This window comes from Anarhichas minor, unplaced genomic scaffold (assembly GCF_050575085.1).
Source record: "Anarhichas minor isolate MPS153535 unplaced genomic scaffold, ASM5057508v1 ptg000010l, whole genome shotgun sequence".
Classification (NCBI taxonomy): Eukaryota; Metazoa; Chordata; class Actinopteri; order Perciformes; family Anarhichadidae; genus Anarhichas; species Anarhichas minor.
The window spans coordinates 10,506,202-10,650,380 of record NW_027466456.1 but is presented as its reverse complement, the minus strand read 5'-3'; positions in this window follow the sequence as shown (position 1 = coordinate 10,650,380).

Genomic DNA, 144,179 nt, shown 5'->3' with positions numbered 1-144,179 from the left:
ATACAACTTGCTCCTTCAGCTAGTTATACTCTTAACAATGTTGTTCAACTAGTCTCAAGAATTGTTTGAGAATTATTTCAAAAGATGAAAAAAAGCACAAGAGTGCTTGTGAATTGGTAACTCTGGTTCTCAGAGATCATCTGTCAGTCAAATAGTACTGTGGCCCTGTAAAGCCTGAATGTGTACATTTCAAATGTAATATCTTATTTATTGATGATAGTGGAGCTAAAATTCAATTCAATTCAATTTCATCTGTATAGCCCAATATCACAAATCACAAATTTGCTTAATAGGCTTTACAATATGTACAACATACCAGTAACTTAAGTAAGTTTTGGTTATCATATGTGGATTTATATTTATAATAGAATAGAATAAGTAGACAAACACAAGGATATATATCTAACACAAAAATAGAGGCAGGTTTAACATACCTACAATTTTTCAGAAGCTACCCACAGTCTGACACCCTCATGTTATAGCAAGGAAACACTCACAAGAAAATCATACGAAGGACAAACTAAACTGAAAATAAAAGAAACCTCAGGGTGGGCCTGTTCCTAGAGGGATCCCCTGCTAGGACAACAGAGCATGCAATATGTCCCACAACATTAAACCTCAAGACACAGAACCAAATATAATGATATTCTGAGACAGTTTTCTCTCTTGAACTACTAACACACACATGTTCTCTCGTACGTCTCATGTTGATTGTGGTGCTACTGATGCTTCCCCATCATCACAAACCATTTTCCACCTCAATCTCACCCTCAGTCTCACAGCTCTATTCCCAGGTGCCACAATCTTTCACCTTGCCACTAGACCTCTATCGTAAATCTTTCCCACCCCCCTTCCCTTACATCACCACCTCCACCGTCCATTTTACCTCCCCTGCCAGCAAAAGCCCTATTAACCCCTTGCCCGGTTCTATATTGTTGTTGAATAATTGAAGGTGCCTCCACAGTGAAAAGGAGCCTAAATAATGAATAAGATAGGGCTCCTTTTAAAGGTGGAAGAGCCCTGTGAATTATTCAGTGGGAAAATCTGTAGTAAAAGACACCTGTTGCATAGTGAGAGATCTGCAAGACCAGCACTGGTGTTTATTGATGCACCGGGTTCCCTGCATGTACACTACAGTGGGGACATTCCTTTCAATTGTTTTTATGCTCCGATTTGAATCTGCTGTGAGATACATCACAATCTTTGACACAAGCATTGCATTATTTCCTCAAATTTAATAATATTCCCATAGGGGTCAACAAATATTATTACTATTATTGACTTGAAACAACTTTGTACAGTATTCGTCAGATGCATTTTGATGCTGTGGTCCATGGAACCATCTGAACAATGGTTGGGGTGTAAGCTAAAGGCATGCAGAGGGGGTGGAGGGCATATGCATTGAAACAGACATAGGCCTATATTACTGATGTATGAGTATTAAGTAACACTTTTTAGTTTGAAACATAGGCCAGGCGCCAAGATAAAGTAGGTGAGGGCGCTGTTCATTAATTCAAATTAATTGATTTAATCATGCAATTGCCTCAGAAAGGCCACACAACAACAACTGCATAAGGCCACTGTTTCAAAACCAAAGAATCGACATAATCTGATCTTTTCAACCACGAAAAGCTAAGAATCCAAAACTAAGCGACGTGTTCTTTTTGTCGGTGTATCGATCTCCTCCGCTCCGTTTCAGGACCTTGGACAGCGCTGCACCTACACGCACACCCCTGGCTCCTACGTCCAACAAACAGCACTGTCCATGGTTACAAAACAGATAAACAATAGTCACTAGTAGAGTGCTAAATACTTTTTGAATCTATAAAACGATTCTGTCAAAATCAGCGTGGGGAGGGGCGCTGAAAAAGCTGCTTGCATCTCTCTCTCTCTGCCTTCGCATCACATACGCATGCTAAAGTGTGCCTCCGTTGGTCTGCCAAGGAGCACCGACCAAGCTGCGGTATTTGATGCATTGGGAGTGAGAACGAGCTGCGGTGTCCATCTTTGTCAACCCTGTACAATGAATACATCAAATTGTTTAAGCTGGATCAGGTTGTGGTTAGGACTGGACTTAAGTTCCGTTTTAGAGTGTGGTTTGATAGTTTTCATCTTTTCAGCTGAATACATTTTGTATGACTTGTAAAATTACAGAGCTGTCTGTTCTAGTGGTTTTAAAAGCTACTATACTTAATAGCGGACACTCGCTCCTCAGCACAGAGTTAACCATACAGCATATTGCAATATATTTGCTACAGACTCCATTTCGAACCGAGGAAGCACTGCCATTAAGTCATGGCAATTCATATCAATGTTGCCAAATACAGTTAAATGGAGTGAAAACATCAAACCATAAAAGCACCAGGGGGTTTGACAGGCTCTACTAATCCATACGTCATAAGCAAAGATATTCCCTATACAATTTCAGCCTGTAGAACACCTTTTGTGAAAACATTTACAGAACATTCCTTAATTTACTTTCTTGAAATAGCTATTATCGTCATCTCATCGAAAATATGAGAGCAGTGAGTGAAACAAAGCAGTAAAGGTGTGACACAGCTAAACAACGAACTGAAACTCGCTATAAAGCTCTGTAAAGCAGAGAGGAGCTGTAGATTAAGGTTACAATTCTCTGTAGGTTCATCATAATGGCCAACCCCTTTTATATATTCACATTGTTTTCACCTTGGCATTTAATACATTGTTATTAAATAAATATTAATTATAGCTGATGTAAGTCATTTTCCATATGGTTATAAGTTTGCAAAAAAGCAAGAAAATCTGCAAAGTATTTGAAACCAAAGGGCTAAAACAAGAAACTCAACAGAACAGCGTTCCAATCCATGAACGTTGATAAAGGTGATGACAGTTGCAGTGGAGAGGACAGATGAGAAAATAAATGTTTGGAGCAGCCTTGTCGTTGTATCCCCTGTGGCGCAGCACAGAGCTGCTCTCTGTCTGGGGTCACAGCCACCGCTGAGAGCACACCTGGCAGCACAGATACAGTCATTTTTCCACCAGAGAATGGAGGTGAGTGTGTGTGTGTGTGTGTGTGTGTGTGTGTGTGTGTGTGTGTGTGTGCTAAAGCCAGAGATTGTGACAGAGAAAAGAAACAGATGTGTGTGTCTGTTAGAGGAAGGTGAGAGAAAAGGCAAACGACTGGATGAGATTGTGCGTGCACGTGTCTGTGTTGAATATTCAAATGTATGGCAAGTTGAAGCTCAGAAATAGCTTGTAAAGAAAGTGAAAGGGAGGGTGACAATGAAGGAGAAACAGTGGAAACAGTGACATGTCACTTCAATTTCAACTTTCAACTTTATTTGTCCCCAAAGGGCAATTGATTTTGCAGCATAGTGTGCAACGTTAAACAAACATTAAATCTTGAACTATTCCTTTTATTGGTATTCCTCCTTTCACAGTAACAAGATATAATATAATCTTTGACAGTGGCTGTTTTCTCTTTCCTTTTTCTCTCCCACCCTCTCCTTGTTGATCTAAATCAGGAAGCACTTAAAAGTTGTGAGGCAAGTGCAGGAGGACCCGGTTCAGCACCTTGTGGCACTCCACCACCAGCTCCAGTGCCAGGTCAGGCATCACAGATGTCCCAGGGCATTTTAATAGAAAAAATGTCAATAATATATAAAGATACATTCCAGTTTTTAAAGGTTCCCATGTTCTGCTCTGCAAATGTGAATGCCCATTGTGACAGCAGCAGTGTTAAATGAGTAAATAGAAAACAGACACCTTGACATTCAATCCTATTTAGCAAGATCTGAAATGAGCGACTAATATTTCTCATTTATTCATCGAAGCAGAAAAAAAATACATCCTACATTGCTCTGTCTATACCTACATAACGTCTCAAAATTCAATGTTCGGTCATTAACATTTTTCAACTTTCACAGGACTTCAGAGGGGGGGAGGGATGTGATGACATTCTCCCTTATTTTATTTGCTATGCTAACAGGTATTTTACTCACACTAGAGAAACCTGTCAAGGTTTCTCTAAGCAGTGCCAAGTGTGAGCCTGCCAGTTAAGCTGAGGTTGGCGTGGCATTCTGATTATCTCTGTGACCTGCATTGTTATAGCCATTACTGTTTTGCAGCCCTTTCTGAGTCTTCACACTTGTTCTCATTCATAATGAATACTGAAGGAGCTGCAATATTAATAAGCCTTAGAGCCCTGGGCGCTGGGTTTATTTAAGGATTCAGATTACGAGGACAATGGTGGTGACATATGTGTGTGTGTGTGTGTGTGTGTGTGCATATATGGATGTAGTCATCATGTCTTTATTCAGATATATTTCTCATAATGTAAGCAAAATGTCACAGGTTTGATCCCCTGACCACAAATGCCCTGCTCATTGGCCTTAAGCAAGACAACAAACACCTACTTGTTTATTCACAGCTACCCAATTCACCAACATTTATAAACAAGACCTGCTTGAAGAGACATTTTGGACATTAAATAAAGAAGTAGTTTAATTAGAAATTTCTTGATCAAAGGTACCAGACATGACCAGTGAAAACTTCATATGACGCTAAGAACAGAACTTTTCTTGTTTCCATGGTTACATTTAGAAAGCTTTCCATCAATACTTCCAGACTGAACATTTCACAAGATTTACGGGCACAATTGATACATTCCCCCCCCCACCATTTGCTACTCTCCACTGCTGTCTGAGCGATTGAGTGATGGCAAAGTTGGAGCAGCACACAACGACCATTGGTTGTTCTCGAGAATGTCAGTCAACTTATAACTTGAAAGAACTGATCAGAACCATTTTCTGACTTCCCAGCTTTCCCAGCCACATGTGGTTAATTGCTGATAAATTGAATGAGATAAGGGGCTATGAGAGTACCAAGACAGTTTAGAGTGTGAAAAAGTGAATTCAATTTGTATGTGGATGTGAGAAAGCCCTATGACCCAATCTTATTTAAATTAAAGTGCAATGTATCTTCTGAGAGCTCCTGAGACAAAATAATGCAAGCAATAAGTGCAGTGCAGAAAAACTAGTACAGAGCTTAAACAAATAAAGGTCTCGTAAAAGCACATATAAATAGAAGATAGGAAGCTTCTTAATAAATACATCAACAGATCAAATAGCAGATAGGATAACATATATCAAACATGTGGTTTCTAGTCTGTAAATAAATCAAAACATATTGAAGGTTGGCTTCTGTAATTCCTCAAAAGAAAATCACAGTATGGACAACAACCTCGAAAAGGTGGACCAGATTGATAGCCAATCAAGCACATCCTACAGTGGCTAACTTAACAGGTGCAATCTGTTCATTATTTAAAACGTGCATCATTTTTACAGTAATGACAAATACAAATTTGCAATTGTGCAAAGCACATGATGTAGCGGGGTGACGCGAGAATCGGAAGATCACATATCACACAAAAATCCATCTTGTCAGGATTCTATTAACGCGTTTGTGTCCGGCAAGCCAGTGCATGGACCAGTCACCGTCCTGTAAAGAGCAACTGGCAGCTACGAACGCGTGCGAAACAACACAGAGAGGTGACTTTTTGTTAAAAACAACCAAAGTGGCTCCTTAGGAGGTTAGTGTAGATGCTGCAATAGCATCAGTTATATCAGAACTGTTAAGTATTTCTTCAAGGCACTGTAGACGTTTCTCTATGGAAAACATTTTTTGATTGGTAGATGGTTTATCCAATTATCTGCCAAGTATTGTTTTGAAAGTTCCAAACATTTTCCAATGACAGCCTCTCAGATGATTCTGTGTAACAAACCATCTGGAGGGTCAGGTTACATATGGCCACTATCAAAAGACAAAAGGGAGGTGGCAAGTTAATCCTTAGTTCTCAAGTCAGCCACACTGTCTATTGCAGTATCACTGACTGGACAGACCAGCAGACCAGGAGAAGACAAGTTAGCTAACATTAATCCATTGTGTCTGTGCTTCTTCTTGATACGCCAACATCTTCTTTAACACTTTACCTTAGTCTGTATATTTCTGTGTACAATCACAACATTGGACATGCTGCCTTTGATGGTAACCTCTACACTGGAATTCAATAATTCAGACTGAATCCAAGAGGGAAGTCAGACTGCACTTCAAAAAAATACCAGAGCAAGATTTGCTTGACTCACTTTGATGGAGCAGAACTTCAGATGTTGCCTAGATCCATACAGGCCGTTCACCAAGGATGGACTAGAATGAAATGATGTTACATTGCATTAGTCCATTCTGTTGTTCTACTTGTTAGTTTTGACCAGGTTAATACCAGTTGTTAAGCTCCTAACACTATCCTCATCAACAACGTTGTGGCACTCCACTGGAGAAAACAAACAAAGTCCACAAAAAGCCATATCCCATAACGGGTTGAAGCCATTCACCCTTGAAAAGCAGTAAAACAAGCGTTACCAGAGGAGCTTTCATGTTTACAATTTCTGAAATGGTGGTAATGAATACAGTGTTCTGTGATTTATTACACAAAACTTGGACAGTAAGTCTGACATATTAAAATATTGAAATTTGCCTTTAAATGCTTGCTAACAATAGATGGCATCAAACAGGTCCAAGTCTGCCAAACTGAAATTGCAGTAAAAACATAGCTTGTCCTCTAAAGCTTAAAACTCCCAATACTCCCTTTGGCATGCCAAGAAAACTATAGACTTGTAGCGCTAATGCATAGGCGTAACGTGCACTGTTTTGGTCACTTGAAGGTCACACCATTCATCAAAGAGTGGTGATAAATACCTTCAAGAACTTTAAGGATTTTGACTCCAGAGACTGCTCATTTAATTGCTGAGGCATCGAGGAAACTCTATTGCATTCATAAAGTTCCTGGGATTATTCTGAAAAGAACAATTTCCCTGTGTGAAACCAATTTGATGTGTACAAATGCATCTAGCGATCTAAGGTATACCATCTGATTCCCCTGAACTCCTTCAAAGTGGATCCTTGATCCACCGTCTCTTTCCCAGCAGATCAATGGTGGTTGAAGAGTTCATTATTCAAGACAAATCCATTCGCCTTTCTGCCCCATCTTCAGCCGTTCTTCTCATCACTTCTTTGCTCTGCTTTTTAATTGGCATTCAGCCATCAGTCATCTTAGCCGCACTTGTTCTTTTACCCACTCTGTCGTTCCAGTCTAATGACACAAAGGCTAATTTTACACCCACCAGTCGTTCTGTTTAATTACTGACTGTCCAGACTTCTCTGGGTCAATCAATAACAACCATACCGAGATGGAGTGAAGTTTCGGGACAAAAAAAATGTTCACAGGGCACTTGATTTGGAAGAGGAAAGAAGATTCATCATGTCATCAGACATGGAGAGTTAGAAGAAGCAAAGTAGCAGGTGGCTAATTGGTCATCTGGGATAATTTACTGTACCACATCACATGTTATCAAGGTTTCACTTTGTGATATTGATAAACCTTTAATAATATTGAAATAATTGTATATATATACTGTATATATACAATTGGGATATATTTATATACAATTATTTCAATATTATTGCTTTGTTTGTAACCTGCAAATAAACCACAGCATAGTTCACCCTGACCTGCTGTTGGTATATAAAATAAGACCTTTCTAACTCCTAGTTAGTGAGAGGTGGCAGGCATGATTAAAATCTCTACAGTAAAATGTTGATTAATGGAAGTGTGCCGCTAACTGCGCAGTACAGCAAGCTGTACCCACCAGTGTGGGAAGTCAGTTTATTATATGCTGAGTGAACATTTGATTGATTTGACTCGTATTTCAATGAAAACCCCCTTCCCCTCCACTTAATCTCAGCTGTAAACAGAATAGATAAATGACATTCGACACTCGATTCATGAATCAGCGCTCAAGTAGCCATTGTGATTAATTCGATTCAAAACAGGGTTGCCTACTGTAGCAAGCAAGGACATGTTATTTGTTTAATATGATGATGAAAATGAGGTTTACCAGACTGTGATAGCCAGGTGTAGAGCCAGTCCAAATGGAGTACATATCATTTTTCATTGTTTCTTTGACTGACGGAAGCCGACCTGTACTCCTGTGTATGTGCATCTTTCCGAGTGCCTATGAGCATGTACTAATCAGAGACCACCAATCAGTAGAGTCAGGTGGAGATGCTCGGTTATTGGGGACCAATGAGAGATGGTGCACAGGGCGGGCCTGGGAACTGATGGTGGAACTGAGTGGCTGTGGCAGCGCTAATGGTAAGTGAGAGGTAATTAGAGAGAAAAGACTTGTGTGTGGCTCTCCATCCGGCAAACTGAGCGGGGAGCCGCCCTCCCCACTGCCTCATTTATCATCATCTGCTTAGCAGGCGGCTCGGAGTCAGGACAAACAGAACAAACCCCCTCCATCTTTCTCCTTCTCTCTGCCTCTTTCTTCTTCCTTCTTATCCTCATCCTTTGCTACTCATCCAATGCATGCTACTTCCATCTCTTTCTCATTCTTTGTGTCTAATCTACTTGTTTGTCCAGTCCGTGTTCTCTTTCATTTCCTGTTCTTGTGCTCTGTTGTCTTCTGTCTTTATCTTTGCTACCTGTCCCAATTGCACTTCCTCCATCTATTTCTTGCCGTCTACAAACAGTCTTTTCCTTTTGTTTTCTATTGTTCTTTAGTCTACTTTCACTTTCACATCAACTTACATTCCATCCTGTTCTTCTCTTCTGTTCAGTTCCATCTATTTTTTAAGTATGCTTTGTCTTCATTGGTTTGGTGGTTCCCGCTCTTCATTTCTGCATTGCAATTTTCCTCTTCTGTTTTCTATCTTTTCTGCCACCACCTCCCTGTGACCCTTGATGTTTTTCATTTTTTCATCTTTCTACCCTAATTTTTCTCTCAGCTCAGCTCATCTCACTGATATTACTTTTCATTGGCTAGATTCTGATCTCTAGATCTCTCATCTTTCCAATTCTGTCAATTCCTCTCTTCTACTTTTGTGCAATACTGCATCTCATTCCTTTAAAAAAGTAGGTAATATCACAAGTAGTTCAGTCACCGTCATCTTGATCACCACCAGCAGAACCCTCTTGACTATCATTGTTATCTCTGAAAAAACAAACGTGGAAAAATATAAACAGACTGGAACAAATGACAAACAATCAACATCTTGACGTTTGTAATCAAGTATAAATGGATCCTTTATGGCTGCTGTGAGGTGCATGAATATGCAAATGCTATGATTTCTAATTCAATGAACATGCTATGATTTCTAATTTTACAGAACATTATTCAGCCAAAGATGAGGTCATCTATTCCCTAACAGATGTATGATGGATGGAAAATTAAACGTTAATCTTTCACAGGTTGAGTCAGCAAGAAGTGCTAAGTCTTTACAGGCCAGCTCAAATTCATCAGTGTTCGCACCTCTTTCCTGCGTGCAGTTGTCATTAATTAATGACTTGCTGTACGACAGCAACAACATGTCAAGACCGTGGCAGGGACACAGAGAACAACCCAGCCAATATCGATAATTGGCTGCAACAGGTGACAGAGAAAAATGAAGCGTAACAAGAAAAAAAATGAAAACAAGAAAAAACAGAAGTTCAAGACATGGACATAACTCCAGGGTGTGACGTGCAAACCAAACTAATTTGTAGCAGAGAGTAATTTGTATCACTCATGACTGGAGGCAGCTGTTGGTGAAACAGGGAACAGACACATTTAGGTACCCCAATTTATCACTTCACCACTTGCTTCCTCCCTGTGTTACAGTGCCCTTGTTTATATTCTAAGAGTGCAGAGGGATTATGTGGATCAAAACTATTCCAAATTTGTGAACTATATATAATCCTGGCCACGATTTTCTATTTATCTGCGAAAATGTTTTTTTTTTAATCATTCTGTTTTCATCTATTGTCAATGACAAAATCAATTGCCCAATACATCCCATCCAGCTACCTCCCTACTTCTCTGGTCTGACTGCGCACTTAACTATTTATTTAAGAAATGATTATATATCCACATCTATAGTACTTTTGTACAAAAACATTCTCAACTTTTACATTTTCAGTAAAAAGCTTTTTCTGGGTACATCAAATTGAGTTAAACATTGTTTATATTGATTCTCATGCACTTTTGTCTCACTGTCTGAAAGTCTATTGAGTTGTCCTGCTCTGCTGATTCTTGATTCCAACATTACACCAAGGATGTTTTCTATTCGACATGGTAGCTTCTGTTTGAATGTTGACCAAATCTGATCCTCAAGAGGTTCTCCCTCATTGCCACAACTGAGAGCTGTTCACAGCATTGATTAGAGCTAAAGCCAGGTGAAATCTTATGGCAGGCCATCACTTCCCACATGGGGGAGCAGGATGAGCAGACACTCACTGTTGACATTTCACATTGCGCCATTCACAAAAAAAACATGACCAAAAAAATCATTGTACCACTGTTTGAAAGCAGTATTTTGACTGTCTGTAGTTTAAAAAAAGTTAGGTATAGCTCAAATGTATGCGGACTGAGCAACACGTTTTGCAACATTTATTGAAAATAAATAATTCATAAAGACACTGAAATCTTTAACACAAACCCAAGGGTGGACGTAAAGAACTGCATTTACTCTGACAGAGTTGTTTCGTTTTACTTCTACTTTAGTCTACTTTTACTAAGTTGTTTTTTATCACAAGTAGCCTATTGTAATTTGTATGTGTTGCTCAGTGATGCGTGAAGCCAAAAACGAATCATGGCAGCAGTCCTGTAAACTGAACCAGTTTGTGAGCTGGTGGAAGCAGCCCTGACTGCTATCAAGTCACCTCCTATTCGGCGTGATTGACATGGCCTTGACAAGAACCACAAATAGTAAATTCATCAAATTGCTGCTTGTCAAATTCTATTTATCTGAGAAGACCTCTCTTGGGCTCACTTATCAGCTGCCCTATCAAAGCCTAATAGCTACTGTAAATTTGCTCGTATCAGATGGCAGGCATTCATTTGGAAAATGGCTGTCTTAATCTATATTTCATCAACTGGACTGAAGATATTAATAGTAGATATTCTTGTTAGGCCTTGAACCTCATCAAGACTCCTGATGTGAAACTCATGATACGAGACTGAAATGATCCACGGAAAAGTATTCTCTGTGATTTGTTTCACCACATTCCCGCTTGTCTGTACTTTGGCCTGCAAAGTAACTATGTTCAGCTGGTGTGCACTGTTTTCATGCCTCCTCTTTTAGCATGCACTGAGACACATAAATAAAGCTATTAGGTTATGGAAAGCTTATAAAATACACAACTGCCTCATGAGTGGAGTAAGCACAGCTGGCTCTCAGATCGAGGCCTCAAGGTACCGTAGTCTTGGATCCAAGAGCGCCAGCCTGTTTCAATCTGCCTGAAACTGATGGTCTTCATTGAGGAGAGTGACTTTACAGCTGTATTAAAATTCTGCAGGAGTTCTGCTTAATCTATGTGGGGTGCTTCAGTTGAAGAATGATCCCACACTTAACTGTTAGATAAGTTTAATGTCCCAGAAGATGTTTTCAGGGAGCATGTGTGGAAAAGCTATGGAAACCAATTCAATACAGACAGAATCGAGCCACATAGAACTCTGATAATGTCAGTGAGGAGGCTTGAAGATAAATGATTGTTAAACATAAAATCAGAAGAAACTGGCAAAGCCGAATCAGAGGATGGGCAATGCTGCAAAATTGAAGGCACACTAACTCTCCTGTCCTGTCTACCCCCCAACCCCAGCACGTCCTTCCCCCATTCCCTCAGCTTCTGCCTGGGCTTATCTACAGTCACACCTCTCTCCCATCTTGAGCACTTATCTCATGCGCCAGTGTATGTCATGCATCCGTAGCCTTGTCGAAGATAGGACATTACACAGCAAGAATCTCCCGTTTACTCAAGATCTCACACATGGATGATTCCAGCCGGCGGCCATTTTAGCAAAGAGGTGTTTGGTCCCCATCCTCGACAAGCTGTTCGATCCTGTCCCAGTAGTGCATTTAGCCGGGTTTGTTTGTGCCGCCTATCACCTCTCTGTTGTGATTTACAATGATACGGCAGCATGGTGTCTTCATAGCTTTGCAAGCAGGTTAGCAGGTGTGTCGACAATAACAGCAAAGCCAAAGATTTTATTGTCGATAATGTTGACAAGAAACCAAAAGAGATTGCTCCAGTGCTCCTTTAAACTTCTATGAAAACTTTTCAAACAAAAACAAGATGGGTGACGTGATGTTTGTTGCTTCACCTTATGTCAAATAGCAGGCAAGCATATTCATTTAGTACCTCCATCAGCGTAACAAATGTTTGTGAGGAAGGGGCCCACCAGCAAAAAACATTATTTTTGACTTGACTGACCTAAGAAACAACTAATTACTTACCCTAAGAAATATAGAAAACGTCCAAGCAGACATCACAGAAAGATTCAATTTTAAAGCTATGAAAACAAGGCAGTTAAAGGGATCTTAGAGACAAAAGAAAGCAACCCTTTGCAGTAGTAGCTATGATACAGTATATCTGATAGCACAGCAAGGATGGAAAGGAATACATCAGAGTGGTACATGGTGCGAACGCTTCCTCGCTCCACAGCCATTCGGGAAGATAAGGAGGTGATGACACTCACAGGGTAACAAAGGATAGAAAAAAGGAAATTGGAAAAGGGAGGGGGAGCATGCAGTAAAAGATCAAAATATCTTGAATGGTCTACCTTGAGATATTGCTCTATGGTGTTCTTGGAATGTGAGCTTGTAATCAAGTGGAATCAGATTTTGATAGGATTTGTTTTTGTTTTGTTTTTGTTTTAATCATGACACGACACATCGTGACACTTTTTTATCACTATTACTACTGTATTTTATTCGCATTTTCCGTTTTTTGTTTTTTCCTGTAACACATCCATACAGACACACATAACTCTGATCTTCCCAGAAAAAAACTCGGTACTCTATACTGAACGTTTCCACTGGAGCAATGGGGGCTAAATTACTTTCTCAAGGGCACCTCAATTATTTGTGCAGGGAAAAGAAAACACGACTCATTCACTCACTCAATTTCCCAGCCCACAATTTCCCAACGATACTGCAATTTCAAATTGAAAACCCTTCATCTCCAACCTTTGTGTTACAATCATTTATTTTGGTGCAACGCTCACATGAAAGGATAGTCTTATATAATAACGTAAATGGTTCTTTCAAGCCCATTACAGTTATAAATGATAGTGGACTGCACCAGCAGAGGGGGAAAGCTCAGAAGAAGCTTTAAAAACACTGTTGAACAAGGCATTACTTTAATTACATCACATCAAAAGTAAATAGATGGAAAAGTTTGGCACAGTCCTTAAATTAGTTTTCCAGAATGGCTCCTTTGCAAAGTTTTTTCTTTGTTTTCTTGGTCTCTGGAGGTTATAGACCTGTCGCTGCAGTAATAATGATGAATCTCCTCTCTCTTTGCCCGGCAGAGGATTGGAGATGGCCCCCAAATATGGATGCAAGCGGCTGGGGTATAGTGGAAATAGGTATTAATCGGAGTGGAGGGAACACTGAGATTATGACCACGCTGGGGAGTTATAAATCAAAGGGAAACATGTCCCTGGAAACAGAGAGTCACAGATTAGCATGAGATAACAGCCCATTATTAGAAAGTCATGGCCATCACATTGAAACGAGAGAGAACTTTGTTTCAGAAAAGGGTAAAGATTAAATAACAAATAGATCACATTCTGCAGGCTCCATTTCCTGTGATCATGGCAGCAGTGTTTGGGTGGTACCATCACACATCCTCCTTCCCTGTCCCAACAGCAGAACACTTAATTACTCCTCTGCCATTTTATTAGCTTCTGGGTAATGTATTTGATAGTGCAATTATTCCTTCTTGACAACATCACAATTCATTTAGGCTTTTTTTCCCCCCCCCATTAGAGCAGAGGAATTCTTTATCCTTGGGGAAGTGTTGGAGAGAAAAAGAAAGTTTAATAATATGATCTCAGGTCTATAGGAATTGCACAGCTGCGTCCTTTCCTCAACCAGCAATCCAAAGCCAGTTTTTTTCCCACATGGCTTGTACCGTAAATTCATGCCTCCCCTGCTGCAGTGAAGTGTCACCAGAGTCGGTGGTTTATGTCTTGAAAAACAAACGATTGATCTTTCGGAGTCGCACTGCGTGTGTGATTTCATCAGGACAGCAGTTAGAGAAAGAAGGCAGACGGCAAAGGGATAGAGAACATTAAGGCGATCATGTTTAGCCTTTCCTTTATCTTACACAACAAAAATCCACCTATTTTCTAAACCCACTTATTATTATTTAATTTAAAAAAACATTTGTAGGGCTATGTCATCATGTATTGCTTTTATTTACTGTCACACAAGATCACAAATGCACAAAATTATTGACTTCCATTCAATGCAAGCGATTGGACGAAGATTCACATATTTTGCATTTGCAATGGTCAATTGCCTGCATTCATGCATGTGTGATTGCGCCTTAAATGTAAATGATCTTGTGCCTGTGCCTTTCAAAACCATTACAAGACTGTTGGAAAATGTATCTTTTAAATGTTTGGTTGGGGTTTGGTTAGATTTAGGCACAAAAATAAATTGGTCAGGTTTAGGGAAAGATCCTGGTTGAAATAAGTAGTTTTTTATGATTGGGGAACATCATGGTTTCGTCATCAATAACAAACATGTTAAAAGATTATGGAACCATATTTGTCATGTTTTAGAAAAATAACACTATGAAATGAACAGAAGCCTCCTGTGTTTAAGTCCGATCTTGACCACCTCGTTTGTACGCTGAATTTCTGGCTCCATAATAACCCCACATGACTTCTTCCTTTGCTCCCTTCATAATTACTGGAGCTGCTAGAGGGCTTGTCACTTGGCGTCATAACAACCTTTATATCCAAACATCAATTTGTCCATCCTTTCATCAGTGCCCCGTGCCCTCATAACCCCCTTTTGCGTTTTTTCTCTCAACTTCCCATGGTCCCATATAGTTCACCCTCTAAGCCTTCTCTCTCTTCTAAACAACCAGTCATGAAGGCAAATGTATTCTGCACCACCCCCTGCCACTGTCTGCAATATGACTTTTCACTTTGTTAAACCCTACTGTAGTGAGCTGACCTGGAACAAATGCAGTTGACCTATATACAGTAAGCTGTGACTGAGCAGCTTCCATCTGTAAGAGCAATCTGGTACTTTCGGGTCCTTTGAGCTCACTTCACACTTTGGACACCAAACTGCGGTTCAACTCCCAGAATTGGCTTTCTGGCCATCTCCCGGGCTAATGCTGAATAGCCTGGAGGCGTGACCTTTCTTGCAGGCAGTGAACTGTCAAGTCTAGTTAAGTTTTAGTGGTCCTGCGTCAGTGTACAGCACACTCCTGAGTGTGTTGATTGTGACATCGTCTGGCAGACACCTCAGGCCCTGGTGTCATAAGAGGTCTTCAACGCTGACCTTTACAGCTAAATCATCCCAATGAAGATAGTTGGCCTCAGACAGAATAATAATGAATTTGGCTTGTTTAGGTTCCAGGAAATAACAAGGAAGGGAAGCTGTTTCTAAAACGAGGCTCACAGACAATTGAGTCATTTGCGGTCAAGTGCTAAGGGCACTTGAGTGATCATTAACCTTACATTGCACAACTTTCTTAATCTGTTGCCTGCCTCTGGTCAATCAATAAGAAAACTTGTGCCCCTTCGGCTACTACAATGGAAACCATTGAATTAAAGGCAACTGCTTAAATGTTTGAAAGCGCTATTATCCACAGTCCAATGATAACACTCCCATCTGTTCCAGTGGTGAGTGAGATTTAGCTAACAAGCATTAAGCTGCTAGGCTCCAGTAGAGGAGATATGAGACACGATTAGCAAAATGCCCTTCAGACGAATGGTTCTGAGATCCAAACAGTGCGTGAATTTGGACTTGACGCCAGATAAAAGGTGAGTTGGCCACTGCTTCGTCAACTCCATGCCCGAGGCAGCGGTAGGTATGTTGGGAATGTTTGAGCCCTGTATAGTGAGGGTGGTGAACACTAGAGCGTGACCTGGCTTTGTGATAGGATCTCTGTGTTCTTGGTGGGTAATTGGGCTCTAGGGCTACAGACATAGGTAAAGAAAGAAGAGCCAGAGCAGGTTGTCAGAAGACGTGGAAGGCCAAAAGACAAGACAGATCCACTGGACAAAGACAAGTCATTTTGTGATAGGTTGATCTTTGTCTCTGGGAGAGGCAGATGAGGAGTAATACCTTGTGTGTGCCTCTTTAAGAGTGTGTGAGTCCATTGATATGCATGTCTGTGTGTGCATGTCTGAATGAGAAAGGAAGACTCAGAGATTGTTTTAGTTTAAAGTTTGACGAAGATAGTTGCTGGACAGAAATGGGCTAATGTGTACAGTAAGCGCAAGGTTTCTACAGCACTTTCAAAGTATGGCATCAATATTTCAGTCAGGCCTATTCTCTAGGGCAATCACGATTATAAACGGATATAAATATTAGAACCGCACAGTTACACGCACGCACCCACACATACAGGGATGTAATGATGAATCGGAGCACCCACGGTCTAACCTTAGTAACCCTACGACCGTGGCTATAGAGCCCCACATTAGGCATGCAGCCACATAACCTTGCACTTCAGCCATCCTCCCTCTCAACCCACTCACTTGTCTTGCAGCAACACCTGTTCTGCCATTCAGGGCGTTCATCACTGTTCTGATCATGCGTTTTTATCCAAGTCCCTTCATATCCTGTGATCCTATCATGTGCTTGTGAGAATACGTTTGAATCTATGTGCGCTGCAATAATAGGCGGGGATACAACAAGAAAAGTATGTTTACAGCTTTCCTCTGGGCTGGTCTAAAAAAAAATCTAATCTCCATCTAATATTGCAAGGGTGGCTGCCCGCCTACACAGTCTTGCATAGCTGTAGTGCCCATATGGCCCAAAGGGAACTCTCATTGTTTTATTACAGATCAGGCAATCTGGGCCGTCTCTGGCTCTTGTTACAGCCTGTCCTGAGTGTTTTTCTATGGAGGTTACTCAATTCATTCAAACACGCCACACAGGGCCCATTGCAACAGAAATAGGAGGGAAGGGTCAATGTTAATTTGTGAATAATATGATCTATTAAAATGTTTGAAAATGAATATGAGAATCTGAAATGTTTATTTCTGCAATCTATATTAGAGTAGTAGAAACATACAGGTGCAGAAAGCTCAACAGTTGACAAAACCAGGTAGTTTGTGAGTAATACATCAGGAGTTGGCAAGCATCCAACTGCAATCTCCAAACTGGATATTTTATCAATGTGAGGCATTCGGTCTGTCATCCCATTGGCCAATATATGCTATGGCACTATTCCAAACCTGATAAGCTGACAGCAAGTTGGTCTAAGGCTCCTCTTCAATCTGGTCTTTTAACCTCGCCCCATGAGACTTGACTGTTAAGGACCGCTTACCTCCAGCCAGAGGTTGCTGAAGTGAGGGACATAGGGGAGAAAAGAGGACAAGGAGGACAAGGAGGATCTGAGTAAGGATTGTTTAAGAATGCCACTCAGGTTTTAAATTGGTGCAAGGAGGGGCCTCTTTTGGATGACAGAGTGTCTGGACGATCTGGCGGGAAAGCCAACCCAAATGTGGGGATGGGATGGCGGCCGCGGTGCTGAGGGAGGATGCAAGTGATGGATGGCGATTGTTAGACACAGTAATTGTGTTCAGGTAATTGACCCCGCTCCCTCCCCCTTTCACACCTTCCTTCCAGTGAGGCAAGCATTCCATCTCTCTTTCACTTGTGTTCCACACAAGCAAAGAGAAACCAGTTCGAAGCATTGGCAGCCTACTTGTTTGGGATTTTAAAATTAGTTTTTTACTTCAGCACACGGGGGGCTGCATTTCCAATAATCTTGTGCCTTTTTACATTTAAACACTTAGCAGACACTGTCATCAAGAACGACTCAAGGTGAATGCAAAGAGCTCAATATCCAATATCACATAACTAAGTATCTTACAAATGAAGTTCGGGAGATAATATCTGTGCCAAGAAGATAAAAAATAAATATATATCATGTAGAAGAATGTTCAAGTACCATTAATAATGCCTGGAAAGTAGAAACAAAGGGACAAAACAATCAAAAAAAGTGCTCGTCAGAAAGACAAAAAGCTTTTGCATAAAACCAAACACCTGTTTAGTATTTGGTATGTACTTCAAACCCTTGGAATTGGAGGAAGAAATCTAATAACTTGTTTAAAAACAGATGTCCCCATAAAGCTCAGTCTATTTTGTTTTCAAGTTGTGTCTAATATACAAATATTTTGCAGTTATGTAAAATCTGAATTATAAACATAAAGTTAATGGATCTTATGTTTATAGTTAGGGTTTCATTCTAAACTCATTATTTTTCCACAAACATGAGGAAGTCCCCTACAAAGGAGGCAAAATGTTCCAGTAGCTTCAATAAAAATGCAATTCAAGCACATTATCTATCCAGTATGTTTCTAGACACGCCCCAAAGTTAACAAAATAGTTACCCCGGTTACTTTTTTCTACCCATACGTGGCAAAAGGTATGAAACAACTGATTTTAAATAAGTTAGGAAGACTGAGGAAAAAGACAGTAGACAATAAAGATAGTTAGAATTACAAAAAAACCTGTCAGAATATAAAGGGTGGATTTTCTTCTTTAAAGATTGATGTACTTGGAAGTTGGCTGTTGTTGAAAGCTATGTTTAACATGTTTAGTTCAACCACACATCAGCCTATACTACTTTCATGTAAAGAGTAAAAGCCAGTTAACCACGGCACACCTTTAGTGATAAAGACGACCCCCTACCCACCCCCTAGTGCCAGTGAAGCAGTGCCTAAAACGCAGGATTGTCATGGCTTTATACAGAGGAGGTGATGATGTACTTTTCTCTTCATGCATCAGCAGATTATGGCAGCATTCATCACTGGTCCCAGACCCTGTGCTAATAATCAGCTGGGTATAGCTCAATCTACAACCTCTGATTTATACCGAGCTCTGCGGTAGGGTGACAAGTTTTTAAATGGGGCTGCAGAATGTAAATCATAACCTCGCTGAGTCGAATAGATGGGTTCATGCTGAGAGATGGGATGGAACTTCCATCTGCAAACAAGCACTTGTCTATGAAGGAATATTTGCTGCAAGTAGCTCCGAAATGTTTATTTTACTGCAAATGTCAGTGCAGTATGTATGTTTAATATCCATATTTCTCAGTTAATTATGAATTACCTACTCATACACTAAGTTGAATGTTGTTTTGACTGCCATGATGGAACATACAAGGCTTTCTAATTGCCTATTCACAACTAATCAACTCAACCAACCGCATCTGACTCAAGAGAATGTCAATATTTTGATACTAAACATGTCGCTCATGACATTTTTTATTTGATTTTTTACATTCACTTTTACCACATCCTTCATTCTCACCTTTTAGAACCAGGCAGTAAAGAAGGCCAATGTCACCGAGCTAACACAAGCTATAAACCACCCAACTTCCTAATTCATGGGTCTGTTAGACCTGGAGCGTGATGACATCACCTTGTCTAAACCAATGACAAAGTAGGTTATGCTCTGTCTTGTTTGACCTTGCTTGCACTGATTCACAGTCGTAATGCTGAGAAGTAAGAGGGTGTGTAATGTCCATGGCTTCTAGCAGTTTTCATTATCCTGCTTTAATTTAGGATATAATGGAGGACAGGTGGGATACCACTTCCTGGAGTGGAATCCTCTAGTCTGTCCCTTAAATGCCATGTTGATGTCAATTCTCAAAATGTGACAATTTGCTTCAAAAATATGTGTAAATATTTTACTTCAGCAACACAAAAGAGAAAGGAAATCAAGATAAGAAGTCTTAATATTTGACTAAATGATTACAGTAAGCATTTGACCAGTCTTAGTAACGTTTCAAAGGAGATGAGCTGTGTGAATGATCTGACAGGCAATGGCGTACAGCACACAGCTTTCTCCTTGTGCGCTAGGCCACTATTCAAGGATACTCCTATGGTATGAAGTTTACAGATACAGTGTGCAGTATTTAGTGGCATCTAGCAAGGAAGTTGCAGATTGCGACCAACTGAATACCCCTCCTCTCATCCCTTCCATTCCAAGCCTGTGGTAGTGTGAGCCATCGAGTACAAAACCATGGTAACACCGTGAAATCTTTCAGGACCTTTGCCTCGCTTAGTTTAGGAGCAACGGAGTTCCGACGGCAGCTGGCATTACCCCGATTTTGTATGCAGTGGCTGACGTTACCGCAGTTTCATAACTGTTGGAGAACTACGGTGGCATTCAGGTAACATAAAAATGCAAAAGGTCCCCTCTAAAGCCAATGTTTGGTCTGTCCATTATGGGCCACTGTAGAAAAAAAAATAGTTATGAGTGTGATTTGCAATTCCTGCTGATAGAGACCTTTAAATCCTACACACTGGACAATTATAGCTCATTCCGTGGCGTTCTCCACCCCTGGCATAATTCAAAAATGCTGTTTTATTAGAATTGTGAAATGAAAAAATGCCTATTTGCTGCCTTCACCAATTGAATTTACCTTATCTAATGAGAAAATCCCTGAGCTAAATTGAAATCTGATTAACATCGAGTCAGGGTAAAGTTGGCAATAATCAAAGACAGATAAATCTGGACTCCACCCCCCTCTTTCTCCAAGGTCAGTGATTGCCAAAGGTCTCATCTAAGCTCGGCCCGGTAATGATCTGTCATGCAACTCCACATATTGCCATCTTTCCGCCTCCATTTTGGTCAGCACTTGGTCAATTTCAGCACCCCTGAATGAGGTCTCATTAAAAACGGCACTACAGATTCTTCAAGACAAAGGGAAATTCAATGAAACCCAGTGGAAATAACATTCAGTAGCTACTACGTAACAGGCCTCTTATCCCACATTCCCAACCTTGCCTCGAATCCAATCTCTGGCCCTGCAACACATCATTACACTATCTCAGGTGTATTAAATAGAAATCAGGGCTTGGTTACAGGTCCTGTAATGATCATTTGGGCCAGCTAATATCTGATAGTTTATCCAGGCAGGCCGCCACAACGGACTCCCTTCCATCTGACATTGGTGTGACTCCATTAGCCAAAGTGTTGGAAGTAAATGATGGTAGGCAGCGCTTAGCAGTGTCAGAGTCCGCTCAGATCAGCCGGTCTCTATCGATTCAATCTCAGAATAAAGGATGGAGCAATGAACAGGCACCCCAGGTGCATTTCGTCCAACCAAGCCACACTCCGTCTTTTACACATTGGCACATTGCGATTCAGGGAGCCATTCATTCTCAACACTGCCTTGGTCAAATGTGAATGGAAGATCACACACCTGCACAAGCGCACAGCTGTAACACAAGGCCACAGATGAGGCCAGATATGCAATGATTATGTCCACAAAAATATATTGGACCATAAAATACAGAAGTACACACACATTCTCAAATTCTCCCATAAACACGAAACAGAGAATGCTTTAAGATTGATTATAAAACACTTTGTCCATTATGTGTGAATGAAGGAGAAACACAAAGACCCTCTTTCAAATGATCACTTGTACAGTACAGAGGAGTTTCTTGACAGAGGGTTTACTGTTGCGTGCTTACTTTTACTCACTAACATTTCCAAACACTAAGATGATGCTTTAAACAAATCCCTTAACTACGGTATATATTATGTTCAAATGATTAATATAATTAAAAATAGTAACATCATTTTGTAATCACAGTCTCCTTGAATGGTGAGAAGTGAAACATCAGATAATATAAATGATTCATGGTGAAAATACATGGGAGTTCAATCAAAGGTGCATTAAAAGGCAGGTGTCTTAATGAAGCAAACAAGTTTGTTTTAGCATTTGTAACCACCATCTGACATGCATCATTTAATTTAATGTAAGGTGTACTTAAGGTGAAACGCTCTGGACTGGAAACAGGACGTAATAGAAACGGACTCATGGAAACAGACTGGGGGACAATAGATGGCGGGATGACTTGATAATTAAGGGGGACTTGAAAAAAATAACTAATGCAAACTTAATTTTCTTTAACAGTTATATGTCTAATTTTACAATTGCATAACTGCCATGTGCTACTCCACTTTTCCATGTGTTAAAATCCCTGCTAGACTTGGAGAGGAACAGACAAAACTTCAGAGGCTAACCAGTGTGGCTTTGTTGCAACATTCTTGGAGCAGCATGCAGGCAAGAGTAGTAGTAGTGTGGCATGCTGAAGATCTCATCGCCGCACAATTACATTAATGTCAAAGAATTGGCACGACATGGCTTCTTAGTGTTCCTGTGTATCTTTAGGGTGTAACTCACCGCACACTGCAGCGTACCACACACTGTTTGCAACACTGACTGTGTTAAAACACAAAGCTTTAACCCCATTCTCAAGTGCTCTCCTCTGAAACTATGCTGAATGTGTTCATAGTCATGAATAGGATGAGTGTGGAGGGGGCAAAGGTTACGGTAGCTTGTTTACATTTAGGCCCAGAGTTAAATCCCCTTCGTCCTGTTGGGGCTGTAGGTGGTTTTGATGTTTTGGTGCGGAGCAACTTTTCACTCTCCTGAGCTTCCTGTTATCTTGAACTCTGCCTCCACTGTTTCTCTCTAACCCCTTGAAGGACTTTGTCCTGTCTTTGTTACTCAGCGGGGGATCCTGCTTCAAGGGAATCGTCTGTATATGACAGCACAAATAAGGGCTTTGCGTATAGCTGGGAATGAGGTGGCAAAATGCTTGAAGATTCTGTCCAGTAAAAGAAACAATTTTAATTGGAACCTTACGAACTCCAACACCACCTGACTCTTCACAGATAAACAAAGTTTGATTTGTGCCAGGGGGCAGTAAAGGTCTCATTTATTTGCTCTGAACAGTCAAGTATCTTGATGAAATATCCCCTGGCAATTTTCTCTCTCATCACAAGTTGCACAGGATAAGAGCCTCTGTTAAATACCTAAAATGTAAATTTCCAGGCTGGGTTTGCCTGAGGACAAGAGCTGGAAATAGCTCCCCACAGACACGGACTTTATCTAAAGAGGGGACATTATCTTCAAGAGCAATTTAACATTAAAATACAGTATACCCTGCCAGGAGAGTGACAGTCATATCTATTTCCACATTTAGGGCCAACTAAATGCCTACCATGAGCCATATAGGCTCATACTTTAACCTATTTAACTCATGGTCAAATAATAAAAGGTGGCATGACATAATGAGAGGCAGGGAAAAAATATGAGATACATCTTGATAAATACCTGATTTGTCTCACTGATTCTGAAAATGGATTAAATCTATCAGTAAAGAATAAACATTGGCTTGGTTTGGATGTTTTTACATAAACTAACCAAGTTGGTAACAAGAGCAATTGGTGGAGTTTAATCCTGGCTTCCATTCTTATTAAAGATTTGGGTAACACTTTATAATAACTACACACTATGAAGCATTAGTTAAGTATGAGTAAACAATTAATTCATCATTTATAAAGCATTGTTCCTACATTAATAATTCATTAGTATGCAGTTCATAACAACAGTTATACATGTTTTATTCTTGATTAATACGATTGTCTATTATGTGTTTCATTATTGTGTTTTCATACTTTATAAATGATAGTGCTTGGTATGAAATGAATAGTTAAATAAGTAAATGTAAACTAATATGCAAAGCTCCTAGTTAGCTCTAGTCATATATTTACAAATGTTTTATATCCAGCCATGTTCTCCTGAAGGAGAATGTCTTTGTTTGTTTGTTTCTTACATGAATGAATGGCTGAGAGGTTTGTATTTAACAGTATATTGTTTGCATCTTGCAATACATATTGATATGTTTGTGTTGTGTCTATTTGCCTTTTCTGTTAAAAAACTATGGGTTTTGAGGCACTGCTGGCCTTTCAATGTCATTTATAAATGCTTTGTAAGGCATAAATAGTCCTCACTTTAGATGAGGTCAGATACAACACTTTACTAATGAGTAGTAACTACCTTAATAAATCATGAATTAATCATGAATTTCAGTATTAATACGCGTTTATAAAGCATATATTAACATAGTCCCTAACCATTATATATATAAATGCATGAATAATGTACATCTAAATAAGTTATTCATCATTTACTAACACTTTATAAATTATCTTATTAATCATCTACAACTCCTTAATAATGGTTTGTAAAATATATAATACTTCATTTACAAATAGAGAATCCATAATTTATAAAGTATGAAAACACAATAATGAAACACATAATAGACGAGCTTATTAATCAAGAATAAAACATTTATAACTGTTATGAACTGCATACTAATGAATTATTAATGTAGGAACAATGCTTTATAAATGATGAATTAAGTGTTTACACATACTTAACTAATGCTTCATAGTGTGTAGTTATTATAAAGTGTTACCAAGATTGGCATTTGGTCCTGTTCATGTAAGTTCATTTACCAGTGAATAAAACAAATTCATAGCATGAAATCACTCAATAATTCCCAAACTTTTAGAAGCTGACTGGGTTTCAGTAACAGTTGACCGGGATACACTTGTGCATTGCAACTTCAGGCAAAAGTTTATGCGAGAGGAAAGAATTTCTCAGTCGTATTCAGAGGAACACTTGTCATAGGAAAGGCTCACCAAGCCTTTTATGACATGATCAGTCTTGAAGAAGAAAGGATTTGAATTGAGGTCTGAAAGTACTGACGTTTTTTAAAAACACTGTTTCTGTATGTGTTCCCTAGAATATAATTTGAGTCAGTGTTTAAGTTTACTAAGCAATAAGTAACATCCATAGGGAGCATAGCTATTTGCGACTGCTGTTTTCTTCTTAAATTTCCTATTTCGTCAGTATGTCCTCTGGAACACAAGGATGGTTTATAAAATGCAATCACCTATGTGACCTCTGGATGGATTCCTGTACGTCAGAAAGTTCACACAAGATAGATAAATTGAGATCCACATCGCCTTGCCATGCCTGGCAAATTATCCCAATTCACTTGATAATGGCCAAATTGATTAACACTGATGAGGTCTGTGTTTTGTTTGTCAACCATATCATTTTGAGGGACAAAAATAATTGTAAACATTGCCTTCTGAATGAAGCCATTGGCATTAGGAAATATGCTGGAAAAACATTTAGATTTGATTTCTGTGTGCAATGAATATAATGAATAAATGAACAGTCACAATCCAATATTTTTCTATTCCATTTTTCTATGACAATGCACTGGTTCTCGACAAAACTTGATGCAACTGATTCAGTGCAAATACATTTATTTTTAATCAACATAATCTGTACCCTCTCTCCTCCTCAGCAGAAGGAACTCTCTAAGGCAGAGGACACAACAACAAGCTGAAGCAAGAAAGCCAGTTAGGGCACAGGCAGCCTCGCTGAGCATGGCTTGGCACTGCCTGATGCAGCATTATGAGGACCGACACATTGGTTGGGCACTATACCTGCTGTTTCCAGCGCTGGTCTCACCTCTGCCAGGCGGCTCCACACCTGCTGAAACTCCTGTACCACTTCAGAGGATGGAACCGCACACTGAGAAATAGGTTTGATAACACGGGAAAGGAAAGTACACAGATAGCAGGGAGAAAGCACGAGTTTGCGGGGGTGTTACTTACTGTTCTGCTGGGTAGGGTGGCAAATAGTTTGTTTGTTTATTACTTCTGTGAAAGCGCTGTGCGTGTCATTGGCAAAAAGCCTGCCAGACGGATCGATGATGAGGAGTTGTTGCTGCAGCAGCCACGCTAGACGTGTCCCGATTTAATTTGCCCGCTCTGCGTGGATGAGGTTGACACTTTGATTCTTGATGTTGTTGCACATGAAGCAAATCACACGTACTCCTTTTAGAAATATTTAATAATCTCATTATATCAAACAACATATTGTAGCTTAATGGTGCGTTAAAGCTTCCACCAACGATTCCCCAGAGTCACACTGCAAATATTAAATGTAAATGTTGACTAGGACGGAAAAGCACTTTAAGATGAAGGCTACCGCTGATCTGTCAGGTGATCACTTTATCTGTTTACAAAGTAGACTCCTCTGAAACTTGGAAGTATAGATGCTGTTATTTGGTTTTTGGTTTATCTATTTTTTTTTTCATCAAAAACGGAGGACAGAATACACACCAGGTGATACTAAACAACTTTTCTTGGTTTATGAAAACAATAAAACAAAAGATGACGTGAAGATTCCCTGTATTGAAACAATGGTTTTGAGCATCATTTCTAAAAAAAATGTTCCTCATGGCTCCCACATCCTACTAGAAAGTGAGCTAACATTCTTTGAAAAGTTTAGTTTTTGGGGTGAAAACACAACTAATATGCTTCAGTTACTTCTCCAAGACATGGATTTATCTTTTTGCTCCACATGATTTCACCATTCATTCCCTGAAGGTTAGATACACACAGAAAAATACCAGAAGAGAAAGAGACTAGTGGGATACTCTGTGAGCTCAGATTCCCATTTAAAGTATCTATTTTTAGACTGTATGAAACAGATCTGCCTCTAGTGACTGTAAAACGGTATGAAACAACTTGAAAAACAACTGGAATAGAAACAAATATAGAGGAAGAGTCGGAGCAAAATAGTACAATCCAATAACCACAGCAGAGAGTAATTGGTACTGTATTGAGAGGGTTTTGAAACCAAAGGCAGGCTTTTACACTTCAATAAACACATTCATGAACCCAACTTTCCCTGTAGGCAAAGGTCTAATAGCCTCGAGTGCTTTCCTTTCAGGTGAATGTGCTTGTTTTAACAGGTGCTTAATAATAGAGGGGGAATGCAGTGGAAATGGGGATACAAGCCTGAGCCACTGTAAGCAGGTACACGAAACACAATAGGATTAGAGAGTAGATTGATCTTGGCTTTGTGCGCTGTTGTTTGGCCGGATTACCACAGCCACCATTTTATTGTGTGGAAAATGGACAGAAATTTGTTTTCAATTTGCCTCGCACTCAGTGTGTATTTGTGTGTGACACAGGGGAGAGGTGTGGAGAGAAGAAACGCACTGTGTAGGGCACGCTACAATTTCACAAGATTAACCAGTTTCCCTGAGATAATCGTGTCGCTGGTGACACTATATCAACTGTATTCATTTGAACGTCTTACATGAAACATTGAGCCTTATGCGGCTGCAACAACCTGGGCATGCAAGCTGACTCCAACTGAGGGAAGTAGTGTTACATATCAGTGTGTGCAATTCTAAATGGGTTCCATAAGACCCAGCTGTAATGCTGAACATGTTCAGGTACAAAGTGCTGCCTGAATCGATTTTGCACAGACTGCAGCAGTTCTTATTTACTGCCACTTCCTGCTGCAACCGCCAACGCATGGATACAAAAATATGGGTCCAATTGCATTCACATGAAATTTCAACAGCACATGCTGCATTTTTGGGAAAAAAAAATTCCCACATTTGCTTGTGGGCACACATTCTTTTGAATACTTTCAGTGTTTTTTTTTCTTCCTTTATTTGATAGTTGGCAGTAGAAGGGAAAACACTGGGAGAGAAAAAGAAAATAACATCCCTAGCAGGAGGTCATATGTAACAGTACAAAACTGACTTCACATGGCAGCCTGAAATAGTGGTGACAAGAAATAGTTTGAGGATTCCAAAATATAATCCAAAAAATCATGTTACACTACACCACACACCAACATATGTATACACATTTTTGTTTGCGATACTTTATCAGCATAGTGTACCTTGGAAATTCATATTAGACAGTTTGGCAGCGCTTAGAATGGTACGTTCATTGCCAATGCAAAAAGTAGCGTGCCCATATTGTACAACTAAGCTGTCCATCACTGTGCAGGTGAGGGTTGTGGGTGGGTGCTGTAGCCCAGTCAGTACTCTACAGTGTTTTTTTATATATAGTACCGAAAGGAGGCTTCAATGTCAGACATTGTAAAATTCACATGTTTAATTAACATATCTTGAACACTATATTATTAACCATACTCATAGCAGTACACAACCATTTAAAAAACCCTGACATTAAATGCTCAAAAATGTAATCAGGTTTGGTAGAATCATCTATTATGAACTTTCTGTCCGGTGAGAGTATAAGAGACAGTTTAGATTTTCAGCTTGTGTTTCACAGGTACAAAAGATTTGACTGTCAGTAACACAAGTATTCCATTTTGGCATATAGGGCAGATCTCCAGCCTATCAATTAGGGGAGATAAGACTCTCTGTTGCAGCCCCTCTTCATAAAACAGCTGTATTATTACATACAAATGTCTATCTGCTCATCTTAACCTGCAATCTACCTACTTACATTTCCTGACACATTACTACTTTAATGTGCAGGAGTTGTGCCGTGTATTGAAAGAACTCAGCATGCAGCATATATCCATCCAGTTTTACCCCATTTGTTATTATTATTTGAATTGCATTGGACTGTGGTGATTGTAAATTGGAAATGGGAGTGTGAAGCTCAGACCACCTCAGTCCCAGCATTTTAGGCACAGTTCTGCCTCAGCGAGCCAGGCTGATTGGGATGCAGCAGGTCTCTCCCTTTCTCTCCTTCTTGCTTTCTCCCCGTGTCTCTGGTTCTGCTCATCCTGAAACAGACATTCTGATGAAAAACAGAGGGGGCCAAAATGTTTATGAAGGCAAGGCACATGCAGGAACACACACACACACACACACACACACACACACACACACACACACACACACACACACACACATGCACACAACTTGTATGTCTGTGCAATGCATACACAAATGTAAATTCAGTGGAGTTGCCAACAGAATTTTAACACTGTGCCAATACTTTAGCGAGAGATTGAATTCAATTTTTAATTCGGCATATGTTCGATAACTGCGTTACCAAATTAAATGTGTATATCTAAATATCATTCCAATGTTATCGTCAGACTATAGGCTGTAGCCAACAAGAAGACGGAGAAGCGAAGGCAGAATTAGGAGGAGTAGATGCAGTCTGGAACCTGACAGTGGATTGCTCAAAACATGACAACAGTGTCAAACTGTCTACCAGATCCTAGACCAGCTCCTAACTCACAATACTGCACAGCAGGCGATTGAACAACAGAGTAGATGGTCAACCAGTAGAAGACTCTGGTTTACACATCTGATGTGAATCCAGTTAGTCCAGGTGAAGATAAACAGGGAGCAAAAATTAAGATTCATAAGAATATGTGTGAGGATATCATATAATTAATCATCAAATTAGATAAATCAGAGAAGGGATAAATGATTTGTAAAGAATATATCGCAGTGCCTAAACCCTACACCCAGTACTAGCTAATGCAAGGCTGAAAGTAAACAAAGAAAAAAAAATACCAATAGCCAAAAGGTTTATAATATAGACAAAAATATCCCCTGACAGGGAAATCTTGAACCCTACTTTGGCTCCAACAAACAGAATGGTACACAAGAGTAACTGGCAGCCAGTAATTAGAATGACCATATCCACATTGATGGCAAGTTGTAAAAAATGAAAGCAAATGGGGGATCATCTGGTTCTTTTACAAATCCATTGAATGATATTTTTTGATATATTAACTATGAATTAAATAATTTCTCGTTGCCCAAAAGTGTTAGTGATGCTGCCAATCTCAGTGAGTATCAAAACTCTACAGCTCTTTGTAGCTTTCATGGGCTTTCAAGTGGTTTGAAGGTCAATATGGTTTAATCCCAAAGACTCACACTATCCCCTATATCTAACCCTTCAGCTGTGTCAAGCAAACAACCTCATTCTCACTTGAGAAAAGAGTTGAATATATGTAATTTATTGTTTGTTGTTCCACCTTGTTCCTCTGGTACCTTGAAACTCAGGGGCATCAAATTGTTAAACATTAATCTTAACAATTGGTTTTGAAGCAAAAATATACAGTCATTGTGACACATCAGAGCAGATATTAATTCACACACAAGCTGCTTCTTGAATCCCTTTCTAGCACCACGGTCACTTGTGAAACTCTTTAACTAGCCTCAACCCTCGCAGCATCTCTCTCTCTATCAGAACATGTTGTCAGTAGCTGCCTGGCTGTGTTCTAGTCTTGCCCTAAAGCTTAATATCACTCTGCCTTTTCTTTGGACTGCACATTTCACTTAAAGGTTCAACACTGGAGTCACCATCCTGTGGTCAAAGAATGAAGAGTGGTATTAAATGGAGTAAAGATTGCTGTTGTCAACATCATGTCTATACACCTTTGTCTATAGCTTCAATAAATTCTTTCAATGTTCAGAAATAAGAAGCGCTGATTGCACTATCTTGACGATATAAAATGATGGAGACCAAGTTTTAAAGCGTTTTGCACCTCTCTTTGGTTTCTGAGCTGAGCACCCCAACGTCTTGTTGATCTTTAAGACCCTGAGTCTACACGTTTGTGTGGAGTCAGCCAGGCATACGGTGAAGATTAACCGCACATTGTTCCGGTTGTGTATGTCTCTCTGTAGCCTGTATGTTGGGGAGAACAAAACGCCATCTGAACATGTCCAGGATTATCATCATCTCCATGGCGACTGCCTCCTCCACCTCCTGCTTTTTCTCTCCTCACTACTCCCTCTCTGTTTGGGTAATCTGTGGCGTTCGCTCTGCAGCGCCCACTCATTCATCTCCCATCCCTGCCACAAAATCTGAATTCTGAAATTGCAAAAGGAGTAATAAACAAGATTGACTGCAGCTCTCCCTATTGATCGCTGCTCCAGTGCGCTCGCATGATTTGTAATATCCCCCCACATCTTCGAATCCTACAACAACAGCGCTCAATGACTTGGCCACATAGAGACAAGGCAAATTATGATGGGACAAGAATCAATTTATACTACATTAACCTTCTTGTTCTCCCATGGCCATAAGGGTTTAGAAGTGAAAGGAAGCATGTACTTAGAAAGATATAAAACCCAGAAGAGAAAACTTCCATTGTGCTTTTCATCTCAAGTTGATTGTATCAGACACTAGTGTGCTGTTACTGGCGGTTAGATTCTCAGTATCATCAACAAAAATCTTCAAAAAATGCCAACATCAGTTGTTTTATACTGCTGCTCCTGTCTTCCTTGTGTCTCAACAGGACAACAGATTAAGTATTCATGGGAAATGGAAGACACAATTTAAAATAAACTAAATAATGAAAAATAAATTAAAGCATTTGAAAGCTTGAAATTCACCAGAAGGCTTTGCAGAATTTTTTAATAAACTATGAACCTAAAGATGACTCCAAACTTTAATGACAAAAAAGGGTTTTCAGTTGAATGAGTCTGTCTTTATTCGTGAAACGAATGGTTCACTGAGTAACAGTTTAGTGAACAAGTTGCAAGTCCACCTCTCGGGATTATCACTATTCTCAAATATAGAGGGAAACGTATAGATATTTATCCAAAACGGTGTTATCCTCAATGAGATTGCACTGCATTGGACAAGTGGCTGCTTGAGTCTCCTTGTCACATTTTTTTCAGGATGTGTGCACTGACATGAGACCAACTCCCATTTGATACAGTGTGTAGTGACAATTTGTTTTTTTTACCAGGAACTAAAGAATTTGTATTTGTTATTCACTGATAACAATGCATGTGTGCATTCAGCATGCTATACATGAACAAAGAGGAGAAAGAGGGGAGAGGAAGAGAAGGACTGAAGATAATTTTCATTTCCAAGTCTGAATTCTGTAGCACACCACTCGATATTTAATTCTAATAAGATGCGCAATCCCCCTTTTTTCCTTCCTTCTCTTTCTCTTGGTTATGCTTCCCAAGATGTTAACACCCTAAAAGCTATGTTGGCTGTGGTAGTGGCGACATGGAAAATAAAGTGAAGGAATTGTAAAAACATGCCAGTAACTGCGCTGATATAAGAGGATCAGACACGCAAGAGTGGAATCGGGCCCTTAAGTGTTCCAAAAGAGAATAAAGGGTGAATTATCATTTAATCCCACCCTGGTCAGTACAAGGAGGAGGATGAGAGGAAGGAAGAAGGATTCATTTGGGCTACAAAAGGATGTGAGAAACTGATAATGGTGTCAGACAAAGGTTTGTGGCATGGGAGGATGAGGAAGACAGCGTTGGAGGGGTCATGCCTCCATCTGTAAGCCATGTAAACAGCAGTCTCTCGGGCAGAACAGGTAGAAACATTCTTCTTTGCTAAGATTTCCCAAAGGAGAATCAGCTCCTTCTAAATATTTAATCACATTTAGACTCAGTGAACAGCAGGACCATGACAAGGAAAAGGGTAGGACGAGCTGAACAATTTGACTTCATTCACCTGTGGTTTACAAACAACACACCGTTAAAAGTATGTTTTACTCGCGTTCCGACAAGATCATGAATTTGTAGCTTTCGCCCTGAACAGAGTGGAGTCCTGGTATCCTGCTTAATGTCATGCACAAGAAAGCAGATACTGCATTCCTGTCCATTGCAAAAAAGCAAAACAACACAGATATCTTGTACTGTAGATCATCACTAACTGCATTTTGCATACAAATAACTGGCTGGGTTTCACTTGCAAAATAGGCCCCATGTCACATTGCTCCAAATAAAAGTTAAACACGATTCACAGTAATGCACCGAGATAAGCACAGATGTAATGCATCTTACTGAGTGCAGGCCTGTTTGTTTCATTATGAGAGGGCTGAAGAGATAAAGGCACAGGGATAGATAGTGTGTGTGTTTGCACAGAAACCATCACTGACAATCTCACTGGTGAACATAAAACATCCCATAACAGAAGAGTAGGCTGTGATACCAACTGGCAAATAAATACATGTGGACCTGACTAATATTTCCTTCACAGGGAAAGCATTGTAAACATTAAGGTGAGGAGTTGTTTGATAAGTAAGGTGACGCTTTCCCATCCAAGGAAACATACACATATACGATCCTGCCAGTTATGCTGAGGTTGCTCTTGCGTGACCAGAAATGTGTCCGAGGAGATAAATTAGAAGAAATGCAGGTGCTCACAACTACGAGGTAAACCTCCAGCTTCCTTTAATTACTTACAAGTCTCTTAACATGCAGCTGCAGGCCCCCATGCATGTAATATCTCCATCAGAGAAATATTCATGAAGGTGAAGAATGTACTGCTTGTGGATAGAAAACATAAATTCATTTCAGAAGGATAACTGCTGTCCTATTTTCTTTTTCTTGATGTGTGTGTGTTTTTTTTTTTTTTAAATATGTCAATAGCTTTCTAGATGTAACAGAGATATGGTGGGAAACAACCACAACCTCTCCAAAGGTTGTGCAAGTGTGTTGTGAAACTACAGCTTATGAATAGTTTGTTCCTCCAAAACAATGGCTCAGGTCCTCAGCAAATAGAAAGGTTAGCTTAAGGTTTAATTTAAAGTTTTGTTTTTTAGTTGTCATGGGGTGGAAGGGGTATCTGGATGGCTTGACCCATCATCCCCACTACAAACAAACAACTCACCGACATTCAATGTTCAACCTATGCAGGTTTTGAGTTGTGTCCTAATTATTTTGTAGTGCAGACACTTTTTTAAAAACTGAACAGCACTTTTCAACAACTATTACCAGCATTTATCTATAATTCAGTAGAACTCCAAGACAGAAAACAGAGCCTTCATCTTTTTATAAAAATAATAATAGTAAAGATAAAGATTATGTTATAAGGCCTTAGTATTCATGTTAATTATTCAGGGTAATAAAAGGTCACCAGTGTCGACAGGACCAAATTAAAGTTGAAAGAAATTGAACTTAAAATGTACCACAAGACAAAGGCGAGAGTGAGAGAGAGACTTTTGGAACTGACCGAGTCTCGAAGAATGGTTCATGTCAGCCCGCTCACTGTTCCTCCTTGGCTGATTAAGCGCTATTGGCAGAATATTTTTTTCAACTCTATTTTAAATTTTCAAGCCCCCACTCATGGTGTATTACCATTATCACTAACTGTGAGACTCCATCGAGATGTCTGGTACCTGTGGACATGCGTGGAAATTGCTGCAAAATGCTAGTCTAAATGTAAATTGACTCAGGTAATTGTAATCTTTTGTGAGTAGAACTTTTCTCATTGACTTCTCTTTTTAGGGTATTCAGATTTTTTCACCCAGCATAATTTGAATTTATTGCCCCAAATGCATGGTGAAATGTAATTATATAAACTGTTAAAAGTGCTTTTCTGAAACTTGAACCTCTGTGTTTGTAAGTGCCTTCAATTTGAACGGGGTAATAACAACACTGAGTTGTCTGTGAAGAACCTTTGCAAACTACTAACAGTTTGTTTGATATCATTGCACATCTATTTGCCATGGCAATAACCTTCCTCCTGTTTTGTTCCACCCTTGTAATGCATCTGCCCAGCCCCAGATTGAAACATTTCCCAAGGATCTTCTATTTCTTCGGTGTTACCTGTGTCCCCATCTGCTCTCAATTTGTTAAACCTTGTCAGAATTCTGGATCCAATATCGAGATTTCTTTTTTTTTTCAAATGTTCATAAAACATGATTTTAACAAAAACTAAAATTAATTGTTAACCCTGAAATGTGATGGCGAATAGGCGGAAAAATACACAAGACAAGATCTGATCGAACGGTGTTGGTATTTCTTTTTTTTAAATCAGACAAATGCTCAACTTGTAAATGTTTTTTTCTAAATGTCATGGATTTAGATTGTTGCATACGTTTTGGCATCTCACAAGCCAGGGGGGTTTTCTTCATTCTACCCCAACTATTCCGGTTCTATACCAACCCTTCTTTGACTGCAGAGGGTTACTTTCATTCCTCCATGTCTTTCTCTCTCTCTGTCGCTCAAACACACAGGCATACACACACCTCAGAGCACCACCATCTCCCTGTGTGACATGCGCCAAGGGATCCGCTGCTGATAAGCAAACCCCCACACACCACCACCAAAAACTGATTTTAGGTCTCTAAAGCAGAACTGTGCACAGAGGACTATCTCCACAAAGCTGCCACGCATGAGCTGGTGAGCTGTCTCATTGATCTGCCTTTCCTCACAGTCCAGCCTGGGCTTTCTCTCTTGTTTGCTACGCCTTAGCAAGTCCACTTTGGAAAACATCACCCATGGAAGAGGTGGAGGAAATAAAAATAAAATAAAAATTATCACACTCTCTCCAAGAAATAAACTTTTGTTCCAGCCGGCTATTGCAGGCTGTATACAGTGATGTCATCTAATAAAATAGAAAATGTATGCATGCTATGTTAAGCAGGGGAAATGACTGTGACTTTACATATTATGGTGCCATGCACAGTGAAGTGAAATAGGCTAATCTGGCATTGATGCTTTTGCATGCACAATGTGTGTGTGTGTGCGTGTGAGTGTGAACATGCACATAAGTTAAAGCATGCATGCTTCCCCATGTTGCACCAAAGCTATCTAGTATATAGACCCCATATCATTATTGTCAGAGTGTTAAAGGGTCAAAGTTTACAGCATCATCCTCGGACTCTTGTATTCCTCCGTAGCCTAGCCGCTAAACACACACACTCTTTTTTTCTTGTTCATTCAATGCCATGAAAATGCATATAGAATTATTAAGTCAAAAGCAACGATGAAGCTTCTTTGGTACAACACTTTTTAGTTTTTTAAACTACTTTTAGATATTTTAAGACTTTGCTGATTGAAGATTTTCATATACAAATGTAAAAATAGTGGAGCATTAAGGCGGTCTTGACTCCTTCTCCTCTCTGGGTTAGTGGACAGGCAATATACAACCCCCCACCCCTTTGATACTGTAGTTCACCAGGTTGCTATTTTGCCATTAACAAACAGGGCAAAGAGCAGCAGCCATTGTATCTGTATGTGGAGCTGAATGTGGCCACATTTTTGTTTATGATGAGCCTACATGCACGAACGTAATCTAACTAGTTTATAATAGTTATTCATACAGCCAGTACCAGAAGTTATTCGTGGGTTCATCGTGATTAGCTGAGTCAGTAGAAGTTTAAATTCTGTGAGAAGGTAATAAAGCAAAAGATTTAAAAAAACACTGAACGGCCCTAAACAAGCTAAAAATGCCCTGTATGACCCCAGTCTTTAGAGGTCTCAGCTTGTGCTCATGCAGTAAAAATGGGTTGAGTTGATTCTCATGTAACTATTTTCAGCTCCAAATTACACAGACGATATTGTGCTTTGGATTCTTTTCAAAACTATCTCCTCCCATGGGCGCAGTAGCTTTGATTTGATTAAACTTGATCCCTGGCTCTCAGATGTCGTTTAAGGCTGCTGGCGTCAGCATTATCTATGTCATCAAGCAGACACAAAATGGGCACTTTTGTTGCATTTGCTGACTGGCAAAGTAAAAGGTCAGAGATCAGTGTTGTTTTTGATCCAAACAAAGATCTGCAAACTTGATATTATCTTATAAGGCTTGCTGTAAGCTCCTAAATTGACATAATATAACACAACTGCACACTCGCACACACTATATGAAACTAAAGAAATAAATCTATGTTTACTGATAAGGGATGGGAATGGAAGTGTGTCATTGACCCTAACAGCTGCTCTGTTTGTCAGAGGAGGGCTGTGAGCAATGCCCATGCAACCTCTTGGAAGAAGGTTACCTTTGGGCTGAGGATTTAAGATGTAATAAGGTGATTGTCCAATGTTTAGACAGAGGTATCATTGGTCCTCCATCTCTAGTTCACTGTCAAGGAGGTTAACGACCAGGAGCCCAGACAGTGATTAAACATTTATACGGGACACCTAACCCCTTATAGATCAAATGATCTCTGCAGCACAGGCCTCCGACTATCCAGCTCGTCTTACCTATCTTCCAAAATCCTGCACCCCTCATCAGCCTCTTCTGTGTCCACACCTTCATAGTACACAAGGGAACTGTAACCCTCTGAACGCGGCTAATATTTTTTTCAGCATCTTTTTGGAATGATGTGGTATGCATTTTAAAACAATATGAGTTGGGCCCGCTTCAGCATTTAATAATGGCATATTATACGGATTAAAACAGAAAACTTCCCCTGCCGGATTCTGAGTATTTATGAGCAGACTCATTTCAGCAGAGGACAACTGCTTTAGCTGCTGTGGCGGGACAGAGGCTGTGTTCGTCATTACGTGTTGAAAACCTTGAATCATTCAATTGTTATGAGCTATACTTTTCCGGCCAACATTACCAGAGACGCAAAACCTTTACCAGCACCCTGATATGTTCAAAAGCCTAATCCGAAGAGGCTTTTTTAGAAGCTTTTAAAATTATTGACCATATCGTTGTAACCAAGGAAGCTCCTCCCAGAGGGGTGTTTTTATGTGCAGGAGCTGGCCGCTGAAAATGAGTGCGGGGTTACCATTTTGCCACAGGGTGAACCTGTACGCTGCAGTGGTTCCTTCCCCACTACCTCAACCTCTTAATTTGTATAATGCACAGAGAAACAAAGCCAAAACAATATAAAGAGTTTCACCTACTCTGGTGCTTTCCTTCACAATCTACTTTCTAAATTGAAGGACATAAGAGAAAAGAAAGATGGATCAATACATCCTTACCAGCAGTGGCCCTTGTAGCAAAGCTGCTCTGCCACATCCTGTAACAGCTGTTCCCACAAGACCTTTTCACCTGCTACCTTCTTCATGTGTTCTCTATTGTCTTCCAGAGTATCTCATTGGTGTGTCGGATCGGCCAATGCTAAGGTTTTGTGGCTAATTTTTCACTGCCTAAAGGCACAGAGATGAAAGAGAGAATTAGCTGACACTTTATCTGACATGTAGCCACTGGCCTTGTATATTGTTCTCCTGTTGTTGTGCTCCTGTCTCAAGGGAGCTTATCCATGCTTGGTATGAACCTCAGGGTGTCTTTTAAAGATGATATTCTAGAGATCGATATGAATGAGTGTGGTCAGTGGGGACATGGCCCTATTTGGAACAAGTGTAAAGCTGTGTAAGACTACGGGCTGAACTATGGGCAAACCCCATGACAGGCTTCAGGCACTGGTCTGGTTTCAATCCCAGATAAATAAATCACAGTTTAATACCTGTCCCATATAATTCCTCCACTACATCTGTGACTGGAATAAAGGCTTGGACGAGTTATAAACCAGAATGTGCACTGCATCTAAAGAAAAGGAAAGTGAAAGAGAGGGATGGTTGGGGGGGTGGGGCAGACGGAGTGCTGGCAGACATACAGGCAGGATCTGTCTCCCTCACAGTCACGTCTGTCCCCTTTTCAGCTTGGACAGGGGATAGAAGTTGGGTATTTGGTTACTCTGATTAGAAGATTGCACAGGCTGACGCCCACGGATAAAGGATGGACAAGCCATGTTGGATGTAACCCAAGCTAGCAGCTAGTCTGCAGGTTAATTGGTAGGATTAGAGAGACAGGTGTTCATGGCTTGTCGGAGGAAGAAGTTACACTTGAGACACAGGTATTGATGGGCGTTTCAGCGTAGCATAAAATTGCTTCATTAAGCGCTATTGTGTTTCTCAGGAAGCGCTCACAGATGCACTTAGAGGCAATCTTATATGACTTAAGCATCCTCATACATGTATCAACGTGTATACCTACAAGAAAGTTGGTGAGGTGTGTCTTACACGCATATTTTTAACACAAGGTAATTCAGGTTTGCTTTAAAGTAGCTTTTACACTTCTTTCACACAGACACAGAAAAACATTCGGATCACATTGTCTCGATCTGAAAGGCTAACATTTTGGGAAAGAGCGGATTAAGATAAGTCTTTAATTTGCAACATCTTTCAGGACTGTTGTGTACACAAGCCTTGGAGATTAGTCTCTGGCAAACAACTGCTCAATTAAGACGTGCAGATAAAGTTACTGTGGGGGTCCAAATACTTGCAGAAAGCAATATAAATAAAGTAGGTTGCCATACTTCCTGTCAATTTGTAAAGCAGTAATTAAAGGCCCTCTCTAACTACTTTCTCTGGTTGGTTTATTGCCACCTCAAGATGATATACAAATCCACTCTACTTTGGCTTCAACCACAGTTTTGAGCAACAACATATGCTTTGGGTATTTAAGTAACCAACCCTTTGCTGAAAACCTCTGTACTTAGTAACTATGACTACCGGGCTTTCTCTTCATCCTCACCTGAAACTAAACACCTGGGTAAAGCCTGTGAAAGACGACCGTGACCAGGCTACAAAGAGGCCATTTGGTCAAGCTGGACTACGCCTGAGGCTCCCACTCTGCTTTGCACCAAGGTCTGGACATGTTTCCTGCTTTGTTCCGCTCTTCTATTACAAACCACCGGTTGCTTTTTCTCCTATGTACCCCTTTTCTTTCCACAACCTTGCCACTGATCTTTTCCAGGTGAAGTTGACAGCAATGAAACACACATCATCAGCTGGATGCCATAGATCTGGAGTCGTCAAGGAGAAAAAGAGAAAGAGTCTCTTTCCCTATTCTCCTTCCATGCATTGCTTCTGTGTCTCTTTCACCCCACTGGTACCGTATAGGCCTTTTAAAATGTCCTACCAGGTTTAGAGCATGGCAGATTATTTTAACATTACATTACACCAAAGAAGGCCTGCTGCCTCTGAACTGTGGGGGGAAGGAAAAATGACAGAAAGTGAGGTGGCTTTGGCCCAAAACTCTGAAACCACTAAGAAACAAGTGGCCCTGTATTCCTTGGCAGCCAACAATGGAAGCCCTGGCTACATGTTGATAATCCCTGCCTGTTTTATGTGCTCATTAAGAATGGATTCATAATCGTGTTAAGAGCTTGCCCGGATGATCCAACACAACGAGGAAGGAGGCGGAGTCTTTGCGTAAACAAGCACCTTGCGCTAGCTCATCTTTCATTGCGAGTGCCTTGTCGTAAGGAGTTGATTAAATGGCTCTGGTTTAATACATGAATAATGAAGATGGTGATATACTTAGTCGTGCATCACATGTCAGTATTTACACATGTTTGTATTTGTTCAGCTCTGCCTGGGACTATGTGGTGTTAGTAGATGGGGGCTTTAATGTTTTTATCAAGAGTATTATACAAAAATACTCTCATGATAGGTTATCACGTTTGTGTGAAAATTATGGTTTTCCATTATTCCTAAATTGCAATTCAACAACACCACAAAATACAGCCTCTGAAAGCTGAATTCACACCTCTCTGGCACACTGTCAACAAAAGCTGTATATGAAAAGCTTGTTGTGGGGCTGTGCAGTGTTAAATTGCACTGGATATATCTAATAAACTGGCAAGTCAGTGTTATCAATCTGTCACATCATAAGAGACTCATATGCGGTTATAGTACAAATACCTTTCAGTGTCTTAGGCAAACTTATTAAACTAAGTTTTTCCTGTTTCCAGATAAGCACTTTAAAGCAGCTTGAACCAAGTAAACTTTTGTACTTTTCCCCCAATTGGACATTTTTCAACTTATGAACTTCTCTCAAACACCCCTATGTGATTTGTCATGCTCAGACATTCCCATTCTCCTCATATCTGATCGGCGGTTGACAGCTATGAGCCTTGTAATGATTGGTCGAGAGAGGCTCTGTCTAACAGGCGATCAGTATGCTCAGTGATGGGTGAGGATTCCATTAGGGGGAAATTAGGAAACTCAAGAATAGGAGTAGTAATAACGGCTGATATTAGACCTCTAAATCATTTAGCTCTCAAACCTTACAGCTGCCCAATCCTTCCCGTCGGCCACTGTCTCTCCACTTCTTTCTCCCGCTTGCGCTTGTCTTTTAGACCTTCTCAGATTGAAAGAGCTCGATCAGTCAGCTTGTTCTCTTTGGACTCCTGGACTAGCTGTTGATAAATCAACGCATCTTCTCTCACAGCACCAAAACACACAAAGAGAGGAGGACACACTATCTACACCAGGGACTATTATTAATTTGACTATTATTAATTTTGCAGTGGGCCTCTACAGAGAGCCTCAAAGCTGTGGAAGACTCTGTACATGTTCAGTGGTGTATGTGTGTCAGCATGTGTAAATGTGTCCCAGTGAAATCTTGACTAAAGCAGGCAGACCAACCTCCATAGAGCTTGCTGCTGTGGCTCAGAGGTCGAGGGTGTCGTCCTCTTATCAGAAGATTGGTGGTTTGACCCTCGGTGTGTGATTGTGTGTTAATGTGCGTCAGTTAAGATCCCGGTGGGCAGGTTGCACCTTGCATAGCACTCTACAGCCATCAGTGTATGAAAATTTGTGAATGGGTGAATGTTGACATGTAGTGTACAACGCTTTGAGGGATCTAAAGACTAGAGAGGCGCGATATAAATGCAAGTCCATGCACTATATATCTGTATCCCGCTTGTGAGTTTTTTTAAGAACATGAGTTTTATTGTAAAATAAAACAGCCAAGAAACGTATTTACTTCTGGGCAGGAACAAAGATATTTAAATAACACACAAAGTTACCTAAAAGTATATGTTGCCTCACTCTGTCCAATGGGGAAAGAAACAGAGCAGACAATGAGCCAGTTTAGCTAGATTATTCCAAACCCTTTTTATGGAGATTAAAACATTCATAATGTTGCTAATTGCACAATGAAACTGTGAAGCTAACCTGGTGGTTTGTTTAAGATCTTTTTGCTTGTCCAACTGCTCATGTGATCCATCTTGACTTCTTTCGAGCAAAGTTTCCAGATCTCAGCAGTGTGGTGAGCACAAAGTAATTATTACCAAGGAGATGATGGCCAAACTACAAAAAGCTGTTATTTTTGTGACATATATCTATTAGAATATGTATTATCAATCACTCATACCGTACTAGTATCTTGGTTTGAGTTCAGTTTATTTATATACTTTTCACCCAAGCCAATTTTTAAACCTTGTGGTCATATTGTAGTGAAGGCCATGGGATAGCGTTGTTTTGCGTATGATTATATATAATTGCAGAGGACAGTGGGTGTCTGACATGGGGCTTGATGCCGGGCTCGCTTTCTTCTGAGTGAGACCTTTTGGTTCAGGTCAGTGAGCATAAAAGCACCACAACAAAGCAGTAACACTTAGCAAGAGCAACTCTCTGTAGGGCCCCTTAATGTTGTCACATGCATGACATGGCAGATGTCCAGACCAGACATACAGACAGGCCCTTCTACACAGATGATGGCTGACACTTACATAGACAGTAGTTAGTGTCAACAGTCATAATTCAGGCAGTTGTAGATATGTTTTTGGAGTATACATTTAGTTCTTGAACAGTTTGTATATGGAAGATTCCATATGTGCACAGTCTCTTGTTCTTGTAAAAGGATTGGGTGGAGGACAGAGAAAATACTGTAGTACAGCGATCCAAGACAGCTTAACAGTCAACAAAGTTTATATTTCAATCAGGAGAGACTTCATTAGAATAAACAAAAATGTATCACACATGAATGATAAATGAATAGTGAAGTCTTTGGCGATTGGACTCCATCGTGACGTAGTATAATAAAGGGGTAGTGATGCTGAGGTCAGACAAGGCAGAATCCCCCTGGAGTCCAGACACTGGTGGTTGTGGTGATGAAAGGAGTTGCTGCAATCCGATGATGGAGGAGCATGACTGATGCCGACTGGAGGTGACTGGGATGGAGGAGGGTCGCATCTGATTGCGCTGCAATGACAACTGACAGCAGCAGAGAGGAGAACATTTTATAGCTCCTTTAGGAGCCCTGGCACCATAACTAGAAAACCAAAAAGTACCATAGACGGGCTAGTCAATTTACTGGATCAAAATAAGGGCTTGAGCCCCGTAAACCTGTGCATTAAAAGAGAGAAGAGGCACAACAATGAAAAGCTGAACAACTTTCCTCAAACTTGAGGTCATTATTTACGTATTGTACTTTACTTTGCTATCCTTGTCTAATATTTTATTGAAACAAAAACAGCTGCACAATCTTCAATAATACCATCAAATAAATTACAGCAATAGCCCATAAAGATGCATTTTTCTCATCTGCAGGTCTAGAAATAAATGAATAAATAAATATACTGTAGCCTATGCCAACATATGGGCCTAAAGATTGAAGCTTTGACACATTTGGATCAGCCTTATTCAAAATCTAACAAAAGTTTAACCAGGAGATCTCTGGGAGAAGAGCCTGAGAGCTCCTAATTCTTAGCATTGTCCACACAAAAGGAACTTCTCTGATTGTCCTTAATTCTTCCATGATGAAGAGATCAGCTCCATCTGTAGGCTTTGCACACCTGCTCCCATATTGAGTAGGTGTAGCCACCTGGCAGGACTGAAGATGCCTCCAATCACCCTGCCCCTTAGCCCCTTATACGCTTAAATACTAAAGTTCCCATACTATTGTTATTAAATATACAGCTGGAATACTATGCTATTCTTACTGATGGTTTGCAGATAAATGTACCGTCATAATGATGTTCATTAAATACATTTGAAGATTTGCAGACCACTCAAAATACTGAATCCTGCTTAAACAACTTGCCTGTTACATGTTTATTGATGTCTGCTAGAGAAACACAAACCCCATTCTGATGCCGTCACTGCAGTTCATTCCAATAACAAAAATAACACAAAGAAATTATATATAATATCCAACTAATTTAGGACGTGTGTCACAAAATCCAATCAATCGAGCATAAAAACGAAAAAATAAAAAAAGATAGCCTGTTGGAAAAAAGAACTTTGTGCGGTCTGACACCTCTCCAGTAAGTTTGTAGATCAAAGTAAATACTTTGATAGGATGGCTTTGTCTCAAAATTTAGGTTACTGGTTCACAGGAAACTATCTCTAATTTAACTCTAGCTCTGGTTCTACTCAGCTCAGCTCATTTATCCTTTAGATAAAAAGTGTTCAATGTATCATATCTGAACTAGTCCAGAGAAATTCCTTGCTTAAGAGCATGCACTTTATTTCTCTGGTGAAGACCACAATGGCTGCTACAAGACATATTTAATTGCCTACATCCTGTGTAAGGACATTACTTGATTTTTTTTTATACTCATAATAATGCCTGGCTCCAGTGTAATTTCATTGTAGCTCTTAAATAGGAGACAAAATTTCTCAACTGAGCTAAATTGTTGACCTTTCCAGACTCAACCCCACCCCTGTAATGTCTAAGTTTGTGCCAGTTACCACATTCACACCTCACATCGGAGTCGGGGAGAACTACATACCACTAATGCGAGTAAAAATAATTTATAGAATACCATATTGACAAAGACATTTTTATGCTCATAAACACGAGGATACTTAGGAATTTCCTTTGGCCACAAAAACTAAAGGTACTTTGTTAGAGCTGAAGCGTATCCTGACCTAAGGGAAGAGTTTAATAGTGCGAGAAGAGAAACACATTTTAAATCGCTGCAAATGCAATTGAGGAGGAAGAATTTGATTAAGAGGGAGGTAATCGAGTCAGTGTGCTATAACCAGAGGCTTGGTGCTGCGAACTGGTATTGCACAAGTGTAACGAGAGTGAATTTAGCACCCGGCGTGGGCATTTTGTTAATCCAGCTCTGTAATTTAGTCCTTCCTCCCCCATCTTTCAATTATCATTATCATAAAATGAAGTGAGGCCTGAGAAGCTCTACGTGCAGCAAGGTTTTTAATTACCCGCTCTGAAGCTTTGTATTTTCATCTCTATTAAAGATGAATTTTCAAGTTCCTGCCATGCCATTTGGAGCCCCTTTTCTGCTTCAAGGTATGGTGGGGATACCAGACGTTTATCAGTGAAATAATGAGCAGAGGTCAGATTTAAAACCAGTGGAGCGAGTCTCTAATACTTTCATCTCACTCAGTAAAATTTGCATTGTTTGTGATGATATATGACATGTGTTCATGAGGCCTATATTTGCACCTGGACTGAAAATCTAAGAATATTTTCACACTTCTATGTGCCCATTAAAACTCAATATTATGAACACAAGGTTTCTGTAGTATCAAAAAAAAAAAAGCCACTCACAATTTAAAGGGCAGAGGCCAATGACAGTATACCAATTAGCTTTGAAACCGTTAGCATTGAGTTTCATAGGAACAATTAGGCTATTTCTAACCTCAGGCATTTCCCTCTCTGCACCTAGTAACACTTTTCAGTTTAAGTCATTGTTAATAAGCTTCCCTGATGGTATAACTTAAGATAAAATACAGCAATGCCGAGCCGAGTTCACAGGGGCCAGTCGTTAAGGAGATGAAATCAACTCCCCTGGGAGTAGAGCAGATCCAAATTGCTCTTTTAATTCATTAACAAGCAGATGTAGAACATCCATATTCAGCTCCCAATGGGGACTCACCAACCTAGGCAGGGGTTAAAGGGTATTCTGCAGTGGAAGCAGCCAGCTCACTGACCCGCCACCTATCAGTGTCGATGTGTAGGAACTATCAATCAGGCTTCCACAAGCCCCCACAGAAGGGCTCATCTTAATTGTAGCTTGGGTCTTCATCAAATATGGATAGAGAGACCTCCCAGTAATGTTTTAATTACTTAAGAAGAGGACAGCTCTGCTCAGTTTGCTGATCAGCCTGTCTGGGCCCATTGGCAATGAGAGGCAACTCCAAGAATGGAAAGATCTCTCATTCTGTTCTCCTGCTTCCTCTATCTTTACCTCCCATCCTGTCTATATCGATCTCATTAGCATAGACGCTCGCTGACGGGAAATCAATCTGAGAGTCTTCTTAATAAAGCCCTAGACTGATTTCAGCTCTTCCTCTACACTCCACGTATTCCCTGTCAGACTCCGGTTGTCTCGCTCTTCCTCGCGTTGGTGAACTAGTATCTGGAAGACCTTGAAAGCGTCTACTGACAAAGCTGCTGCTTTTTTTGAAAAAGCCTCCTTTCACAGATGGTCGAATTCATCCTTAGTTTTTACACTTCTGTTTAGTGGCAGGATTATTCTTTTCCTTAAACATTTATTATCAAGATGATGACAACTTGGACATCAGTAACAATAACCAGTAACCTATTTAGCACAAGCTGAGCCCTCTGTTATCCAAGCTTCTTCCATTGGACACATACTTTAAATACATTTATATTCATACAACATGACTAATGTTCTACAACAGGTAGACTGAGCCAAGTAATCCTGTTAGCTGCATATGTGTTCTAGCCATGGTGTTTGCATAATCATTTGCTGCAAACTTTGTTTAATTGGTTGCTATGCCAACTCTTGGGGAGCCAGCTGTCTTAATTGATGTGCTTCTTTGATGATTTACAGTTTGTTATCCTTTACACACACAAGTAAACCCTATTTCTTCGTCATAGATGTATGCTAATTTATTTTCTAATGGATGTCGATGGCAACAATGGCATCTCTCTTGGAGCAAGGGTGTCATGTGACATGTAGTTACAACTTTGTTTACTCAAAAAAAACTAAAAATATAGTGTGTATGATAGAGGCCATAACCACTTAAGACAAAATGTATAACCACTATGTGTTATGCATACATAAAGCAATTAGTTAAATTGCATCAATAACGATATTATTATAAAGATTAGCATAGCGGAATGAAATTCTATATCAATCACAATTTGAAAGACATTCTCTGTAATAAGCATTATTATTTTTTGTGAAGCTACATAGATTCCCACAAGAAGCTAACTCAATCAACCCCTTGCATTTGACCATAGCATCATGGCTGCCCAGGTAGGGACAGTCGGGAGCCTGGGAGGCCAGCTTTGGCCCTGGAGGTCAGGGATTGGAGGCGACTTAATAGTATTTCTCTGCTACCCTGCTGGAAATCCCACCTGGAAAATCCAGATAATCCTTCATCTCTGTTGCTTGGAATGCTGTAACACAACTCGGTACACAAACATGTACACACAAAGGTACACAGACACAACAGCAGTAAACACACAGTGATGCATGTGTACATTCACACAGAAAACAAGTGTACACGTACACACACACACACACACACACACACACACACACACACACACACACACACAGAACCTAGGCGTCAGCTCACCATAATGCGGATAATCTCCTTTATCTACCCGAGCAGTGCTCACCGGGTCAACTCGGAGATTACCCTTCCACATCTGTGTGTTTGTGTGTGTGTGTGTGTTTACCATTAATCCTCTGTTGTATGTTTGTTTGCCAACACTGCACTGCTGCTTCCAACATTGCTGAGATTTAATATATGCAGTGTTACATATCTGCATTCAGATGAAAACATTTTCTGTACCTTATCTTATTTTAAGGAGGCTGGATGTATTCTGGGGAGTGTTTTCACCAGACACATGACAGCATTAGAACAACCCATGTTTATGTTTTCATGACAAGTGGCCAGTCATGTGAAATATGACTGTTCTCTTCAGAAAAAATAATATAATATAAACTGAAGCTCCACTTCCTTATCAGTGGATGTCACTGGTTTAGGTGTCATCATATTGCACTGCATTTTCAACTAACTGAAATGTACACACATCCATGTCATACGCTCACAGCAACTGGCGTAGTATAACGTGCACCGGAGGGGTGATGCATGGGTGAAACAAACACTGGAGTTTTGTCCAGGAGACCACCGTCCGTTATTCAAGTGAGTCTGTGGCGTTGTTAGTCACGTGACTTACATTAGCTCACGTGACACGTTAGTCAGTCAAGTTAATGTTAACCATGGTCTTTTCCTAAACCTGCGAAGACAGAAGTTTATTTTGAAAAGACACTATGCATGTAATGAATGGACACTGACGTGCCGTCCCTGACAAGTCCAAAACTGACGCTAGAGGGGTACCTATAGCTCTATAGTTTGCAACTTAGGGCACCAAGTGTCGCTGCTTGACAAGTTGAGAGTGAGTGAGAACATGTTGGCTAGACAAATTCCCCCTTGGGAGGACTTGAACCCCTCTCCAGACAATGCCGTAACCAGTTTTAATCGGTTTTACGCAGACAGCTGTCTATGGCAAATTTTTTTTACTGATCCCCTGAGAACTATGTCAACAATGTTTGTTGCCGTTAAGTAGCAGAACATTATTTTACACCTTCGAAAAGTCTCAGTCCTCGACATAAAAGTCCAGGGTTCAAGTCCCATGTTAGTCTCTTTCAGCTCGGATCTTTCCATAACCTCAACAATAATCTTTGCCAAACTTCAACCTAGTAGTTGTAGTTGACTAAACTATAACTTCATTATAGAGGCAGCTTATCAGAAAACGCTCACATGAATCAGTTTTGAAGTTATCATTCTGCGGAACATTGTCAAATCGATTTTTGTTTTTGGACTGAGAGGGTGAGTGGCAGGATTTAACACATTCTCACACAAATGTGTTGAATAGGGCAGCTCGGTCAGTGGCATCAAGCTTCAAACTATGTCAACATGAATGTTTGGTTTTGTACGGGAAACAAACAGCGGTTACTTGGAGAAAAGTCTTGTATTTGTTTGACATAAATTAAACACAGGCTTTGTAACAGGGTTACAGTTAGATAGAAGGAGAGTGCATCTCAAGTGAATAGTATATATTATACTCTTAATGTAATCTGGCCAATCTGTGTTGAAATTAGCTTTCAGTCGTAGAAAAAAATAATCGCACTGTATTTGACATGCTGAGGTTCTCTCTTAACTGCATGAAGAGAAAAAGTCTATAGTTTATTGCGTGGCCACTGAGCTTGGTTAAGTTAGGAAACTAATCTTGTTAATTCTTTTAATTTTTATTACAATATCGCAAAGTGTTTTATTTTTTTCCAGAATATCATCTTTCCTTCATTTATTTTGGCGAATATATTTTTAATTTAGGTTCATCCCGATGGCATCGTTGTTTTGTTTTTTTGTCCATCAACCTCCATGTGGTCATGTGTGGATCACAAAGGCAGATGTGTGGGAGTTTACCTCTGATGAACAAATGAGATTACACGTGGCAAGTGCACAGGTCCTTGGCTTTGATCACAAAGGATAATTAATGATCCAGGGGAGCTGTCAACATCAACACAGGGTGCTGGGGATGTGCTCCCCAATGGCTTCCGTACTGAAGTTAAAGAGTATCAAATCAAAGGGAATCACTCCAACCATCGCGCTCCCAATCAACAGTAATTACTGGTCCGTGACTCAATTAGGTGAATGATTAATGGATTTCCAGAGAGATATGGATGGATTCAATTACAAACAACACACAGCAACAAACTCCTGTTCACCTCATATGTGCTGAGAGTCAGGACTGAAATGAAGCACACCTTGGCCATATACCGCAAATTTCAGTTTCATTTCAGTAGTTTCCATACTGCTTCATAAGCTTCTATCCGTAAAATGTATGTTCTCAAATGTGCGCAAATGTTTTCATATAGGTCCCACTGGCTGCAGGCCCCTATGAACTACTTGTTGGAATGAACTGATAAAATGCCTCCAGACAGAACCAATCCGGGGGAGTCTGGCACATTTTCATCCGAGGAGAGGTTTTGGATTAAACAAATCTATGATAAAGCAAACAACCCACTAGGCCAAGTCTCTGTCTGGGCTCCTCCCCGGCCCTCACCTCGGTGTATCAAACAAAGTGACATTTGAAAGAGAGCAGAGAAGCAGAGTGGGCAGATGAAGGGAGGTGCTGGGAGTGAGGGAACAGGGAGGTAGCCACAGAGCCATCTGGCTGGAGGAGATGGATTTCATTGAATTTTTCTCTCAGGAAATTACAGAAATACCTTCCACGCAGACAGATTAAAAAAAGAAAAACGGTTACATATTAGTCCAATATTTAACAAATGTCCTCTATTTTTGTCTTCGCTCTCTATAAAAAGGAGGTCAGTGCTAGTGTCAACTGCTACTGAAACCCATCAAGTTCTCTAGCATCATCCAAATGTGTACATGAGAGATGCGTTGTAATACTTTTTGTGTAAACTCCTGCTGAATCTTTCATTTGTTTTCATCTCCGAAAAGGATGTGCCAAGGCTAAAGTCGGAGGTGAATATTTTGGTCACTATTGTAATTTGCTGTATAGCTAACATCAGCTGGTGGCCACTATGCATCAGTGACTTGGCCTGCGTGACACTAACATTCCCTCAGGTTACTCAGCTCAAGTTGTGACGAGTCTGGCACCACCTCCCACACCGATTCTGACATAGTCCAATAAGCTCACACTGACATCCAACAACTCTAAAATAACCAGGACAGAGCTAATTTAGATTTTGTGTGGCCTGGAGAATCTTTTCTTTGAGGCTTTTGTTTCAAAGAGGGATTTGAATGACAGTTTATTCTTTTCCTTTCACACTTGAGCTCATCACTAATCCGAGATTTATTGAAAAAAATGGTTAAATACTTGAAGCGTGCAAATACTTATACTGCCTTTTACAGCTTATTGCTGTATGACAGTTAAATTGCACTGTTTCAAATAAAAAAATCCTTTCCCTCCACTAATATGGGGTCAAATCACTGTCAATATTTGCAAGCACAAATTAAATCCACACATGTGCATGTGCAGAGGTCCCGCACCTGCAACTCAAATAGCTGCCCACGCAAATTACTTTTGCGAGCGCTTTCACATCAACTTGTGCAGACTATCTTTGCTTGTGCGAGCAAAATTGTTGCCTGCGAGAAGAAAACAATGCTTTGAGCGTGAGGAGCATCCCCTGGCCGCACAACTTCTATCGTTGCACTTCTTCTTGTAAAGCTTTCCCCTGCTCACTCCCGAGTGGTTTGACAGTAAGTGGGCGCACCCAGTAACCATTCGATCTCTACATGTAATTGGTTGCAATCCTCGTTTTTGGATTGGCCGGATATTACTCCCGACACAGACGCTAGGTGATGGTATAAAGATGGTTTTAAATCCGCAACTAAACACTACTCCACTACATCTCAGTGGTAAATGTTGTACTTTTTAACTCCACTACATCTCTGAAGTAAATATTCTACATTTCTCTGGCAGCTTTTGTTAACTTTTCAGACTGTAGAGGCTGATGAAATACAAAGCATGTTAATAGCGTTTGAAATACAATTATTAAGTTGTGTTTCTTTTGTAAATAAACTGGAGTAAAGTTGCTTTGACTGATTTAAATTTGTATGTTGCATGTTTTTAACTTCTAAACTGTATACCGTTGGTTAGTTTAACCTACTGCAATGCATCATATTATATATTAAGATCATCGTATGTTTGTAGTTTCAGTACAGTACACTTCATAAAAACCTTTATACTGCAACTTATAGCATCTGTGTCGGGAGTGACATCCTGCCAATCCAAAAACGAGGATTGTAACCAATTAAATTTGGTGATCGAATGGTTACTGGGTCCACGAAAAAGCGCTCGCGAGTGAGCAGGTGAAATATTTTGAGAGCGAACAGGTGAAATTGAAGCCTCACCGGCTTCAATTTTGAGAGCGCAGGCAGAGATATTCTGTACGAAGTTATGTGGAAGCACTCGCAAATATCTTTGCTTATCTTGGCTGTCTGAGTTGCAGGCGTCGGACCGCTACACACGCACATTTGTGCTTGCGGATATTGACAGTGATTTGACCCCATACACTAACACTGTGTGCTATTTAATGACTTCACAAACACATTGTCATTTGCAACAAAACACCAATATGTATGCAATTCTACTTTGTGACATTTACAGAGCTTCTGCTTCGGAGCTGTCAGTGAAATACCAACAGTGTGAGTGGTAAATAAATAGTCTTTTCCACAGCTGAGCAATGACAACAACTTAGCGTGCTTGCATGTTTTAGGACTAGTTTTTCTTTATTTCCAGTCTCTGAATAAGGGATAGTCCGCCCTGCACACCTCCATTGTCCTCACAGAATGTAATTTTGTTGTGAACAATAACTCTTCAACACTACAAACCAGCGAGACTGTGTTCATTATTTAACTACAGACTGAAAGATTTGTTTTTGTCCCATTTTGACCCCTTAGACAATCTGTTTATTTACACATTTCTGTCTCTGTCCTTCTGTCTCAGAAATGGTCACTTACTGCTAAGTTTGTCTTCTTTTCTTATGGAATAAACTGTTACAAAAGGTCTACAAAGCAAATATACACACAAACCCCTTAGCAGAGACAAATCTCATCAGAAACTAAAACAGGAGACATACTCAGTTTGGTGAGGCAAAATACCAGGTCCTAAGACACATAAAACCCTAACAGCAATAGGGGGTGCCAAGTGACACAGTCGCACACCCCATCAATCATAATATTTATCCTTTATTTAGCCTTTGTTTATTTTGTCTATGTTCTTTCCCTTCTTTTCACCCTCACATGTCCTACAAACAAACGTTGAGCGGTAAGACAGGTTCTGATTTGACAAATGGTTTACTGAAATATTCCTTTGAAAAGAAGAACATCATAAGACACAGACAGAGGGGAAGACAAAAAAGAAAGGAAAGTAACAGTGATGTATGGTCAGTTTGTTCTCACCAAAGATCATAGAGAACATGTCAACCCCAACAAACACAAGTGAAAATCCGCCCACAGATCTTCACCCAATCCAGGCTTAAGTCTTTTTTCCACTCTCTCCACATTTCCTGGACTTTGTCATGCTTCATGTTGACATGACTGGCTTTTTTTCCAGATGGCCCAGAGGCCTTTCATAGAGCTTGAACTGAGTTTGCTCTGAGGCAAATAGACCTCCATGCATCATAGTAACAGGGTGAAGGGTCTTGAGAAAGTTGCTTCTTTTTGCAGATGATGTGCACATTTATCTAGATGAACATCGTCAAATATTTAAAACAAGTCTAACTGTACATTTTCTCCTCGTTCTCTGTCTCTGTGCTTAAGAGTAAGCAGAAAATATCTGGGAAGAAATATGAAGTGTGGGAGTCATCAGGCTTACAGCAGGTCACCTCTTAGAGGGATGGAATGGAAGAGGAGCATAAATGGTGCAATATCTTATCCGTCGGAAAGTCCAGGCCTGGGCTTTCTCCTCTCGATTTCCAGTCACCCTCTCTCCCTCGATTTTCTCCGTCTGCTAAGGATGTACAAGTATCTGTGCAGGCCTTGGCCTGGTCTGATTTATGGCTATGTGGATATAGAAAGAGAATCAAACAGATAGCCTGCATGTGTTCTTAATTTATAGCCAACACAAATGAAAAGTGAGCTCATCCTCTCCCTCTTGGTTCTTCTTCGTCGTTGCTCACTTTCTCTTGCTCGCCCTATTGAACCACCTCCCCATGTCTTACAGTGAACCATCTGGAAAAATGATTTGGAGAAAAAGTGTCAAACAAGGACCACAGTTGGTGTCCGTATGTTCATGTAATATCATAACTCTTTGATAGCATAATGATATAATAATAACTATATTGATATATCTTAATAATAATATTTCAATAATGTCAAGTATTTATTTTTATATTTACCTGTTTTTAATATGTAATTATTTGATGATTGTAATGCTTTATTGAAATCATAAAAGATCATGACATATTTTTTTTCCTAATCATTTGAATTGTGTGTTTCATGTAAATAGCCAACATGGATTTCTGAATTGGCAGGTCAGACTTTTAAGAGATGGGGTATCTGAATCCATGCAATTGGTGCATCTCTAATGCAATTTGACTTATTTTTGCAACCAGCCGAGTTCCCACCTGATGGCCATTAGAGAGAATGCAAGTTTAAAGCACTTCCATATTGGCTTCACTTTTCAGAACCAAAGTTTGATGCTTGGGAAAAACTTAATAAGTAATAATTGTTACAATATAATTAGATAATGAATATTTGTAATAAGCTGCTTCTGTACAAAGCTCAGTGTATGTCTTATAAAGCCCAGTCAGCCATAATGATTCCTATTATTATTATGTGGGCTTTGAATATCTCTCTGTGCAAGACATTGGGATAGAATATGTAATAGCATGGTGTTTAAGGATGACTGTTAATGCAGAAGTGCAGGTATGAAGTAGTAAAACAGAGGTTTGACTGAAGGAATTACACTTTTCCACAGGGAGGCCTTTTTTCCTTTAGAGAGATCCCCAGCACATGATAAGAGAAACAAAATTACACTATGAAATTAATTAAGATCCAGCAAAACGATTACTGGATTAGCCTAGCATTAATTGAAAACTCTGACGAAGACTGTATATCACAAAGATTAGGAGCATCTGAGCCCCTTGTCTTCAAGGAAATAATATCAGGAGGGAATTTATATTTCAAATGTTACTGTGATAGTGGTGGCAGGGGGGTGAACATAGTGAATCAATAATGAAATCTTCTAAAGTTGGTATATATCAGACTTTATACAAAGTTTTCAGACTATAAAACCTGAAGATGCTTGAAGGGGAGGTATGTATATCACTCTGCATGTTTACTCACTATCATCCACACACACATACCTTCAGACATTCTTGTCTTGTACCCCTATAAATAGAAATCAACAGTTTCTAACTTCCACCTTTTTAGAACTATTTGGGGGTCTTTGCCAGCTGAACAGGCCAACATTTGAAATGCAACACCTTCAGATGAGAAGAAAAGAGCAGCGATAGCATAGCCGTGGGGCTAGCCGGCTGCTGCTCTCTTTTCACCGAGCATGTGGCCCTCGTTCCTCCCCCAGCATCCGCCATGTGGGATCAGTACCTTGTGTGTTACTGAAGGCAAAGGCTTCTATTAACAAGAGAGATGCCCTCTCTGAGCCTAGCAGGCACACTGGGTCTGTCTGTCTCTTCAGCCTTCAGGCTCTAGATGTCCAATAAAGGTGATCTCCCCCCCCCTCCCCTCCAAACAGCACACATGGTTGAGTGGATGGTTCAGTGTCTTTTAGCAGATGTGGATGGTGGGCTGACAGGAAGGTATGGATTTGACCAGGATTAGGTCATTGTTTACCTGCAGAGGTTGTAATGAAGTAATGTTGTGCTCCAGGGAAGAACTCTGTAGAAGAAAGAGTATGAGGAAGACGTGTCTGTACATGAGAGTACAAACCATCTCTCTCAGTCTTATCAATCTCATATTCCATCTTTTTCCTTGAGTATATATGAGGCTTTATGTATACATATGTGTTTGGAAAGAGAGAGATTATGCGGCTATGCTCACACTGCATGTTTCTGTGTTTGTAAGCGGAAGGATCCAAGTAGAAGTCAGATAGCCACCGCCATCACTCACACCAACAGTGCGTCTTTGACTTTGCTGAGCCCTTACTCTGAGATAAGGCTTTGGATCCCTTTGGCTCTGCAGTTTGATCAATCTGCAGATTTACAGCCACCACTGCAGCACACTGATGAAGCATAAGAGCAGTAAATTCTGCTCCCTTCATAGAAAATGCTCCTCTCTATCTCTCTCATGTAACACCCTTGAAATATTTCCTTTCGACGGAATAACTAGCAAGTCCCTGATTTTAATCAGCTAAGACTTGTTCCTCTCTGTGTTTCTGTTCATACTACTGCTTTTATTTTGCACATTTGCTGTACATCAAATACTTCCCAGAAATTGCAAAATTTCTCATTTACATCCCTTAATGTTAGCGCCCATCTGTCAGGGGCTCAGCAAGACTCCATCTAGCCCTCTGAGAAGCTTCCCTGTGTAACTTAATTTTCACTCCCACGAATATTTGATACTCATCATGGCTTAAATGGCAGGGTTGTTCTACTCGTAGTCAGATTCATATCCCTATCAGTCTAGTCTCAAGTTCCTTTATTAACTTTTAATGCTCTGGGTTTGGACTCCTCTTCTGCTTTCACCATTAATTGTGTCTGTTATGTGTTCTGTCTTTATTCTTCTTCATGCCAACATTAGAAGAAAAGAGCACCTTGGCACTCGATGAATATTGATTTGACTAGTTTAAGACAGTATTCAGAAATAATTTTGGAGTCAGGATGATGCTCATTGAGATAGTTTCCCTGCTGAGTCATCATAATACTGTGGCAAAATCGGATGCCTGCCGGGCTTCAATCCGGTGCTGGTGACAAACATAAAGCTCTTCTCAGAGTCTTTTATGATTTTGCAGGGGCACTGCACACCTGACTGGGGCTGGAAATGCCTCTCCCCTTGGGCTGTTACTTGAGACATGATAAAGTCTCCAGAGTATTAAAGGTATGGAGGTGATGAAGCAAGCACAAAGCCTGGATCCCTTACTCCTGCACTCTGAATGTGGAGGCTGGGTAAAAGCATAAAGAGGGCTTAATGGCAACCTGCCTAACCTTCTGACCCTACTTTGTTGGACGGGAAGAACCAGGGGTACCTTACTAAGGCTCCATTCAGGAATAATAAAAGCACATAGCTTGGATATCCGGCATGTGGTTCAAATTCCTCCCATCTTTACAAGGACTTGGTGAAGGCTCTTGTCATACGTACACATAAAGCACAATATTGTCTACTTGTAATGGAATATTTGTCCTAATAAACATATTTCACAATCATGGTTGCATATCCTCATATCCTGCATATCCTCTTTACGACTTTTCTCATGGTGTGTATTTTGAGGAATGCTCAATGTCCAGAAATATCATACTATTAATATCCCAAACAGAGCTCTTTTTCTTCATGTTTTTCTAGTGTGGCTGGCTATTTCCCTATATGTCTTGCAGCTGACGCCAGCACTTATGAATTTGATGTACACCGTTCCTAATCTAAGGCAGTTGGGGCAGGTGGGCGATGAGATCATTACTCCTGGTAAGGCCGAAATCTGAGGCTCTGAGCAGAATAGAAACACTCTGATCTCCTTCCCACATGCCCTACAGCCTTAGAACTTTCCCTCAGCAGCCAGATTCCAACTGACGGTGGATCAAACAAACCTTTGCTTCCCTTGAATAAGCATCTTTTAATTTACTCCCGTCATGAGCATCCTTCCTCTGTATGCTCAAAATGTCAGGGAAATACAAGCTCTCTTTACTTAGTTCTGTTTATGTCCTGCTTGTTAATTCTTGGGCTTATTAACTGCCAATGGCTGTCTGGGCTCACCAGCGCAGATAAGACGTCACAAGACGAGAGGGTAGAAGAGTAAAAGGACAGTCTCTCTCCCGTCTGTACAGTTTGCTCTACACCTATTGTCCTATAGGGGGAGCCATGACCTCACGTTCCTGCTGCCCTACTCCTTCCTCTGTTCCAGCTCTTCTGCTGTTCTGTTTCATATCGCTTCCAGTGTTGTACTTAAAACTTTAGGCTCAGCTTTGGCGCCAGCCCTGTTAATACATCAGAGACAGAACTTTGATCAAGTGCAATGCGTCTTGCACCGTGACATGGTAGGATGGACGAACAGCAAGATAGCAGGTAATGATAAGAGATTTATGTGCTTTTGCCTGCACAATAGGCTTTAGTGTGGAGTTATAGGTATCACTGTCAGTCAGACTGACTGCTATTCTACAGAAACTAAAATATGTGTCATTACACTGTAGTTGGACAGGCCAGGCAGAAACAATATCTCAATAGTTTGTTTGTCCATAATCCTGCATGGCCATTGTGGCAATTGTTGTATGAATTAGGTTCAATTCAGATGTTACAATTCTGTAAAAGAAGCAAATAAATAAATAGAAGAATAAATACATGTATGTTCTTCATTGCTTTCTAAATGCTACTCCATGCTGTTTGTTTCATTAGAGAGAAGTTAATGAATGTAGTTTACATCTTTTAAAGTACGCTTATAATATATTGTAACCTCATGAAATTCAAATTAATTAATATGAATACATTTTTAATTAGAAGAAGCAATAGAACACTTGGTGGACAATAGATCATTTATTTGCATTGCCGCCTGTAGGCTTGCTCAGTACTTGAGCACTGAAGACAGACAATGTCTAAGTGTGCATGGTGTACATGTGCATAAGGCTGAATGCCATTAAACATAGACAATTCCTCTGACCCTGTTTGAGCTGCAGGGCAAATGCATCAAGCCATGTGAATAAAGACAAATAAAGAAGGGGTTGTTCAATGGATCTCTGTTTTACAGAGATAAATGTGGCTTGAACACAGACATGTCAAATGTGGGAAGAAAAAAAAGAAGAATTTTGATGTTTGGCCTCACCCAGAGATTATACGCCCGTCGAGGGATGTGCTTCATGGCCTGGGTGACATAATGCTATTGGCGGGATATTGGTTGTTTGCAGACCTTCATGCAAGGGAAACAGTTTGGCCTGAGGCAAAATATACATCTGCATGTCTTTGATGCTATGCTTTGGTTGATTCACATGTTGGGTCTGGGGTCAGCTGTACAAAGCAGTCGCTAAACATCAAAACACATTATCCTTGGCTGGACAATTATCTCTCAGCTGGGCCGACAGTGGTGCAGTCTACATGATACAGAGGCATATTCAGAATTAATTTACCGGGGAGTAATATTTTTACAGTGTATAAACATGATGGAGTGACATAGTAACCATGAAAAAGGTGCCAGTGCAAATGTTTTGACGAGACTACTGTGAGACTACTTTGTGCTGCAGTTCATGTTCATGCCAACTTGTGTCAACGGAGTCCTGGGCAACTCTTTAAATAATATGATCAATGGTTTGTTATTAGATATTTTTCTATAATGTTTAGTCATGTTTTTACATCCAATATGAATATTAAAAAAATGTCCGATGTCTACATAAACAGGTGAAGGTATGGTAAGGTTTAGGCAACTAAAAGGTTACGCAAAGGTCATGTTCAAAGTTACTAGAAAGGTGCCCAAAAAAACATTGACATGATAGGAGACATGTTATATGCTCATGCATCCACATCCATATATGCACTTTGCGACATGGAATGCCTGCACTGGGGCTGAATGCTGGCACATACTCTACATAAACTGTGAGGTACTTCATAATTTAACATGGATGTAATTCATATATATATATATATATAAATTCTACTTATTGATTAGTTTCCAAACACAGAAGTAGAAACACAAAAAAAACAAAATGTGTTTGTAAAGACATGATATTCAGTTGGATCTACTTCAATGTGATCTCATAATGAAGTATATCTACATTATTCTTGCAGTGTAAAGCTCTTTGTGCACATCTGCTTGTGCACCCACACACATGCTACACAACCCGTGTCAGAGACTGAAATGGGCGTTGGGGTCTTTGCACAGAAAATTGACAATATGCCCACTAGCTCATACTGGTCTGCATCATGTGGGCAACAAAGGAAGTGAAGACTCTGTGACCCATCTGCTCACATCTATTCCAGTGTAACATGGGTAGATTACTTAACCCCATTTTGACCAAACACTAACCCTCATTATTGTCTGAATAGGCACCAACACAAACGGCACACACTATAACACGCATTTAACCATACTCACATGCAGGTGCAAACACATATGCACGCTCATGTGAACTTATTAGCATATAACATTTGCATGCATCCATTTGACCAAGCAAATATTGATGATTTGTGCTAACGTATTATGCAAAAATAATAATTTGATGATTGCCATCGTCTAATTGCCACAGCTGTGTGAGTGTCTCTCTCTCCGCTACTAGAGCGAGTGGGTCCTAGCTCATTACTCTGGCAGAGAGAGGCTGCTTTATCTACTATCTGGCCCATTTTAAAAGCTAGCCTATTTTTAAATTGGTTCCTACACACTGCCTTGTTAGCAGCAAAGAGCGTAATCTCTCACTAGGCTTCCCTATACTCTCTTTCTAACTATCCAAGTCTCTCTCTCTCGCTCTCTCTCTCTCTCTCATATGTAGTGTCTGGCTTTCTCTTTCCTTGTTGTTGCCTCAGATAATTATTGAAAGGGAGACAATGTGTTGCATCCTTTCTCCATGTAAATAATGAGTTCATTCAGTGCACAAAAATGTGGTCACATCTATGAAATCATGTTGTTATTATGGTGCATTCTTTATTGTAAGTAAAAAAGTTTGTTAATGTTAGTGTAATGAAGTTTATAGTAAGGCTACAGACTAATGGTTCCCCGCTACTTCTTCAAATTCAACACCTGACTTGAATATTCAGTACACCTGCAGACTGGTGAAAATCTACTCCATGCAGATGTGTTGAGCAGTTAAATAGGTAATTAGGATTAGGGATTTTGGCTTGGCCGTTTTGAATTGCCTCCATAGCGCCCCCTACAACTTTTCAAAAGAGCAGCCCCATCACTACGTTTCAGGTACATGTATGAAACTTGGTATACACATGTATCACATAAAGACTTAAAAAAAAGTCTCTTGGGAGCATGCTCTAAACCATACCGGGAGTCAACCATTTGGATTTTTGTGTCATTTTTTGATCGATTTTTGCACATTTGTAGTCGCTAACGAACTCCTCCAAGGGAATTTGTCTGATCCTCTTCAAATATGGTTAGTAAAATCTCAAAACCGTTGTGAGTAAAAGTTATCAAAAGCTTTACTTTTCACAGAATGGCTTAGCCTAGCGGGCGGCTACTTTATGTGATTCCCCATCAAAAAAGCTGATGTAACTCAGCTGGACTTGTTCCAAACGGTCCCAAACTTCCCATGCTTGATAACACTCATGGCCTGAGGATGTCTACAAGCTAATTTTCACTAATACTCACAGCGCCACTTGCTGGCGAAAGGAAATCTGCGTTTTTGTGACAAACAGCATCCGATTTACATGACTTTTACACAATGTGGTTTACACTTCATATAGAGCAACACAATGCATGATTGCACGTGTTCTGTAGCACCACACAGCGGATACAGGAAGCGGTGAAGTATTTGCAAAGCATCATTTCCAGCATCACGCGGGAAAAAAACATCGGACTCGTGGACGCGTTGTCCGACGGTCACAGACGTTTTCAGCTGCGTAAGTCGGAGTCCCACCAGTACCCTCAACGTGCGGGAGGATGCGAAGACCCGTTCATCACTGCTCGCAGCTTTAATTGTATTTGCTTTATTGCTGAAGATTGACTCTGTTGTTGCACATCTACAAAATGATCTACAAAGAGATTTCAGAGAACCGCTTCCCTCTGGAGCATATCTTGAAAATGTGTAACTTGAAATGCTTCAAAGACTTTTACATTGTCCATCTTCCGCACTCTCTCTGTCTGCCGCTTTCTCTCTTTTTATTCTTCTCCATCTGTTTCCCTTTGTCTTCTGTTACTAAGGGTAAGATCAGCTCCCTTGCATTTCTTGCTTTGCCCCTTCTCTTCTCTCTCTCGTGTGGTGTGCAGGGGATTCTTGGCTGACACCCAATTTGCAGGCAATGTGTTGTAATTGCTTTTTGTTGGTGGAAAAAACAAAAAAACAAAACAAAACAAACACCTAACAGACAAATAAATTATTTCCATTATATTGCATTTGTTTATCACTGGATTCCTGAATGTGTGGCCACGATATGCACATACATGTGAAGATAGGGTTAGACATGCGAGTGCTCATGTGATGGCTTTGTCTCCATCTCTGTTTGCATGGGTTTTACTTTATTGCTATTGTAAAAGAGCCTAAAATGGTCCACAGGGTGATTTTTGTGTTTATGTACATTGATGGTACATAGCTGCATTTGCATGTCTGACAATTGGCTGCAGGAATAAGCTGTGAAGGACAGTCTCTTTGTCTTTGGAGGGAACTCATTAGGTGTGCAGGCGTTTGCCCCATTCTCGGTTGGAGCTTACTCCGTCAACACCATTTGTGCATTTCATTTTTCACGCCTGCTCTTTCACTCCACTCCCTCTGCATCACTCCATGTCCCCCGTCAACCCCAGCACGCCTCTCGCAGTTTCCCCCTCCGCCCCCTTCCTTTCTTGTTCTCTATCCCCTCGTCTTGGCCCAGTGCAAATCTAGCGCATTCTGCTGCAAGGACTGATATATCTGAAGCCAAGTAACACATACATTTATGTTTCAAGCACCCATGACTGTGACGGACATGTATAATGCTATCAGACTCTGTCAGACATGCCAGCTCTCAGCTGTTGTTCAATTACAAAGCTATTTAATGTGTCAGAACCTTGTGTGGTGGAGACCTACAGTGGCTCTTTTTTGTACCATGACTCTCATTTTTCAGGTGTTGACACACTACTGCACATGAATATGAAACACATTTTACATTTAAATTCAAGGTATTTAGCTGATAGTCTAAATTTAGCTGTGTTTCAGCCTGGATGTCAGGTCTAACATAATAAACATCTTTTAAATGCAAAGTTGCTTTTTGGGCTTGGGCTATGATGTCTATTAAACTTTCACTGACAGCCCAAATGTAGCCATGTATTAGCGCAGTTGGAGGATAGACGTCAAAAAGACGTATAGTAGACAATTCCCTCAGTACCCCAGTTAGTTGCTATAGCATTTGTTCCCAGACCCAGGTTAAAATAGAATCCTATTTGACATATAAATGTAATGGATCAATAGTCATCTAATTGATGGCTAGGCTATACTTGGGCTATGGTTAGACGTCTACTAAACTTTAACTGACACCCCAAATGTAGCCATGTTTTATCCTAGACGTGAGGTCTAATGTATAAAGGGTTATTAGACTTTTTTAAATGCAAAATTGCATGCCAGCGCTGAGGTTGGACATCTGCTAAACTGTCACTGACAGCCCAAAGTTTAGTGTGTTTTGGCATAATTGGAGGACAAACAACAGTAACACGTATATTAGACAATTCCCTTCGTAGTCCAGTTGGTAGCTATAGCATTTGTTACCAGACAACCATTTGATGCATTGTGATGTACAGAAGTATCCATGTCTACCTCAATATTCATGGTATTCTTACTTAGCGGAGTTGCAATGTTGGTGTGGCAAACTTTTTCCGTGAGTCAGTCCATTTCCTCTTTTAAATCTAGACTGATGTATCTTAATTATATGACGATTTAGAAATTGTACAGAAACAGTACAATGGCCCAATTGGATGAATCCTAATGACTTTGGTGATTCCCTGACCTTTCCTCTAGCACCAGCATGAAGTTATGTTTCCATTATATAAATCCCGTTTTTCTTTATTGTAAAGAAAAAAAATATTCAAGCTATGCTTTTATCAGCAGTTAAATGTGATGCATGCAAGTTCATATTCTTTGAAAATGTTAGATATAGTGTACTTGCAAGCTGCGTTATGATTTGTTTATGATTTTTCCACACAGCCCCACTCCACACTCAAACATAACACCACACATAGTGCTGGGCGGCATACCGATTCATCTGGTACACTGGTATTCATGTTCCCGTACACCAGCAATTTATCATACCACCACACCAGAGAATGGCCGTGAAGAGCACTATGGATGGAGACAGCTACAAGCGCATTGAAAGGGAATCCGTGTTAACAGGGTAAAAAACCATTGCACACAACAAGTTGTGGCACATAAACAATTATTAAAATTCATTAATGTACATTTAAAAATGTATGTCGCCTACCGGCATAATAGGTAGCATCTTAGCTGCTAGCTAGCAGCATAACTGTCTGTTAACAGCTGGAATATGCTCCGTCGCTACTGGATGGAGGATGAAGAAAGAGAGTTGAAGAAAGAGAGACTGGAGATGCACTGGAAGTTGCCAGTAGTGCTAACACTAGTAATGTCCGTCACCCCAACAAAAAACGTGTTGGAAAAACGAGAGTGCAATTACGGTCATTGGATTCAGGGCCGTCAGTATAACGTTAGTGACCTGCATATAAAGTAAAAGCAGGCAGTGGAGTAACATTACGAATTCAATAACAACCCACCTATGCAGGGACATGGTCCCACTACAGACAGTCGAGAAAGACGGGTTCAGATCAATGCTACTGAAGAAGCAAAGTGTCATTGTTGGTGGGGTGTGGTCTACTGCTGAGGTTGACGCTGTCGTATACAATAGCAAAGCAATCTGATTGCTATTTTGGAATATATCCAGAATGCTGCAGAATACTTAAAATGTATAGGCTTCGTTCCGTTGTAGCTTTCCAACGAGGGCTCAGGTGTGGTTGCATGTGTCCCTATCAGATGCTTTGTAATGCAGCATAGAACAGCAGTGTTTTTTGAAGATTTAAAAAAACAACTAATTAATCCTTCTTCTTCTTATGAATGTCTTCTGGGATTAGTTATCTATTTATTTGAAAGGAATTGTTGTTGTCATTAGCCGTTAGCTGAAGCCTACAGACTGCAAGATGTATTCCATGATGCATTGGGTCGAATCTGTCGACAAAACAGAGGCTGTGTTGCTGACAGGGCATGTGTGCTTAACACGGCTGAGTGCCGAGTTCAGAGGCCATGCATAATGGAATAACATGACATTATCATCCTTGATGTTTGGGTAGCAACCAAAATAATGAGTAGAGTATCATTAGGATAATAAATAGTGTGTAGATTATCCTTTGCACACTGGGTTAGAATTGTAAGGCGTGCGCCCAGGGCTCACTGAGCAATATATAGATATACATAGATACATCGTTGTTGTTCCTTTTTTTATGGATTTTGTTTGTATGCTTGATATGCAAATTATTTGGAACTGACATCCAAAAAGAAAGAGCCTTGACGCCCGGAACAAATAATCCAATAATTCGGGAGAGCACACTTTTAGGTATATTCACTTTTCAAAAATTGTAACAAGGCACGGATACAGAAAAAGCCCTTGCACTTATTCTGAAAAGTGAAGATTTCAATTAAATTAAATTCAATTAAATGTATTTTGTATAGTGCAAAATCACACTTTGTGTAGAAAACACCAGGACTTTTCTGTAAAAAAAAGTTTATTGAATTTTTCCCCCTGATATTTTCCCCCTGATTGCCTGGACTTAGGAGAACATTTTCCAAAAGGCCAAAATCTTCTTCCTTTTTTCTCTGTGTGGTTTGAATACAGTTCTTTGAGATTCTATTTCCGTTTTTTCTCTTGTCTTTATGATCATATAACTATTTATACAGTCATTTTACATCACTGCAGGATACATGCATTATTACAAAAGGGGACCATGCAGCCCAAAATTAGGAAAGAAATGGTTTAGGCCATTAAGCTGTCTTATCCCATGGGGAGTAGAGGTCTGTCTTCATCGGATAATGAGCCCCATCACACATGGCCTCTCTTTCCTCTCTAGGCTCCAGTTGTAGGATCCCCCCCACCCCCTTCAGTATACAAGCAGTCATTGGCTCATGAGCCCTGTACCCACATCATATCATCTCCCTTTCATCCTTAGAGACAGTGTCTTACTTTGAACGGGCTAACATTTTGTGAATTTCTCAACATGTCACTATTCTTTAGCAGATTTAAATGGCAGTCAGATATGACTGGGAAAACTCAAGTGTGTGGGAATTGTGCAATGTCACATCAACAAAACTTCATAGACCATCAATTTAGCTGTGTGTGTAATTCTTTATATGGCAGGATAAAGACACAAGAGAGCAATTTAACAAAAAAATCTGATGTGAGTAAGTTTTGGTTTCTTAGGTCAGAAGTTAGTATATTTTGTTGTTAAATTTCAATCATTTCCTTTCAGCGCAATAGCTAGGATTCATACAGAGGCCAAGAGCTCCATCCCATCTCCCCCTACCTAAGATACACCACACAATTATTATAATAGTCAGCAGTTCAAAATATTTTCAAATTTATTGTTGAACATGCTGATTTTGACCACTCCATCTTCAGGAATATATATTACATACAATATATATTTTTTATGAATTGGCTTAAAAAAAGTCACTCATCAGCCTATAAAATACCGACCATGCAACCATTTAGTTGCAGAATGTGATCTTCCCCTATGTTGCTAAAACACATGGACTCCCAGAAAACATGATCCCAGTGTCCTCAATAGTAGCTACAGCCCTGATTTGAATTGGCTTGCACTAATTTCTTCGATCAGAGAGTATGTATCACTTATTTGGGATGGGATACCCCGCTGCAGCCCCAGTTTGTCTTCTACTTAGACCACCATTTTAAATATCTATTTTTATTGCTTCTGACTAAGACCTCATGAATATTTAGATGTTATCATCCTCATCAACCAAACGACAACATCATAAAAGTGCCTTAAATTAAACACTTAAAAGTTGCAGAGAACACCACCTAACCCCCACTCTGACACTGTTATAGTGTGCCCACTTCAGGTTTGAGGGCAATGTTGTGTGTTTTGCTGTGTTGGTGGAGGTCCAAAGCGGCTCTTCAAAATTACACTGTGGAAAAGCCCCACAGTCAACATTGGCTTAGCTAGTGCCACTGGCAAATCGGAACGGATGTGCAAAAGTCACCTTGACAGTTTCCACAACAGTGCTGTCATTGGTAGTCAGCGATGTCATCCAAATAGATGGAGGGTGTTAAGCGTGTTGAAGGACATCGCACACAGTCCAGAGGAGACTCTGCAAATGTTGAAACAGAACAAGCAAAACAGAGGCGACATACCTGTTATTGCAAAAGCCACGGGGAATATCATCGTGTTTATGCACTCTGTGACTCTGAATGTGGTATGTGTGCATGTACGGTAAGAGGCTTGCGGCTCCCATGTATTCAGAGATGGGTTACCTCCGCAAGTATAAATTTAACAACATTGGTTTTTGCCCAAACCTATTAAGTCAACTCCCCACCACCCGACTTGATATGCACCATTTCTCCGCACAATGGGGGATTAGTGGTTTACCTACATACTACAATGCAATGCATATGTCGAGCTGACAGATTTAGAGACTCACGCCAACAGGATTTTTCATCATAATTTACTCTTTATTTTTCCTTGTAAAAGTTTCCTGTCATATTAAGTAGGATTGAACAGACAGCTGCGACAGCATTTGTGATGAATGATCACAATCTGAAATTTCATTGTTTACAATTCCTCAGAAGCAATTTAGTTGCATAAATCATAATCTGTGTATATGAGCTGTCATAATCTTTGAGTGGAAGACATCACATTCTTTGACTCCATCATGCCAAAAGGTTTGATATCTGGATTATGAAGCTGAAAACTTTTTTAACAGCATGACCACAAATTTAATTTTGACTACATCAGCATAAACAGCTCAGTCACAATTACCGAAACATTTACCATAAAAATAGAAACACAATTGACTTGACATGTGTAGAACTAAGTGGTGAACAGCAGTTGATACTTTGTGTGAGAACCTGTCCTTTTAAATGCAGGGCAAGCCCACTATGCACTCATGCTCACTCTGTAATAGCATTGAGTACCCAGAGAGTCCTATTGGACTTCTGTTGGCAGGGGGGCTATTGATTTCATTAAGAAGACGTGTGCAGCACATTACAGAATGATGACTGCTTCATGGGAGGTCAACAAGAAATCAATATGAAATTATATTACAGCTTCCACTGACTGGGGTAAAACCGGCTACCACACACCACTGCCAACACCCGCGTGCAAAACAAGGCAAGGATTTTCCTGCAGGGATTTCTTGTGGGAGTGGAACATGGCGAAGGTAATACAATAAGTGAGGATTAACAAAGGCCTTGTCTGTCATTACAGGGCACACCAAGTTGAACTGGACTTGCAGACCAAAGAAACTATGATCATTGTGAGAGTCTCATTCTTCTCACTGTGCTCGCTGACTAAAGTGTGAAAAAGGGAAGAATGGAAGATGTTACAAAATAACATAAAATGATAAACACATGTACAGACAAATACATTTTGACACAGGGTTCCATAAAGAGACACTGTAACTTAAATACCTTCTTCAGTGAAAGGGGCCATCTTTGTGGATTTAATAGCCAACAATACATATTGTCAGGGTCAACATTGAAGTTTTAAACTAATCCACACTGTCCAAACTATTTCCCCTAAAAAAATACTCCTGTACACTACTTTGTGCAGTTAAACAACATAGAACATTGTGGACTGTGTAACAATTGTAAACATAATGGTTTACAATTAGGGCTGAAAATAATATAATATGAATTGTTTATGTATTAGGATAACATTAATTTCAGAGCCTAATAATATAATTAAATCTTCATTTATAAATCAACCCTTGCATATTTTTTACACATTTGCACCAATGCATAGAAATGGGTCAGGGTTGTCATACATGTAGTGGGATGTGGCTGACAATCACAAGACACCGGATATTCTCAAGGTAAAATATATCTAGCAGGATTAATAGCTGAGTAACCAAACAACAACACAACGTATATTTACTGTTCCCATTGAATACAGCACAATGTGACAAAGGCGGAATGAAAACATATTCAAATCCTGCCTCCCTCCCCCACACTAGACACTGCTGTACCCTCACGCGGCGCAAGGGGAAACCCTGATCATTAATATAATCATCACCCCCACATGTGTGTTAATACTCACATTACTGATAAAATGTCATTTGAAATAGGATGCCTGACCTCTTTAAAATATCTCGCTCCAGGTCTTTCTATTCGGTAAAACATGTTAATGGAGTTCATATTCACAGTTTGCTGTGGCAAGGTTTCATCTACAACCTGTACTGTATCATTAAACACTACTGCATAATGTATTGATGCCCTACATTCCATATACTTCTTTCCAATGCACAGATTTTGCTGCACCGCACTATAACATACTATTGAAATGGATGCGTAATAGAGGAGTGTTTGGGCTGATCAGAGAACGGTGGAGACACAACAGCACAATAACAAGGCTGATTATTGTGGAGAGAGCTCAAGCGGGTGCCAAAGCACAGTGTATTCCAGAGGGAAACAGTGCAGCCTGCTGCTTTTGTATAAAGTATGTTGTGTTTTATTTTTCTTTCTTTTTTTACATTTTGACTGTTTGAGGATGTAAAAACAATAACTGCGGGATAGATTTGCCATATGTTTTATTCTCTGCAAAACACAAACGAGCATAGTGAGAGTATCAAAAACGGAACGCTGTGACATAAACGGCCTTCTAGTTGAGAAACAAGAAAGTCACTTATCAGGTCATCACCACACAGATGCATTTATGGAGGTACTGCAACCCCAGGCTGGTGAACACCAGACACGTTTATGCAAATGAGCGTGCAGAGAGTAAGGGCTAATGAGATTTATCAAAGCTGTTGCTGTAACCGTGGGAGGTATGGTTTAGTTGGCTTGTGAGGAACCAAAATAAGTGTCAGGAAAAGCATGCCCCCGGGCAGATGATTTATACCTGCTTATCAAAAATATGATATCTAACATCGAGCTCCTGTAAAAGACCTTGATGATAGATGATTAATTACAGTGGGAATTAATTCTGAATTAATTACATTCTCTACTAGACATTATTAAGGCTGAAGAAAGACTCAAATGTTATCAATTAAAAATGTTTGTCTACTTGTATGTTCTTATTGTAATATTTGAATATGTAGCTAGTCATATCATATCAATCCACATTATTCTGTGCGATAGATAAATCACAGCGCTATTAGGTAACAACATTTGTAATTGATTGAACCAAGGCATACAGCTGGCACACTTGTAGTTCTTTCTTTTCACCAATATCTCTCCTCATGGGAACTCTGGGTAAAGGTAATGACATATGAGTCTACTTAGGATAGGGTAGGAGGCTGGCAGGGTTCATTGAGGCTGGCAGGCTTCATTGGCTGGCACCAATGAAGCCATGAAGTCTCAGTGAAGGAAAAAAAGAGCAGAGTGAATGACAAGTTAATTGGTCTGATTGATCTGTGGACCTCAGGGTCCTGATGTGGACGCCAGACAGGGTGGGATGGTATGCCAGCTAATCCGCCTTTGTCCTGCGGGACCGGCTCCTTAGAGACGAGGGACCTGTTCAAGTGAGTACCTCAGCAATCTGATTGTTCCAGTTCCAGTCACACAGAGGCTGGGTTGATTTTTTACTTTGACTGAAATGGCTTTTGGCATGTACTCTTTGGTTTATTGACATCAAAGAAAGAATGTCTCACTGTAAGCTTTCAAAAAAACAGCTATCATTTGAAATGGCATTTTCATTTGTGACCATTGAAGGCCTTTAAAATTCCAAATAATCGGTCTTGGTATACTGTACGAACAAGTTCTTTGTAGAATGATTGTGACCTCACATTTACAAGGCTTCATATACATCTAAGTTCCAGCTCTTAAATAAAATGATCTTGTACCCTAGAATTGTCTACTCTATTGGGAAAAGGGACTCTTTTGTTCTGTGGCCAAGTCCTTAAACAAAAGATACGATGGGCCAGTAGAGAATCTTGTCACCCATTTTGAATGTTGTCAACTGATTTGGCCATTATCAGTCGTTATCATTATGAATCTAATGCGTGCGATGAGTCAAACTGAACCGATACACTTTGTCAATAGTGAGTCTATTACTGTATTTATAGATGCAATTTGTTAATCATAGATGCCCACTCTTGCTGTGTCATTGATTCAATAACAATTAAATGAAATACTTACTACTTACAATGATTCTGCTGCCAATTAACCTCACTGCTCTCTCCCTGGGTAAAATAGGCCATATTTATCATTCCAGTCACTAAACAACATGGCCATGAAAGATGGCAGACGAGGTGATAGCAATGTGTCACTCAGAGACAAAATCATGCCCAATGTGATTCTTCATTTACTGAATGGGAATGGGTAATGGATGAAGTCATACATGTGTATTGTGTTAGATACACATCATTTATATAGCTTTAGCTCGATTAGCTGTTTTCAATGCAATTATAGGTATCTTGTAATTAGGAGGTTGCATGTTATGATTGTCTTCAGTCAATAAGTTAACGGGTTTGTGGCCATTGTTGGGACGTAGCACTCTGTGGGAGACACTTTAGTGCTTATTCTTAAAGGAAAAATCCACCATCACATGCAGCTCTCATAAACATCAGTGATAGTCTGCGTGTTCCAGTTTTCTTTTGAAATGGTGTTATAATTCATTCACTATTTTCCCCAAACCTTTTGCTCTACTAAGTGATTTCCGACTTGAGAATGGACATGTTGCTTTCAAGAAGTTTAACTGGTAGATGGAAAAATAAGTTATGAAGGCAGCAGAGTTTGTGCCCTCTAATCAAAATGGAACGTGTCTTATCCACTGCATCATGGTGGATACATTAATATCACCTCTGCTTCTTCTGTTAAGGAATGTAATTTCATCGGTATCCTTGAACTCTCACACAACTCAGAAATAAAACGAGTGCATTCGTTTTATAATCTTTATTTTGTCAGTTACTGTGTTTGACTTCAATGTTTACTGTAAAGGAAAAGGGAGAGAATATCAACCTCCGTGAAGGTTTTTTTTGCACAGAATCAAAGGAGAGCCGAAAGCAAGCAGGCTGCCATTCCCTCATAAAAAAAAGAAACATTGCAAAGAAAACCTCTGTGTCATTTATCACAATTTAGTTACTTAGCCCAGTATTCCACACCTGGGTGCCCAGCTTGCCATTAATGTCAGCTGCTCACCACTACAACTCAGTGAGACACTCCGGTATATTCAGTCTGACACATTGGCTGCTCGCTTTGGAGATTAGAGATTCATATTTTATTTAGAGACATTATTTTTCCAGCTTGAAGCCTCCATGCCCAATAACATTTTCCTCTCAATTATTACTCTTTTTTTACCATTATATAGTAATATTTGAAAAATAGTAGCATGTGAAATCCTCCTAAGTAAAGATTTTAAAGCTGGACAGAGATGTGTTTCTATGGGGAAGAAAACAAATTACAGTGAATCTTAAAATACTAGTTTCTTTCTTTTTTACTACAAAGAGTCCACATGATTACACCATTTGAGATATTACAAAATAACCATGATGAACATTATATTCTATGTATAATTTATCTGGGTTTATGTTCACATTCTAGCAGCTCATTGTAAAACTAAACTTTGTTCTGCCTTTAAAATTACTGACGGGCCCTTTTGCCATTTTAAAGATGTTTGGCATCGACATGGGAACTAGCAGGTAGCAAAAGGCTGAGTTACTTGTGGCCTTTTAACAATTCATTAGTTTTTTGCATAAAGCTACAATGCCATCAAGAGGAACCGTGGGGGTGAGAGACACTGTGTTCTGGTTCCACCCTTGTTAAGTGTGATGCGACACCTTGTATAACATTATCTGGACATGAAGTACTTGGAGTTCAAAGTCATTGTTGTTAGTAAGCAACATAATTTAATCAACAGAAAAAAACATGTATGCACCATGATCTATATTGAAATTTAATTAATCAGACTTGTTTCACTCCTTGGATACACTTCTTATATCTAGTCTTTCTCACAACTTGCAGTTTCCCTGCTTGGCATGTTTAGAAATCCAATCACAGATCCGCTGTTACAGCACTTGGTGTACTGCAAACAGCATTCAAAGTAACATCACACACAACAGACACTGCACTGATATCCAATTTAAGATTTTAACTAGACTCAAACGTATATTACCATCTATATATTTATGTATAAGAACCATCCTTCTCCGCTGAGCCTGAGGAGGGATAAATTGAGCAAACACACAGCTTGCGGTCTACCTGCAACTGTACATACTGAATACGCAACATTGACTGAATCTGCATACATCTAAGGGATGCCACCAATACAGTCTTATATTAATTTCACATTTATATTCATATTATGTCCCTGAGGGCAAGTCTGAGCAGGATATCACTGTAGGGGGTATGAAGGGGTGGGTACATGCATCCGAATCAACATCTCAAAGTGAAAGTTTTAAAAGAGTAAACATGCGTACTCGCCAGCGGGAGTAATGGTTTTTCATACTAATGGAGTTCAATAAGCATGCTGAAGTGTGTTGATTATTCGCTGATGAAATATGTCCTCTATAATGACTTTGCAGTTACTAATCCAGTTGTAGCTTGACCTCATCAAACCTTAATGGAGGGCTAGTTTTTGAATTGTTTACTATAGAGTAGTAAGTTGAACTGCATTCTATTTTTTAAAAGGAAAACTTATTTTGGTTGCAGTCTTAAACATGTAAATAACGTTCTATATTGATATAAAAAAAAATGCAAAAATGCAACAAAACGATGTGGTTACATTTGGGCAACAACACTACTTGGTAAGGTTTAGTAAAAACATCATGGTTTGGTTTAAAATAACTAATAGTATCGGTCAATATTGACTTCTGGGTTCACACATGACACAAACAGTGGATTCCTGAGTGAATGTCCTGTGTTTGTTTGACCCAACAACCACCACGGTCCCTTCCTATATGGGGTTTTGTGGAAATTGATTAGACACATATTTGTGATACATCAAAGACTGATGTAATCCGGGAAATGTAATTGACAATGCAGTTTTGGTTGTTTGGGAATGTCATTTTAAGGAGACATGGCATGTGTGACTGGCTCAAACTTATCAAATATTATTTTAGTGACTTAAAATAGTGAACCCTCTGTGACACTAACATGAAGGAGTAGAATTGATGTCGGTACCGTGGATGTTAAAGTTCCATTCAGAAACACCACAGTAGTGAGAGCTGAGCTGATAGTCGAATGCCTGAAAAGTGAAAAATGTAATGATGATGTGGAGGGGGGGGGACTAAGTTGATTTATAACCATATAGGCACTTCTTTAACAAAAATTGACAAGTAACCCCAAAGTTAAAAGCAATCATCAGGATGTTAAAATGCAGGTACTTCTTAGCAGATATTTGACACTATGAATCTTTCCCATCAGTTCATGCTGTCAAAGTAAAAAAAAGAAATTAAATTAAAGTTATTAAAGGCTTTATTGCATAAAGATACACGAATAATCACACAGAGAGCATACAAATTGTAAAGGCCATGAACTCACTCAGGTGATTTTAATGATTATGGCTGAGTTGACCTCTTCTCAAGACCACGTGGGTCTGTTTTCTTCACTGCTCTATTCAACAAACAAAGGCACACACAAAAAAACCCACATGCAGAAGTAGAATACATCAGATACATGCTTCTGAGTGCTGATGAAATTCACTGTTAAGTCAGCCTTTGTTCTGCCGATGTGTAGAAATAAACAAGTCTCACCGTTCCTCCTCACACACTGGATTTGAAGGCCGTCTTAATTGAAAAGCTCAAGTGGGCCATTACATTTTGTGTAGGAGGCAGAAAAGAATAATTTCATTTCATATGCTCTGTTCAAAGTGATGACTCAGATGCCTTGACTAATGGGATTTATTTGGCAGTCAAGTGAGAAACAGCATTATTGGTAAATCATACTGACTTTTTTATGTTGTTAATGATTTGTCCATTAACTCCTAAAAACGGGTGTATCTGAATTAGTCACTGATGTTAGTACGACTGCACTTTATCGGTTCTAATCCGGCGAGTACACCCTTGGACCAAGTTTGCAGTGATAATTTGTTGGATCAAAAAGTCAGGAAAAGAGCAAGTACAAAGAAATAAACAAGCAAACGAAATAGTGTTGTAATTGCTATGTTAAGTTTTCAAATTAGCCATTCCGGAAATATTTCCTAGTCTGCGCTTTAAATAATTTTTAGCTTATATATTCATTCTAATAAACTGCCTAATAAGCATACTGTTGATCCTAAACTTTAAAAGAGTTGACTGGTTGTGGGAAAACAGCTTGGAGGTAAAGCAGTTGAAGAGAGTGATAACCGTATGTTACGGAGACAAAGAGAATAGAGTGCAAGTGGTGGACAGGCGTTGTAGCATCGGTGTTAGACGAGTGTTGACGCGTCATGGAGCTGAGAAGACTCACAGGGAATGGCAACGCTTTGCTATTTCCAGCCTCTCGTTGAGATAAGATGAACAGGGGAGTATCTTCAGCATATCCTCTCCATAGACCATCTGGAGTCTTCCCACACTCAAATGTGTTTGATTTATGTGAATGGTTAACAGACAAACTCATAAAATACATTACTGTTCAGAAGCTTGTAAATTAATCAAATGTTAGACACTCCTACATTGTACATTTTTGTGAGAACAAATTAAACTAGAAAATTTCGCAAGAAATTTTGACAGTGTGGCTTCTACTGCCCGAAGACGTCGCAATATATAGCTACACACGCGATGTTACCGGTAGTATCGTTGAGGTTCGATTGAGATATCGCTTTTCTCTTTTCTGCATTTTAGATTCATACTCTTGGATTGAATCTTGTATTCGTGATGGACAGTCCACAAATGGCTCCCGTCATTTCTGTACTGGACATATACAGTACATCTTTGTTTGAGAGCTAACGCTCCCATCATTTCTGTACGAACCTCATTCTGAGCTTCATGTTAAGATACAGTTACTCTGTGGGGCTTTTATTTTGAAACACAAACACAGAGGTTATTAAATGACAGGCTTCATCACAAGCATTCCAGTTAGAATTCCCACTCTGTGGCTTTTATTTTGAAATGGGGGGTGGGGGGGGGGGGGTGCTCTAAAAATATCTAAGACCTGAATGATTGTATGATAGAGAGAGAGACAGACAGAAAGATAGACTTTTCCCCTCTGACACTACCGGTAACATTGACGTGTGTATATATTGTGATTTCTTCGGGCAGTAGAAGCCACACTGTCAAAATGTATTTAGGAATTTTCTAGTTATTATTATTATTATTATTAAGCCCGCAGGATTACAGTCAGTGTGCTTTGGCACAGGCAGTTTTACTGCCTTTGTCCCACAAAGCCACACTGAACAAGTGACAAATAAATCAGCAAGTTCTTCAAATTTCCCAAGGTGGTTATTTTATAAACCATTTCTAGGAGAGATTAGCTTGCCATTTGACCACAAAACATTCAGGGACTTGAGTGATCCTGTGATTACACTTTTAGTCAGCCCCAAAACTTTAAACACAATCACTTATATTGAACCATAAAAGGTTTTCTGTGCACAGAGCAACCTCTGCACAGTGTTAGCGGTTCACCCTCAAGGCTAGCCATGCTGCAGGTACCGCTCCTAAAATGGATTAAACAGCAATCGTTGAGGCAGAGGGCTCCGAAGCCTGAGGTTATGTATTCACAAACCGCCCACCTCCCTGAGGCTGAGGGCAGCTAGAATAACAGGTCTTATCCAGGCCATTTTCTCTCCAAGCCCTAACGGCACTTGTCATCCGCTGCTCAGGAAGATCAATAAAGTTTACAGTTTCATTTCATTGATATTGATTTATTTAAATAACACAACACAAACAAAAAAAAAAAATGTAGTGTGTTCCTCTCGGCAAATGGCTGTGCCGTGAACTCTAAGAACTGCTGCAATTATCATGGCATGCCGCAGTGTGCACAGTCTAGCTTGTTGAATATTTTGCATGGAACAACAATGAATCAGCTTCATCAACTTTCTTAACTGTTTTTGTGGATTGCAAAATATGTGTGGTAAGACAGGGATTCACAAGCTCGTTCCTTCAGTTAAACACTGTGAAAGAATTCGGCGGCAGCCTTCGTGTCTGAAAAGTGAGGCCAATATGAAAGTGCCTTCATCTTGAATCCTTCAAATGGCCATCAGTAGGCAACTCCTCTGGTTGCAAAAATAAGTCTGATTGTATCGCAAAAAAATGTCCCCTTGTGGGATCAATAAAGTATCCATCTATCTATCTATTTATAGAAGTCTATGACAAAATGACCCTGCTTCTTATTTTACACCACTTAAACGTCTTAATTGCTTGTTTCAAGTTTCATTTCCTCTTTGAAAATGAATTATTTTGCTACAAATTTTGGCTTTTTTGTATGGCAAAATGGCTTTCAGCAACAACAACAAAAAGTTAATATCTATGATTATCTGTACAATATCTGTAACAATTCTTATTTTTAAGAATTACATATTTTTTTGCTTGTTGATATGTTGTCATTGTTGGTGCTTTGAGGGTGAATGTGAGCAGAGGTCGCCAGAGCCTATCGGGGACACCTAGGCCCAGTGAGCCTCAGTTTCCAGTCTTTGCTTAACATGTCACAGACAAAGCAAACAACTCTATTAGTTCCTAACGAGTCAACAGCTGGACACTGACAAGGTTTTACTGAAAAGAGCAACCTTTTCTAATAAAGAAAGATAAAATCATAAGGTGTGTGCTGTGTGTCACAAAAAGCACATTATCCATCCATCTGAATATACATAGTAAATGTAAATGTATGTATAAATATTTTCCCTCTAAACACACCATTTTCTTTGAAGCATTATCTCCCCGTCACTTAGCAGCTCTGCAGATGGTGTGCACTGACCCACACAGATGTCATACACATGTGAGGAGAAGATGCATGTGTGATAGACTGAATAATTGTGCCTCTGTGAAATCTCTGGCCATGTTTGTCTCTGTGTGTGTGTGCACACGGGTGACTGCATAAATATAGTGTGGATGTACTGCAAGAATTGCGTGCATGACCCCATGTTAAAAGGTCAGCTGCGGGGTAAGCGTGTGATTGCAGAGGTTTGGTGCTCTATCTGTGTGTTTACATGTGCGTCAACAGTTCAGCACAAATGCTGTTACTTTTTCAAGTCAAACTTCCCGCATGGCCTTTCTCTGGCTACATGTGTTATTGCTTTAAATGCACTTGCCAAAAAAGATGAAAAACAGGAGTGATATTCATTGTTGTATGAATGTTGTATTGAATCCTGCTTTGATACACAGAAAGAAACGTGCCTTAAAAGCTGGAAACATGCCAGGCTGCCTCACTGCATACAAACCAAACGTAAGCATATCTAAAACTTTCAAAATGTAAATAGTGTAATGTTGTTCATTTTTGTCTTTTAAATACAGAATCCTCATAGCGTTTTTGCTTCATCAGAAACCTTGTATTTGTGTCTTTTTATACAAGTCCTCTAAATTAAATGCCAAAATATGTTATACTATATTTCATCAAGTTTAGATACAAAAACATCTTGGTTAGGTTTATGGAAAGGTCATGGTTTTCGGGACCTTCATCATCAAGGTTGCAACAATAAACATTTAGTTAGTGAACAATAATTGTGGCTATGCTTTAAAAAAACAAAACAGTTCCTCCTTTGCTCCCGTAATAACTTCAGCGGCTGTTAGAGGGATTTGTTACTTGAACATATGTTGTATTGGGGCATGAGCTAAAATGATTGACAGTCTCCCATTTTGGCTCTGATGTACAGGTAAAAAGGACAATAACATTTGCACCTGTTCCGCATCGATCCAGTTGCCTTCGAGACAAGGTCTTTCAAGGTGTTCTTATCCCCACTACTTTAAGGAAAAGCAGAAGATTTGGGGATTTTAAATATGCCAATCCCAGCTTTCACTTCTTGACCCCCTTTTATTCTTTTTCACATATCTCACCTCAATATTTTTTCCTAAAGATGGCTGGGAGCTACATCCAGGTGTTTGACTGGATTGCAATTTATTATAGCAGTTGCAATAAAGCCAATAGCTTTCCACTAACAACATCTAAGTGCAGAGTTTTCCATCTGCCTTCACAGGGATACGTCACTCCAGTGAACATATTTAGAAGTTCTTCCATAGGCTCACAGTGTGGCCTGCACCCATGCTATCTAAACTCACACAGGAAACTGATTCGAGACATCCCTCACTCCAAATGCAGCAAATAATCAATCAAAGGGGGTAATAATGTCAAAGTATGCTAACAATGCCTCAATGTGAATGAGTATGATGCACTCCCGCATAGTTGTGTCTGTAAGGCAGCGAGGCTAAGAGTAACACAGTCTCCAGGAAAGTGCAAGGGAAATAAGGGGTCAAGGAAAGGGCTGAAGAGACAACAGCACAAAGGGTGGGGATTAAAAAAAAGGAAAAATAAGGATTCTGGGCTGGGAAAAGAAGGTTGAGGAGGAAGACTATCAGCCAATCCCTTGACACAGCCACTGCTGTATCTGCAGGTTGTCTCTGAAGAGGCGAGGTGCCTGGACACTGCATTCCAAGGGAAAATGGGAGATTAACATTCCTAGGATGCTACAGTATGGACAGTTATGAACGAGGTGGTCCCAGGAAAGTTCACTTACTAACAGGATGTAATGGAGGGTAGAAAATCTGATTTATTCACCTTTTAACATATGACATGCATTATATACTGATGTGAAAATATGTGAAATCAGCTACAAATATGGACTTTTCTCACATTTAAGCAGATGTGTTCACATCAAAAGCCTTTTTAAGACTTGATTGCTTGATTACTAAATGTTTCCTTTGTTGTTAATTACAAATTCATCATTTGACAGTACAGTAGTACACCTTGAAAAGAAGTGTCGAGCTCCCCTCCCTTCACAAAAATGCAGCTGTTTAATTTTCATTCCCTAGCCTTCCTCAGCTGGCCTCAGGAAAAACTGAAACAGTTCCGAGTGGGCAGTGTTTGAAAGCAGGGGGTGTACTTGGTTAAGACTGTCACAGAATGAAATATGGGTGTTTAAAAGGAAAGTGTTGTGACATACAATACCACACTGAGTAAGCCACAATGTGTGTGTGTGTGTGTGTCTAATGGCATAGGACGGCCACTGTCTGTCTGTTTGGCCTCCCACTATTTCCTATGAACTTGTCTGTGCTCTGAGGACAAAAGGCTCCTTCAGTGGCTCTGTCTGCCGGCCAGCGGAGCAGCACAGGCTTTGTCTGCGCAGCATTTGTGGGAAAGAGATACCATGATCAGTCTGCTAATGACTGTATGCACACAAACAGATTTATTTGTGATAAGTATCCTTTTAAATATAAAATAAATTACTATATGCACACAAGTTAAGGTGTCTGTTAATGTACTGTAAGTGTGTGTGGTCTCTCGACATTTTAAACCTTAAGAGAGGTTATTTTTGCAGAGTGAAAGCATTTCAGCTGGTCTTTTGCAGTTCGAGGGTTGACACTTTGTTATGGTAGGGTAATGGTTGAAGTTAGGCATGTAGGCATGTAGTTGTGAAGGTTAAGTTTTGGTTTCGGAGCTTGGGAATATACAGTGTGATGTTACTGAGGGTCCTCACAAGTATAGAAGTGTCTTATTGTGAGTAGGTATCTCCCTTAAGTATGTCTGCCTTGATGAGTGTGATTGTTTGTCACACTATTACTACTTAATCTTGTGCATTTTATTTCTGTATTGCTTTATGTCTGTATGATTGTGTGTGTGTGTGTGTGTGTGTGTGTGTGTGTGTGTGTGTGTGTGTGTGTAGGTTTCAGTGTGTGCGGGTGTGGAGATGACACAGTCTGTCAGACTGTAAAGCACTGTGAAGAGTCAGGGGAGGCGTGGGTCTGTTCTCAGATGCTTCCCTCTGTGACCTCGGACCATCATAAATCTCCTAATTCCCTCATTCCAGTGTCAAACGGAACAGCGCGCTCATGTGCTGGAAATTCCCTCGTTGCTGCTTGAGAACAAATTATACAGTAGCTCCACAACCAATGCTTGTCCTCTGTAATACTGTTGTAATCTGTCAGGGACATACAGTCATCAGTGACCTTTACTGATCGGTTCACTAGCGGTGAACAACAGGACAAGCACCATTGTCTTGTGTCTTCTATTGTCGCTTGTGCTACGGTAGATGGATGCAAACAAAGAGTAGGTGCGCTACTTCAAGAAAAGTTCACAGGAAACCACATAATAGTGCAACATGCTCAGAAATATTCTAGTTATAGTATATCGTTTGCCATGCCATGATGGCTCAGTTAAGGCAGCCTTCTGGTCCAATCAGTCGACTGCGGTCGATTGTTGGCTTTTTGCTTTGTCCTCTTATCAGTGAACTATTGAAAAAAAATGTGGGTGGTCCTGATGGATTGAGTGTTTTGCCAGCAGGCAGGGAGTTTTCATTCCAAAGTATATTTTGTGCCACTAGATCAATCAGAACCTGGTGAAGTAATCATTGAGTCACTAGAACTGATTATTAACCCCATCAACACCCTGTATTCGTTTCTTTGTTCGAGTCAAAAGCTACTCATGGCCCTTGTAATGGTGCTGACAACTTTCACAACAGGGGTCTGGAAGGCTCCACCTGGGGTCCATGACCACCAACACCAGCAGCTTGCTTAACATGTATACCAATCCGACTTCAGCAAACAGCTTGTTGATCCCAGCCCACTGTAAAAGCTCCCTGGTAGGACATTTAGGACACATGAAGTCAGAGAGATCCAGCTGTAGCAGAACACCATGTCCATTGTTCAGGAAACATCAGCATATTAGTCCATGTGTCTGTGTGCGTGTGTTTAAATGTGTACAACAAATCACCTATTTGTGTGTGAGTGACATGCTTTTAACTTAAGAATCTGTGAAAGGCCTACCACAAAATGTTGCTTTCCCAGGCAACCACAATCTTTAAATGGCAATTAAAACCATTGAAGGCCCCACAACTGCTGAAAAGTGATGATCAATTTAAAATAAAAGAAATAATGTATCAACAAAGAGAATGGCCTCTCTATTGAGAATGACATCCCAGCGATCAGGTTTCAACAAGATTTGCTGCTTTAATATAAACCCAATTAATTCCAGTGTAAGAGTAATGACAGTTTGTAACATGTGGACTTTACAGGGCAGCTTCAAAACCCATATACCGGTTAACAGTGATCACTAGCACCACTCCATGTCTGCTTTATTTGGTCTGGGATTTGATCAGAAGTACTCTATCCTGTGGCCCCGCGAGTCCCTGGCAGCCAAGGAACCGACTTTGTCTCATGCTTTTGCTGCATTTATTAGCCAGATTAATGGGGACTTGTGTGGAGATTTACTGCTCACTTCATCTTGAAAGCTTTTTTATTGTTGTAATGTTAACCCCGAAAGAACATGCTAAGTCCCAATGCGGGCGTATATCACATACGGGAGCCTTGCCTGTGAATTCAAACCCTGTGGTTTCTAATATGCACGCACATATGAAGGATGGCAGAGACATGGACATGCACATGCACACACACACACACACACACACAGCTACCACCACATCCCAGCTGCCGTTGAGGCGAGATACCTCAGCTTCCTCAGGTCTGCAGGATTAAAACGAAGGCTTAATAATCATGTCACTTTGTAGTTGGAGGATTAACCCTCTTTCTTCCCCCATTAATGGCACACATACTCCCAATAACACCAATACATACTAAGTGAGAGGAAATTACACATGCACACACATAACCACAATTACAGACAAAACGGGGCCATTGAAAGTGAAATACCAAAGCCACCCCAATGCACACTTATACACAACTTCAGTTCTCGCCCGAGGCTTCACATCTCCTGAGCTTCAGAGGAATGTGCCATGTAATGGAGTTATAGGAGGGCTGAGGGTGGTGTACTGGGGAGGAGGTGCTAGGAGGAGGGAGGCAAGTGCAGTCTGCTTTGAGTATTTCTTCGAAACAGTCGCAATCTTGACAGCTCTCTCTTCCTGAGGCCCACCTCTGCCCAGGTAGCAGCAACTACAGCATTGGATGAGAAAGATATTTTTTTGGTTGAAAGGGCTCCGAGGATGAATAAATTTGACAAAGGAGATCATACTGTGGAATTTAAAGTGCCAATGAATCGGGGTGGGGGTTTGGGTGTGGAGGGTGGGATGGGGGGGTAGAGCAGCATAAATGGAGCAGGCCCTTCGGGGAAGCCGTCTCCTCGAAGCTGATCCCACCGAGTTTAATCCTTGACATCACGTGAGCAAAATCCCACCGTTGCCGCTACTGTCTCCTCTAGACGGCCTGTGGATGTGGGTTGTATCAGTCCAAGGATGGATGTTGGGCAGGACATCGGTGAGTTCTTGCCTCAGTGCTTGCTCTGCGTTTTCTTGAAGTGGATATAGGGCATGGAATGGGCAGATAAGGTTAGAGGAGGCCCCGTCTCAGGTTGTAAACCACACCTGATACATTCACAAGTGCCTTTCACAGCAGTATGTATGGGTTATGTTATGGATATAAGACAAAATCTCTTTCTGTTACTTCTAATTTCTTTAGAGTATGTATTTAGAAAAACAAATTGGTGTAAAGGACTACCCATCCATCTCCCACTTGCCACATTAAATATTTCCCTTTCTCTTTAACTTTGATTCCTGACTGGGTTATGATATTTTAAGTATTATTTGGCATTTATTCACTTTTGTTCAGAAGGAGACAGTAGAAAGTGACAGATAACATGGGGAGAAAGATTGGTAATGACATACAACAAAGGTCCCCGGCCAGACTCAAACCAGGGACATTGCAATTACATGGTCTGCTTCCTAAACCCCTTGGCCAGCAGGTTGCCTTGGCCCTCTCCCTCTTCGAAAAGTATCTAGATTTAAATGAGACTTCCTCAATGAATAAAGCTTGACAACTGGAACAGCTTAACAACTAGTGTAGCCTCTCAACACTGGACTTCTGAGAAATCGCATGTCAGTCAGAGTCCAGTACTGTGACATGCTTTTAGCTTAGATTTTCTCTTGGTAAAGTGTAACTGTAGGTCTCTGTTGGCATTCCTTTTCTGGTTACCCATGGCGGCTATCGCTACCAAAAGAGAACCACCATTTCTGTATTTGTAAAATATATTGTTTCCTGTTTGCCAGAGCACTTTCTTAATCAAACATATTTGTTCTCAGTGACAGCCTGTTTCAAACCTGTGTTTAGGTTTATCACAAACGTGTGTCAATATCATTCCATTTTATCGAAAATAAATGCATGTCATTACTGTTGCCACCCTCAAGCTATTTACCCTTAAACCAAAGCTGTCCCATGCAAGACTAACCATCAAAGCAGTATAGATCGAGTTAATGACTAAACCTAGACAAACAGTGGCCTGTTTCTTTGTTCCACTCCCACACAGGTGCACCCACCCACACTCCAGGTGCACCGCTCTCATCTGCTCTAGACAGTGCAACCTAACAAATCCAGATTCTAGTTAATCCATGACATGTCAAAACATCTGTCACTGCAAACAGTGGTGGGCAATTGCAAAACTAAAATCAGTATGTGTATGTTCAATGTTCTATATTGGAGCATCAAAGGGACAGTAAGGAAAGCACAGTAACCAACTGTGATTGGAGCCGTTCTCTACAATCTATATGAAAAATGTCCCTAGATTTGGTCCTACTTGTCCTGATTGACAACACCAACATGGTTGTCAACAACAGCGGAGGCCCAGTTCTATCACACTTATCTAGCTGCCAGGTAGTTCAATAACAGATGGAGGTAAATAGCAGGTTTCCACACAACTCTGCTATCTTTGCTGCAGGTCAAACATGGTTGTTTCTCACTGTTGGTGAGCATGTAGAAAGCTACACATTCCAGATTTCTGATTTCTGTTGGAAGTGTCTCAATGTTGTTCAATCTCAGGCATAGACAAATACATATAGACAGAGATAACTCCAAACTGTATGACAACTCCCTAAAATGAACAAGTGAGTCAATGAACTGAATGAAGATTGGGAAAGTTTTCCTTTTAAACTGCGAAATACGACGGGAAATTCAACTGAGCTTATTCACTCTTATACCTTTCCTTTCATGACCTTTACCCTAAGAAGGACAGCCTGGACCCAAAGCTCAACCCAATTCATTTTGTCAAGTGATTTACCAGTTTGCAATGATCCCTCTGTGTTTCAAGAGCTCATGTCAAGCATTGCTGAAATGTCACAACACAAAGGCACACGCACTATCGCTGGGAGACACTCATATGCTATCAAAGAGCTTGTTCGGCACAGTTTAGCAGCAAAGGACAACAAACGACCGTATTGGCAAAATCCATATCACAATTTCCTTGACATTTCATGGCAGGCGGTGTTTCATCACAGTGACGGCTCCTTTGGCTGTATGTGACGATAGTGTTATTACAGTTTGAATAGGAAAGTTAAAGAGCTAGTTCTTGTGTCTGTCGGGAATAATGGGTAATGTTTCACTTTCACTGTAGGATCACAGCGCATGTTCATTTTGAACACTGATGGATAGCATGATTCAGTTCATCATCACTATCTTTCTAGTGAGGTAGAATGTGTAGAACTTAGAAGCCATTTATAATTCACCTTGAGATGAAGGCAATGACAGAAGGGTAGCGGTACACCTTGATGATATTAGCGTCCATTGTCGCACGTGGCTTAATGGCTACTCGAACAGGATATTGACCCAAGCAAAGCATGCCTGCCCGGCTTTATGATTCTTATCAGAATGAATGAAGCTGTGGATCCCGCTGAGAGTGATACTTTAGCCACCCATTCATAGTCATTCATCACAGAGGCGGGAAGTGAGATTCCTATATCCATTAAGCGAAGATAGATTCACAGTTCCCTTGTGGCCATTTAAGTGAGCAAGAACGTACGAGGAGGTCAACTCTCCTGAAATAGCCTTGAACCTACCTTGAAATCTGAAAGCATTCATTTTAGGTGAGCTGCAACACCTCATTAACAGGAAGTTGTGGCCTTGCTTTGTGAGGAAATAAAATTGCTTAGTTAGAACCCCATTTTAATACAGATAAATGTAATGGCATTTTTTTTATCAAAAGCAATAAGCTTCAGAATACAGAATACCTCATTTTCATTTAATTTCATCTTCACAAAGACACAACATGTTTTCATCATCACAAAGCCATAGAATTGCACCATGCTACACTGGGAGATGTTTTTTTTCTGCGGGAGTATTTTGTCTGCTTTTGTGATCAATGCTTAGCTGTGTGTCATAGCATTTCTTTATGCTTTTGAATCACCAAAGCAAGAGTCGATTTGTATCTGCCTCCCCCTCAAAGAGGTTAAGTGCTGAGTGCTAAATTGCATGTTGGAGTTTCTCTCAGCCAAGAAGAGGCTGCCACATTCAAGGATGTTTGCCGACCATCTCAATTAATGCTTTTGAAACGCCATCTCTCATTAAGCCATGAGAGCGGGGGCAACTCAGCAGCCAAAAGAGAGTATTGAGCTTCGGGTCTCAAAGGAAAGGATTTCTGCCACACCAGATACCGCAACTGCTATTGATTAAATTACTTCCTTGAATAAATAGATTTATCTGATTAATGGAATGGGGCCAGCTTGGAATATTTAATCACTCTAGTCAATAGATTTTACAAGCACAATTTGAAGTTCTCTATTTTCCAGAATTTGATAGTACTTCTGTTTGCGGATGTGGTTGTATCTTTGACTGTGTTGCAATTTGTCAACAGCTTGTCGGGAAAGAAAACCTGTGAATGAAAGTACTGGTTCAACAGTGTTTGTTGCCCTCCAAGCCATTTAAAATAGTCTCCTGCCTAAAATCCTGACTGAACGAAATAGAACACAACTTAATATTTCTGGGAAATGATCTCTTTTGTCTTGGAACACATCAAGCAGTTCTCAGCATCTTTCATCTTCTAGAATGCAAATAAATGGATTTAGGTCACACTGAGTGATTTGGAAAACCTGTCTGTTTCTTTATCTCCGCTCCTGAAGAAAGGGATTTTAGATTTTTCAACTGTGTGGAGGACTTACCAGATACTCTACATTTTGATTGTTACTGTATGTTTCAGGCTTAAGTTGACAATGATGGCTCAGGCTTTGATAAATACAAAAAAAGCAATAAATCAGTCTAAAGGAAATGTAGAGATGAGTACTATTAGAAAAGTGTCTCATTTGAACAACTCCAATTCTCCACCTCACCCTTTGCAACTTACTCGCTATTTTAAAAAGGTGGCCTCTGTGCCTGCCAGTTTGTGTGTCTATGTTGGTGTTTTTGAGTGTGTGTGTGTGTGTGTGTGTGTGTGTGTGTGTGTGTGTGTGTGTGTGTTTGTTTTTGACAGCCATTTTCTCAGCTGCTTCCTTGCCTCTGATTCTCTGGTGGCATGGTGAGTGAGCAGCGGGAAGCCTTCACTCCAATTTGCCATCGTTTGTCATCACTTGCCCCTGTGACACAGACACACACAAACAAACATACACACACACACCATCGTCTACTTTCTAAAGCATGCCGACACTGGTGACCCTGCGACTGCAATTTTGGCTTCCCCTATCACCCTATAGCTCTGTAGTAGCCATCTGTTATGTAAAATGTTAGCGACCGCTAAAGTCCAAATTTACAATGTTTTCTGTAAAACTGCGGCTGTTACCTTTGTAAAAGCGAGTGATGCCATATTATAGCTCTGCTTACATAAGGTCTCTTTAACTCATCAAAATGTAGCTTTCTTTAAGTTTTGTATTAGAGTAATTTCATTACATTGACTGCATGTTGAAACTACTAGTCTACTGGCTAAGGTGGCATTGATAAGGGCTGGTTGGCATCCATCAGATTAATGGAATTGTTTTACGCTCAAACTTTTAAGGTTGTATTGCTAAATATAAAGACAGATCATGGTATGGAGATAGTTCCCCAGGTTTTGAGCTATCTGCATCTGGAGATTTCTGCCTTCACCCAGTAAAATCGAGGTGAGTGGAATCTAGAGTGTTTCTGAAAAAGTTACGTTCAAAATTATTTTTACAAATGTGTCTATCCTGAAACACTGTTCTGTTCAATCAGACTCACATATTTTGTGGTTTCATCAGAACCTCTACCTTGTTGATCATTTACAATAACTGCATTGCTTTTATGTACCAGAGCATAGTGGTTAAATAATGAGGCACAAGTATGATTTGATCAACCCCTCCGGCTCTGTGTCTAATTGTGCATTTGGAGCTTGTAGGGATCTTACATTTGACGATAGTAATTAAGGACAAAGCAAAGGTCTCATTGAGCAAATTACCTTGTTGCAGAGAAATCGTGGGTTAAAAGCCTTTGCTGGCTGAGATGACATTCCTCTTCATCAAGGATAATCTAACTACTGAGAGAAGACTCTGCATCGGATTTCATGACACATTTATTCCATTATTTAGTTCATTTGCACTTTTTTTTACATACATATGCACTGCTGGGTTCAAACACTCAGATTTAGGCTTCAGACCAAAGCGTCTTTGTATATTATGGAAATCTATTAGGGCATATGAAATTTGCTTTCAGGGACAAATTTTTCTTATTTTGTTCCACTAAGTTTAACAACAATAATACACCCTAGCTGGTCATAAATCCAACCCAGGCACCCCATGGTGTAGATTCATTTTGTTGATGGATGATGGTAGAGAGGACTTAGGAGAGAAGTTGGAAGTGGATTCTATCTATTATTTTGGGCCCTGTGTCCTGGCTGGTCGCTGGCATGGTCAGTTGGTGCTCCTGCCTGTTAGGGAGACAGAGCCAGAGCCAGAACCCTGGAATGGGCAGTAAGTGTGTTGACGTGAGGGCTCGATGCCATCTGGGCACATGGATTGACGAGATGACTGCGATTACTCTCTGTACAGTTCGGATGGACAGGAAGATGTCCCTAGTCCCCGCTGTGGTGGCGGCACCAAACCCCAGTGCTAAAGATGAATGGTTCCAGTTATATGCACAATCACCCCTGGTTTCCTATACATGTTGACCAGACAGTGGAAAAATAAAATTGATTTCCATTATGATTCTAGTGGCTACTTTAACATTCACAAAGCAACCTGGCTATTGGCCATAAACTCATTATGGTGTGATTCAGCTTTCATTTCCTGCCATCTAGGTCCAATATTAACACCTGCTAAGAGCAAGTGCTGGTAAAATTCACTTTTGGCAAATAAATCACTGTCACACTGTTCTAAAAAGCAGCTAAAGTGAAACAATATGCATTTAAAATGATTGAGATAAAGTAAAACGTGCTGTAAGATAAACTCTAGTAACCAGTTGAAACACAGTAATAGACAAATGTGGGCTAAAAATGAATGTTGCTAACCAGCACAATAACCCAAATGTTTTTCTTACAGTAGGTGTGAAATCACTTCGGTAAAAGTGCAATAACTGAAAAAAAGAAAACATTATTTTTAAGTTAAACCTGGACACCACCATTGTTTTTGTATACACTAAAATATTCCTATTATATTGAAATCAAAATAGGAGTATCAGGAGCAACCATGTCATAATCAGGCAGGAAACCAGGAATCTTAGTTATTCTAGTTATTCTAACCAAGTAGTAATGTTCAGCCCAAATTCTGGTAACTTGAATGATAGGGTAACAGTTGATTTTATTTAGGGGGTATATATAGTATGTAGTCAATGAATAATGCTTTAGCTCAGCTTGGGATATAGGAGAAGTTAGGAATGTGGGATATCAGGATTGTAGATCAGGCAGTTATTTGCTGCTCCTGCAACAAAAAAAAAGCACCGTCTCCGAACTCAACAAAGTCCCATTTAAGAGTGGCTGATTACATCTGTGAACATACCGCTACAATGAGATGTGTGTAACTGATTAGCTAGCGACAAGTGGTTAAAGTAACTGATACTTCATAGACGCCCCACTTAGCGTTCCCCGCGGAACCTTAATCGGTTATGATATGTTCCCCTCAATGCCCCTTAAAACACCTCTAAACTCTCTACACCCCCTGTACAACAAAGGAGAGGCTTACGACCTTCAGTTTTGCTTGTTTGAAAAGTTAATATTTGCTGAAGACTAAGATATTTGAGTATATGTCCCAAAATATTGAACTAATGAAAAATGACATGAGGACATTATCAAAAGGCTTTAAATAAAAGTTAATGGTGCATGTTATTCAATTCCCAGCTTGGGAACGAAATATTCAAGTAAGTATTCATTGCAAAGACAATTGGCAAAAATTATGAGACTTTTTAGACAATGGTCGGTATTTCAATTTTTAAATGACAAAATTCCTATTTCTTCTTTCAAATCTACTTGTCTACCATCTCTTTTCAGTACACTTTGTTTTTGTTTACTTCCAAATTTGTCATTTTAGAAATGCCGTTTTTTCACATCCCTGTACACAAGGAAAATGACAGTATCCAGGTTTGTGATAGCCTGCCTCCACGTATGCCTGGATTTCTCCCCATCTTAGCCATGTTCTGGACCAACAAAGAATGTTCAAAAACCAGGATAAGGTATTTACATGTCACTTATACATTTTAAGGTGCACTTCAAATGGATTTCGCTCGATAAAATGTGCTTGTGTGGTGTAGGAAAAGCATGGGAAACAGCATGGGCTGAGTCATAAACATAATCTGCTGGATAGGTAGTGGGCTGGTTAACAACAGAATTCCAGAAGTTGTAAATTGAAAGGCTTCTCATCAAAAACTTTATTGTCATTGACCTGTTTTTTAAAAATCTTTTCTTGACATCCCCTCAGTGGTAATTCTCGTAGGAATGGTCACGGTGTTAGGAGCTTAACCCACTCTGCCCGTATGCAATTCTGGTAACCATTTTATATTGCATAATAGCGTCAGCAAAATTTCTATGAGGTTAATGAGATGAAAAAATTTCATGTGCACCACACTCCACCGGAATCTGTGTTTGTTCCCATTATTCATATGCTCAAAACATTACATATCTGGGATGCTAATGTAGTCTCATAGCCTGTGCCCAGTGTTTGAGCCTTCACACTCATACTCGTATGCTGGGACCTTGATTCAATTTGTTGCCTCAACCACCGGCTGCCAGATGACTGTGAATATGAATGAGACTCTAACATTGAATGTTGCGCTCTGTCCTTGCTTTTCCTTTCTTGTTGGCTCATTATCCTGGATGGCTTCCTCTTTAACTTCTTTTCACTCTACTGTCCTTCTCTCTCTCTACTACTCTTGTCAGCACTGACTTCCACACAGCAATGAGCACACATACATACATGCTGACAGATCCAACCACAAAACATTTAGAAAAAATAGACGATACATTTTAGAGAGGACACACCAGATAAATTGGAAAATATCGCTGACTATTTACTGTATTGATTCTCTTAATGTTCTTGATAATTATTAAAAACCTGCAGAATGCTTTGCATACCAGTGGCTCCAAATGACAGGAGGTAATCGAAAAATGTAAAACTTCAGTATATGAAACTTGATGACAGGAAACTTCTAAGAGCACCATCATAATTATCAGTCCGAAAGTAATAATGATAATAACAACAACATCGACAATAATAATAATAACAACAACAACAACAACAATCATAAACCGAAGGGATTAAAAAAGTCCTGGTGTTGGTGAGTGCAGCTATCTTTTGGAAGAAGCACTTGCCTCTTAGAACTCTCACATTCTAATGTATCTCTCTGTAGGACAAGGGGGAGATGCATGGGACACTATTTTTTAGTTGCAGAGCCAGTTTGTGATTTAGGCTGGTATGACAGCTGTATTGTTTAAAAATCAAATCAAAAGTTTTAACTCATCTCAGTCTTAAGGACAGCCCTAAACTCGAACTGACAACTATAAATAAAAATACATAAGACTGTTCTATTGATCTCTGGTGGCAAATTTAGAACTAAATGAGCACTTCGGTGGTGTTTTACACTCCACATTCTATTACCTGTGAATCACAGAGAGACTTTTTTCAGTTTTTTCAGACTCTGAAGGTCCTTCCTTTGTTTAACCACATTGTCTATTACCCACCCAGTTCTTCCTCTATTAATTCCAAGCAAACTGCTGTTGCCACATTTCCTATGCAACGGAGGATTTGGTCTCTGATCCACTACGGAGTGCTTTAGAACAGCAAATGTTAAGCCGTATGCGATCAATAATGTATGTGCATAATGAATAATACTATAGACTGTCAACACCCAAAAAAGATTAATATTTCCTGTCTTGTGATAAAACGTGGCAGCAAAAATACAGTATTGTCACACAAACACACACACAAACACACGCGCACACACACACACACACACACATGTGTTGGGCCCTACCAGCCTTTCCTAGCCAGTGGAGTCTCTGTCAGTATTGACAGGCTGTGGTACTGGACTGACTACAGACAGACAAACTCATGGAGGGGAGGAGACGCCTGGCTCTGCCAAGCGCCATAGCTGGACAGCCCTCCAAGGTCCTGGGGTGTGAGAAAGTCCTGTGTGGCATCCCTGGAAACAAATCCGATACAGACTCAATTCTGAATTCAATTTGTCTAGTCTAAATGACAACAGTTAAACAAACACAGTAAGGTCATTGTGGGATGGACATTGTCAAAATAGCATAAATATGAGTGCAGCGATGATTTGATTTATTAAGTGACTTGCATTAGCAATGAATTGGCAGTAATTGATAGGAAAAGAAGACTCATTGTAAGCACTCAACAGTTACTCTAAAAATATGCCTGCTCATGCAGTTGAACTTGAAAATTTCACAGATTTATTTTTTTACCTGTCAGCCCACATGTTATGCGCACAATATTTTCATCTGTCATGGTTCAAAGTGGGATTTCATTACTGTGACCAAGTAATATTTCAATATGACAAACTGTTCTGCTCTGAGGTTCAGATCTGCATACTGCAGCCGTACCCATACATATGCACACATCTAATTGCATGTGTCCATAGCAACACAATACAGGCATCATCTGGTTTGTTCATCATAATAAATTATAGACAAGTAACCTGTTTCAAGCCTCTCAGTGTCTGGTACAATATTGTGTTGACCTGAAATGTGCAATACTGCAGCATGCACAACCTAATGCATCTGTTAGAGGATGCCTGAGATACCTACATAACAAACATTGATTCTTTGTCAATAAATGTAAACTATTTCAAGGTGGATAAAACAAAGAGGTTAGTTGTTTGTTGGGCTAGGAAAATGCTTACCACACAGTTGACTAGAGTGAGAAGAGAGGACAATTATTAATCCAGGTCCAGCCCAGATAACAGTCATAAAATGGACAGCACCGCATAGTGGGAATATATTGGAAGAATAGTTAGAAGGTCAAAAGACAAGTCGGCCACATATTGCTCTCAACCTAGCTCATATTTGAATGCATTTGACTGGATATGTTAAAAGGTCATGGAGGCTTCCCATGGCTCAGTGCCACGCATGCTGTAACTGTTAGGGAAGACTACAGGAGGGGCTACCTCCAGCTCCAAGAGGCCTCCAGGGATCAGGTCTTAGTCTGCCCACATAGAAAGAGGGAATACCATAAAGCTAAAGGGATAACAAATGAGACAACATAGACAAGGATTTATGAAGTGCTGAAACACTCCCCACTTTTTCTCAAAAAAAACCCACCATGCTGGATAGGGGAATGAAAAATAGCAGGATGCTCTGGAAGGGGAGAGATAGAGAAAATGGATAGAGAAGGATGGGCTGCCAGAAGAAAAAAAAACTTGTAGTCTTGCCTGTAGAGGAAAAAAAGAGTGGGGGAAGAGGAAGCTGCTTCCTCTCAAACTCCCGCTCATCCATGCAGCTATTACCAATGTCAAAGTGCTTTCATGGGTCATTATGAGCCAGACATGTTGTCAGTGCCCTCAAGAGTTTTTGCTATTCGAGCTTCTACAATTTACCTCATAAAGTATTGCTCAGGAAAAGACTAACATTTACTTAATACAGATTGGAATGTACATTCAATATACTTCCCAGACCTGATTGGATATTGTGTATCAGCTGTCTGGTCAATAATTTAGTTGTTTTGTTTTCCACAAGGTCTGTCAAAGTCCCAATAACTGCCACCATGACTTTCCTGTTTCTAGAGATGCTGTGTGTTTACTCTGATGTAAAATTGGATAGCAGGTGTTCTCTTACCTCAAAGAAATCCCAGCCAGATACAAAGACACAGTTTGGGCCGGCATACCCAAAGCTTTTCATCATCTTCTAATTGGCCCATCTGCAGTCAAGACAGGCTGGACTCGCTTGAGCAACTTGCCTCATTGGTTTGTATCACTCCCAGTGCCCTCTGCAGTCTTGAAATGACCCCTGTGTTTCGCACATGCAGGTTTTCTATTTCCACTTTTCTGAACCAAATCATTTTTTTTGACTGGATCACTTTTGAAGACAGACTCACAAAAGGGATCCGTACAAAAATTACTATTGATCAGACGACTGGCTTTAGCCAAGGTTATGACAACTTGAATCTGCTTTTGTCAAATTTGATGCGCTCTTGGCTCTGAGCGTACATATGAGCGGTCAGTGACCGATTTCAGTGAAGCTCCACTGACAGACATCCAGATCTGTCTGCCCAAAGATGGCTTTGTATAGAAATTTAAGAAATTACCTATTCAAATTATCTCTATTCCAGAATCCAAAAGGACTACTTCAGTATTTGTACCAAATAAAAAGATAACCATAATATTTGGACAATGATATGAACAGTTAGAAACACTAGTTGACCCATGTCTCAGACCAGTAATGCAGATTAAAAGCATGACAATTCTGCCCAAAACAGCCCAAACCCTGTCAATGAAAACAATGAACCTTTAACATGAGAAGTGAAGAGCAAATGTATCTCTCACTTGAAAAAGATAGCTTGATTAATGGCAAAATTACAATAATAGATTATAATAATGATCATACTCAATCAATGTTTATGTTCCGAAATATAGTTCGTAAAATAAAAAAAACAACTCTTAATGCAGTGTATCATAGCTGTGACACTGCAGCCTGTTCTCTCAACAGGATATTTCCTGTGCTCAGTCAGAGTGGCATACGTTTAGACATTTCAGGCACGCTTACTTGTGTTTGTAGTTTGAAATATATTCTCTGTTAATTAGCAGCATTAATGTGAGCTCTTACATCTCTGATCATCTGTCTTGTCAGTGTGGGCTGCAATGACACTTTTTTCTTCTGCAGAGATATAGCTTTCAGATGTAGTGCTTTGATTTGTTCAGTTTTATGAATCACTTGAGAGACTGACCTTGCAGTGAAAGCAAACTCCCCAAAGGGCACAGTCTGGTGCTCACCTCTCACCAGCCTGTTCCCTGTTTGGCTATATGCAGCTGCATTTGCAGCCAGATTGTCTTCACAGCTCCAGCCATTTTCCCATGTTGGTTCCTTTTGGTGTTGGGGAGTCTCCCAGTTTATCTTTATCGATATCAAAGGTGGCTCCCTGCTTTGATCAATTTTCGTAGGAGCTCTTGATGCTTCTGGGCTAAAAGGAATCAATGGAGGTGCAAAGAGCCCTGTGTCTCTCACTCTGGCTGATTCTCTCTGCCTCACTCATTTCCTCGTGGTACTGTGAAGCTGAGCCTGATCTCCATTCAGGCTGCCCTCCTAATTGCCTCATTTGAGAAAATGGAGCAATCGGGCCCATTTTCCCTGCTACTCCACCATTGATGATTCAGACAGGGGTCCATGGAGCAATGCAAGACTAGGATCTCTATCGTCATTCTGTCTACTTCCATTCACCAGTGTCTGTGGTCCATCAGATTGACTGTGTGATTCAAAATCCAATTTATCAGTGCATGATGGGAAATATAGCCTACACATTTACAGGGCTAATTAGCCATTCCAGTAATTAAAGCCAACCACTATTGCACTCAAACAGTTTTTAAATAAGCCAACTGAGCATGAAGATGAATGTTAACTACACCTTTTCGTTTTTTGGCATTAGCATATTATTGGACCCGTTTATGCTGGGGTGGTGCAGTGAAACATTTTGAGCCCCGAACTTCTAAATCTTGATTGATGATGTGTGCAGGGTCCATGCAGGTCTCTGCATGTTCTGTCTGTGGTGAAATCCTTTAAAACCTGACCCTAGCATGAATTCAGCATTGTCCACAGGCCAGGGAAGGGGATGCAGGGATAAAGATCTGAGGGGCCAGGGGGATGCACAAAGTGCCAGCATGAGGAGAATTTGATACTGAATCTAGAGCTGCTGCACAGTAGAGGAAATATAGGGGGCTTAGGGACCTGACAGAGACATAATTCAATATAGCCTCAGGAAAAGACGGAAGGTGAAAAACACACACTCACACACACACACATAAAGAGCAGTTACACACTCTTCTAAGGGGCCAGTAACACTCTGCAAGACTTGAGTATTCACAATTGGTTATCGGGGTCAAGCTGTACACTGCAGGATCCAAATTGTTGTAGTCAATGAAAAGAAGTCCAGTAGAGCTTCACTACTCTTCCAGCACTGACAATATGCCTAATGTCAAAGAACATGACTGATTGTATTTACAGGCGCCTCTAAGGTTACCTCTGCGATAAAGGGCGTGATGAGTGAGCAGACTAACCACTATCAGAGTTGTTGCTGCGGCAGAATAAAGCCAATACAGTTTTGCCCAATCCCTTTGCAGACCAGATGGATCTACAGTACAGGAAAAATCTGGTGCATTCTGGATGAAGGAGAACAGAGCTGCTTGTCTGGCAGGGTCCGGCAACAGACTGTGTTGATGATAGGAAAACGTCCAAGAGATAAAATGTGTATTGTTTACATGTCAAGCTGCCAGTGGATGCAAATGCATAGGTTTAACATAAACCGCAGTGAGCATATTAAACACACTGTGCCAATCACATCTATTTCAAAGTTTGTAGTTTCAAAGTTATAGCAGTCTTTAAAGTACTAAAGTAGTAGCCCTACACAAGCAATTATTGTTGTATTATTGCCAATAATGATGCCTAACATTATTGTGTTGCTTATTGGAACTTTCTAAATGAAAAGATTATTCATTTAGACATTATCAAAGAAGTGTTTTGAGCAAACATATTTTTTTCTTCTCAACCAGTGTTGTGACAGGCCAACAAAGACTTTTGAACACTTGCTGGTTCCCCTGGTGTGAAGGGTGAGAGGGTAGGATGGGGCACCAGTCAATCTTTCCCTCAATGGTACATTAGGCCCTTGCAGTGTTTAGTGGCACTTAAAAGTACAGTCCTGACCTTTCAACTGCGCTCTAATTACATTCATGTCCTGGGGTAGGCCGCAACCACAAAACAACCCATCGTCTTTTATGAACTCACCACTGGGACATTGTCCCAGCCGCCTGTCACCTGGGATCTTGGCTGCCCCCGACGATCCCCTCCTGCCGATCCCCCAGTATGTGAACAGAGCAGGCCCAGTTCAGCAATGCCACGGTTCTTTCTGTTAAGGCATCTGGCTGCTTTCACACGTCAGCCATATTGGCTCAAAACGGGGCACCCTTACCCAACTGGGTTTTTGGAGGATTGTTGGTGTCAGGGAGGCGGTCAGCAGCCACCCGTGTCAGGCCCCATCAGCTCAGTGTGGGCATCTATAAAGGGAGCCGACATCTTTCATGGCCAGCGGGCTTTGGAGAATACAGGCTGGGATTTCTGCCCAGCCCAAGGCTTCCTGCTCCCGAAATGCTTCACTGCACCCACTTTCTTTTCTAATCTAAAGGGGCCTATGTGGTGGTGGCGGTGGGTATATTGGGGAGAGAACAACTCCAGACAAGTGGATTTTCTCAAACTGAATTGATTGACACTGAGGGTTTGGTGATGAGCTGTAATGTCCTTTTGTAGCAGTAGCCTTGACTTTGTGGGTTCTGCTGTAGTCAGCATGAAATGACTCCAGTACTTTATCAGCTATTAGCTTTCTATGCATGATTTTATTATGCTCTGCACCATTGTCATTCAAAACAATACAGTTCCCCACCACAACAAGTAGTGTTTCTAATTAGTGACATCTAAATAAGTGATTCTGTCGTTAGGGCAAGTTATGGCCAGCCGTCTCGGTTCACTTCATTTCATTGAAATGCTGGCAGCAGCTCGCTTTATCTGATAGTGTTATTTTTTTATGTCTGTCAAGACGCTGTGATCCGTGAAACTGGCAGCAATGGGTCCACACTGAGGAGTCACAGGGAGCCGACACAGATGGACTCTTCTAAGAAAAGGTCAAAGAGAGAAAACTGCGTGGAAGGTTTTCTTACAGTTTCATCAAATGAGTAAAATTGGATTCTAGGGCCTTGTGCACGTAACAGATACCAGAAGGTGTTGTTAAAGGTGGTGAAAAGAAGGAAAGAGATGAGGAATGATGAGGTAGAGGTAGAGAGGCATACAAATGAGGCCTGGGCTGAGACAGAGAGATGAGGTAACGGTTTAGAAGAAAAGAGAGGGAACTAGTTTTAAAGGAATATTTTACCCACAAAATGACCATGAGACTGTTTATGCCTGTGTTTAAATAGAAAGCGACAATACATGTGTTTGGGAAGTAGTGACAACTGGATAGATGAGACTTGTATTATACTCCTGTAGTTGTGTAAGAGTTTGTAAACAGATGTTTTCATGTAGTCTCCTGTCCCTGCCCCTACCCCCATTCATTTTTACTTCAATTCATCAAAGATTTACTTTGTTATATGATTGAGGCATGCAAGAAAAACAAAGTTTTGTTCAAGAATTCAAGGTAACAAGGGTTAAGTCACTGATTTACAAATGGTCACTTTGTGAGTCAGTAATCCTTTAATGGATCTGAAGTGAGAAATATAATTGGGAAAGACAAGACAGCCACATCAACCAAATCATTTTAGGAAACTGACGGCGTCGGCCATCATAGCATCTACACAACTCCAAAAACTTTTGTAAAAACTGATAGTTGAGACAATGTTGGGAATCACCCACATCTGTAAAATATTGGGTTTTCTGAAGTATATATACAATACATATTTATATATATATATACACATTTTAATTGTACAGTTTAAATATATTCAGAACATTTCAACCTAAATTTCCTTAAATTCTATTATAAGAATGATAAAGTATAAACATTGAATTATTGATATTAATTAAATGATTAATACAATGTGTAATATCAATAGGATTATTAACATTGATTATTAAAAACGGGGCACCACCCTGGGCTCATGGACCAATATCCAAACTGTGGATTAAGTCTCAAAATTTGTGTTCACTCAAAATGTCAATAGTCAAAGTACCGTTCCACATTGTGTAACGGTAAAGGTATGAATTTGAGCACTATAACAACTAGTTATTATTACAACACGTGAACCAAATTAATCTCATACAACTGCTCTTTAAAACTATAACAGGGGTAATTTATCTTTAACAATACTGATCAAAAAATCAATGATAATATAAATCTACAAACATCTATTATACAATTACAAGCATACTACCTAAAACAATAACCAAATATTTAGCGGGGGAATAAGAAACACAATGGAGGCCATGCTTACACGCCACGTGTGTATGAAATAAGTGTAATGGCATATAAGTGTCTGTGAATAGTCTGTGTGGGTTAATTTGAAAAGAAGTAGAAAAGAAGAAGAAAGCACTCAAAACTAGGCAAATCCTCACCGCAGCGGTAAAGTACAATACCTGTAACTTTATCATACAGAAGCCCGACTGGCGAACTCAGGTTTGGCAGCAGCAGCACTGGACTTATAACTGATAAAGTACAGTTTACCGACTTAACTTGTGGTGGCTGATTTAAACACAACAAAGGTTAAACGGCAAGCTGATTCTTGTCTGGCGGTGGAGAAAACAGCAAATGTCGACTTGCAGAATCCGGAAATTCTGCGGTCTTCCTTCTGCAGGTTAAAGGGGCGGAGCACGAGGCCGTTTCTCCTTCAGGATCCAAGTGTGTTCTTGAACACAAAAACAGTCTGTTGTTCGACCAGCGAATTAAGACTATTTACTACGGTGGATGGTGCATGGAATGAAGGTATGCACTGGTCTTTATAGTCTTGGTGAAGGCACAGCCGTGTCAAAGGGACTCCCTGGGGTTCCCATGGATCTCGTCCAATGAGGCACCCGTGTTGTGGTTTGGCGCGATTTCACAATCTAGGCTTTCAAAATGACATGCAGGCCTCGCTCTTTGTTTCAACCACATGGTAAAGTCCCAACAGCTCTACTGCAACCATAATAAGAATTTCCACCTGTACCATGGTTTCCTCTTTATCATTTTTAATGGATTCCGGTATCATATCAATCACACACATTGTATTAAGCATGACTTGGATCCCTTGTTGGTTTTAACAATAGAAATGTAATACGTGGTAGCCACAGGATGTAAAATACTGCCCCTGTCTCTCTTTCATGTTACATTCTTCCGCCTTCCTTTTGGCGAGGGAGTATATCACATTTTGGTGTGATATATGAGCCTCTGCTTAGAGGCTCCAAAATTCTTTTGAAAATTATTTTAATAGTAGCCCGTGGATCTCAGACTTCCACAGCCAGACAGTCCCTATCTGGCTTTGGAATTATGGAGAATCAGATAATTTAGAAGGCTGTTGTGGTGGTTGAATGCTGTAATGGGTGCTTACTGATCATTGCCTCAAAACCTTTTCTTTTTACAAATGCATTCATCTTTGTTATGGCATGGGGAGGAAAACTGACAGAGACAGTGCTTCTGTCTATGGGCTTTAATGATAATGATAAGCACAGTACAATACTCAGTTTTAACCATTATTTATCTAAGGGGGAATTAAAGTGCGTACATAGTTTTAGTCTTGGTGCTTTCCAGAGGTTGAAGCAGCGTTAAACTAATTAAGCCCCCTATATGAAAACACGATGAATATTTATAGAGCAGAACATCCATTTAAATATGTTACCCTTAGTTTCCTTGCAGACACTGCCTTAGTAAATTGTACCCGTTCATTATGTTACTTTCTCTATCAGGCGTTTCACTTGGGGAATCTTGACACATTGTTTTGGAGTTACGGGAAAGAATGAAAATAGATTGTTGCTTAATTAATCAGAGAGCACATAATTACTCTAGTTTTCGGGCTTCCAACCAAACCTGAGAAAAACAAGGAAAACATCAAAATCTACTCATGTGCAGCTCTCTTAATGGAACAATTATACTATGATCTCCTTCATCACCAAATATTCATCATATATCAAGGTTTTCTAAGACCTCTGTAAATAGTTAGTAGCATTATCCATACATTAAAGCATTGATTATTAGAAAATTAAGTACCAAGAAGATAGAAGCTTTTGACAGCATTTAGTGTTTTACTCATTTTCCAGTTTCTTTCCCTACCCCCTTTCATAGAAAAAATAACCTAACCCATTTTGATGAGGATGCATTTTCACCTTGATAATTCTATACAATGCAAGCTCTGTTTAGGGCCAGCTAGTGTGTGTGTGTGTGTGTGTGTGTGTGTGTGTGTGTGTGTGTGTGTGAGTTGGTTTTCATCTACTCTTCTTTAAGAAAAGCATGAAATTCAGCCTTCAAAATATCAGGCAATAGTCCTTAATGAAAATGTTTGACATAGAAGGCTCTACACATAAAACACTCATCTTGGTGTTTTTATCTCCATTCAATGCGGCCCATGTTCCTCACACACAAAACTGAATACTATTTGTTGTAAGAAACTCCACCCACCCATCACTTGTCGCGACACTGACAGCACGTACACCCACTTAGTCTGTGTGTCCGCTTGTCTTGGCAGTGTGTCACATTCCTGGGTGCACCCTAAGGTGGGTAGGGAAGACGAGACGGACACACGAGGAGAGAAGCGTTGATAGAAAAGACAGGAGGTTGATGAATAGGAGCCCTTATCAAACTGAGATACATAAACCCATTCGTAGTAGTACCAGCTGCTGGGACATTAGTACATGTCACTGCGTAACATAGGGGACCAAAATGTTATGGTGAGAAGTGTTTTTGTACACAGCTTGACGATGGAAATGATGGGTATGATGACGACAAGAGTGGCAGTGATGATAATGTAGACAAAGGTGATGATTTGTGCCAACATAATGATCACCAAGGCGGTACAGTGATGAAACATGCCGTTGCACTTCACTGTAACTGAATCCGCAGATGATTGATCCCAACAACAGATAATTTGTACACATAAAAATCAACCACTGTCTGCTGAGTAGAGTGTCAGCTGAACCCTTACACACTCTCTATTGAAGTGGCTGTCTTTCTATTTATAGTAACACTTCAGTTATATTTACTCCCAAAGAACAGATGCAGAGATAGATTCCAGGTTTAAATGTTACGTGGTGAAATAGAAAAATTAATGTGACAGGAGCAAAGGTATTTGTTGTGGCATGTAATCATTGGAGATGTGCAGAGCTGTCTAGTGTCTGAGACACACACCATGACCACCACCATCAACTCTGCGTGTTTCTGGAAAACAAAGAGGCCAGTTTTTGGCATATTCACCACATTTGCATTTGTTAACATGCAGACGCTAAATGTATATGTGTGTTTGGCAGAAGTAATTGCCTCCTACTCCCTATTTCCATCAAATAAACCAGAGAACAGACAGTGTGAGTGTGTCATCTCACATCACTATTCGCTGATAAAGGGACTTGGGGCCCCTCTCCCATGTATCATTAATGAGTTAACGCATGGTGCGCCACTGTTGCAGCTGTAAACCAGCCCAGCAGAGAATGTGTGGGTGGAGGGTGCAGCGTGCGCGAGGAGGAGGAGGATGGGGGGGGGGGGGGGATTATAACACCTGCCTTGTAACTCGCCTGGGCTCTCTCTTGGCTCCGTTCCACACTGGGGTCAGCTTGTCTGCTAATCTGCTAATATGGTGGATATAATTGCGATTGAATGGTCGGCAGCGTCGTGTGTCATGGAGAGGCAGTTGTTCTTCCCCATTGCCAATGTTGTGATACCCAATCAGAGGTAATCATCGCCATCGAACCGCTCAGCCTAATGGAATCGGATGGGTTTTAATTCATACACCTGGCTGTTGTGTGTGTGTGTGTTCCTGCTTGGCAAGTATGTGCGTACATTTAAATGATTATGTTATTGTGCACCTGTTGTTGTGCACATATATACTGGCCTCTGGTTAATTTGCATATATACACGTGTGTGTGTGTGTGTGTGTGTTTCTGTTTCTGTGAGCTTGTATGTAAATGCACAGACACTATGGAAGTGTCTCCGTGTGTAAACGTCCTTTTCTGTATATCCTATAACTGTGTGTCTGTCTTTTTTAATATATTTTTATATATATGTGTAAAAGTCTATCATCAATATCTGATTGCGTACAGTACTTTTGTATCAGTTTATGTGTGCACCTGCTAGTGTAGGTGCGTGTCTGTTCGTTGTGTGAGTGTGTGTGTGTGTGCCCCTCTGTGTGTCCGAGCCAACACCATGAATCAGTAGAGTTGGCCGTAGCAGAGACGAGCAAAGCGGGATTAAGAGCATCCTCATTCTGGCGAGACGGGAGTCTCTGTTGCTCTTGGGAGACATGGCAACAGAGGGAGAAGGAAAAAGAGAACAAACCCTCATCCTCCTATTTCTTCTGCTTCTGTCATCTCTTCTCTCTCACAGTGTTGCTCTCTCTTCTTCTTCTTCCACTCCGTCTTCTTTGCAGCTCCATTTCTTCTTTCTTTCTTTCCTTCTTTCTTTCAATGTCCTGTCTTATGCTGCCCTCCCTCCCCTCTACCTCTGAACACTAGCTGCTCCTTATTTCTCTCTTCTCTCCCCCTCTGTCTCTGTACAGGAGGAGTTGCTGGCACAGGGGGTTGGCAGAAGGCCCTTTGTGAAGTTCAAGGCAGTTTTGAGATTTCAGCAAGTTCCAGGAGGTTCATTAAGAAAGCTTTTTCCATGAAGAGAACTGTCCAACTCTGAGCAGAGGGAACTGGACCAACTGTACTCGGGTGATATGGATCTTTAAGTTCTAATATCAATACTGACCACTTTTATTCAATAAACAAAGACATAATATTTGCTCGTTATTTCATTCCTGGAAGAGAAAGTCCCTAATGGAATTATTTTGTAGGTTGGCAACCTCTTAATGAGGAAAGCAGTTCATTTAAAACTTCATATTTCAGTTTCCCGTGTATAAGCGTATACTGCTCATTAATAAAGCGAGAAAAATATAATATAACCATTGAATTTGTGATGTGAAATCTGTAGTATCAGAGGATTCTTTTATCAGAGGATTCTTTTAAGTCACATGGAGCTTAAATTCTTGTGAACGCTTGTTAATTGAACTAATCTTTATGCACAAAGTCATTTTGTTATCAGTCAGTGGAGCAGTGCCTGGTCACTAATGTATTACAAATTAATTAATGTATGATTTGTAACTGTGAGAAGGAGTGGTGGAGTTTCACAGACTGACGTTTCTTCCTCACAGAATAGTTGTTAAAATGGATGATCAGTATGGGATGGGTTTTACAGCTGGTTGAGTAAGTTCATATGCTCACATTTTCATATCGGCAAAAAGAGGCAACCCTGAATAGTATTTATCTGATACATATCTGATATAAAAACCACCTACTGAAAAACATATGAACATAAACATGAAAACACACAGACCACGGTCTGCGTTCTTAAAAGCAGCAAACAAGAAAAAAGAATGGCAAGAAGCCAAACACAAACATTGCCAGGAATTCACAGACTCTGCATACAAATTTAATATATTTACACAATCACCGCATGCTCGCTTTATTCACTGTTGTCAGATGAAATGAGTATCTCCAGATGTCTGCAACATTGACAAATATTCACATATTTTAAACAAGCCCCCACTGTCTTTGACGTCTTGTTAAACAGGGTCCCACACTTCACAACAGACACTTTGTCACACTCAAGCTGAGGCTCCAGTATTTGGTCATGCAACATGAACACGTGTATACAAACACAGGAACACTCACGTAAGACAAGAGTTATGCTAACACTTCTCAGATGCACGGATCAGATTTCTCTCTGTAAAGTGGACTTCCACACGAGGTCAGAGGCCTTCAGTATTCAGTAGCTTTGATTGCCACCAAGTTCACTGCCGACACTGTTCCAAGAAGGCAAAGATAGAAAGCAAGAAAAGCACTCTGTGCTAGCAGCAGCAGTGCCATCTCCTGTTGTATCTGCTTATATTTTTTCCTCTGACTTACTAGGAGGTTGTCGTTTGGTTTTAGTTTCACCTCTTTCAGAAACTCTCTCCGATCACTGTGGACATTCGATCACACTCCCGTCTTTGCGTCTGTCTCTCAGTGTGTCCATCTGTCTCGGTTCCAGCCTTATCTTCTTATACCACATTCCATATGGCGACAGTAGTAACACAAGATGTTTTTGCACATGAGGGTGACACTGAAATTTATGCGGATAATGCACGATGACCTCAGAGCCACAGCAACTTGCAGCGTTTGATTAACTGCCCAGCCTACTGTTTGGATTCACAGCAGTAGGAAAGGGGACATTTCACTGTAAACCAGTCTAGATTTTACTCTCAGGAGTTCTTTATTGCCATTCTACTTAACATGAACTAAGAACCAATTTTCAGTTTGCAGCACTTTTTCAAAAGTAAAAACCTAATGCACTCAAAGCGTGGCTGTAAAACTATGCATTTATTCAGCAAGGAGAGCTCATGGCATTGCTCCTGATGGCCCCAGTGGATGTTGGTGATTGTTTTGAATAGCCAATATATCAGAGGCAATTGCCATGTAATGTAATTGGCTGATAATGGCATCATGACATCATCTGCAGCCCGCCTCTGGGCGGGACTGAGAATCAGTTTTATTGTGCATGGAGGGACTGAGGGTAAATTGAATTAAGTCCGTACTGTTAACAATTTACATAAAATGAATCCACTCAACTTATTGTAAGCCTCGGCATTTCTATTAATGAAAGAAAAACACCCCTTCTAAGACTTTTGCTTTGCATAATGGGATTTTTCACATTACATCTCTTTTTCCTTATAATATAATTCTTAATTATCACAAGAATTTCCTCCCTTTAGTGGATGCGTGGAACAGAAAATTTTGTGCAGGCTAAAAAGACCATCACCCAGAGAAACAGAGTTCGGATCATGTAAATGTTTATTGATTCAGGTTTGCGTACAGTGCAAGGAGATCCTCTACCTCTGTGTCTTGGACTGCAACTGGAGTCTGCTCTCTAATTGAATGAGATGGCCTGGAGCGTGAGTCATAGGTCACAAGTTCAAACAACTGTCACCTTTTGGCTATTACTCTTTCTCTACCTACCTAATTCCCTCACTCCTCCTTTCCTTCAGAGATACCATTTTATAAAGAAGAACCGACGGAACGTTATTGATCTGTGACACTTCAAGAAAATAGATGTGCTTCTGTACTGTCTCGCTACCTCTGCCAGAAAAGGCTGATTGGTGTTTGCTGCTTTCACCTCACTCTTCCAGTTTCTTACTGTGCTTTCCAGTCTTACACAGCTCGAGTGCAGCCATGCACATGAAGAGAGACCAAGGCTCCAGAGCTGTTTTAAAAAAAGGAGAAAGTGGGCAAAGAAGAATTGAAGCTATACACCTGACGTAGCCACAAGATTACAGACCTCACAATTTGTATTAACCAAAATTGACCTTTAATTTCCATCCCTAGAGTGAGTTACTTCTTGCCTGGACTGAGGGGGCAGCTCTGGCTAGCACAAAAGGCATGCGGAAAAAGAGAAAAATAAAACTTAAATTGAGAGAATGGTCTAACTGTTTGCTGTATACAGAGAAAGGAGTGAAGACAGAAAAAAAAGAGAACAATAATCATCAGCTAGTTGAAGAGAGATAAATTGAGTGTGGGAGGGAGAGGGCGAGAGTTAAAGGGCTTATTATGTCATTGTGGAAGTCGGCTGGGACAGCACAAGAGGTCTCGGGCCAATTGCTTTCTGGGTAGCAGCAACCACCCACCCCATCCCTCCCTGCCTCCCTTTGAAAACACCCCCACTCGCCCAAGCCTCTTGTCACAGGTGAAGGAGTCGCGGAATAATTACCTCTGTTGCTTAGATGCTCGCTCTCCCTTCTTGCTTCCTATCTCTCTTCCCTCTCCCTGCTGAAGACATTTCAAACGTTCATTTCCATGTTCATTGCAGTTTGGCCCAGGAGAAAACACCTGTCGTGATTCTAAGCTACTGCTTTTTTTTCAGTGGGTCCCTATACCTCTGCCATTCCCCCCACTTGGTAGTTCACCCAGTTCAGAGGTAATTACATCTTAACGTTTAACTTGATAGGATGTGAAGATGGCTGAAGGGAAATAAGAAGGGGTGGCCAGGTGGAAAAGAGCCAATTTCTTTGAAGGTCGGGAGCACATTTCTTTCACTCAAGTCACTTTAAAAGTCAAGAGGGCACACGTTCGTGACTAAATAGGCTGTATTTCTGGCTCATGTATATACAAATGTGTAGGTGTGTGTGTGTGTGTGTGTGTGTGTGTGTTGGCATGTATTAGCCATGTTGTGGGAACATGTATCTTTTTACACAGTCAAATCGTGAGAACTCGCCTTCCTTTTGGAGACCAAATGCAAGTTCCCATAACGTAAATGTTATAATGTAATATTAGTATAGTATTATCACATTTTAAGGTGAATACTTGGGTTAAGGTTAGGTTTAGGTTTAGGTTAAGGTAAGTGTGAGGGTTAGGATTAGGAAAGTAGAGGTTATGGTTAAATTTAGGGTAGTTCTCCAGGAAATGAATATAAGTCAATGTGATGTGCTCTCAAGTAATGGAAACACCATCTGTGTGTGTGTGCGCGCGTGTTGTAATTTTTGATCTATTTGTAGTTTTAGGTTGTACAGGCAGCTAAGTTGGGTCAACATTTAACTGCTGTTTATGAAAAAACTGATTCCAGGAAATGTTGCAAGAAACGATAAACGTGTGATGGTAATCTCTAAACAATTTTGTCATCTGCTTTTGTAAATTCCTTTTCTTGTTCCCAGTACCAATCATTTCAGTTTCGCCTAGCATTTAAAGGATGGCATTTCACAAAAGATGATTCATAGTTTTTTAGTAAAGAGTCACATTCAGTGTTCAAACTGGCTGTCTTAATACTGTCCTCTAGAGCTTCTCAGTGTATATGATGGTGGTCATTTAGGGGCAAATCTTGGGTGAATGTATTTCACAGCATGTAAAGGATACAGGTAAGAAATAATGGATAGCAACCCCTATTAAGATCATTTTTACTAAAGCTACAGTATTTGGAAAACCACAACTTCTCAATTCCTTTATTTGAATCCTCCTTTATGTGTCTCCCTAACCTGTACCTCAACCCAACTTTCTCCTCCCACACATATTCTTTCAAAAAATTCTTAACACTTTTTTCATCTCTCTTTCTAACGCCTCTCTGACCTTTGCTATAGCCATTCTTCCTTTCCACTTCCTTCTATTTCTCTACCTCCATGCCCTTGTGTCTCACTTACCCTCCCTCCATTTCTCCTTCACGGTATTTAAGCTTCTTCTGCATTCCCGCTTAGTCCTCAGTCCGTTTTGATGCACTCTTTCGAAACGCTTCAGATTAAAGCGAATAATGCGCAGCGCCCTATTTACAGTGTAATTTTTTGTACTGATGGTGTACCAGTAAAGTACATATTTAAACACACATGTAAGGCAATACAATTTTAAGTTAGTGAATGACTGTTTTTCACATCTTGTCCCCCTATACCTATTATATGTATCGGTATATACTAAATTGGTACACCATTCAAAATTAAACTGTACATTCGGATGAACGATGCTGCATGTTGCAGGTCATAATCTAATGCATATATACCCACTCTTTATTTAAAATATTTGTCTCCTGCCGTGGCCAGGTGTTGCTCTTGGTTTGGGTTAACAGCTCTTTTATTGCCCTAGTTTAGGAGAGACTAGAGCCCAGGAGACCCCGGCTTTGCAGATTTGAGCCAAAGATAAGCGCCCAGGTCCCTCCTTAAAAATTCCAACTGGATAATGGAAGACATTCCCCTTTATGGACAAGCAACTAAACGACTCCAGAAGGAGACAAGAGTAAATCTTCCAGGCATAATAATCCATTAGTTGGCCATTTAACAGTCAGGACAATATTTCAAACTCCTAACAAGTTATGTCTGCATGTCCCACATATTTTGTATCTTTTTAGGTTCCATTTCAAAGGATTTTCCCCCAAAAAAAGATTAAGTTTAAGGGTGCTTGAGAGGTTGCAGAGGTAGCAAGGTCACACAGTTGAGTTATAGTGAAAATAAAGAGACAGAGCTTCATGAATGCTGTACATATACTTGTGTACATGTACAGATGTGTGCGGTTTGTTGACCATTTTATGGAGCTGATAATTGCCTTTTAAATAAAACTATTCTGCAGTCAATGACAATTAAATAAAGAAGACATTTTAAGATGACTTAATATATTCATTATTACATAACATTCAACATAGCATGTTTACATTTAAAGATATTAGGCTTGGGGCTCTTAACAACACGTGTATTACAATATCAGAGGACACTACATGTTTTGGCCTTGTCCTCAGCTGTCATTCAAGCATTCCCATGCCTGGTGAACGGCCCCAGTATGGGATCCCTATTCCGATGACAGACAAAAGGGCAAGTCAAGTCTCCCACAGCTCCTGAAGGACAAAAGCCAGTCATAATAAGTCAATGCTGATCCCTGGACCCTGGGCCCCACCAACAAGGAAGACAAAGCATTGAGTTCTCCTCACAAAGGCAAGTTATTACAGCCGAGAGCCTCACGTTGCTAAAATGTCAATCAAACTCTGGCCTGATAGAGGACCAGACTTGGGCTGTTTTTCTTCTCTTCATTTGAGGAAATCAAAAGTATTTTCTCTTTCACTATTCCCTACCTACTGCTCAAGCACTCTCTATGCCATTCCCTTTTTTTTTTACTTTCTCATTACTTCCACTTGCTCCCTCCTCTCCAATTACAGACTAGTCTTTCATCTCCCCAGCCAAGGAATGGAGTGATAGGATCAGGAGGAAGAGTGAAGAAAGAGGCTTTGTTGCCCTATACCTCCCCCCTCTGATACCCCACCCTGGCCTTCTAATAACCCCAGGGCCACTCAGGTCACTTCAAGATTGTGGTTTACACAGTTTCAGCTCTGTAATGCAACGTTAAGACACAATACATGATATATTTTATATTCAAACACATTGTACTGCACTGTCAAGGATATTGTCATTATGAGGCCATTCTGACTTGATAACAGTAACCTGATGTTGATTCAAAATAAGTAAATAACTCCATTAATATTTCTAAAATACAATTCAGAATGCCCACTTCTTTCTATTCCTCACTGCAAATATGAAAAAAATGTTTTGCAAAGTTGCAATATTCCCTTAAAAATGACACAGTAATACAAAAGATGAAAGGGACAACATTTACCAGATGCATGTTTGCCTCGAGAATCAATGGCATTACAGAGTCCATAGGGCCGTGTGTTAGAGAGACACAATGCATGGGCTTAAAGTCTCATCAATTTTGGTTTTCTTGCATACTGGATTTACAGACGTATTTGAAAGACCAAGTCCTTGGTTGGTATCTTAATGTCGTCCTTCGGTTTATGGAGGCTTACTTTCTGTTAGCTCTGGTGCCCCCACAAGTCCCAGCTAATCTGTTGGTGTGGCTTTCTTGGCAAAGCTTTCAGATGACATTGAAGTAAATGGGGCCAGACAACAAACACTAACAAAGGGGTAACGCTATCCATAGCTAATGTGTGCATGGGCCTAGCCCTGAGGGATCTTTTGCTTTTAACAAGTTGATGATACATTTTGTATTTATTTAGATCATGGCAGTTGCTGGTCTACTGAGACATTCAGTTATGTCATGAACACACAGGTCATAACAGCAGTGCAAATTATACTTTCCTTCTGGATTTGAAAATGCTTACGTCACTTACTGCCATTGCTTTCCCATTGGTCCTTGGGCAGATGCCTGTCTCAGGCACAGCAAAGCAATTTGAGTTCACCGTGGGCCCCCCCAGAGCCAGGGCCTTTCCCAGGAGCACAGCCCCCTATAGGGCTAGGGCAATTAGGCCAGGTGAATAGGCCAGCAGCCTGCTTACAGTGGGGCCTTGTTCCCTGCTGTAACATGGCCCATTGTCTCCGGACTGGGGTAAAGGGGGAAGGTTTCATTCAGGAAATGGATCAGGGGATGGGACTTTAATTAGAGTCACCCTAATTGAGTATAATGCAGCCGTAATTGAAGATACGCTAAAAGGAGGGATTGGAGCAGGGTTCGGCACAATTGAGTCTCCTGGTGAGGGGTTGTTTGGAAGGGACAGGGAATCACCTGGGGAACACTGTCATTCCACTGCAGGATAAATAACATCTGGTATGTGATTGGAGCAATTGCAGGCCACATGAAGAAGAAAAAAAAAAGCTAATGTTCCTGTTTATATGCAAATACTAGAAGAGCGATTTTACAAGGAGCACGATGAAAACCATGGCTAGAGATGGCCAAATGTGCCAACAATGTAAAAACAAACAAACATGGATGTGTTCTATATTACTGGCCATGCCCATCTTTTTCTCCTCCCCTACTGTATTCCCCCAGCCTGTAGCTGTGCTCTCTTCCAGCCTGTTTTTCTCTGGTGCACGGAGCTGCTACAGGCAAGATAAGGCTGGTCTACCCGAGTTAGGGCTTAACATAATCCCTCTTCCTTCCTCAGAAAAAAAGAAACAGTGCTCAGGCTCATCAACACACGGCTGAAAAAGAGAGGAGAAAGTGGGAGAGAAGGAAGAAATGGGGGAGGTGGAAAGGGTAACGAGAGAGAGAAAAGGCAGGGGTAGGGGAACAGAGGAATAAAGTAAGACTGCTGCCACACATTTAGCAAAATTTCACCAGGCGTGAAAGAAATACAAAGGAATGAGAGTCTGCAGTGGCAACGGAGACGACGAGGAACAGTTTTGCGTTCCCGATGATCAGAGTGTGAGCTAATCCTTTGACAAGGGGGTCTGGGGAAACCCAATCCTGATGCCCAAAGGCTTGACATGCCTAAAGTTGCCATCCCAACTCCAGTGGCAGGATTCAGACAATATGTCTGTGAGCTGGTGCCATTTACTGCCTTGGAATAAGCTGGCATGGGCACAGCATATCAAATATGGGGTACAGACAGAGCTGCTCTTCACCTCCACAAACACAAAAGAAGTGGTCTGTTGTGAAAATGGATAAAACAGCTCACTGTAGATGCACGAATGGGTGTGTTGGAGGATAGATAGACGGATGGATGCATGCTCAGGGGTAGATGAATGGATTAGAGGCCAGTGTGACAGTATCATTCAAATCAGACCTGGAGGATGAGTTGGCAGGATGAATTAGGAGAAGGCACTATATTATAAGCCACAATACTGTTTCCTATTCTTGTCTCTTGTGTGGTTGAGATAGTCAATGGCAATAGTGCTGTTGCTATCAAGGTGATACATCAATATTGCCTCGACCTTACCCCCCCCCCAAAAAAAAAAACGTTTCTTTTTTTTCCTTTATCATTGTCTTGCCTCCTCAACCCACAATGTAATTTACTCTTAAGCAAAAAAATGCACACTCCAATTGATTCATCTCAAGAATAAAAGAAAGTACAATGACATCTGGCAAGTGTGTTACACGTTCTTGCAACTTTCCAAAGTCAAGCTGAATTCCAGGAGGTAAAACATCATTACAGATGGGAAAATAGATCCGCAATGGGTTTGACGCTTCAATAATAGTCCATGATTGAAACGATAGCACAAAAAACGCTCTCTGGTAATGCAACACCAAACAAAAACACAACTGCACCAAGTGCCCTTTTCATCTTGATGTACCAGGATTCAGTGCTCGAGGAGAAACCAGGAAACATGCACGTTAGCATAATGCCGTCACTGTCTTATTGACCTGATAATGTTTTGCTGAGTGACAGCTATTTGGGAGTTTTGACTTTTTTAGCGTCTCTATAGCCCTTACCTGAACATTGAATGGGTTCTTTGTTGTGAAGCTGACTGAAGAAAAGCATTGGGCTCTGGTTAAAAAGCAAGGTTAGAAAAAATAAATAAAAATAAGCTTAGAGAATGGCGAGATTCTATAGTCTTGTTTTAGCATTATAATAAGGCTTTTATTTCATGTTTCTTTATTTTAAATGCGCAAAACCCCATTCTGACGAAAATCAAAACATTTGTGCGTGACTATATTTGAAGAAAATGGCTGGGTTCATTTTAGTGGAAATGAAAATGGACAAGAAAGAGGAAACTTGACAAAGATTGACTTTGCAGTGTATCATAGTGTTAATCGTTTTGTGAAATGGAATCTTCCATTAAATTCAGATGAGATGAATGTTTCAATCAGTTGGCAATCTGGGGTTGACATGAGATTGATGGAGAATTTTTCATTAGCAACATACAATTTTCACTGTCTGGAGCCTTGTGCTGATTTCCATTTGTGACAAACTGCCACATGCCGTTGAAGTTGTTGACAATTAACAAGACTGATGATACAGCTATTCATCATGTCATACTGGTCCGTTTTATTTTTCAACTTAGAAGTGTTGTATGAGTATGTGTGGCTGTCTTTAGTTATGAGAACAGCACTCTGTGTGTGTGTGTGTGTGTGTGTGTGTGTGTGTGTGTGTGTGTGTGTGTGTGTGTGTGTGTGTGTGTGTGTGTGTGTGTGTGTGTGTGTGTGTGTGTGTGATGAGAGGACAGCAGATGACAGGATTACTAAAGATGTTTGTCTGAAAAGGAAAGTCAGTGCTTGAAACATGGAAAGTGAAAAATGATGACAAATGCCTTTTTTGATGGTTTGTGTGGCTTTATAGATAGTTGTAATGAATTCATAAGAATTGTGTGCAGTTAGTTGCGTATCTTTTTTGTCTCCTCAGTGCCTCTACAAAGTAAAAAATATATATTTTATTCTAAAAGGGACTGGCACAGCTGTTTGTCAGATGTACCCTGTTTGCAGACAGCACAAAGAACAAGAAACATTAAAGCCAAGTGAAATTGTACAATGATAAAAGGCATATTAAATTAGTTACAGAAAGGATGGAAGTGAGAGGCTTCCTTTAATGTGTTTTGGACTTGAACTCAATCACTGATAGTGATGAAACTACCAGATTGGGTGTGATGTGTGCTGTGATGGTGTTTGACTAAGAATATTTTATTGTCAAGAAACAATTCCCACCTTCTGTAGCCACAGTTAACGTCATCCACTAGAATCAGCTTTCTTCCAAAGTGTTATTTGTCAGTTGAAGGCATTCAGATTCCACCAAAGAGTGTGTTCAAACTCAATCACTGTGTTTTATGTTAAACATATAACATAAATAAAGATGTTTTCTCCCCTAAAACGACACAAACATTAAATGAAAAATGACCCATTAGCATTAACTGTCAGTATCTAGTACTTTAATGCAAAATAGCCTGGAACATGAGCATTTTTTGAGAGTTGTTTTTCACCAATGTTCAGCACTCAAACATTAGGAAACCATTGTCAAACTGGCAGAGAGGCCAGTTTCTGCACCCAGAGTAGCCTTAGGAGACCAGAATGCAATGCAGCAACAAGACACGATGTGTTTGGAGTAAGGGGTGAAACTTACTTTTTCTTTAGCAGAAAAAAAAATCTTTGCTCCACGTTGTGCTCTCCACCTACACATATAACAGAGAATTGGAATAAGATTTTGCACATTGGTTTTTTTGGGAAATGTTGGGACTCCACGAGCCATGTAGACACTTTCAGCTCTACCTGCTGATGTTAAGAGATATTGCCTGCTGAGACTTCAGCCACCGCTACAAAACAGAGGGGGAGACATTTTATCAACTCAACAGCAATGTGTCTCTCCAGAGACAACGTTGTAGTTATTCAGCCATGAATCACATTGTCAACAGTTTTAATCAGAAACTACTTTCTACCAATTAGGAACAATAGCAAAACAATGTCCACATTGTTTTTAACCATTACCACAAACCTTCAATAACCTTAACCTTTTGCTGCCCAACATTGAGGTGTGGTCAAGCGCAGCAGGTCATGCTTTCCTCCATACAGGGTTTAGTGTATAGTTGCTCCTTACAGCAAAGATGAATTAAATCATCCTGAACCTTGCCGTTCACTCATTCCCCCATATAGATTTCGGGTTGGTTCAAGTTTTCACTGGTAAAATGATCTTCAACGTTCCCCTGGAGAAATCCCATTATTACAATGAAGTTGTTTTCTTCCCTTCATTTGATTTATTCCATCAAAACCCATTCATACTCCATCAAGTGTAAAACATAGTAGCAGGATCATCTCAGATTTTAAATAGGGTTTTGAAAAGAGCTTAAGACAAGGACCACGCCTGATTTGGTATCTTGCCAATTGTCTGACTTGGCTCCAGCAGAACCTGATCTGAATTAAAAGCTCCCCAGTAGAGCCATTGTGTCTGTCTTGCAGGAGAGCCTGTAAAGCATTGTAGTGTTGGATTACTTATCTCCAGGATCAGCAGTCTGGTCGCCAATCAACTTGTGATCCAGGAGTTAATCAACACATTTCATGTCCAAAAATCAGCTCTGCACCACCATGCTACGTATATTCTCTAAAAAAAATAATTATATATATATATATATATTTAACAAGGGACATGTATAGCTAATGCTAGGCCATAATCACACTTATTATTTTTTGATTCAAATATATAATGAGCCATGTTGATTAGTTAATATATGTTTCTGCACCTCTTGATGATATTTATGTTAATGTAACAGTAGCTTTAAAGAGAGTTCTAAAAGTTTCTTCCATAGCAAATAAGGGTGGCAGGACATATGAACCTTAAAACATGGGCATACGCAGCACCTCTACACGGCCTCCTCCCTTGCCGTGTCAGGCTCTGAAAAGGCAAACTGAGCCCATTCAGCCATCCAATGCCCAGTCTGGATCCCTAAGTGAAAAAAACCTGAAGCTCTGTTGAAAACTGTCACTCTTTTTTAAGCAAACACTGACTCACCTCCAAATGCTTGGCGTAGTGCCAAATCAAGCATATATTGAGATGGGGCATACCAAAACCAGCGGCATGATGCAGAGAACTCTTGACGGCTCTACCAGGTGTGGGAAGAAAAAAAAAATAAGAACCGGCATAATTGCTGTTGCACGCTGTAATTAACATGTCTAAATGATGTTGAGGCAACACTTGCCCTCCAAGTACACAGGTTGGGAAGACTAATTAACTGTGGTAATGACAGTCTTAAAAAAAGTTTTTTTATAGATCATTAAATGTTTTTAAGAGTAAATGCTATATCACATAGAACCGGCCTTGTTTGTTCCTTCTTTCTTTCTTCTTGACTTTATGTGTGATCTTAATTCTGAAGAAAGATTAATGTACTTTCCATTCCATTTTCAATATTTTGATGTATGTAGGTGTTGGTATGCATCAATGATAGAAAGCTTAAGATAAGAGGAAATCTGAGATGCAATCACATGTAGATACCACTTTATATCCTTCTGCTATCACATGTATCTGAAATTAATTGTCACTGTAAAGCTTTTTATTAATTATGTAATTAAATTGTGGTAGATTTGAGATTGCAATGGTAGTTGTCAGTCAAATTCTGCCTGCCGTCTTTGCTTTTGACTGCTCTAGCGAATCCAGAGATTTAAGCAGTATCTCCTTTTGTATTCTTATATGTCACTTTGGATAAGCTTGATGCCTTTAATAAAAGTGTTAACTGCAACAACAAATTATTTGAACGGTTGTCAAAGTGTGGCGTGCCTACTCTTTACATCATACAGGATTGAAACCGACAGCTCACTGAATGCTGACTGAGACAGCTGAGGAACTCAGAGGTTTTTAATCCTTGCTTTAGGTTATGATCAAGCACACAGGTGTGGGTCCATTGAGAACCGTCCGTTGGGAACAGATCCCAGCCTCATCACGCAGGGATTTCATGTTGATACGTGTGTGAACCTACCTGTGGTGGAAGGAACGCCCAGAAGCAGAGGCTTAAGCCTTGTGGGCAGCGGCTGTTTGCTGACTGTGCACACTTGAATTGTACGGCACGACGGGGGGCTAATTGGTGTGGGATCCCATTCAGTCACATTCTTTGGCATGGAATTCACCATGTTAGGGTTTTGAATAAGGATCAAGATCAGTTTTATTTTTTTCAATGCATAATTTGCAAATCATCAGTTTTTATGTGTCAGATGTCTGTCTTTGTTTGTTCATTCATGGTAGCTTCTGCTTTTCATAAGTACCCAGCACTGGCTCTGTATAATACAAACAAGCAGCTGCAACTTAAGAAGGATCACTTGATATATGCTAGAGGATTTATTCTGGGAAAGTCCTACCTGATTCAGAGTGCATAGATAAGCAGTCCTAGTTGATACAGGTTGCATCACCAGCGTTTCGTGTAATTTGGCTATACAAGAAAAAACTAAATGTATCAGAACATCTTGGATCATAACTTTAAACATATCATCTATCCAAGACCACGCTCTCTCACTCCTCTCCCTTGCACACACAGACAACTGCTGCTAAAGAGACACAGGGGGATCCGTCGGGTTCCTTTGTCTGTCTCCCACCTCTCACCCGTCTCTGTGATAAATTGGACACATCTGGCATTTCCCCCAAGGCCTCTGGCCACTGTGTGTGCTTGCCAACAGCATCTGCATGCTTTTGCTCAATCTTTCATCCGTGCTATCTTTCTTCGCCAAGGAAGAAAACTTGGATTGTCTGTTGTGTACCTTATGAAATTCAAGGTATTTCCTAATATATCGATACAGATAGAGGAGAGGGAGACTCTTCATAGTTGCTCTCTGCCCAACCACCTTTTCTGGTCTGGTTAGAAAACAAATGAATAATCAACTCCTTGTGCCAGCAACTATCCCTTGCTGAAAAGAGTCTGTACATGGGGGTGGTAATCGTGACGACCCGTGCCTTGGAGCTGAACCTAGACCTGTGTCGGAGGTTAAGTGCTTTGAGCTGAGACTGCAGGAAGCCAGATGTGTCTACTTCTCATGTCTCCTTCACAACAGGCTGAGAACGGAAGTGATCATCCTGCTGTGTGATAGCTGTGATAAATGACGATGTCTACTCTGCTCAGTCCTTGTCAGTCATGCACAAATCAAATCGACTAACACCGTATCTTACTGTGTAAGTAAGAGCAGATCTCTACGTTTTGGTTCCTCGCTTGAAACCACCTTCCTTCTCATGCTTATTTTGTGTTCTCCTTTTTAAGAGATTGCAAGAAAAGAAGAAGAAGAAAAAAAAGATCATTCTTCAGCTGACATATTTTATCATGCCCTAACTACTTAGTAAATTATGCATCTGGTTTGCTGCTCATTATTTTTAAGAAGCATCGAAACAAGGGGCCGTTCTCCGGCTTTAAGTCCCTATGTCTTTCTCTCTCTCTCTTTCTCTCTCTCTCTTTCCTTACTTACACTGTAGTTATCAGTATCATTACAGAGACTAAATCCACTATCACAGAGCTGAAGTGATAAACAACCATGTCTTGTGTTAGAGGGCAAAATGACAGGATTTACACTGAAATTCTCTGATCACTGGGATTTAGGATCAGAAATATGCTGACTGGGAAGCTTACAGCACTGGCATGTTATTGGGATGGGTGGGGGGTTGAACTCAAATTATTCATACACATATGTAGGCTTAGGGTGAATAGCAGTACATAATCAGTAGGGAGCCAATAGTTATTGAAATCAAGTCTCCATATCTTTGCAGCTTGTGTGTGTGTGCTGTGTTGAATGTATGCGTATGCGAGTATATAAACATGAGCGCATCCCATTTATTCCACTTCCCACAAACCTTATTTACATTATACAATGCTAAAATACAAAAGGAGGTAAAACTGCGACATGCTGTCTTTCTCGCAAAAACTCACACTCTTTGAAAAGCAACTGAACAAGCAGCAGTGCAGCAGTCGTCCACTGCTGCATAGGAAATAGCCATGTTCGGTCAAGTGAACACGGGGGAAATTTTTGTTTTAATTATTTGGTCCATGTAAAGGAACAGTACCATCACATTGACAGGCTCATCCATATTCATGAGTTTTTTTTTACAAAAGCAAATAAAAAGAGGCACAAATCTGAATATGGAAATTACAAATGCATGAGATTTCTTAATACTAGCACCTACCGCCCCAACCCTCCGTCTCTCCTTCACTCTCTCCTCCTACCTAATCCCCCATCCTCTTATTGCTCCGTTTCCTCTTTCCCCTGTGTTTTCTTTTTGTGTCAATCTCGCTCATTTTGTAAAACCCCTCCCTCTCTTTCTTGGTCTAATTGCCCATCTCGTTTTGCTGTCGTGCGGCTGCTGCTTGGTTGGTTCAGCTACTTACGTGCAGAACATCCATCACTCCCGAAACTTAGTGTCACTGTTTGAGCATGTCTCACTTATAACCACAGCGAAGCAACCTAAGACATTTTGGTCGGGGAGCAAAATATACAAGTGTCATTATGGTTATTTGAGTAAGTTAATGGCTTCTTGTCCACATTATTAACCTTTACAGAACTGTATAGTATGTAAGAGAGTATTGCCTGCTGCGATTGTCACATCCCAACTAATAACATTTCATTAAAAGGGATTGAGTGCATCTGATGCATTTAACTCCATCTGCCGCATTATTGGCTGCAGCTATTGATTTTTCTTTCATGATATGGAGATTCATTCACACAGAAGTGGCCATCTTATCCCTGATAACTTTTTAACCTTGAGTAATATGCATGCCCAGGCAGACCAGAAAGCTTGTTGTGTCAGGACTAAATTGATGAACTGGCATGCATTAGCATAGTTCGTGTGCTCCCCTAGGGAGAGCCAGCAGCCTGAAGCAGTTCATGCTGTTGTTCGTGAGCGTGCGTGTGTCCATATGCGTGGAAGTGTGTGGGAGAGACACCTATTCTGTATGTGTGTGCCCGTGGCACCTCTTGTGCGGGTGGGTGGATGCATGTAAGCCTGTCAAGAGCACTTGGAGAAGAGCTGCCAAGGTGAGAGAGATACTGACCCTGGCCACCTGTCCCTGACACCCACCTCACAGCTCTCTCTGCCTCCCCCCACCTTCCGCATCACAGTCCTCCCTTTACACACAGCCATTGCTCTTTACACAGGTGATTGATTGAGCCAGACTGAACGGGGAGGAACAAGCAGCAGTGGTGGATGAATGATCGAGTGGCAGGGCCTCTGTCCTGGCTTAGTCGGGTCTGACCGAGAGTCAAGCAGACAACACCTGCATCCGGCTGTGGCATCACCTGGCTAAAGCATCATGGTGAGGTATAACCGCAACCCGTCAAAACCCAATAACAGCTCAGCACTGTGAGACGTTTAACATTAATAGCAGTGATTCAGGGCTGAGTGATATGATACGCAGTGATTTCATTTAAGAATGTCGATGAAAAAGGTAACGGACAAGTTCCTGACACGCATTCAGATCATTTGTTTTTGCAACATGAGCCTCTCTTTCTAGTCTAGAGGAAGAGGTTTGTCTGTCAACTACAAGTCACAGTGATTTCCGTTGATTTTTTTTTTCTCTTTTCCACCTAGTTTCCGAGCTTAAAGGGCCTTGTTGACGTGCAATGGGGTGAATCCTTGTCGGATGAAAGGGAATACCTTGTCTGGTTGCCGAACAACACAGGGTTGGTGCCGCTTTCAAAACTCCGCAGACTTGGCATAAAAATGGCCACCCCCACACTCAGCCCTCTGTGTTTATGCTTCTCTGAGACTTGTGAAAATAAACACTCACCCTGGCAGCTGAAGCACCATCAGCTCCCTGCCACATAACGATTCAACACATTTTTTGGGGAATCATTATAGGGGATATAAATCACAAAAGAAAAACATTTTAAAAGCAGTTTGTCCTTACGGATATTAAACAAAAAAGGAGTCACTTCCTGGGTTGCCAAACGCATTAGCATGACATCTTCTGAACGAAATCCTATTCCATTGTTTAATGACTTGTTTTTATTGTCGCAGTAGTTCTGGAACTAGAATTCATATTTTTAGACGCAGCATTGAACAGTTGTACTTACACGCGCGCACACACACACACACACACTCACACACACACACACACACACACACACACACCCACACACACACATACACAGACAAAGCATTTAGCTGCAAATTATCCACGTAAGACATGTGATTCATGCTAGTTCTAAACTCATTTATTAAAAGGTGGAAAACATTGCCTTCTGCCCTCCGATCATTCAGTCTTCATTTAATCAGGTAATCCAATAAACTGCCATTGAGGGGTTTGAAGAAATTGACGTCTTACCTCTATAGGCAATGAATTTAACTGTACAAATATAATTAGATAACTCCTAAATTAATTCATTGAATTGTGATTTTTGAGAAAGATAGCTTTGGGATAACAAATTATTCAAGGGAATTATGTAAATGTCAAATGCAAATTGTCGTGTTTGTGCAGAATAGTTATTACTGTTCACATGCAGGGAGGGAATAACCTAATGGTTTTACAAGTCTTTTAAATTCTGACAGCTAACCCTAGTGACATTTTTAATAACTTTAGTTAAAGGAACTGTTTAGAAATTCAGGGCTCAGATATTATTGACATAAAAACATTTATTTGAAATTGGCTGATAATATAGGTGAGCTTTCAATGCCGAGTTATGCATCCAGTAGCAGTAAGACACTGATTATATATGAAATATATTCAGGTCATTGAAAGTCACAGACAGCATTTCAGCCATTAAGCTGATCAAAATCACTTTCAAGTGTTGAGTTGGACGAGTGCAAAGGTCAAAACACTGCTTAGACAAAACAAAGACAAAAATATATTTTTTCTTTGGCTGCAGCAGCAAAGGGGAGATTTTATTTAATTTAGAGACCTCACAGAACAGTTGCAGGGGGAATAGAGGGTTCACTTATGTATTTTCCCTTTTTTAGGGGATTTTGCAGGATATTCAGTCACCATCGAGTCATTCCACAGGGACATTTAAGCACTTTGCTCAGGGGTGCCCCAGCTGCTGGAGAAATGGAAAAGCATTTCATGCTTTGTTATCTAGTCCAGAATTTCCTCATATGATCCAGATTCAGCCCAGTGACTTCCCAACCAAACCCGAGATGTAAATAGTGTTCAAACAGTGATTTATTGGGAAGACACAACAGGGAAATGTTTTTGAAGACAGCTTGCAGGTCTTTTGCTCAAACATTGCAACTGATATCTGATACATTTTAAAAAGTCTACCAATATACAAGCACTTAAAGTCAAAGAGGTTGAAATAATAATTTGTAAAGATTATTTAATGGGTAAACAAGGACTGCTGTAGCAATGTCTAATGTAAAATCACATTTGCATGAGAAAGACAATGCCGAGTGACAAGACGTGAATGTTTATTAATATAAATAAATGTATTCTGTAATTTAAGAGCACCTCCAAAATAAAATACACATTCAATCTTCTATCAACTCTCATGAAAACAATCATGAGTAGACAAGTCATACTTCTTCTTCAACTTCAATTCCAACGGCTACAACAACATTATTAGCTGTTGAATGAAATAAATAATAAAATATGTAATTTAATAATACATGACCAAAAGTGTTTTGAAATTGGTTTTGTTGTTGTTTTCTAAGGTGACTTATCTCTGATCTGCTGCTCAGCTCAGTCTGTCATTCCCAGCCTCGTTCTTTTCCAACATCTTTTCTAACACTGCACTCAGTTGAGTTGTGCCTTACCCACTCAAGTCATAAATGCCTTGAGCTTAACTATAGATCCACCGCGCTTTAAACCTGTGACACTTCACGCAGTCTAAATTCACTGCGCTGCACTCAACTTTTACATTAAAGCACAATGTGCTAGCCCATTTCATCATTTATTCATTTGGGCTAACAGCATCGTCTACGGGGAGTCCATGATCTCCTGCTCTGAAGAAATGCACTCTGCACTCCACCCACAAAAGCCTCTCCTTGCTCTTGCAAATTGCATCTTCATGAAGGAATGAGGACAGGCCATTTTGTCACAAACGCTGTTGTTGGCTCTTCAGGGACTGCCTTGGACCTGTAATTGACTCTGAGACACTGTCACGTCCCCTTTTCCCCAGCCGGGAGGGGGGGGGGGGTCTATGTAGCAGAGAGCTGAGAGTTGTGGAAGGCCATGGTTGGATTAAGTGGCTGGTGCAGTGAACACTATTAGGGCTGCTAAGACCCAATGGTTCTCTGGTGGGACAGCAACGCTAAATGAACCACCACAGTGACATTTTATCATTGTGCTCCTCAGGGACTGTCACACTCAGCCTTTTAGAGCAGTCGCAGCCCTCAAAGCCCTTAAGATGGAGTGCCTGTGATGCGTTTTGAAATCATCACATATGTATGTTGTGGATGGGGCAAAATTGTGTTGACCAAAGAGATAGTTTCCAGAATGCCTTTATATTTGCCTTCCTATACAATCTGTTATTAGCCTTATCCACTGTCAGTGGCTGTTAAAAAATGATTAGCTTGAAAATGATTTTCTGATTTGAAGGAACAGCTCACTGGAGAGTTTAGTTCACAAAATCCCATATTTTTCAGGATGAGAAGAAAACTGCATATGGTCATTTTCTCCTGCAAAATCCAGCATTAAATGGTTCAGTCTCAGTCAAATTGATGACATACGTTGTTGAGAAGGCTGTCTCTGTTAATAAGTTAATAATTCTTCAAAGAATGCAGTGAGTGATTTTATAAATCCCATGATATGAACCTATGTTTAGACTGATTAACACCTTTTATAAAGACAGGCGTATCAAATAATAGGATGCACTGCTTTGGGAAAAGAAAGGTGCCAGACTGTCAGCCTTGAGATGCGCGTTGTCAAGGAGGATTTTGAACCCTCCGACGACAGAAAGGGAGAAACATGCTTCTGAAGACATGTTTTTCGGCAGGCCATCGCATCTTTATTGTTGAAAGTTTACAGTACGGGCAGAGTAATCAGATTTAGGGAAACTTTTGTGCCACTTATGAAAGTCACACAGAGGGAGAGGAAAGGAGGTGATGGGAAAAGGGGACAGCAAATGCAACATCATTGAAAGTACCAGAGCAGACAGTGTAAGAATTTTTTTTAACTTATTCTGCTGTATTAGTGTGTGTGTGTGTGTGTGTGTGTGTATACGCAAGCACATGTGTGTGCATTCATCTGTGTGTATGTGTCAGAGAAGGGAATGCTGCGTTCACCTGTAGTTGACCTCTTGCTGGCAACTGGACAGGTAAGTTGTGTTGCTGCCTCATTATATTCACACAGAGCTTGGCCTGCATCTAAACTGACACACAGCAGCATGCATGGACACAAACACATATGCATTATTTTGACTTACTCCCTCCCACACACACATTGCAGATGGAATAAACTCATTGCCCTCTTTCTCCTCTTTATTTAACCATATATCCATCATTCTGCATCTTGTTGGCAGGTAAACCATTGCATGCACATGCTTGCCTCCACATTTGTTTTATGTCATTTACCATCTCTCACCTACTTTGCATGAAGATGAGTCATGGGCCTCATTTTTCCCCATTTACACAGGTCTCTGTTTTTGCCCAAATACTTGAATGAGTTTTCCAGTCTTTGCTCATCTTTTATCTTGCGCTGAGAATACATATCCGAGGGCCAGGTATGTGACCAGCACTGTCCCTCAGTCGATCATTTAGTGATTCCAACAGCAAGCAAAAAATAAATCAATAACAGAAATATGGAGTTATAACATAACAATGGGGACAATGTGAACAAAAACATGTAATACACAGACACATTGGTGATGCGTCAATATTTTATACAACACACTAAAATGTACTTGTATGCAGCTATAATCACATTCCTATATGGTTATGTATTTGTCAACGATGGAAGCTGCTGCATAAACAGATAATGAATGACTGTTGTAGTTGTAATAAATATGCATTCATGGGATAAGTTATAATTGTTGAGATAAGAACTTTATCTGGGGGACTGAGAGTTAAGTTTTAGCGACACAGTAAGATTTTAGAGGTTTAATGTGATTGTACCTATGCCAGTAAATCAATCTGCCATGATAACAACGATTAATGGGTGATTTATTTTACCAGTATCTGTCATCACCGAATAGTATACCGAATAGCATTCCTCTTCAGCTGATTAAACCCCCACAGCCGTCTGAAGCCAGCAGGACAGCTACTGTGTGTGTTCGTCAGCCTCTAATTTGAAAAGTGGCGTACCAAAGTGGAGAGTCATTATGCATAATGATCCATTGTGGATATTTTGATTAAATCATGCTAAACCAAGACGTGGTTGCTGCGAAATAAGCTCATACACCTCTGTGTTTCCATTTGACATCAAACAGGACTGTTGCAGCTCAGCTGTTCTGACAATTATATGTGATGTCAAAAAGAAACATCTTAAGACAATGAAATACATTCAAAATATTCTGTGGTCAACATCTCATTTCTAAATAGTGTGGCAAAAATAGCACGGCATTTTTACCTGCAATATGATGTGATAGAGCAAAATTACAGGTGTAATATTTGTGGTCAAATCTAATGTGTTGAACCAAGACACAAATTCTATTCAGACAAAAAGAGAAGAAAAACAAATCTACAAAATAATGTCAACTTGCGTAGGCAGATCATCTTGGTTTGGCTGGACGTTTGTGTGGTTGTATTATGCATCTTGCTACCCCGCACTTCTGGTACTACATGTTCCCGCTCGGAAAATATGATCTGCACTCTGCTCTACCTTCATCTCACCTCATATTAAATATGCAACGTTTCATGTGAGTTCCTGAGAAGAGAATTATTAATTTCCACATGAATTCTGTTTCAGTGAACCGTTTGATTTAAATGCACAATCACAATGACCACCACAAACTGCTGGGTTATGGGCCACAGGACAATGATGGCTTATCAAAGTGCATATGGCAGATCCCAGACAGTTGAATGCCTCGCAAGAGTAAGAAAAGACTTGTCTCCTGAGCAGAGCTCCAGGCTTCACTGGAGTACACTAATAGCCTTGTTGCTGCTGGTAGCACCCCACCTATTTCTTCTGTCATTCAAAGTGACAGTTTGAAGTGATAGTCAGAATGTCAATACGATCCCCAAAACAAAACCATGTGCTCAATAAAAGGCAGCTGTTCTGCTTCACAGCAGCAGAGGACGCATTCTGTAGCTGCACTTAATCACAATACATTTAGTACGGTTTATCTCATCCTGAGCCTTTAAAGTATGCCCAACGGTTCTCTGTACGTATTGCGACTTGATAGGTCAATATGAATCCTCTGAGAGAAATATGCGTGTTTAATATCTGAATGCCTGGTTCCGTTTGGGTGAATGCTAAATACAATCACAACACACACGCACGCACACGCACGCACGCAGGTGTAAACGTTCCTCAGCACTTGTTGATATTTTCACCAAAAAATTACTTTATTAAATGAATGGTATTGATTTGTTCAGCTTGTTTGGTGGAGCAAAGTGGCACTGGAGGCTATTTGAATGGAAGTCAGCTCCTTTCAACAGGTCTGGTCTGTCTGCCTCTCTGCCCTGTTATTGGCATGCTACGCTTATTGATGTCTCAAACGCATACTTTGATTTCTCCTCCGTCTGGAAACTCTACCTTTTTAAAACTTTGAATCAGTTGCATGCTTGTAGACGGGGGTATGTAGACCTGAGAGAGTGCAGCACACTTTGTCTAACCCTTTCGAGAAAGCTGCAGTTGAATCAACACAGACCTAAAGTGTAAATTCATTATTGGAGGTTTGGCTTACATTTAATCCTGGTCTTATATGTTAGGATTTTACTATTTTAAAAATAGATACCATGAATCATGTTTTTTACCTTTCCACCATGGACAAAAACTCAAAAGGAAATAGTTTCAGAGGTAATAAAATAAGTAATTTGTCTTATGTTGGGACAAGTGGTAATAGGTAAAGGGAATTAGGGAGTTTGGTTGGGGGAGGTAGGTTGGCTCTAAATGGGCTTTTGAGTCAGAAACAAGAGCTCTCCAAACACCAGCAAATGAGTGAATGGACAAACATGTGGCCATGGCGCTGGTTGTTTGTAAATATTTAAGCTGGGGAGTTGTAAAAGGAGATTGAGGAGAGTGCTGCGGGGCACAATTAAGGCTTAACAAAAAGCCAGCCCCCACTTATTTTACCAAACCCACCAGCCTATGACACCGCACCCTACCCCCCTTCTTTACGTCCCAAATATCTGTGACCCAGAACTCCTCGCAATACTCTTTGAGAAAGCTGTCTCCCAAAGTTAAAGGCACCCACTTTACAGAGAGGCAGCAGAGGTGAAGGGTCAAGGGTTAACTGGGGCTCTTTGGGCTGTAACAAACTTTGATGACAAGTTGTGTTGCTGATGTGCCAACAGTGGAGGTCAAACAGACCCTGGTGGAGCTGTGGGCTCTTCATCACTTTAACTGCAGGAATAACAATTTATATGCCAAGTACCAACTGGGGGACTTCGTTTGGCTGCCGCCACAACCCATGTACCTAAAACCTGTGGGAGTATTTTCACTCTTTTCAGATTCCACCAAAAAAATGCTCTTGTTTTCTTCTTTTTTTGAGTAAAAATAAATTTATTTTTCTCAAAAAAAAAAATATATATATATGAGCGTTGCATTTTACAAACCATCATCCTCAGGATCCTTTCTGTTCGAAATAACCTCAAGCCTTTAAACCACTTTAGGATTCCATTAATTTCCAAATGTATATTTTTTTCTTATTCCTAAAACAATCAATTATTGCACTAAACACGAAAGGGATTAGTTGATAAGATAATCAATAGCACCATCTATTTTCAATAAAAACAACATACACAGAGACACAATGTTGCATCTGCTAATACGTGGCCTTTGATTATTGATGGGCCATTTGCAGACAGCCTTAACTGCACAATATGTCTCGCCATTACTTTCCTGACCTCATTCTGGCTTAGGGACAACATTATTCATGTGAGAGCCCGAGGATAGTAGAGAAAGAGAAAGAGATGAAGCATGTGGGGGGAAATGGTGCGTGTGTGTGTGTGTGGAGAAGTAACAGAGGTCTGTAGAATTATCATCAATAACCCACCTCCCATCCTTGTAGCCTACATAAATAGAGGGGGTAAGGTGGGAGGAAGGGAATAAGTGAAGGAAGAGTGACAAGGGGCCTGAAGTAGGGTCAGGGAGGGGCAACCGTGAAGAAGAAGCCCGGTCCAAATGCTATTTTTAAGATCCTCTTTCCTTTCCTCTCTTCAGCTTGGGGTAATTTAAGAGCGTCCAAACCCAGACAGTGTGAAAGGGAAGAAGCATTTATCACCTGAAGAAGACACCAGTGTTCATAAGGAAAGAAGGATGAGGACCCCAATAGTGGCAGAAGGGAGAGGGATGGAGGGAAGTAAGATAGAAGCAGGTATTCTTGGCTTGCATCACTGCCCACTGACGTGTGTGTGCCTCTTCTTTGGGATGTGCATGTATCTTTGGCTGCTATTGTATTTAATCAGTGTGTGTGTGTGTGTGTGTGTGTGTGTGTGTGTGTGTGTGTGTGTGAACTAATGTACATGAAAAGGGCTGTAGTGCCTAAGACATTCTTGAAGACTTGCATTTGTCTTTGGCTTGAGCTCCTACTGATCCAGATTCATATTGTTCACATACATCGCTGTATATTTAGTTGTGATTTCCCTCCCTTTCTAAATCACAGCTTATTGTTATCTTTCTAGTGATCAGCTTATACAACATGTTGAAGGCAGTCTCGTGACCACAGAAGTCTTTCAGATACATCTACCACTCTACTGATCAGTAACTAATTTCTTTACCATTGCTGTTTCTTTTAAAATGTTCGTCATGCCTTAATGATTCAACATCATGCACCTCCGATGAAGCAAACAAATTCAAACTCAACTGCACCTATATTTATAACTGACTTAGGGTTAATTAAGATGGCCTTTACTTATGGTATTATATAAAGCCCCAATGGTCATCCCTACAATATTGTTGCAATATTGATATTTAGGTATATGATCCAAAATATTGTGATATTTGATTTTCTCCTTATCGGCCAGCCCTAACTGCAAGGTAACATTTTTGTGGAAGTCTGTGTGTTCCCTGGGATTTCCTATCAAGGACCTAAATAGTGGACATTTTGATGAGCCTCGAACCTCGGACCAGACCAGGATGGATAGGCTAAAATTCTAGTAGCCCAAGCTTTCTAATCATTGGAAAAACTACAACCCTGCTTAAAGAATCACAGCTAGACTTGTCTATGATTTTACAAAGAATTGTTGCATTTCCAAAACGGTGTTCGATTTGCAAAACATTACCTGTATATAATGGCTTTTCTTCCTTTGCATTTGACTCAGATCTCATGTTCTCATGGTATCTTTAACAATATAGCATTGTGTTGATGTTTTACTCAAACCCAATCTCATACGTTAAATCCCAGGAAAAGCAACCTACATGTGACTTGGCATTCAAATTCTGTGACACACTTGGAATTTGACAATAGTAAAACTGACATTTGTTTTCAATTTGTATAAATGGTGGTTTGAGCTAGCATTGGCATGGTGGACACACAACAAGCTCAAAAGGTGTTAAGGCAACATTTGATCTATTGTAAAACCAGCTTTTTACAGTTGTATAAACGCAACCTGTTCTCACTCCCAATGCGTGAAATACTGCAGCTTGGTCAGGGCTTCACGGCACACTGACACTTGAATGCACCATTCAGCATGTGAACGTAACGCACATGACTACTAACTCAATGTAAAACACACCCATGTCCTTATTACATGCTCAAAGCAACTGATGTTGTATAATGTGGTAGGTAGTCCAGATAAGCGCGTGGAAGTGGTGGTGAATGGATCAAACTAACAGGACTTTCACCCAGGAGACCACTGCACGATACCATGCAAAACTAAAAGTAAGCATTGCCATTTTGTTTTGTCAGTCACCTAAGCTGTTTTTCTCATGAGTTGTTAGATTGTTGGTTATACAACACAAGGGACATCCCAAAAAGTGTTTGAATGGCATGATAGAGTTCAGCATGAGCAGTGCTGTGAGCGTAGCCGGTGTCAGTTATATAGCTCTTGTCAAATCTTCACGTAAAAGACAGGGTTTTGTCAGCCACAAAAAGACAGCAGATTCCAGCTCACACTTCAAGGAAGAATAAGAGATCACTCTGCTTGTCAATTCTTGCTCACCCGTCTATAATCAGGATGTCAGCTACATTGTAAAAAATGGATGGGGCTCAGAGGTTCTCCAGTGAAGGAACATCCTGGAGGCTGTTTTCTAACAGAGCAAATTAAAACATGTCATACCAATGTCAGCATCTCCAAAAGCAGTCATGCAGAGAGCCATGATTCCCACCAATGACATGTCGTGATTACATTTCCGTTATTAACATGCAGGCATGACTGGTTGTGATAAGTGAGGAAACCGTACATGATTCAACAAAACACAGATTTAAGGCAGCCCTTTTTTTTCTCAGACATGTTAAAACTGAGATGGTTTCATTCTCCATCAATTCACAATTACATTATCCACCAGAGAGGATTTTTCTCTGGACATTTTGCCTTGTGAGCTCCCTGCACAAATAACCCAAATAAATGAACTTTTTGATATGAGCAATACCTTTCCCTTGATAAAATTGTGTGTTCAAACTTTAATTTATTCTATAACAATTGACACAAGCAGCATGGAAGCATAAATTACATTGGTTAATTTGAATCTAACTTCAAACAGGTCAGTGTTGTTCTTTCACTTTCTTTCAAAGCCAAAACTAGCTAAATGATTGTTAGATCTCAGAGGTTGCTTTGCCTTGCCAAAGAAGAAAACTGCATCAAATAGTCCAGTGGGTCAGCACGCTTGAACGCAGCTTAAACCTACTGGGGAAATCCACCCATGTGTAGCTGGTTGGCTCTGACTGGCAGCCTGGCCTTGTGCACCACAATCCCAAATACCTTATCTGCCCAACAATATGACTTGACACTGACTTTTAATCTGCCAGGGGTGTAAATCAACAAAGCCGAATGGCAATCCTTCTCTCCATCTTTCAGTTCCAAACCTGGACACAGTGCGACAACAGATTGGACTGAGGGGAATACAAAAAGTGCCTAGCTATATCAACAGAGCAGTTTTTTTTTTAAATTGATAAGAAGATGGGAAGAATGGCTTTGGAGTTTGAATGGAGTTGAGGTCGAAAGGTGCCAGGTATTATGTTGCAGTTATTCCCACTTCTCTCCCTCTCTTAGTCCAATTATAAACTGGGTCTTGGCTCTCTTTGCTGGCAGCAGTGTTAACTTAATGTGGCGTGAAAAAATCATTATGCCACACCACAGATGGGCCCAGCCATGCAGAGGAACCTTTGCGCTCCCTTCAGAAAATCATTTTAAACAGGGGCACTAATAAAACTAAGACCCAACCATTTGTTGATGACAAAGATGTGTATCAGGGCACCAAGGGTAATAGGAGAGAGATGGATTGAACGGGAAAGAGCAAAAAGCTTAAGAAATTAAAGCTAGACATGTGAGGAGGATGGTTAAGCCAAGTTTACTCAACAGCAAAGAGGGATGAGTGGTGGTTTCTAATGAGTTCAGATTCTCAGTATTTCTGCCACCCCGAAAGAAACATTAAGTTTTTTCTTTTGAAGGACTCAAGAGGTCAAGGTCTGTGTTTCATTCCCCTCCAAATCCAAGTATTGATCTTTGTAATAAATCCTTCAAAAGCCGTTTTAGGAGAACAAAATAAATCCTCTGCTTTCTCACAAACACCAGCCCTCTTCTAATTATGGGATGCTCTTAAAACATTACTTTTGTGTTGGATGGGGGTGGAGAAACTAAGAAAGTAAAAATGTAATAAATACAAAAACGCCCCAAGGCAAGAAAAAAAAAAAGATTCCTTTGAAGGTAGGGGCAGATGGTGGCTTCATGATAACCTTTTCACCCTTGTGCCCTTTGGGTCCAAACAGGCAAACAGCATGTAAACATGTTTTATTACAACATAAAACTCTGAGGAAGTCGTTGCATGTCTGGACTTCCTTGAGCTTTTTGTTTTGGTTGTTTTTTTTGTTTGATGCCAGAAGAAGGCATGTTCTCTCTGAGCTCTTAAATGCAATAGCCGTAAACATCTAGGACTAAGTGCATGTTAATGCCAAAGAGGTTAGGGAGTAATGGACTGAGTGATGTATAAGATTTAGTTGCTAGCAGCCTCACAGTGGTGATAGTCTACATGGTGGATTGTGAGACTGTGGTTGACTACTTACTGCACTAACAGGACAAGTGACGTAATTAATCTGCATCTAACGTCCCTTTGGAGGAACGGATGGATATCATTGACAGTCAAGATTAGTCACTGTCTAAAGGAGCAAATGACACAAGGTGTACTTGAAAAATTGAGAAACCACAAAACATGATGGGTAAACAAGCAGGAGCAGACACAGGTGGACATTGGAATCAAGGATATTGGGAATGTAGTGCACAGGACATTTATCTTTTTTAATTACAATGTTTTACAGTTTCAACCCTTTGTTCACCATGGCCCTGCTCTTGCTGTACAATATATTGTAAAAACATTCTTCAATGCCTCTTCAATCTGTGTTTCAGAGTCTATCACTATTTTATTTTGTTAATTTTCCAAAGTTTGGTGAAACTTTGTTGCAAGTAGCCAACTTTAAAGAGCCCATTACCTGCCTAACCACAAGGCCTTGAGACACCAGTGTGCTTGAGAAAAAATAAAAAGGATGTAAACCAGTTCATAGGACACAGACACATTTATCACCGGCTTGTTTCTACAAGAGTTATGTTTCTGGCTTTAACTGCATTTGTTTCAAGACACAGGACCACGTAATTCCTCCTAAACAGACAACGAGAAGTGCTTTTAGACTAAACAATCCATGTAGAATTGTTGACCAGTCATAAAATCCAGTCTTTGCTGTTTGAGAAAGCAATGGTTTCCTGAGCTAAGTTGTTATCAGAGAAGGTATAGATGCAAACATGATATGGATCTGAAGTCAGCGTATTTAAGATGTTGGAAAAGATACTACTTTATTGACCATTATTTCCATTCAGCGATTTATTTTGGTTTCAGACTCAAAAATAGATTAGTCTTCAATTTAGTACATTTTTTTATGGTCAAGAGCAAGCATCAGTGATTGCAACATCAAAACCGCTTACTAATAACAAAGTATTATAATAATTAGTGGTAATACAGTATTGTTAGGTGAAACCACCAAGGAGAAGAAAACATCCCAAAGCCCCAAACAATTATGGACATATCTCAAGCAATCCTCATGTAAACAGCGGGAGGAATGCAGCATGACTGCATACAGATACAGATCTCGAGAAGTCAAATCTCACATACGCAGAAGAGGAAGATACAAATCACTCTGCATACTGGAAATTGGCAGTGTTTAAAGCAAAGCGCCCTCTACAGCGGTAGGTCTTGGTTGAGACTCTCTCAGCTATAAAGATCCCATGGGTCGGCTCTGCCCCTGGATTCTGTCACACCAGAGCCTCCCAGTTAACCTTTTGTTTTATGTCCTGGTATTCCATTACACATGTGCTCTGACGAGGTAGAGGAACAGCAGAGTGGCAAGTCAGGAGAGTGGCTGACATTTTGGTGGTTGTTAAGGTTTAAACAGCATACCCGCAGGAGGCAGTCGATAGAAAATGCAGGCTCCGGCTGAATTGGGATGACCCAGAAGTAATTTTGGAGCAATTCGCATAGCATTCCTTTGCATGCATAAGTGAAGAGACCTTTTGGAAATACTAAAATAGAAACTTTGTGATGCAGTGCAGTGCAGATTAAATGATACATCATTGCTGAATGTCATGATAAGTTCATCAAGGACGGTCACAATGCATCTTAATTATTTAAAATATGGGAGACATACTGCACAATATTTGAGATTGAAAAAAACCAGCAATGAAAACGGCAACAATGCACATTTCAGGATTTCTCTCTCAAACACACATACAGACCAACATATAACCAAAACCGCCACTGTCTTTAATCCATTTAGTGCAAAAGCCACATCAGCTCTGTATGAATAATGGAAAGGGGCCCATAAGGCTCGTTGCGTTAGTAAAACAAAAGAAATTAAACATGAGTGATACAGATCCCTGACAGCCTTGCTGTTCCTGTTTCAAACAAATCCATCACCAACTCTCACAGTCGCACATCTGTCCTCCAACTGATTCCCTGAAACCTTTATTTATCTTCCCTCAGAACCACTGGTGAATAGATAGAAAATAGGTGAATTAATTAATAACAGTGTTAGCATGATGATAATGGCGGAAAGACCTAGCCAGCGTCCCCGTTTCATATTTAGTTGCTGGTTTGTAAAATTGCATTTTTAGCCAAATATGCAATAGGTAATACATTTAACTCCTCTGTTATTTATGTTCTTCAAAGTTAATTTCACTTTGATGAAGCATAAACCAGGCCTTCCGCTTGGTTTTTAATAGAAGATTTTTTTTTTCTTCCTCTGGTTTTTGTCCTCAGCATTTTCTCATTTCCTTTGAAAGCCCAGGGAAGCTGGTATGTGTGGCATGACTTCAGTCGGTAAAGACTCAAGTCAGTGTCTCCACTTCAAAACCAGTGTCTTTGGTTATGCTTGAGTAGGCAAAGTCAAAATGAAATGTTTTTATGATCTCTTCAAATTGTACATGAAAACAGGAGTTGGACAACTTGCCCCCTAATATGCCCTATGGATAAGTTATTGGTTGACATTAGATCATGACATAATGTCATTTGGAATTATCATCAAATATGGATACATATTTTGTTTATATTCCTCACGACCTCCATTCTGAAGTTTAGTCTACCAATTAACCCAATGATTATGAGTCTTTTTTTAAATTTATTTAAACAATTTAAGGACATGGTGACCTTACATGTGTTGTTTTAAAGTCAAAATGTAATCTTGTATACTATATGAACTCCAGTTTGCCTCTCTCCAGTTTACTGTCTAGTCCGGGAAATGAATGACCAAATGTGGACCAAATCATGTTTGGTCCACACACCGTTCTGACACAGCCATGTTTGGACAGGTGTGTGAGGGTACACATTGATACATTAGTGTGAGTTTACCTTTCTTTATTAGCCTGCAAAATACAAAAGGCCTCTAACACCCTGGCTCAGAGAGCGTCTCATCAGTTTGCACAGTATCTTTACAAACTTTTCTCTTTTCTTTGATGATATCTTCATCAAGTGGCTCACCCATTTGTCTTTCTTTGACGGTGAGCTAGGTCATCTGGTTAAAAGGTTAAAGACACCTTAAAGTCAACCTAAGAAGCAACGTTGAACTTTGGTGAAACCTGGGGCTGTATGGCTTAATGGAAATGAAACATGTCACATTGTCTTTATAAGTTTCTACTGTGTGTGTGATCCATCTCTCTCCCTCTCTTTCTCACCATTCACCGTTGTTGAATAAGGAAACATCCTTTTAAAAATCTAATTTATGGCACATTTGCCTATGTACAGTGGCAAATGTCCTATTTCCTTATTTCCCTTTGCACACTGTTTTTTGTCAAACCCCCACAGGTGGTAGCAGTACTACTTATCACTTTATATCTGACAGTTTATGCTTTGTTTGCAGTCATTTCCTCATTGGATGATTTTTAATTAAAGAAAAGGAGAGGACTGAGCGCTTTGTGAGAGATTGAAGTGGATTACATGCTCAACTGGCAAAGATGACCGACAACGTTTGGATTTGAATATACAGAACACTGGCCAGGAAGCTATACAAGCCAAGGTTCTCCCAGACTCAGTTAGTACTTTGTGCTCTCTAGCAGCTTCCACGGCTTGTCAAATTTGTTCTGGTTAAACCTTTATTGCAGCTTCTGTCTCCTGATTCCACCGGGACATGACTGGCAGCTTTGAATGTGTTTACCGCATTCCCTGAGGCACAAAGTGCATATTACCACTATTAAGGAATACAGAAGGAACCTTGGAACAGTGCTACCATTAATTACAGTATGCATCACATTCTGAGAAACATACTGAAAGTGCTGATATTGGGTGATTGTGTATACACAATATTATGAGTTACATAAAAAAAATATATAATCAAAAGATAATGTTACCATAGCCTTTGTCATCACACAAGGCCTTTATTTCCCTTAGTGTGCAGGTAGTCCATCTAGATTCAGCAGTCTTTATTTCCCTGTCAGCAGACACTTGTCCAGGAGGTTAGGGGGTGTTTCCTGATTGGCCAAGAGGGGAACAGAAACAAGCTGCTTTCAATTCCTAATTAGAAGCCAGTCCCCACACTTTGTGCAACAGGTGATCTCAATAACCCTCCAATCAACTCAGGGGAATTCTGACACTCAGCTAAAAAATCGGGGAGGGAAATGACAGCAACTAAGAAACAATGATTTTAATTTGATGTCATACTGTCAGCTGCCAGAGTTTTGAGACAAAAAAACTGATCCTAGCCTTTTTCTCACCTCCCACTGCATTCACTGTGAACCCAAGAGCAAAGGCTTCCTCATATTTCCTCCTTGACTTGTTTTGGTTGATTACCTTCAGCTGAGCATTTGGCCTTGTTTGTCTCAGAAGCATCGCCTGTTTTTCTTATTGTTCCTGTAAAATATATGTCCATGCTGTAAGCCTACAGGCTAACCTGGCTCAACGAACACCTTTTGCCACACATTTGAGACCTATACTGCATGAGGATGACATGTGAAGTACTTGTAATATGTGTGTGTGGATGAGGGTGTGTGTTTTTGTGTATTTGTCCTGGTTTAGATGTCATTTTTTATTTGTGTTTGTAAGATGTCTTTTCATCTTGCCCCTCTGGTGCACTTTATTTAAGCACAACAACCAAATCTCCAACCAATGCTCGCTTCAATCAACATACTGTCACGGTCAGTTGGAAACCACGTATCTCCAAAATGATTGCTCTTTCTGAATGTTTTGAAAGTTCCCACAGTGTAGCATTACCCTATCCACTAACATCTAATCCATTGAAATTCAAATTTCCACAACAGTAGCAAGAGACCGCTTCCTAGAGAAACACAAATAGATGTTGCCCACGGATGTGTTGAAAACGCTACATAGTTTTGAGGACATTTGCGTCAGGATGCTGCGTGACAGTGTGAGTGGAATGAGAGTGCTTATCTGTTTTTATGCCAGCCCTACACTTTATGCTTTATTTAGATACCTGGGTTTTTTGCTGTGGAGCTGATGACACTGTGGTATCTCGCCTCCCACGTCTGCCCTGCCCCGACTCACACAAGAGCTGCTAACAGATAAGCTGTGGGAGAGCGACAGAGATACTTTTTTTCTGGCTCCACTTAGCCAGGCTGACACATTCAACCGCAGACGGCACTTCCGCCACGGAGATGAGTGCATTACTGTAAATATCACAAGGTCAATTTTACTGGCAAGGTTACTGAAATACAAAGAGTTTGGAGGAGACTGCTCAGCTGGTCACTTTCCTTTAGACTTGAATTTGAATCTTGCTTTGTTGGTCTCTGTTCTCAGCTGTCGGGACTTTGACTCAACTTTTATTTTTCTATTTAAAACCCCCAATAATAATAATAATATTTTTTCAGGTCTATCTTTATTTTGTATTTTTTTAAATTGTATGGACTATATATATATAATGTAATATTCTCAAACATGTATATCAAATGAAACATCTGACTCACGAATCACATTTTCTTTTATTTAACCCCGGATATTTCTTGCTACAGTTCAGGATATTTTCGGAAAAATATCCTGGCTGGACATAAACTAAGTAAAACTTAAACAAAGTAACAAAAGTATGGAAAAGATGTCCCAAACCTTATTAACGTAACTTTGAAATAACTCAACCAACATCCGACTGCTGGTTGAAAGTCCACTGTTTGTTTGACTCATCTACCTCCTCTCCCTCCCACCCTGTGTTGTTTTCTATCTTTTTACTACGTCATCAAAATCCCAATGCATTTCCTCTGAATGTCCAATAATGACGCGGATGGGTTTATATTTAAATTACTTGATAACTTGGTGCGTCTCCGATAGTCGCCAGAGGGTGCCTGTTTAGAGCATTAGCTCATGAAGATAACCTTGCACCAATTTACATTCCAATACCAAATCCTCATCTCATTGTGCGCCAGCATCCAAAACAATGGCAGGGACCACCTCCAATAAAGGGCTCAGTTTCAGCGAATGGGAACAGGAAGACTGAAAAACATATCTCCTCCTCCCTCTGCTGACACACTCACACACCCTCTGCCTTCTCTTTAGTGGAGTCCGACAGCTCTCAGGGAAGAAGGGATTTTGCTCTACTCTTTCCGGATGACCTCCTCTAAACTTGGGTCCCGGGCTTAGCACACAGGAGGAACACAAGAGGGAACAGAGTTGCAAATTTGTCGCCCAGAGTGTTAAAATTCCCCCAGGAATGTTAATCTGGCCAGACGTCCCAGCACACACACACTTCAATAATCCTCAACCCCATCGCTTAAAACGGATTTGGTTGTCCACGGCTACTTCTTGTGAAGACCGTATACTTCTTTCTTAACCCGAAACTGGTAGCTCTCCAAACTAAAACACAAACATATATTACATGTTCTAATTGCTTCCTTTGTGATTAAAGGAATTATCAGAGAGAGTGAAAGAAACAACGTGGCCATTTTTGGTCCTGGAGAGCTGCTTCCTGCAGAACATTTCATTTCTTCCCATTCATGCTGCTTTTGATGGATGGCACATTTCATTGAAAGAGTATCAATGCAAATGAATATAGGGTCATACAAAAATTAGATTTTCAATATGGGAAAAGGTAATTTTATTTAAAAATGAACACATGGCAATAACATTTAATTACGATACTTGTGGTTGAAACAGTGAAATGATTTAGAAAGAAAATCAGGTAATACAAGCAGCAGCTCATGGAAGGTTCACGATTCAACAAACTCAAAAGAGGATTTTAGTTCAAAGGATTAATTCTTCTTTTGTAATTTACCTAAATCATTAATAAGATATTGAAGTTGTTTGACATTTTACCATTTCCCTCGCTACTGTACACACATTTATGTTCTTCTATGTACATACGTATGTATGTGGGTATAAATGGAAGCCCCGTCTGCTTCTGCACTTAGCACTCCTGAAAATCAAGATAAACGTAGGGTGACTGTTTATTTTTTTCCCATGCTTGACAATGTGGACATTTCATTTGAATGGTGTATCCAGTGTGTGCGTGTCTGTGTGTGTCAACACCGACTGCGTGCATGCTTCCATAAAAGAATGAGGCAATGCTTACTTACCGAATGATTTCCTCTAGTTTTGAATCTTCTTGTTTTTTCTCCATGTTTCCAATCTCGCCATCTCATGGAGAGAGAAACAGGAGGCAACTCGGGGCTTTTTAACTTCTTGACCTTCAGACATGATTGAATCTGTTCGGCTGCCAAGCCGGACAAAACGCTTCTGAAAGCAAAGAGTCAGCTCATGATTTGGCCTTCATGTAGTCATGGACAGAGGGAGGAAGAAAGGGAGGCAGAGAGAAAGAAAGAGCTTTAGAGAGGGACACAGAGAGAGGGGGGGGGGGATTGGAGGAAGAGCAATCATGTCATGCACAACATTTATTTATTCAAACTGTCCATCTGCTGTGTGGCTTAAACTTGGCTGGTATACAGCACACACACACACACACACACACACACACACACACACACACTTTTGTCTGACACACATGCACAGGACCAGGCCACCAAAGGTTGAGTCATGACACCGTATTGTTCTCAGGAACCCAGGTCCCCCTACATTTTGAAAAAAGTTAATAAAAAAGTTAATAAAAAATTATTATGAATCACAAAGCTGATACAACAAGAGCAATTATTCTAGCTACTGCTTGTTTTGCAAAGTCAAATAACATTGTGTGCCTGTTTCTTGGTTTTGTTTAAATGTATATTTTCACATTCTTAATGTATAGTGGACCCCATGAAAATCACCAATTTCTGCCTATGATAGATTGAACTATTTATTGAGTTTGTGTTTGGTCCTAATTTAAAGTAGCAAACACTATCAGGGGTGTAGGGGCACTCTGTCATTTTGAAGAAGACAGAAACAGATGCAGCAGACAACGATTTACACAGTATGCTAATTTTCCTAAATAATGTTTTTATTTTATGACATTAATTACATAACTCATAATGTTTTCAGAAGAAATAAGTTAACATTTTGCTATGATGGTTGTTTTTTGAGGCCCCTGGGGACCCCAGTCTGTAGTCCTCATATGTTGGTGGGACGTGGGTTAAAGTACACCCGATGACCTAAGCTGTTGTACTGGGACATGTCTGAGACAGCGTGCCACACACACTGACTGCCAGACTCCATGTGCCAGCCTATTGGAGAGGACTGTCAGTTCGTGTCACCTTTGACTTTTGTGTTTAACTGTAGCAACTTAAAGACGTATTAACTAGTTTAAATCATGGAAAATGAACCTGTGATACAACTTTTGATTTACAGGGATGGCTGCAATTTAACAGACGTTATTAGACGCGGAGTTGTCTTCACTTAACATTACAAATTGTCAATGATGATTCATGACTGACTGGAAATTCTAATTGATCAATCAGCACCTTCAAAGGATGTCAATAGTCAGGTGGTAGGAAGTCACCCATACCGTCAGTGTTCCTGCCTCTGCACGGCTAGGGGTAGTGATGATAGAAGATTGTAAAGGAAGCAGCTGTGCATGTATGGGTCTTTAAACAGTTATGACATGGTGACCCAGTACAGTGATGATGTGTCAATGCTGTTCTTTTGTGTTATCACTCAACCGTTCAGTCACTGTGATGATGATTTGCTTCCTTGTGTGACAGCTCTGTTGTCAAAGCTGGTGTTGGAAAACAGGGAAAGCTGCAACAAAGTGGTGTGAAAATAATGAGGGATTATGCTTACACAAGTGTACAACCATATGCAATTACATGTACAGGTACATGCATGACTGTGTTCAGTCAAGCTTGTCTACACTGAGGGAGGTGTGAGGAAAGATGCACTGTCACACAAAATAACACGCATACATAGAGAGCTTTTGGTTCTCTTTGGTTGTTCGGTGGTATAGTTTGCTTCTGGATATCTAACCGAATAGAGACAGTGTGACATTGTGTAGAAATACTTCCAGCAGTTACAAAGGAGTAAGATAGAACCTACATTTTCTACAATCCAACACATCAACAAACAAAAGCTGCTCCAACCAATCTGGGTACAATTTGAGTTAGTTGGAGTGACAATGACCACCCGCTTCAGCTTTTCCTCAGTTTTTAGCGTCTTTTAAGTCTTTTAAGTTTGTTTCACTCTCACCTACCATGTTTCCGCTCATAGCAAGCAGCTGTTTTCAATAAAATAAAACAATTTAACCAATGGATAATATCACAGTGACTATGTCCACTTCTTTCATACAGGCTATGCCGACTGTACAATATCTGACCAACACCAAATGAGAGTGAGACAAAAGTACAAAGTGCCCGAAATCTATTAATCCAGATCTAAATGTCTAGTTTGACTTAAGTCCCTCAGAACCCAGAGGGAAAGATATTTTTCCAAACCATTTTGTGCCAATGCTCAAAAGAGTCAGAGTTGCTAGTTTCTTTCTTGAATAGCCTAAAAGGACGAAAAAGCAAGTAAATTTGATATGGCTATAAGCTACTAGGAATATGTATGCTAAAATGTAAATTCGAATAATTATCTTTTTGAGTTTGTAATATTTCGTATTTACATTATATTTCTGATAGTTTTTTTTAACAATATGGTCTACCTCTACTAAATATATTGGCAATTCCCCCCACTGGTGCCACCAGCCTGAATGAAGTAGATTCCCATTTAATCAAAAGTATCAGGTGTTGTTTGATTGAAGATGCTGGCGGTGTTGGAGGGGAAATGCAGGGATAGTTTTACAACAAAAGACGAGACCTGGCAACGCTGCCCAGCAGTACAGACTGATATCCCTGATGAAATGTTCTGGGAGAGCATGCGGTTATTACCCCAGCGGATGTTATTGTACAAAACCGAAGACGGGTAATGAAATGATGTGTGGTTTTTTACTGAGCGGGCGGGAGTGTGTGTGTACTTGTATGTCTGCACATGTGTGTGTGTGTGTTAAATGAGGAACCAGGCAGCACCATCTGCCTGACAGCGGCAACAAAAGATGATCAGATTGTGTCCGAGACTAAATCTACTTGTGTTTGCCCTGCGTGCCCCCCTGCTCCGCCTTTTACACGCACAAACACACACCCACATGAAAACACAAATAGTGTCTCTTTGACTCGTCACCTTTCAGTTCTTAGAGGGCAGGGGTGGGGGTGGGGGGGGGCATAGAAGGGCGATAGGCTGCACGAGAAAGCAATTTGTTAGGAGTTGACAATGTCATTTTATTGCTTAGTTTATTTGAGTTTTTCTCTTAAAGGATGAAAGAGTGTGTCAGGTAGGGTCAGGTTGGTAGTGAAAAAGAGAGCACTGGCAAGCACTATCACAGGAGGGGGGGGGGGGGGTGACTCTGAGGGCGGATGGACTTACAGTTTGTCCTGCAGTTCTTGGACCAAGTGACTCTTTGTTTGACACCTCGGCTGAAAGCGGAGCTCCGCCAGGCACATCCGCTGCTGGCTGACAAACAGTGTATCCTGTCTCCGTCAGCCCACCTCTCGTTCTCCCAGCCAGCGTCGAGGGTGATGAACAAATGAGAGAGTGGCAGCGAGAGTGAGAAAGTCACAGAGCCGAAGAGGGAGATAGAAAGAAACGTTGAGGAAGGAATGTATCGAGTTTGCCCAACCCTGCCAAGCGACCTCAAGGAGGCATGCATTATAGGCATTTTTCATCTCCAGATTATTTACACGACTCCAGATGCTTCCTTGGAGATCTCCTGTTTCACTGAGAGAAGAGGCCTTTGTTTTGCACTGGAGATCTGTGGCACACTCATCTGGGCATAACCCAGACCGAAAGAAATGTACAGGTTGGAGTAACTGTCTCCAGCTAAGTGCGCACAGTAACATTATAGCATTGAGGAGTTCACTTCTTGACATTTATTTATATTTATTACAGCTCCAGTGACATGGAGAGAAGTCATGTCACACCTTTCTATTAAAAGCTGCCACTCACATAATTGCAAAAGATGGAAAGGGATGAGAGGGCAAGAGAGAGAAACAACAGATGGCATGTCATGTGTCATGGAGGCCTTAGCAGATGTTTACTTCTGGGGGAAGGAGAAAACGTGACCAGCCATCTTGAGGCTCTGTTGTTTGGGGCCAATAGGAGTGAGACTAAATTGAGTTAACATTCATTAGCATCGCTTCCTCTATCGCAGGTCAGCCCTACCTTCCTAATTATTTTCAGCTCTTTTCAGCTCAGTATAAATCCTCAAAAGGCTTATTTCTAAATACTTTCCCTTTCTTAAACAAAGGAATATGGGAGATCTTTATGAAAAACAATATTGGAATTCCCATACTTTTCATTTGGCTATGCTCTGAGGCAGAGGGGAAAGGTGGACGTGTGTTTTTTTTTTGTTTTTTTTCCAGGGGGACAGAGAGTCAACCGTGACAAAAACAGAATATCTTCTACATCATTACATCTGTACTTCAGGTCTGCTTCACATATTTATGTGCAGGACAAGCTTGTTGTAGCTGTCCTCCTTTCCACTTGTTATTGGCTTCCGCTTCATGCCTGACTCCATGCACTTTAACTTGTGATTCGGTGTAATTTCAGGCTTTTTACTTGCACAGATGTGTCAAAGGCGGGATCTCAACCACCTTCTGGATCTTTTAGCAGTGACATCAATTGAAATATGCACCAGTACAGCATTGGTTGACTAATTCATACTAATCAAGTGTACATAGTCAGATTTTGGTAACAAGACAGTGACCTTTAAACTCTCTATGCATGGAAAAAACTAACAAACCTAGATTTCACTCTCCTCCTGCTTTACTATTTTTGCTGTTGGTTGCCTTGAGATTTTTGCTTCTCTCAGTGTACCCCTCCACTCTGCCTCTCCCCTTCCACAGTACTGTGGGTGCTTTTCCCAACAGCAGGTCTCGGGCAAAGTTTATATGCCTTTCAAACTTGAATCAACCATTTGATTCAAAAGAAAAGACAGAAAGCAGAGGAAGAACATCAGACAGAATAGTCATGAGAAATAAACCTTGTAATCCAATATGGGAGGACACATTACAGCATCTTAATTTCAAGTTCAAATTAAGTCACAGTACTGTATGTACTTTTCATAGGCAAAGCTTGCTCGACAAAGGAGCCCTTTGAGAAGAAAATCAAATCTGCAGTCTGAGACTTGAGTCAGGAGTTTGAAATAAGAGTGCATGTGTGTGCACCGATGAGAGTAAATGAGCATGTTGTATACTGCCGTAAGGCTGTCACGCCTCACATGGAATAGAGAAAATGTCTGTATTTACAGTATGTGTAGCAGACATTTCCTCCTCTGTAAAAAGTCCAAACCTCTTCCTGCCCAGCCTTCAACTTTAGGCTCACTGTTAGCTGTTGCTTCCTTTGACCAGCCCTTATTGATACCATGCATTAGGACCAGACCCCTGCAGGAATAGCACTCGGGCGTGTGTGTGCGATCACTCTGATGACATACTGAGGCGTGAGAGCTATGGTCAACTTGAGCAATGCCCTTCAAGGGATATCCCAATGTTATTTCTGCTAAGGAAATAAACAAGCATTTTTATTTCGCCGCTCAGAGCGATGGCAGGAAAATAATAGAGGCCAGTGAGTCATGGGATGAAACCCACATACAGACATAACAATCTTACCCACATGAGCACAGTCAAGGCCAAGGCATGACTACCCATCTAAGCATTGAATCACTGTGATCAAACCAGATTTTCACAAAATTAAAGTCCAAATCCACAAGTCGCAAGTGTAATAGTTTCACATCATCATGGCTAGTTTCCAGAAATGTCTCTCCCTATGAATTACATATCATTTATTAAATAAATAAAGTAATTAAACAAAAGATATATATTGACCTTGACAATATTATAGACTAGCTGAAGCAAGAAAGGCTTAATAAACATCAGACCAAGTAATGCAAAGTAATAATTTAAGGTAATTTTTAATTTGTATAAATAATCAATGTTTTTCTATTTTTAAGTTTCAAAAGTTGACATCAGCAGTTGTTATGATTACAAGCCGTATCAGTAAATAGTAACCTTTCACATTTTTGCTGTCAGAATAAGTGCAAACCCACTAAATACTATTTGAAGCAGCCACACACCTAATGTTAAAGCAAAAACAGCAGTGACATTATCTCAAGCTTCGAAGAGCAAAACATACTGACTTCTTTTTTGACTTTTTTGATTATAGGTTAGCTGTAGCCAGTGCAGTGTGTTCTATGCCCAGTTTCTATTTTGCTAAATCCACAGACGACAACGTTTGTTGTGAATCCTGTGAAAGCCATGCTTGTTGTCAGTCATTATAAATGAGTCAAGCCTGGAGTCAATAAAAGATGGATTGTAAGTGTGAAGTGTGTTGGGTAAGTTACCAACTCAAGTGCACATCCTGGCTCAAATATCTCTTCTTTTCCGAAACATATTTATTGTATTGTGATACATAGCTTTGTGCTATATCAGAGTTACAGTTGTATGTATTGTTCCGCTCAAGTCTATTCTCATCAGTGCTCCTACTGTGTCTCACTCTCTTACCCTCTGTGTACAGCAAAGCAGCAGTTCAATAACTATACAGTTTATAAATACTGAGATTACGGCAAGTGATTAGGGTAAATGCAGATGTCTTTTTACCCATTAGTACAGTTTTGTGTTCAATTAAAAATGTTCTCAAGCTTTCTGTGTTGAAACAAACAGTTCTTGAGTCATACAGCCTCATTCTTGCAATCAGCGCAGGGAAGTAGCTTCTTTCTATCCCTGGTCAGCAACTTAAAATG